Source organism: Halichoeres trimaculatus, unplaced genomic scaffold, assembly GCF_033239565.1.
Source record: "Halichoeres trimaculatus isolate MK-OKI-2021-1 unplaced genomic scaffold, fHalTri1.1 fHalTri1_scaffold_3, whole genome shotgun sequence".
Lineage (NCBI taxonomy): Eukaryota > Metazoa > Chordata > Actinopteri > Labriformes > Labridae > Halichoeres > Halichoeres trimaculatus.
The window spans coordinates 16,805,056-16,918,731 of record NW_027437181.1 but is presented as its reverse complement, the minus strand read 5'-3'; the positions used below and the strand labels follow the sequence as shown (position 1 = coordinate 16,918,731).

General features: G+C 40.3%; 1 protein-coding gene across 1 annotated transcript; it reads right to left on the bottom strand.

The window, feature by feature from the left end:
• Positions 1–40,851: 40,851 nt before the first annotated feature.
• Positions 40,852–108,818, bottom strand: igdcc3 (immunoglobulin superfamily, DCC subclass, member 3). The gene is made up of 14 exons (XM_074666968.1): positions 108,547–108,818; positions 101,699–102,004; positions 71,338–71,482; positions 71,119–71,249; positions 70,259–70,396; positions 67,090–67,248; positions 62,907–63,072; positions 53,730–53,977; positions 52,421–52,585; positions 51,626–51,814; positions 51,352–51,456; positions 50,410–50,545; positions 50,094–50,304; positions 40,852–47,847 (listed from the first exon to the last, which is right to left on the bottom strand). The coding sequence occupies exons 1-14, from the start codon at positions 108,611–108,613 to the stop codon at positions 47,722–47,724; spliced, it is 2,292 nt and encodes a 763-aa protein (XP_074523069.1). The 5' UTR covers positions 108,614–108,818; the 3' UTR covers positions 40,852–47,721.
• Between the last annotated feature and the right edge of the window lie 4,858 nt (positions 108,819–113,676).

Genomic DNA, 113,676 nt, shown 5'->3' with positions numbered 1-113,676 from the left:
TCAGCGAGACAGAGACGCTAGCTACATATGTGGTCAAGAACACTGTAGAGTGTAACGTGGAGAATGACATACAGTTACTGTATTGCTGTAAATTTATTGTACATGTTGAGTAAGCTAATTTTGTAATGTTGTAAATCTCAAGTTAAAACAAGCTACAGCTAGCTAATAGCTGTCAGCTAGCAGAAGTTGCAGGTAATGCTATATCATTTCATCGCCTCAGATGAAGCGTTTATTAAATCAACTCATACTATTGTGGATTCATGTGAAAAAGTTTGTGTTTATTGTTCATTCTCTTTCTTTTTTTAAAAAATTTTTAAAGGAAGGGTCTGCAGGATTTTCCTCAAAAATCAGAATGTCAACTTTTGTAGGAAAAATCCTGCTTCATCGTCTCCTATGGGCATGAGTGTCAATGTCTCTGCATGCCTCAAACCCCTCTGTCTGTGTGTTGATGTTTTGGTTGTTTGAGAAATTTCTGGGCGTAGAGTGGACATGGCTACCTCAGCCAATCACAGCACGCCCAGTGCGCAAGTGGCTCTGCGTGTTGATTAGTGAGTGGAAGACGCTGTCCTGGCTATGTGGACTAGCATGGAAAAAGAAAAACACAACCAAAGTAAAACGAAACACCAGATAAAGCTTTTTGCTGAACAAGAGTGAAGCTTGGCTCAACTTCCACTCGATTTCAGGAACTTGGAGAGAAGCACGGGATGAAGAGCAACGAGAGTTGGCTTTCTGCTAACCAGGTATGTGTCAGATACCCCTGATTAGCCTGTGGTAACATGCTAAATCAAGTCCGGCTCTTGAGTCTATCCAAAGTAGAAACGCCGTGCCACAGGTGGTTGCTTGGCTCCCGAGTATGGCTGAATCTCAATGTCCTTGAGCCCTTACAGACTTAATTAAGATCACCTGGAAAGTGTCTGAGTCCGCAAGGGCTCAAAACAGTGTAACTCGAGTTGGGACAGCACTTTGCCACTTCTCACACAACGTGCATGTCATAATGTAGTCCACATGAGCAGTATGAATTCTTATTGAACAAGCTTCAGATTGAAATAATTGACATTTTACCGATGTGCTCCTATAAGTCCAAACAGTTTATCTACCAAACTGAAAGAAATATGAATATACAAAATCTGAATGAATTCATTAAACTGCACATACTGTATGTGTAAAGAAATATATATTTGGAAAGATTAAGCTTCAACATTGGTTTAATTTCTGCAGCTCTTGTTTGCCACCTCTCTTTTTTCAGTTTCTGTATTGTGCTTTCAATTAACCTACCATGTTTGTGGGATTACCCCCCCCAAAAAACCTATGTTTCTATGGTTTCACGCCACATTACAATGAACTCTGGGTAATTCCCTCATGCTAAGTCTGCAACCATGCTGAAAGGGTGCGTTAAGTCTCAGAAAGTCAGCGTGAGAGCCCTGACACACTTTACAGTTATACATTGGGACAGCCCTAAACCCTCACGGACTTCGCGGGCCGTGTCTCTAAGTCAATGTGTGTGAGTGTGAACATTGAGATTCAGCCTATGTCCATGTAGTCACTGTCAGAGTGGGTGTGTGGCACTGATCCAAGGAGGAGCCCAGTTTGAGTGTTGTGTTTATTAACAAGTGATGACAATTCCTGAGACCCTTCCTTTAAAATAAATTAATAAATTTCCCTATGTAAAAGATCCTCTGAGCTTTTACATTTAATAACATGCACCATCATGTTGATGATGCTAAATTCTAAATATCGTACCCTTATGGTTTTAAATCATTCTTTCCTCTGCATCTATTTTCCCCCCTTACATAGTCAGACACTTGGTGAGGATGTCGAGTTGTTGATGCTGAAAACACACTTATGTCAGTCATGTCTGCCACAGATCCTGTCAGTAGTTGTTGTTTTTCTACAAAACATCCATTAGCTGACCTCATCAAGTCAATTACAAGGCAAAGAACCTCCAACAGGGAAAAATATAACCTGGTCCTGCACCTCATTGTTTCCTGGCTGCTCACTGCTCCCTGTTCCCAGGCCAGGTGAGGGCACAAATAAATGGTGAAGTTATGTCACTATGGGACACATAAGGAGACCAAAGACGTGGAGTCCAGTAAGAAATACAACCAACTCTGTTTAACAAACACATCCTTTTTTCACCAAGTTCACCTTTCACCATTTACTGTGAGCATGAGGCGGTTTAGTGACGATAAAAGAACATCAATGTGGTAAAATCTGGAGGCTGTTAATGAAGAACCAAAGTAACGCTCCGGGCCAAACACACACCCTTAATTCAGTGGTATTCTCAGAACAACTGGTGGAAAAACACTTACTCACACTGCTGTATTCATATTACAGGCTTGTCCTGAGGGCCTGTGAGCACAAATGTTTTCATTGAAATGGTTGATTAAGTTTGGTAGGCTGTCTTCCTGAAATCTGAAATCAACAAAACTAATTGTACAACATTGTTTCATAACAACTGAATTGAATTAATTGTACGACATTGTTTACTCTCCTCCTCGGGGAAACACATTAATCTCCCACTTCAAGGGAATTCTTTGTGGATCTCATCAATATTGCTGACATTAATATAAATTATACATTTGCCAAAAGCATACATATTTAATCCTTAATGTCACAGACTCCAGATGTCAGCTTCTTTTCACATCCCATCACTTCTGCTCAGCATGGACAGTCGCTTTCTTCAGCCTTCTATTTTTCTAACATTTACAAGCCGCTCAGTGTGGACAACTTTATGGCACGTTTTCACTCCTCAAAGGACTTTATGTCTTTGTAAACAAGGATGAGAGAGGTGGTGGGTGAAAGGGAGGAAAGTGAGGGAAGTGAGAAAAAACGGACACACAAACACACAAAGTTTGGTTACTTGGTAACAAGAGAGGACACACAGACGTCTTTCTAACAGAGTGTGTCTGGATTCCTGACAGGTAAATCATGCTGGATAAAGTCTATGGCCTCACATCAAAACATACAGGCAAGTTTTATGGAGGTGGTTTCTTAATTTCCTTTTTTGGTCTACTTATAAGGAGTGGCACTGTCATACAGAAGTGGAAGGTTGTCATCAGGCTGGTATTCACAAAACCTCTGGAAACATCTCTCATGAGTGACAGACAATGAAAAGATTTGAGTATTGTCACCAATACGTCTATACACACCCACTCCATAACACCTGGCAGAATAACACTGTTTAATATTGACCAAAGCAATACTGATATGAGAGCTACAGCTGCTTAATACTTCTAAGATGAATATATTCAATTTAATTTATCTTACGTAATAACACAGTGTCATGAGTTACACAGATTTCATGGGTCACACCCACCCCAAAGGATTTAAAATAATGAAAGCTTAAATTCTACCAAACCAACCACAACTTTCACCTTCCATATTAATAATAAGTGTACACCGCCTCTCGCCCAGAGACAGCTGGGATAGTCTCCAGCCACCCACAACTCTGAACAGGATAAGCAGTAAAAAATGAAGGAATAAGTCATCAATCCAAACAACATCTTCATTTGTCCACATAGTAGAAAAGATGATAACTTTACAGGTAGGTGGAGTGAGAGTCAGGTAGCCGAAGTGTGACAGCTTGTGTTAATGTATCGGTTATAAATCTGAACATCTTTACTGTGGATATTCAGCATTGTTACTTTATACGCAGGTGTAAAACATGAGGAAGCACGATACCCCCTCTTTAAAAGTATTTCACAGTGATTGTGGAATACTTCTACAGACACTGAAGACAAGGGCAAGGGACGAGATACCAGATGAGAGGTATCACTTTGTCCACAAGGTGCTCTGAAAACAACACAAAATGAAAGTTAGACTAAACCTTTACCCTGCTTTATCCTGCAGAATACTTTGTCCACAGCTGATGTCGAGTCTTGCCTGGTTTGGGCTAATATTGTGGAGCTGGTGTCATTTTAAGTTAACAACAATTAGGGCTGGGATAATATGCTATTCTCGTGATTTAATTTAAACCATTTTTGGGTGGCAATTCGATTTAAATAGTGATTCTTTAATATTTACAATTGTTTTTTTTCTGTTTTAACACCAGACTATGTGATTTTTTTGACAAAGAATCCTGATTTTGATATTGTCAAACAAAAAATCCCAATATATAGATTTTCATTATTTTCTCCCACCCCAACAAACAATCATGTAAGTGACCAAAGTGTGTGTGTTCGCAGTTCAGAGCCCTAAAATGTGCTATACAACTCTGTAACTGCTCTGTCATTTAGAGTCATCCCTTTGACAAAGTTCAGATTCCTCCAATGTTTGTGGATGACGGCACACAGGAGCTACCTGCCAGTCACATTAATGGGGGAGGCAGGCTGTGTTCTTTCCTGCCCTGATAATAAATATGTAGACTCTTACTGACAGCTCTACACTGTTGTTACATGAGCTGAGAGCAAAACAACAATAAAAGCAACACCCTAACCCAGCACACCATCAATTACTAATGTGGAGTTAATCCGAGGAAAGAGGCTGTGAAGACTGAGCTAGTTTAGAGCAAAACTTCAACCAACATGAGATGTGTCGACTCCTGTCTGAAGCAAGAATAGCTGGATGTTAGCTTGATCTGTCTAAAACCCCTCAGATAACATTTATCGTACATCTTGAATTGATACTTCAGAGTCACTTTATACATATATGATGCAGGTTTAGTGCCTTAACTCTAGAAAAAAGGGAATTTCTCCACATATATTTTTACTGAGCAAAAAATTAAAAAGTTTCTTTCCCCACCGTGGTCACTGATGTTGTGAATTTACAGTGGCTGTCTGTTTTCATCATTTTAGTGACTCTTGTTCTCAATGAAAAGTGACGTCCTTCCTCAAATGTGGTCCTTTCTTAATGTTTTTGCTCTTCCTGGAATCTGAATCAGACGTTTTCTCGGTGAACTCACCTAAAGGAAGTAGAGCAGGCTTCTCTCCCTGTGTGTGATCCTGGGCCCCTAATGACAGTAGCAGAAGTTGTTCTGCATACTTTCACTGGTAGAGCCATTAAAAGGGACCAACAACCCCCCAAAACACACGCTCACCCCCCAGTGCTCTCAGCCTAACCTCTGCCTCCTCTCTGTCCTAATCTGCTCTGCAGAAACATTTCATGTCTCTGTCTCAGCTACAAGAGTCAGCTCTGTTTAACATGGTCACCAGCACTGAGGCGCTCTGTGCTCCTTGTATCTCAGCTCTGCAGGGTGAAGGTTTAGTTTTAATGTATTCAAGTCTGTCTTTAACAAACACTCAAGCTTGCATTGAATAGAGCTGTGAGATGCGCCAAATCTACATTTCTTGCAAGCGTTTTACAAATCTGGCTCCAGAGCAGTCATGGATTAAACTTTGTGCTCTCATTTTAGTTTGAACTAAACTTATGGATATACATATTCCTTATCATCCATGTCATATGTTGCAGTAGAAATCAATAGCTTTGAGGAAAGTGATTATAGAAACAAAAAGGAGAGCATCATACTCAGGCAGAATTGGTGAAATACTAAGTATGATTTAGGGATTGTTTGAGTTATCTATATACTGGCAGTCACTTTCTCTCGTAACAGACTCATTAATGATCAGGATAGCAGAAATTGTCCAGTCTAACTTAATCTTTAAATGTTTGTTGCAGACTTAGGGTCAAGAATTCAGGGCAACCTTAATGCACTGATGTTAAACAGCAAGTCTCCATGTCAGAGAAGCTGGATTTTCATTAAATGGTTTGCTCTGTGGTAGAAAACAGATCAGTCAAAACCAAAGCTGATAAAATTAAGTGTCTGTGTCAGTGGTGGAACAGTTTTTTAGAAAGGTGTGGCTCTCTGAATGAGGTGCTTATTTACTGTTGGATAAATCACAGAGGAAGTCAACCAGACCACCAGGCTAAAGGTTGGCAGACAGTTATATAACATTTAATGGCCCTGATGAGTCAGGTAAACACTGTTTTTCATTCATATTATGGTAGAACAGCTGTTTCAGGATATGAAGTTATGACCAGATATTCCAGTGCAAGCTTTAAAAACACTGCGTTGATATTTCCATTAGCAGGAGCACTTTAATCTGTTTGTGCAAAAGTAAAATAAAACTCAATGTTGGCTGGGCTCTGGTAAATGATGTAATACATCATACTATTTTCATCGTGACCATCCTGAAAGCATCCGTAGCCATACAAATGTCATTAAATTATTGATCTACATGGAATCCTAAAGCAGGTATGCATCTTTGCTTTTTGTCCCATTTTGACAGCACAACAGTCTCAAATATTAATTTGATGACTGATTCAAGAAAGCTAAAAAGAGTGAACCTTTTGACACAAGTGCAAACCTGTGCCCACTAGGGCTGAACAAATAATCGATTTTAAACCATTGCAACATTGCAATGTAATAGAATGCAATTTTCAAATCGCAAAGGCTGCAATTTAAAAAAAAAGTTTTACGTACACAGACCTGGAGGGAATATAGTTACTTGTACTTGTTCTCCCTTAAAACCAGCAAAAGTCAAAATTCTTTTTTTTTCTGGCAAAAACAAACCATGTGGGCTACAAAGATCCATCCAGTAGATCGTAGAGCCATACCCATTGGTCACTTTTTTCTGTATGGCCTGTTACTCTTACTGACAACTGGAAGTCAGTAAAATTTCACAGTGTTCCTTTTTCTTTTTTGATTAAGAAATGCAAAAAAACGAAAAACAAAAAAAAAAACAAAAAAACCTTGTTTAAATGCTAACAGTATCTTTTGTTGGTTAGTCATACTACAAAATGACTTAAAACTTGTGTTAAGTGAACAATGCAGAAGATAAACGTCCCTCCCAAAAAATCGTATGCTAAATCGCAATCACAATATTGGTCTAAAAAAATCGCAAGTAGGTTATTTTCCAAAATCGTTCAGCCCTAGTGCCCACGTACAAGACTGTAGAGACACTGTTCATAAACCAGATTTACTCAAAGCATGAAGGACGAGTGTTTTCCTGCTGACACGTTATAGAGAGCACATGTAAAGGTTGAGGCGCCTCCTTCATGTTTTCTGGCGGAGTCCAGCTCAGGAAAGCAGGAAGATATGCAGAATTAGGAGCTAGATTGGAAACATGTGGGCTGACCTGGAAGACAGATGATATGTTCTCAACAGGGTTGTCCATTTCCCTCGCAGAGACCTCTAGAGACCTCAGCTGAAGGTCTGGAGGAGGAGGAGGAGGAGGAGGAGGGAACTTAAGAGAGGAAAAAAGGCAAGTCTCCTCAGAAAACCTTTTTATCATGCTTAATACCTAGGTTTTATAAATCTCACCCTGCTTCAGCTTTGGAAAAAAAAAATCAACAAAGCACAAATAACTAAATTTTTAAATTATTTTTAATGATTAAATGACATTTTGTGCTTTTTGAGGGTTATCAACCTGATGTATCTTCAACTGTGTTCCAATGAAATAAAAAGAAAAAAAGTGAGTTTTAATAAATGGAAAGAAATAAGAGTTGTCCTCAAATCTCCTTTCATGTGAAACTAATTCTTTTTCAAGTTTGGGAAGAAGCTGAACATAATCATACATAACTTGACAATTACAACATGGATCTTTCCGCTGGAGGTCTATTATCATCTGTTGGTCACACTAAGTGTTCCTCTGTTTTTGACAAGCTAAAAGTAGCTCTGCAAACTTTAAAGTTTAACATTAGCCATTGCTTGTGTTACTACTTTTGCACCATGTAAATGTTTTCATTATTTTATTTTTTATATGTAATTTGATCTCCCAGCTGGTGTACTCAAAACAGTGTATAAGTTGAGTGCAGAACACTGGACACTTGTCATCCTTGTCAAGTCGTCATCTTGTCGTCGTTGCAGAAGGGGCGAGAATGGATTTAATGATGGATGACTTTTTAACTACTGAGTAGTAGAAGAAAGCCTGTGAATGTTTGTGAAATGTGGTTGTCATTTCCAGAAGGTGTGAAGAGGCAGTGTTTGATTTGAGACAACACTACCCTGTAAAACTAGAGCAATGACAGTCAGTGCATAGTGTACAGTGTACTTCATAGAAGTGATCTAACAGAGGATTCACATTTGAGACACAGCATGTGTCTTTCCATAAAGTCCTGCTGTTGCTCATGTACTAAATATTTGTCTGAGCATAGCCTTGAAAAATAGACTACTTGTAGTAATGTTCTTCATCAAGTTTTTCTCTTGGTTCACTGTCAAAATGCAGCTTTGAGTGCAAAGAATTGTAAATATTTCTGACTAGCTAAGTAGTGGTGATCTATTCTTGAAATACTTTGGACATGATTAAGACAATATTTCAAACAAATCACCAAGGCACCACGGATAAATCTTGTTGACAAATTCGATAAAACTAATGTCAGCAACAGTAGAGAGGACTGCACACTTCCATTAAAGTCATAAATATGATTTCAAGTGAAGATAATCATTTATTCATGCTTTCTGTCCCATGATAAAAGACAGGAAGCTCAACAGCTGCATGAAATGTACATAGTCCAGAAGACCATGAGATTTGATGAGATTCAAGTCTTCAAAAATCTGGCTGTGGTCGGTAAGGAACTCTTCCAAATCAGATGACTCACTTATAAGTAAAACTGTCTTAAATGAAAGACACAGAACTGCTCCTCAAACCAATTTGTTTGGCTTTATCTTTGCTTGACTTACATCCTGTTTTATTCACAAATACCTTGAAACATGTCTACATATAAAAACATGGAAAAAGGAGTGTTGAGATGCTCTACAAGAACACATCCGGCCTCTTTTGGCCAAACACTGTCCTGCTGGCTCTGGATCTACAAGCAGAGGAATAAAAATATTTAATGAGGGGAAAACCAGATCTACTCCATTGTACATGACACTGAGAGATTTACTGACAGAGCACGTCAAAAACAAATAGGTATCTATATTGTTTCTAGCCGTGTTAGGTGCTTAACTTTAGTGATGCTTGTCTTGAACGATGTGCACATTATTGATGGTTTACTCTGCAAGTGGCAGACAAAGAAAGAGGGCGATAAGTGACTTTCTGTCATCGACTTATTATGTTTGGTCATTTTTGGTCTTTGATGCATTGTTATTAAACTTGTACTCCACTCACAGAAAAACCAGGCAATGTATGTGGCTTCTTTCTTTAACACCACCATGAAGTTGCATTCTGTGTAGTGAGCAGCCAGTTAGAAAACCATCAGCCAGGTCTTTGAGCAAATCAGCAAACATTTGTAACATGAAAGTTCTTATGATGGTGACAGATATTGAACACATGAAACTGCACATACAGTGTGAACATCATAACTCTAGCTGCTGGTATCAGTGTTTAGCTGTAATAGTGAAGCTTTCCAGCATCGTAGATCATAGTCTTGTTCCAGGACGCAAAATCAATGATTAAATCAGAAATTGTAATGAAGCGGGCATTTTACTGTTAAATAAAGGTGTGCAAACTGTGATACTTAATATACATTTTTTACATTTCTTTCTTCTTTTTTTAATTTTACCTCCGCCTAGGAGGTTATGTTTTTGGCAGAGTTTCTCTGTCTGTTTGTTTGTTTGTCTGTGGACAACATAACTCAAAAAGTGACAAACGGATCTTGATGAAATTTTTAGGAAATGCTCAAAATGGGATAAGAAAGAAGTGATTAAATTTTGGAGGTGATCCAACGTCTAAATACAGGATTTTTTTTAAGGATTCTTTATCATTGTAAGACAGGGCCATTTTCACTATGTGTGTATATAACTCCACGATAAATGGTCAGATTGCTTTGTAAAACAATACAAGACGAGGTCACAATGATTTCTGATAGATGTAAAAGTACGATTCAGATCCTGCCAATATTCTGGATACTAAGAACTGGAATATGAAATATGTACTGGGTCATCATCATTTTTAACACTGTCAAGCAACAAATTATTGTATAAACCTGCAACTAACACCAAATTGTAGCTGACAGTCTGCTGAAAGGGAGTATAACATTAAAGTAGGACTAAAGTGTTGTGTGACAATCACAATATGCTTGGATGAGGTCTACACTCTGAGTGATTTTCAAGTTCTTGTCTGTGCTTGTTCTGTTCTGAAATTACTGTAAAAAGACTCCACACTTTATCACAGTTTCATGGAGTTAAATCTTGTAAATGTACTGTCTTTTCATTTAAAGTGAAGTCTTCCTGGAAAGGTAGTAACTGGCTTCATTGAGCACCTAGCAAATGAATGTGAGAGAAGGAAAATGAACACAGGGGGGTTTAGCGCTCATCAACATAGCATGAGGGAATAATTATACTGTACTGGACTACAGTGTTGCATAATGAGGGATACTGTAAAGAACAGGCTGTTGGTCATATTACTTCCAAGATCAACAGAGCAGGCCTGTTTGAACCAGAGCATTGAGTCCGAACCTACAAGCTAACTCTACTTTGGCCATGTTTGCAAATTAAACTTTGACCCATCATCACTTTGACAAAATGTTCTGCAGAGTGGAAACAGCAATGCTTCATCACTACCAATGAAGAGAATGTTTTGCTTTAACTTTGGAGTTTAGTGCTCTGCTGCTCAACAAATTAAAAATGATTATGCTGAGTCAGTTACACAAAATCATCACAGGAAGCCATTCTATTAACCTTGTTTAGTCTGTAGAAGTACATCTTTCACAGCTGAACCTTACAGCTAAATACAATAAACAAATTCAAAGTTACTCAAAGGTTCCTACAGAACTCCCAGCAGCCTCAGATTGTGCAATCGCTCCTGTTTTTTTTGTTTTTTTTTTACTCTAATATATGACCTCAGTGTCTCAGGGCTCCTTCAGTTCCTTCCCTCTGTCATCACAACTTATCAAAGCAGCCACAGTCACAGTGGAAACTGATATGCCCGGTCGGACAGCGATAATTATTCAGTCCCAAATCACAAACAAGAGCTCAGTCGGAGGAGGCAGAGTTTCAGAGTGGTAGTCAGAAATGTTTCAGAGCTGGTAACACTTAAAGTCTGGTGCTGCTTTCATCCTTGGATGTGAGACGTGTTTCTCTCTGACTAAAATGTCTCACAGTTCTCTGCGTGTAATCACTGAGTGTCACCGGCATTGAACTGGTGTTTCTTGGAAAATCGGGGGCATGAAACATGACCTAAGCATTACTTAGTTTAACTCTGCTCTAATGTCCAATTTAAAACATCAGGCTGCTGTGATAATGTATTGTTACCTTTGAATCAACATCTGGTTGTAATCTGAGCCACAGATTTGGCTACTGGATGGAGACTGAGTGTGTTTTTAAAACTGAAGTTGATCTGAAGAGAAAGAACAGTTTTATCTTTTTACATACACCATTTGATTGATTACTTGGATGGAAAGATCATTCAGGAAAAATGTGAGTTTTCCAGATGTTCTTCATGCAAACAAATCTTTGGGAGCCAAATGTTGTCAGTGTTTTCACTGACTGAGGAGTGTCTGACAATGATTTAATACAATCTGCTGTAATACTGTATCCTGGCATGTGAAAGGAAGTTATAAAACTCTGACAAGTGAAGGACGTGGCCTCATTTCTGTTCCCCTTTTCCCAAACCTTTCATGAAACTAGAGAATCCAACATCCAACAGGTCTGTGAGACAAATAAAGAAAGGACATGTTTTTGTCATTGTTTCCTTATCCTTAAAAATCCTTTTTATGTCTTGAAATCTAATCTGGGCTTTTATGTGTAACTACTTCAACTTTATATGAACTTAATGTGTTCATTTCATGTTTTTAATTTTAAAAGGAAGTTACAGTCGAGTCAGTTGTATTAAGGGAATAGTCATTCAAAATCAGATTTGAGCTGTCATCTTTGTCTCTTCGTAGTTTGTGCAGAAAAACGCAAAGGAGACATTTCTCTGCTCATATGCTAAAACACAAAAAAGTTTCCCTTTGCAGGCAGGAAGCTCTGAAACTGGGAAAGCCATCAGGCCTAAAGTCTGAAACACACACACACACACACACACACACACACACACACACACACACACACACACACACACACACACACACACACACACACACACACACACACACACACACACGCACACACACACACACACACACACACGATACACACATCCTAGTTTTCGTCCGTCCACATCATCACTGAAAGGTAGCATGAGCAAATACTTGACCTGAGGAACACATCAGACTGTACACAGAACAGAGCTGCAACCTGGTGTCTGGACCTTCCAGCTGAATTGTGGGTTAATGATGACAAAAACATGAAAAAAGGCAGCAGGAGTCGCTTTACAACTGTAAATTATATATATTAAAAAAAAAGAAAAAAACGTTAAAAAGAAAGGTGTTTAGGGAATCTTTGTTGTTTAAGTATGACACAAAATAAGAAAACAAAAGTCAACCATTCATCCTCCATTTTCCCATTCCTCATTGCGTTTGCAATCTGTAGCACAACTTCTGAGAGTGAACTTTGAGGATTTTCTGCAACTGTTCCTCCTCAAAGTTGAGCTCCGGTTTGGTTCATCACACATCACACTGCTGCTCTCTAGTGGTGGCCTTGTTTTGATCTCCAAACACCAAAAAGGATATCTCGCAAAGGTGAAACATGTTTTGGGATCATAATGGTCTAAATTGATTTTATTTGCTTGTCTATCTCACTTGTGGCACCATGTGTCTGCACAGAGGAACCATTGTGATCAAGACATCCTCAAAATATCACAGAAAGGCCATCTCGAAGTCACAGCTGATGAGACCAACCTGGAGGTAGGATGCAGGCAGGAGCACAAACAACAAATTGGCAGCTGAACTGACTGGTTTAAATACTGAAAATTGATTAACTTACAGGTTACAGGTGTGCGAGACTGAATGTGCACACTGACAACTGATAGGCTGGAGGTCAATGATAATATTTATCATCATTTTGTTATCATTGTTTTGTATCAAACACATTACTTATTTGATACTAAATTCAGTACAGTGGCCTTACTTCTGTTTAAAGGTTTCATCATCAATTGACCTTAAGATCAAATTTCTACATCAAATGAGTTCTGATTTCTTTACTCTATTTGTTTTTTTTCCACTAGTTTTTTTTCCCCCCAGAAATTGTTTAAAATCACACCATTAGGTGTCACTGTTTGTCAGTAAATTCACATCACTGCTCACAACAACCATTAAATGACAGATGAGAGTTGATATGAGATCCATCATTTAAAGAAAAAAAATTACTCCCAGCAGAGCTCAGACACTCTGAAAACAAAAGGTTGCACTGAGTGAACACACAGATGGCCAGCTGCTCTGTTCAGAGAGCAAGTTCACATTGAACCATGATGGCTTTTTTTAAAGGTTAGCATAAATGATTTTAAAGGTCAAAACCTGCATTACCTCTGAATGGAAGAGGTTTTTTTTTTTTCAAGAAAGAAATGTCTTTGTTTCTTTGAGAATTCAACAAAATGGTTTCACTCAGGAGGCTAAGCCAGGAATCAATCACTCAGTAAAATGGCTGAAAAAATCAGCATGGAGATAAGAAATGACTCAGAACAGCCGCCTCTGAGCGTCAACACATGTAGACTGTTTGTCCCTGTATGTGAATGTTTACATCACAGCAAAAGTGACTGATGGTTTGTGAGCGTGTGCTTGTGCCTGTGTGTGCTTGTCTTCAGGTTTGAGCTCGCCATCCTGTCCTGGGTAATGGATGTAATTAACTGGTCACTGTAGCATAGAGTCTTTATATACCATAAGTAATAGTCAAGCCAGAGCAAATCACCACGTAATGGGCAATTCTCCTCCCAGCAGGGACACTAAATGTCTCATCCCGCTTTCTCTAATTACCCAATTAAAGCTTATGTGGCAGATATGCTTCTTCGGTATTGTCTTCTGCTTGAGCTGATGGTGGGAGAGTCTTTCAGCAATCATATCCTGTTAACAGCATGAAGAACAAGAATGTGGAGAAGTGGCACAATGTGGAAACTACATTTAGCTACAAGAAATGTGTTGAGGGCGAACACATTTTCAGGATGTGAGAGGCTTGTTTCAGATGAAAGGATTGCAAAGCAGCAGTATTGTTTAAAAACAATGAAGCGAACAGCATGCTAAATGTTGTTTAATGTAAGATTTATGCCCACAGCTGAGCCTCTCTATAGAGGGGTCTTTAAAACCTACAAGTCTCCAAATGAATAACAATGTTTGAATGATATATTCATTTATATTACTCACTTCAGTGAGGTAATGTAACACTTTAGTAATCATCAAGGATAACATAATTCATGATTCACTGTAAGATTAAGGGAACCTACAGTGGCATGCATGTTACTACACATACCCAGAGGGGAGAAACTAAAGGAAGCCTTCATGCTCAGAAGAGGAGATTAAGGGGACAGTATAGGACAGATTGTAAACCACTTCAAAACAAACTGTTAGAGAAGTGATTATTCAACTTTTTATTATTGCGTAAGAATCTCTGAGAGAAGAATTTGGTTCAAGGTACAGAAAAAGGTTTAAAAATTTAGTGTCAAAGTTGTTGACTGTTTAAGTAACAGAAATAAAACAGTGTTTTCCTGTGATGAAGTTAGTTTGTGATTCATCTACTTAAATGAAAGTGAGCCAAAGACAGAGCTCCTACAGAACCTGTTTCTTTTTATATGAAATTAATGTGTGAAAGTTACATACTGTACAATATAAGCTATAATTATAAAAGGTGGGAAGTGTGAGGTAAAAGTATAAGCTTTGTCCACCATGAAATTAGAGTAGTCTTCTCATTTTGCTTGTACAGCTAATGCCTGCCCACAGAGGTGCCTGAAGAACCAAAAAGATCTGGCATGTTGTTGTGAGCTTGTTAAAAGTTGCACAGTGAAGTATGTGGAGCCTGTCTGTCAGTGAAAATAAATGATTGTGGAGCTGCAGGGCAGAGGGCTGGTCTGCAGGAGGTCTGAGGTGTTTAGGGTTAGATAGTCTGGGTGGGTTGCACCTGTGTAGCAGTGAGGAGTGTGAAGAGAGGAGCAGCTGGCAGATAGCGGTTCACGGTCAGCCGGTCAGAGGCTGTAATGATGAAGAGCTGTGTGTCAGTTTGATCATTTCAGGCCTGACAGGATCAGGGTGGCAGTCTTTCAAATAAAAGTCAGAACACATCAGCTGTGGATGATGAGATGTGGTAGTTAATCTGTGAGGAAAGATGGTGAAGGAAAATCAGATGAGCCCCAGTTATTAAGTGAATATATTAAAATCTATCCATCCTCAACTGGACAAATCTTAAAGGGGACATATCATGCTTGTTTCTCCTTTTCACTATGCCAGACTAGGATGCCTGTAAAGCATTTCTGTCCTCAGTACAAGTCATTTAGTTCCTTCATTGCCCCACAATAGCGTTCTCAATATTCTCATTTCAGGCCATTCTGAAGATCTTGTTGAAATGCTCTGTTTCGAGAATGACCTCCAGTAACCTTGCAACGTCATAGCTCTTTGTACTCTGATTGGTCAGTTCTATTAGAGGGGCTGAGGGGGTAGAGCCAGGGGGCGGTTTTTGCAGCATGGCAGTATTTACAAAATCGCCATATTGGATGGAACAGACCGAGCGAGTTTGCTGTTTACTAAAACTTCACCGTAAGGCATTGATAACACTAATAAAATGGCAGAGTGTAGGATACGTCCTTTTGTATTGGACTCCGAGTCAGACCCGGACGGTTCTGCAGCTCAGGAGGAAGAAAATCCACCTTGACACAGATCATCTCAGGACGCTTCAGTGTGGTGAGTCAAACCGGTACTGTAACATGTATAGTTTATACGTTTATACTCGGCTCTTGGTGGGTGTATCCCTCGGTGGCGGTTGTGTGACTAACTGACATCTCAGAGGAGGAGCTGCTTTATCAGATTACTCCAATAAAAAGAAAGGATCCTCGTGTCGTCACGACGGTCGAAATCTCTCGGCCAACTGGCAATGACCTATTATCAGAGGCATCAAATCTCGTTCTAGGATATCAGAAAAAATACAATATCTCATTTTTTGAAAATTAGGGGGGTGAAAGGTCTTGTTTTCAAATTTATGAAATTATATGTAAGTATTAAATCAGGGATCAGCATATGTCCTCTTTAATTCTCCATCCTCACAGTTCAGTGTCTGGTGCCAACTGTGCATCTAAACTTTTTCCTCCAGAAGCCTCCTCCACTGAGTCTTCCCATAATGCCATAGCACTACGTCAGGCCTCAAGTTGGTGCACACTATCTCCTGTACAACAAGTGCTGCTCCAATGTAATGTCTCTGTCCCATTTATTGAGTATTTGGTCAGAGCCAGATGATTTATAAATGATAATACATATTAACATCAGGCTTGCATGTTTCTCCTATAATTTATCATAACCTAAAGATGATTTATGTTCCTACTTGATAATTTAAAACACCTCTTGTCTGTCTGTCCCCCTGTCTCTCTATCCTTCCTGTGGTCCATAAGTGATGCTGTGCGTCTGTCACATTCCCAGCAGTATGTTGCAGACGCAGAGGAGAAAGAGAGGAGGCCATCTGGACTGGGTCACACTGTAGCAGCGACTACACAAGACGCAGCCAGAGCTCCACTCCAAACCAGAATAACCGTCCGGGTGGGAAAAAACAACGACAGTGGCTATGGGAACATTTCCCCTTTCTGTGTACAGTGGTCCTCTTTCTTCCCCACACAGCCCCCTCCACACACCCCCTTCTTCTCTGGCTCACTCTGGGTCTCACTCACTCTTTCTTCACACCTCTTGAGATAGTTCTGCTAACATGAGTTGATAAATCCTGTTTTGTGTCCCCCCATTTATTCAAGCTTTGTCTTTGCACTTCTGGCTTTGCTTCATTCAGGAGGCAGAGTGGTGTATCTGCAGAGAGTGAACATTTGGGAAAGAGCCTTTTGTTGCTGGTTTGAAAGAGCAGCTTCAAGTCTGACAATTGGCAGCATACCGATCAGGGGACAAACAGCGGTCTGTACACATTCCCCGACACACAATTTTCAAACACATACCCATGCTGTAACACACACACACACACACAAACACGCATACACTCACACACACACAGAGGAAGAGATCAACTTTGCTGCTTAGTTTAAATGTGTGTTAAAGGAGACGACAATTCACCACCAACAAAAACTAATTCACTTTTCTGAATGTACATTTCCATAACACTGGAACATGTGCTCGTACAATAGTCTAATTCTCTTTCCTGGAGGTGTCTGGCTGCCTTGATTACCACGCCGTGTTTCCGACCAGCATCCCTCCTGCCCAGGCTTTCAGCTCAGAGAAATTCCCTGCCACATTAGAGACCTCCAGTGTACACCTCACCGTGTCTCTTCCTCCCTCAGAGTATGAGATAATGGACTCACAGAAGAGACTCGGTGACCCTCTTTTATACACTTTCCATCTGTCTGAGCTCTTCAGCAGAGAGAGGCAGTAAGGAGCAGAGAGAAAGCACTGGGAGTAATATCATACAGACAGAGATTGAAACCACTGGACTCCGCTGCTCCTAGTTTTGTCTTGATAATGGACGAGGCTAGACGCAAGTGGCCTCATCTCTGGAAAATGAAGAAGGAAAACGTCTCTCTCCTGGCCTGCTGGGTCCAGCCTAGCATTGATCCACCTCTGGATAGAGCAGGAGTCTATTATCTTGGAGATTACTTTCAAAGCTTTTCATTTTGACCTTGTGTCTGTGGATCTTCCAGGCACTATAAGGCCTGATTGAACCCCCTACAGCCACCAGTCAAACCTGAATGCAGCGTGGACATCAGTCTCAACCAACCACATTCTCTAATTTTCACCTGCTCTCACCTCTCTGACCTCCACTCCCTCTTCTTTTTTCAAGAAAAAAATCTCATTTGTTCAAGCTCTTTCTTCCATATGTTTGCCTCCACACATTGCTCCCACCCTTTGGCTTTGTGGCATCTCACCTATTTTGTCTGAACTCTCTTTCCGCCCAAGCAGATCTCCACTTCACAAGCCAGGTTTGTCTTATTGATCAAATGGGTCTCAAAATAGGTCAAAGGTCCAGATATCTCTGATATATAAGAGCAAGAAAAATGTTTGTACAGCGAAAAGCATAATCAAAACTCATTTTTACCTTATTTTTAGTCCTGTTGCTCCATTGTTCAGTCATTTTACTCTTTAAGGAAGACACTGAACATTTATTTTGCTCTGCTTTTCTGTAACCATTTCATTGAATCGCTCTTTATGTGTTTTTGCTACATTTTGAATGGAAGCTTTTTCTGGGAATATCCTCAATGATGGCGCAACATAACATGTCTCAGCATAAACAGTTTAATATGATAATGCTACTCTGTATGAGTGAAGGATGGAAGGAAAAACGAAACACTGCACTTTCAGATACATGCTGTGCCGTTGCACTACAAGCAGTAAAACTGAACTAAATTTGTGCATTAAAAAGTGTGTCACATATACACTTTAAGTGGAAAACAAGTGGTTCTGTTAACACTGTACCAGTTTCTATCATCCATTAATGCTATGCCTGCTATGTCTGTCTTTAAATGCACAAGGGAGGGAAAGTACTGATAAGACTTTAGGCTTTTCAGATTGTTTATTGATCAACTGTCAACTACAGAAGAATCAATAAAAGGACTAAATATGCTACTGTATGTTATCAAAGCCGACTCCATCAGGTTGTCTGTCCAGACCTTGGTGACATAAGGCAACAGTTTAATCAGTAATTCAATTACCCAATTATGTAGTGTTTTATCACAAAGGGTCTATAAACAGTGATTAAAATGAAGACTAATGATAATTTATTGCTAACTATTTCTGTTAATTGTCCTCTCTTTTTGTTCCCTTACCAAAGCATTTTCCATCCATTTTTATGTATGTGTCACATTTTGTGGTATTTGTGTATGTTTTATTATAATCAAATAATATAAATGTAATTCAAACAGTTAAACTGAAGCCATAATGCCAAGTGTATGCCCTGGGTAAGAACTTCAGAGTCCAGTATCATATTATTTGTGCACCACGCCAACAGGAGGTAGTGTGGAGCTGTGCTTTTCCCCTGGGACTATCTTTAGCCCAAGATATCCAGTTTAGATCAGTACGGTTTGGTACAGGTTGGCTCAATTAATCTTGGTCGCAGCCAACCGTGCCCCCTCGTGGTGGGAGGCGTGTAAGCCAGATACCGACAGCTCCAACTTAACAACAGTGTTGGATAGCATCCAGGCCATTGACAAGATAATAAAAAAAGACCAGACAGACGACATTCAGATAAACAATGTGAATGCACCTGTCTTCAACTAAGAGGATACTAGGCGTTGAGATGAGTGTCTCTCTTGGTTATTGCATCCCCCTGTGGACTTAAACTACTTGTGTAGTGGATTCAAGATATGATTGACACGCTAGGTGGCTACAGCTGGTTTTCAGTCCTGGATCACAGGGAAGCCTATCATTGTAGAGGGATGGTGACACCTTACTGCTTCATCAGGCCATGGGGATTGTACAAGTGGGTGTGCATCTCTTTTTGGGCCTACAAACGCTCCAGCTGCATTCTAGAGGAGCATGGAGGACATGCTTAACTCCTTGTGGGATGACCACTGCAGCCCCTGTTTAGATGATGTCTTTTGCTACTCTAAAACTTTAGAAGGTCATGTGGAGGCACTGAGACATGTCCTGAGAGCTCTCCAGCAACATAAAGCAAAACTCAGACCCACCTAGTGTGAATTCTTTAAGCAGGAGTGACCCCAGCCTTGGAAACTGTAATTTATGCTTTTATGTGTTTTTTTTCTTTTTTTTTAACCTTCCTATTTGCTCATTTTTCTCCTCTACTAGCCTTTTATCCTTTCCTTTACTTGTCTATTATATCCTTCAGTTTGACTGTTCCTTATCTACAAACCCCTGTCCATTTGTCCTTTGTTAACTTGTCTTAAACCATCTTCTCTCCTATCTTTCTGCCCCAGTTTTTCAGGCCATCCGTCCATCCATCAGTGGGGCCTCTTAGATGGATCTTCCTCACAGGAGGAACATTATTGGAGTATTCCTCACGGCTCCGTCAATGCGTCCATCACTCCAGGTGAAAGTGTCAGGCTATGAAGGAACATGATTACTTAACGACTATCCTGACTGACCTGTCATCGCTGACATGTTATGGGCATCGAGAATATTATTAATCGTTGTGACTCCTTGGCCTGTATTTGGTTGGCTTTTAATTTTTCTAATTGATTTAAAGTGGATTTTGCAACTCAGCAGTCAGGCGGCTAAAATTAGTTTGGTCAATCTGTGTCTTCCCCTGGTGCAGGCCAATTGATTCTTCGATAAGGTTATACTCCCTGGACTGAGCCTATCAATTAATCATGATGGATTTCCAGTTGTCAGTGGCCGCAGTTTGTAAGATCCTCCTTTATTACCTCAGGGACTGATAGGATGACCTGTTTTGGCCTTGAAAAACCATCAGGCATGAAGAAATTTTTCACACTATAAACACTAAGCAAAGTGATATATAGAGGAGTTTTAGGGAATACAGTTTGACCGTAAAAAGGATAATTTGACATCCCTATAAATATCCTCTGAGAGTGGATTGAATTTGGTGTGACTGATAAATGATGAGTGAATGATGGGCAGTGACAGTGACTGTGTAATTGGTCCCAGGCGCACCATTAAAGCAGCATACATTGAGAAATATCCCTGACACCTCATTAAAAAGATACCGCAATATTTGTTCCATATTCTGAGGAGTCAAATTAAATCTCCATTGCTTTTATCTAATAGAAAGCCCTTGAGCAGACAGAGCATCGTAAAACAAAACAGATTGTGCACAGAGCTTGATGAAAAGGCTCCTCCTCTTCTTTGATTAGTGTCTGAGTGGTTCAGATGAAGGGCAGAAGGTGAATTGATCGGGAGCGGTGTCCTGTTCATCGGCAGCAGCTCAGCTATTTGATGGAAGTCAGGAGGGGACAGCTTGTCCGTCGACAGGGACGCACAAGACTGAATGTCACTACTGTGAGGTGGGGGAGGGGAGAGATGGAGGGATAAGAAAAGAGGGAGAAGCGATCTGTTGCTCAGCCGTGCTGTGACCTTCAGGAGACATTCACAGACAATAACAACCTGACTGCCACGCCTCCAGCTGCTCCTCCAACGCTGTATGCTTTCCTAACCTCTCCTGGTTACAAAAACACGCATCATTTCCAATTATAGCTGTGACCATGTGAAAGTACAGTGTAAAGCTAAGTCACATGGAAACCTGCTGCCACCTGAATTAAATTCTCATGTTTGACATTTTAGGGAGAGTATGTTTGTTTATTTCACTGGCCAGAGTTACAGCTGAGAAAATCAATGTTGCTCTTGACTTTTGTGGTTAATGGGAGGCAAATTCAGCAGCCAGTTATGAGAAGAATGTAGATGGACACAAGTGCAAAAAATGGCAATTAGTGCCATCTGTTAATGCTACAGTAACACTTTCCATATGCAATAATTATAGTTATTATTATTAACTTGTGCAATTATCACTTCATGTCACCTGTTAGCATGTGCAATACCTCTTATCCATGTACTAAGTCCCATACATATTTTCTACCGCTGCTATTTTTGACCTGAGTAATGAATTCACATGTTGAGAAATTCTTGTGTAAAACATTGTGTTGGACCTAATTTTAATAATTTAAATCAGTTATAGTTAAGATCTCAGTGTCCCCAAACACATTTTTATTTCATGCTTTCTTTGAAAATTTGTCAACCCTAGCTGTTGGCAAAGAAGCTTAAAGCCTGCCTCAAATTAGGCTGATTTCAGTATTTTTCTGTATGGCATCTGACAGTGATGAGCTTCAAAACTCACTTTCTGAATCAGTTGGGTGAGATCATAGAGACTATGTCCATATTTTATATTTGCTGAAGTCATGTTACTGGTATTTGTTGACCTGTTAAGGTAGATGAGGGCTGGGAATTAAAGACATTTGAAAATGTGATGAACAAGTGGCAGTAAGGTGTTTCTAGACATTTAAACTAAAGGGGAAAAAAATAAACATAACTTGCTTAGGTTATTTCATATCTAACAAAAAACAATACCTATGCTACGAGTAGCAACTATGTTATCATGACAGGAAAAAGGGGAAGGGAGAAGGGTCTGTGTGATAAGAAAGCAAACAACGCTTCATCCTGTTTGTGTCATTTCTGAATTTGCAGTATGAATATATGATTTCTAAGAAAAACAACTCCTTCCTGCGCCTCTTTAAAGGTCCCATATCATGCAAAAATCACTTTTTGAAGTATTTTAGTGAAATTTGTAGGTCTTTGGCTTTCCTCCCAGCCCACAAGATGTGATATTTAATGACAAAACATTTTCTTAGTAGTGCTTGTGAATGTAAAATCCTGACCTAAAATGAGCTGTTTGGATTTTGGGGATTTGCCGGCATAGCAGATACCCCCAAACCCTCCCCCACTCACTCCTCTCCCTGCTGCTGGAGAAATCTCTCTGGCAGCAGGGAGGAGAATGCTAAAGTTGAAGAGCGATCACTGCTTTGTTTTTGGCTGTAAACAGCTACATAGTCCCATGCACAAGCTTCCCATCTCGGAAGAAGACAAGTCTAAGAGGCTAGAGTTCATTTATCAAAGAAATGTGCCAGATACACTCAGTAAAACCCTGCATGTGTGTGCTAGTCACTTCACGGCAGACTGCTTTTCCTTCTTTGGACAGTACAACAGAGGGCTAGCGAATAGACTGGCCCTGAATCCAGGCGCATTACCAACCATCCACCAACAAACCTCAGACTCTGGAAATGTGAGTATTTTAAATGCTGTGTGCTGTGGAGCAGATGTAAGAGCTTTTCCTCAGTGTCCCCGCTGTCTCTGTGTTAGCTTCAGGATGCTAACTTTAGCCGCTGTTAGCCTGTTGTTTTAGCCTGTAATGTTACGGTAAACAAGCTTCGCCGTTTTCTAAACATTGTGCACTCGGAGCTCGTGGCGCTTCTCTCAGAGACGCAGAAGAGCAAGGCGGTATCAGCGGTGGCTCATTTACATATGAAGGCCGCGCCCACTAAACCAGACCGTTCTGAACAGAGGGGCTATGAGAGCCTGGAAACAATTCTGCTGTGCTTGATTTATTGTCTCTTTGGACCAAAACATGTTACATCAACGATCCATATTAAACTGCAGAAAAGGGGCATAATATGGGACCTTTAAAAGTCAATTTGTTATGAATAACTGTGGTGGAAAACTTACAAAAGGCTGTTTCCTCAGCCTGCTCTAAATCATCCCTTATGACCTCCATCCTACTGCAGCCATCACAGTCATCTATAACAGCAATACAAGTATAGCCAGTCTTGTTACTGGTTGGTTTAATATAGTGGGTCAAAAAAGACATTTTGTTTCAAAACAAGCTCAAAGCCACATATTTGAGTTCACTAACTCAAACAGGCCTCGTATTCTATCAATATACATACAAGTATTCCATGCAAGCCTGTCCTGAGCATCAACCTGGCAGTAATCGTTGGAAATGAGTCACACAAAGCATGTGTGTCGTGAATAAATGATTAACTGATTAATTAATGTGAGAGACTTTTGTGTATGAAAGTATAAAGAGTGAAAGGAGAGAGAATGGCCTCTGAGATCACAACACCATAAAGAGACAACGGGGCCCTCATGAAATAGAAAGACACACATACACAGGCACACACACAGGCATTTGTTTCATTCATCAGTCATATTCAAATCAATGCTCAACCCGGCCGTGAAACATTAGCCACTAATTGAAGACTTGGTAATTATGAATGCTCATACATACTGAACAGCAGCAGACAATCCCCGGATGTGTCTCCAGCTGTGGAATCTAATCCGGCAGTTTAGTGTCTCCATTCATAACCTGAGTGAAAAACCAGAAGAGGAAGAGTCCCTCATTCAGCGTTATTGCCGAGTGCTTGACAGGCATTATCCCCTCAGAAACTACATGTGGCACCTCCATCCACTATTGAAATGCAAATGTGAAAAACACTACAGGGGTGGCAAACATCAGCATATTTCTCAAATTAAGGCTGTGAGGCTGCATGGCTGCATGGTATTGTGATCTTGTAGGCATCCAGCTGTGTAACGGTGATGTGATCTAACTCAGCAGGCAACAAACACACCTCTCTACATTTAGCTGAATGCTACACGAAAAATATCTTTGTTTTTATCATGATTGCATTTGATGGTGAGAAAAGGGGGGCATAGAAAAATAGGAGGCAGCAGAAAATAGGGAGAAGGATATCACAAACAGAGATGATGCAGTATGAGAGATTTCATGATTTAGGTGATCTGATACATAAAAAAAAACACTTTTCTACTCAAAATGCAGGCAGAAAAACATCCTCTAAGTTAATTAAGTTGAAGAATAATGATAAGCTGTACAGTTTGCATCATATTATTTGCACGCTAATTAGTTTGTGCAATTTTTTAAACATGAAACTGCTTTTGGCATTTCAATTTTGATGCTGGACTTGTCACTCTTTGTTCTTCTATGCAATTATGCACGAAAAAAATTAACAAGTAAAATCCACAGAGGAAGCTTTCAGATTCTCCTGCCTTTCCATCTCCATATGAACAGAAATGCCGATGTTATGCATGATGAATTATTCACAAGAAATGTCCTTGTGTGTGTGTGTGTGTGTGTGTGTGTGTGTGTGTGTGTGTGTGTGTGTGTGTGTGTGTGTGTGTGTGTGTGTGTGTGTGTGTGTGTGTGTGTGTGTGTGTGTGTACATAAATGATGTTAGATAGTTATGATATTTGAATAAAGGTGGAGAACCTTCAGTGTTATTATAAATGATGTGAGGGGAGGGCCGACCTCTCTTTCTACAGCTCAACACTATCCATAGAATCATTAGAAATCACTCACCTATCAGCATTCATACAGACACATTGGAGCATGCACATACAAACACAGACTTGTATTTTGTATGCTTAATTGCATCCATGCATACATGTTTGTTTATGCCATCATTTAATTACTCACAAGGGTGAATTTTTGGCCAGATGAAGATGTTGGAGGGCATATTTTGTGACTGTATTTCCTAACAAAGCAAAGGCAGAGAGAAGAGGTGACATTATGATAATGGAATGAGGGTTTCTTATTAAACTGTGATGCTAATATTGACATTATCATCCCTCCCATTGAGACACACAGAGGTGACCATAGCTCAGACATGAACAGTAAAGAGATCGTCCACAGAGGACAGAATGAGAAGACTGCAAACAGCACAACATTAATATTGCATTCATGCTGAGCTTGAGGAAGGTTTTCAGTCTCACAGATTGATCCTATTGCAAATGAATTGAACTCCAGAGCTTAAACTATATGCTTGTGAAGTTTAAGCATTGTGAGGGAAGGAAAACTGTGAGATATTTGCAAACTTCAACAATCAGAATTTTTTTTTTTTTTTTTTATCCCCCAGCATGAAACAGTGGCTTTCCTGAAAAGTTCACTGGTGACAAAACCAGCCAGATGAAATCCTTGATTTAAGAGTGTAGTTTTCTTTTGTTGTGGTTGTAAATGTTAATGAGTTTTAGGTTATTTTATTGTAAAAATCTTTTATGCTTTAGAACTCTGGGTCAGACTTTAAAGGGATAGTTCAGTTTTTTTTGAAGTGGGGTTGTATGATGTATGATGTCCTTAGTGTGACCACTAAGGACATTAGATACAGTAGAAAGGTGTCTCCTCTCCCTCAGTAAGACACAAACTGTAATCGATGGTGATGACGAAATAGACGCTAACAGGGAAAGACCGTACCAAATTCAAAGGCTATTTTCTCTGCCTACAAGAACTAAAATCAAAAAGTAATACCACAGTTTAAGAGTACGCTACATAAAATATTTTTTAAGTGCATTAAGTCTTCGGAAATATAAACATTTATCCGGACCTAACTAACTGGTCATGTATCCTTCCGCGCAGCGCTAGTGCACTCCGTCCTCCTCCTTTCAGCTGTAGGGAATGTAAACAAGCTATGCTTTGGGCGCCGGTTGTAGCCTCGTGTGAGTTTGATCAAGTATCGTAATTCTTTTGTTTGTACTCTAAGGATTGTGAGGCAGCGTAGGAAATTCAAAATGAGTGACTATGACAGTGACGATGAAGTTTAATTCACTTTGGAACCAAAAGGATGCAACAGTTTTGCCTAACCAACATATGCACTGATTTTTACCTGCAAAGGATGGGTTTATGTTGTGGCCCAGATATCTACAGGTTCCAGGTATGGGGGTTAAGTCTGGGATGCAGAACGGGGACAGGAAGAGGCCGAGCAGCTTCTCAGGGGAATGTTGACAAATCCCCAGATATTGATTGGACGCAGGAGCTTCTGGACACATACATCTGAGCTGATCCTCTCAAAGCCGAGGTGAGACGCTGTACACTGAAAGCAGGAGAGGAAGCTGGAGGGGTATTAAAGGTTGTGACAAAGATGTATGACCTGCGCAGAGAAAGCGTGTGTCTCTCTGACAGCCTTATTGCCACTGGTTCACTGTACACAGCAATATGCAGCACACAATGACTGATTGCCCTGCAAGGGTTTATGGTTGTTGCAGTTGGGCATTGGACCCTATGTGTGTGTGTGTGTGCGTGTGTGTGTGTGTGTGTGTGTGTGTGTGTGTGTGTGTGTGTGTGTGTGTGTGTGTGTGTGTGTGTGTGTGTGTGTGTGTGTGTGTGTGTGTGTGTGTGTGTGTGTGTTCACTGCTCAGTTGGGCCATGAGATACAGGTCTGTTTGTATTGACATAGTAAAGAAACTGCACCCTCGTCAGCAATACTCAGCAAGACAGTCAATCACCATCCGGACGACCTGCGTGCTCCCTTCTTCTGGAGTTCAATACACACACATTCATGCATGCAGACTCCAATCTCCTATACGCACTCTTATACACACATACAGTGTGCACACACTATTTGAGATGATGTGATATCAAAACACCAAATCAAGTCGTGAAAAATCATTAGGCCAATCATTAAGTTGTTAAAGGTTGGTCTTTAATTTTCTAGTTTAGTTACAACAAAATTATTTATGTTGTCCTCCTTAAAGCAGATAGGCTACCACCAGCATTTACTTAACTCTACAGTTACACTGTTTTCTCACTGCTCTCATATATTGAGTATGGTAAAGGCTAAGGATGCTCTAAATGAACTCATTTTGTTGTTGTTCAAATGGTAATTTAAATGAAAGAAACATTTATAAAACTGTAAAAATTGCCCATTTTCTGCAGCACAACCAAGCACAGGATCACTGTGTGTCTATAAACAGCACCCAATTTATCTGCCAAATGTTGCTAATGTTAACACAGCTAGCATCACAAACCTTTGGTCCTCCTTGACTTTTCTGTGCTGGTTATCATCCATATTGCTATGCTGACTGTGCTTTATCTCTCTATTTTCCAAATGAAATACTGTCAAACCTTGTTGTACTTGGAGTGTACTCTTCTTGTTTACATCCAGGTAGTAGAACATTTCAACATTGTGGCAGTAACCATTTACCAGAACTTGAGCCCCAGCTAGGTTGAAAGCTGAGACCTCTGGTCTAAAACTATGAGGCAATGCGGAAATGCTGCAATCTGCAGTTTCTTGAGTGTCCACTTGAGGCTGGGTTCGGGAGTACACACACAGATGACACACACACACAGACAAACTTTCGCATGCACACTCACATTAAACCTGATTATCATGTTTTTGGACTGTGAGAGAAAGCTGGATCATCTGATGAAAACTTAAACATTATGCATGATAAGGACATGCAAACTCCACATAAAAAGGCCCATTTTACCTGAACCAAGATTCAAACTGGTTACCTTCCTGATGCGAGGCATGCAGCCCTGTTTAGAAAAACATTTTAACGAAAACTTCATCAACGACTGTATCTGTATCTTCTTTACAAACTGGACTCGCGCATTTAATCACTAACTCCAAAAAAGAGCAGTTTACGCTCTTGTTACTCCAAGTTTCCTTGTTCCCGTGACTTGTCCATGAAAAAATGGGAGTTTTGTTGACACAAAAACACACACAACCACATTGTTAGCTGCCACTTCTGTTTGGGTTAAATTAGACCCAAGAGAGGTCTGACTCTCGGTTACGAAACTCAATAACAGAAATCCATACAGCCGTATTTGGGGTCTGAGAGGGGCAGTGCTGCAGAAACAGAGCTGACAACACCAATTAAAGATGAAGAGATCTCCTCTGTGTGGGGCATGTTTTACAGCTGGGGTCTCTGAGTGCCCAAACAAGAATGCATCAGTACTGAGCCTCTGAAACATCAAAAGCATGAATTCAAAACCAAATCTATTTAATTTAAGAAAGTGTTTGTAGTTTAACTTTATGGAAATATTGTTATTTATTGGTTGAGTCAAGAATTGTGTTTATTTAAAATAAAACTGTGTTTGCTCAACAGATAGAATATGATTCATGTGGCTTTTTAATAATTGGGTCAAATCATTGACAGGTAATACACATATTCGACTTTGTTACACCATACAGATTACTGTACACACTCAAACGATTACATTTTACAGATTTGTGGACGGATTCAGAGTTGGAGTCAGGCGGGATCCTTCACAACATATTCATGAGCTCATACTGCAGTAACTCCAGCTGACCATTAGGTGGCAATGCTTTTCTTCACTGGGCAATGAGAAGATTTGGGGGTTTCTACATTGTTTTGGTGTGTGTGTGTGTGTGTGTGTGTGTGTGTGTGTGTGTGTGTGTGTGTGTGTGTGTGTGTGTGTGTGTGTGTGTGTGTGTGTGTGTGTGTGTGTGTGTGTGTGTGTGTGTTTGTTTCGTCATCCATACATTACCAGGCATGCAGACCAATCCAATAGCGTTGTCCCTATATGCTGAGACAACAAAGGGAAGGCCGCTGCTCAGAGTCTCTGTAATGGCAGCAATGATGGGAACAAGGTCAGTCAGGTTCACAAATAATATTTTGAATAACAGGACAAAACAATTATTTTCTTGTGTATAGATATAGAATAAAAGGTATAGACAAACAGCATTTATTAGAGGCCAACAATATAGTGTTATTCTCATAATTGCTGCCCTCTTCATGTGCTCATGTGCTGTGATTCGGTTGGCGTTACGCTCTTTATGCTAATAGATCTCTCTGGTGAGCTCACTGGTATTTTATGGTCACCTATTGATTGTGTGATTAGCGGCCCAGCAGGGTCCACCCACTTCATGTCCAGTTGAGAGTAATGGTTATTGAGTGAGCTGTCAGTGGTAAAGAAGGACATTGACCAAAGGAGCACAGTGGTGGTGGTGGCGTTGGTGGACGGAGGTTGAGGTACTGACCTTCACCTCCCCTCCATTCCAGCCCACTAATTTGATAAGACAAACCAGCAACCATGCTGATCTCCACCTGTGACCCCAGCATGCACCCATCTCTCCACCCTAACCTGGCTCTTTATCACAAGGAGCCAGGAAATGCTTCCTGTGTTTCAGCCCTGGAGAAGGTTTGTCCATTAGGTCGACTATCCTTCATCCTGCGGGTGATGATGCAATTTGTGAGCAATGCAATCATTCCACATGATCCAATCTTGGATACAACCACAGGATTAAAGTGGACCCTCAGGCCAGTCCCTATTTTTATATGTTTCTATCATCGATAAACAAGAGTAGCAGCCTCGTATCTGTATGTTCCAGGCATAAAGCTTCAGCTACAAACTAGTTTATGTGAAAAATCCTTGTTTGCTTTTGACTTTTAATGCAAAGTGGATTAAAAATATAAATTCTCATGCTCTTTGCTCTTGTATCAATCAGACCAAATTCTGATTGAAACTCTGACAAACAGGTCAAACAACACCCAAACCTAACAAATCAAATTAATTGGGCCATGTTTGATGCAGGATTAGGGATTTCTGCATTGCGGGCTTGTTCTATAGGATTTGGTTATGCAGATGGAGCGGTGGAAGTGAATTCTCCCGGGACCCTGAGAGGGAGCAAGGGCAGCGGGATAATGGAGGGTAACTTTGAGAGGATTGTACTGACCGCAGATGTTCAAAGAAGAACATATACTGAGGCAAGAGACAAGAATGAAGCAGCCACTCACGTCTTTGTCCTGTAATGTATTGTTCTTGTTACAACGAGCAAAAACCACACTGTGGAAAAAACACTGACAACATAGATAGTTTTTGACTCTTCATAAGGTTTGACTCTTTTAAACTTCTATACCAAAATAATATAACACTTCATTTAAACATACATTACAACCTATATCAACAAGGATGTTTTAAATGTAACTGCCAGTAAGGAGAACTCTGACTTTGGTTACCATTTCCTTAAGATATAAATGATGTTATATTATAAATGAATTTCAATAATCTGTACATATATGCAGTTTAAACCTAAAAGAAAATCTTCTTTTATCAACAGATGATACTTTTCAAAAACATTTTTAAAAACTAAGATGCAGCGGACAGGTTCTATTGCTCCCAAGTGACATTTTAAAAAGTATTAAAGCCAAATGAAAAGTCAACCAGCGATTGTGCTACAACTGAGAACATATATGTACACATAGAGACAGACAAAAAGGTGCCATAATGTGATCTCTAACTCAAAAAGGCTGACTCCCTCTTGAGTCTTGAATAAAGATACCAATCCAGCAGATATCAGCAGTTTTCTTTAAAAAAAAGAAAAAAAAGAAAAAAAAAAGAAAAAAAAATCAGCAGTTTTAAGTTCATTATTTCAAAATTTTTATCTCAAACAATCAGATTTACCTTTTTTAAGGGGCATTTTTATATTTTTATAATATACAAGTAAAGGTAACTGTTTTCACCAAGTCATTCCGACCAGTTGTTGATTTGATGACTAAAGTCGACATATCTTGAATAAAGAATAATGAAATCACTCATTTTGAAGTTACATGCCATTTTTGGTTTCTATGCACAATCACTATTTAAAAAAAAAAAAAAATCAGCCTCATCTCCACCAAGCAAACCATCTCAGTCCAGTTTAACTTCCTTTTCAGCTGCCCAGGGGACAGCTGGGCAAACACTGACCCGTATCTGCTTCTTTCTCCATGAACCTTTAAGCTGACCTCACCCCTTCCAGCTCCCTATTTAGCCCCTCCTGCTCCCTCTGTTGGCCCCTCAATTCAAGCAGCCCACCTCGCCAACCAAGCAACTGGACCTGATGCCCACCCAGGTCTGCGGTCCCCTAGAGGGAGCGATGTGTGAGACTCAAGAATTCACAACACTTAAGAGTTTGGGCAAATACAGAAGGTCACTTTACACAAGAAGCAGGGTCAGCTTCTTTAGACACGACCAGCAAACTAGACACTGCTGCCAACCATCTCTCCATCTCCTTCTTTCCTTTATTCTTTCTTCTCTTTTTATTTATGCATATAGCTCAAAATGCAAACGATTATTCTTTTGTTTCCTTGAGCTTTTTTTCTGATGAACAGATAAAGCTTAACTGAACCTATAGGTTCCCCTCTTTCGGTTATTTCTGTTTCTCATGTTTCTCACTCTCCACCCCTTGTTCTTTTTTAAACTCTCTCTCTCTCTCTCTCTCTCTCTCTCTCTCTCTCTCTCTCTCTCTCTCTCTCTCTCTCTCTCTCTCTCTCTCACACACACACACACACACACACACACACACACACACACACACACACACACACACACACACACACACACACACACACACTAGTACACAAAGACCAAGAACAACCCTCGCCTGATTTATTCCCCTGTGAGAGCACTCTTTAACCCTTCCAAGGTTCAGGCAGCCAGCCTTATATAATCTTTGGAGAAACATTGATCTCTCATTCTCACAAAACAAATAAAAACATCTCTTCAGTTCAGGAGAGGAAATGTCTGAGGAGCTTACTCATTCTACATTCAACATTATGTAAAAAGTTGTTGCTCTTGGTAAAAGCATCATTCAAGGAAACTTTGCCCTTTTTAGACCTCATCTCTTTTAGCTCCATATAAAGATTAATAATGATAATATAACATTATATTTCAAACCATCTTTTTTGGACATCCAAGGTCACTTTACAGTTAAAAAATAAAAAGAGACATCACAATAGACATAAATAAAACCAAAAGACAAAAAGGAGAGATGAAATGAGTCAGATTCAGGTGAGTAGGCCTTTTTTTCTGTCTTTTGAAAACAGTTGGGTAAAAAGTGTCAAATATTTCGTTTTTTTCTGTCACTGCCATTGTCATGCAGTGTAGTTTATGACACAAAAAAATGAATTCTGACAGCTTGGTTTTTTTGGTCCTTGTCTTGCTTTTATTTTATCTTGGCAACAAACAAACACAGAAAAAGTCAAATGTACTTCAGCCACTGGGTTGTCCTGTAATCCAGGCGACAACATCGGAGCTGGTAAGAGCATCTCTAAGTTGCTGGGCGGCAAAAATGACTTAAACTACAAGGGGCTGTTGATGGAAACAATGCTAAAATCAGTATAATTTGTCTGATAGCTTTTGGTGAGTGAACCTCAAACCCCTGAAAACAAGAAGAGGGGAACGAGGATAGAAGTGTCAATATAAGTATTTTGGAAGAAGTTACACACATATTCTCCAGTGTTCCCAGGATGAAATACCAGATTTTCCTTGTTTGGCTTGTGTTTATAATAGCTTCAGTATTCTGCACATTGAGTCCTCCTCCTTTTGTTTGTTGAGGTACATAAAAGAAGAAGACAATGAAGACAGAAATGTCAGCAGTTGAATTCAAATCGTCCAGTGTCACCTTCAGTGGAAATGCGTGACAATAAAAAGATATTAACATATCTGGGAATTGGATTGTCCAGTTTAATGGTCTTTTGTCAGACAAGGACGCAGATATGAACCAGCCATGGAAGCATTACCAATGCTTTTAGCTGTTTAGTTCTAGTATTTTCGCTGCTTAAATAAATAAATAAATAATCTTTAAATCATTAAAAAAAACATCTTTAGATAGATATTTTGTGTCAGCTTGCTTTTTATCTTTGCCTGGTACCTGGTAGCTGGCAATTAATCATCATAATGTTGAGGTCCTGCATATCTAGTTGGGACTCTAATTTGTACAGCCAGCGAACTCCTATTCAGTCAATATTGTACTCATTGCAAAGAGGAGGTAATGCTCTCAGACATAAAGCACAGTGTCCTACTGATATCTCTGTGTGATTGGTTAATTGTTAAAGGATCAGAAACCTTGATTTTGTCTTGTCAAAGTAAGATTCATAGTCAGAGACCAGAAACTCCAAATGTAGTGGGTTTAAAATCTGTAACTCACTTTATCTGAGCTTTCCTGGAAAAGGAAAAAAAATATAATTATTGAGAAACTACAGATCAATTAAAAAAGAAATTTATGTTAAAACTTGATTTATTTTCTGTAGAGGGGTGTCACAAACTGGGAGCATCTTGGTTTGAACTGAACATTGACCATCTAAAAAAGGGGAAATCAAAACAAAATCAGTCTCTGTGTTAATAAATAGTCTGATTTTGCTGTCAGAGGATCATTATGTTCAACATTAACAAAAATTAACTGGATATTTACAGAAACATGGACTCGAATAGCTTAAAGTGATGTAGTTGTCCACTTAATGTGTTGGCTTTGCTTATTGAAGAAACAATATAGTTACCTTTTTCAACTTTATTCTCACTAAATTGATTTGTTTTCTCATAACTACCCTGAACTATTCAACAGTCAATAGTTTTTTTAATCTTCTCTTTCTGTTTTGCCCTACAGCAGAGGTAACAGGAAGCCAGAACGACCATGCCAACACATCTAATTTGGACCAGGCCTGGTCTCCATCCCATCACATAACTAAGACAGATAAGCTGCAGCATGTGACCCATCCTCAGCTCACCTCCTGTGTCTCCAGCCGTCCAGTGTTTGCTGGGAGGTGGATTTTTTCTCCCAGCATAGCAACTGCTTGAGTCACTCGGGTCCCCGATGTGTGGCCACGCCCTGGGGTATAATTAATACAACACACTGTGCATCCATATGGCTCTGTGTGATTAAACAGATAGAGAGAGGAGGGGGTTACAGGGGGAGAAAGACAGCGAAGGATGAGGTTGGGGTACAGGCAGGGGAGCATCCTTCATGTTTTCTTCATTGATGGATCAGAATATATTGCTGTTTCCCCTCTGCCTGCAACAACTGTACTCTGTGCAGGGCCATGAAACAGGAAGCCGACCTTGGCACAAAGAACACGGTTAGAGCCTGAAAAATCAATACCTGAAATGTTTGAGTCAATCAGAAAGACAATTAGTACCATCCTTTTTCATGTCAAATGCTATTAACATTTGGTGGAGCCTAGATATAGTTGTAAGAACAAAGCTCTGGACCTCTTGCTCAGACAAAATACCATCTGTAAAACCCCAAACCCCAGGTGAGCTTGTGCCAGAGAATGGATTAGAGACAGGTGACAACAGGGTTAATGGACGGGGACAGGCCTGAGGCAATGACAATTTACCGACCAGGAGAAGAAGAATAAATGTTTGAGGGAGCAGTGGTGGAAATTATGCTACACCGGTGGGGACACAAAATCTCCCCCCTCTACTTCAGTCTACCCACCTGAAAAACATCACATAGCTTCTCAGTAAAAAAAAGGGCTACCTTATACAAACCTTAGCTGTCAACTGCTGTTTGGTTTATGTGTTTTTTCAACTATACATTTTAAATATTATCACATGTAATTTTTAGCTTGCGCTCCTCCTCCAGATATGTAGCTTAGGAGTGGTTGAATGCTACCCTTAGTTGTTATGTGTTGCAGTTAAGTGGGTTATCACATGTAGTTTCTTACTTGAATGATGGCCTGATCTCCCCTCTGAATACTGCTCCAGGTCCTTTCAGTTCCTGGTTAATCTGAAAGCAGAGTTATCGATCTCAATACAATTTTATGACTTATAGAGCATAACAATACAATGTAATGACAACCACGAAGGGTAAATAATCATAGACGGAACAACAATCTATCATAAGTGAAGCCAATATCTATGTAGCTCCCCCTGGTGACTGGCTGCAGCACAGATCTTTAACCCTGTCTCATCCATTATAAAAGGAGTTAAAAAAAAAAAAAAACTTGGATACACATCAGATTCATCTTTCAAGGACAACTTCTGACACAGCAGTTGGTTTTCATTGTGATATTTAATATGCAACTGCTCCATTTTTGGAATTTTTATTATCAGTAAGTTATCAGCTTCTAAAAGATGGGATGTAATGTTATGACTGACAGCTGTATTGATGAATAAGGGCCCTTGCTGTGTTCTTAATTGAAATGTCAGAGCACAGAAGACGTAAGACAAAGCAAAGTAAAAACAAGAGATATTGAACTTTCCTAAGTGTCTGCTTCAAACCAGGATTCTTTCCTGTTGTGGATTGAAATGACATGAACAGATTTTGACATACTACTGTGGAGATAGATGTGAGTTTTGGTTTGCGGAAAAGATCCACCAGCAGAATATGTCAGTGCTTACAGATTCTACAGCATCTCAACAAGGTTTGCTCTTGGCACAGTGGCACAAAGAGTGTTGTATCACGCCTTTGACTTCTGTGATTTCTTTTTTTCAAACGGATACCCAGCACTATTTCTTCATCTCTTCGTGGTGTGACATCCTTACACCTATTGCCATGTGTTGGCACCTACAGCATCCTCCTTTTCCCCCCAACACCACATCTCCATCCCTTGCTCCCTTTGTCCCACCCTCCATCCTTCCTTTGTCCTGCTCCACACATCGCTGCTGCTGTGCTCACAGGGGATGTAATATCTCTGCCGCTCCCCCTCCCCCACACTCTTCCCCCTCCTCCCCTCTTCTTCCTTTCTTGAGGGCGCTTGGGTGCGTTGTACGTGTTCACTGTGGAATCGTTGCTCAAACCCTGAGTGTGTGCATGCATTTGAGTGATAAATGAAGAGGAACTTGAGAAACTGCAGGGGCTGTGTCACAGATGATGACTGCATATCTCTGCATATGAGCCTGACACTCACTGCCATTGCAAAGGCCAGCCGATTTATCTCTCAAATACATATAAATGTGTTATAAGGGCAGCTACACAGCCTGTATGCTGGGCTACTGCAGAACGATTCCCCCGGCACACATTGCAATCACATCAGCCCTCCTTTTCTCAGAAACAGTCACTCCATTAATGCTTTCAGTGCCACGTCTCCTGTGGCCTCAGCATGTTAATGCCCACATTCTCCATCAGTCACCCTCCAACACATGACACTCCATCTTACACTGGAACCACAGGCGAGAGCACAGAAGAGGGAAAAGTGGCAGAAATGATATTTCACCTGCACTGGTATTCTCATAAGAACACCCTCAAGAGCAGCCTCACAGCATGAGAATATTAAACAACAGGAAATAGTTTTTCTGAGTTACAAGTTATTTACAGATATTACGCACAAACATCTCATAAAATATGGACCATGTAAATGGCCCTGTTGTTCAGAGGACTTATCAATGTGCCTCTTATTTACTCGGGTACAAAGCTGTACTGGTCTAAACATGACATGTACTGAGGAGCACTGTCTCACTCAAGGACACTTTGGTGTAGAAAGGAGAGCCCATTATTAAATGTAATCATCAACCTTTCAATGGTGCATGGTATGAATGGTTAAGTTATGTGACTAACTGCTTTATATAAAGGGGCTGTGAGGAGTTTGAAAGTGATCTTGAAAGAGTCTCTCTTCTACATATATGCCTATTATCAGAGCTAATATTACTGGTTACAGGCTATTCTACATTGCTATTTCTTAGCTTCTGATTGGGTCGAGCAGGACCGGACTGATTTATGGTACATCTAGGTCTCTATGACAACACCACGCTGGCTGACAAAGTTTAGTAGTGAGAAGAGATAAAACACAGATATCTGTGTTTTTCTCTGCTGAAAATAATTCCTGTGATTAATTTTGTAGTGATGGTGGACACAGGAGCCTAACTGTCAGACAGAAAAAGGACAGAAGAGCAGAAGAAAGCTAAACAGAAGAGCCAAACAGCCCGAGCTAAAGGCTAACACAGGGGCTGAGCTGTTTGTGATAATGTTCATTCCAACCATGCAGCAGGTATTCTGCAGTGGTCTGATCAAACTTGAGAGTCTATCAATAAAATGAAGAGTGAGGTTACATTAGCTCTGATTGGTAGATGACTGGCAGGACATAGCTAACCAGGATTTGCTAACGTTACACATTACGGACATGTCTCAGAGCACCCTATCAGCTACGCTAAATCTAGACGACTACTACTAAACTAAACTAAACTCTCCACCTAATTCCAAAACAAACACACGCCTCGCTAAAAGTAATTTACTACAGTGTGTGTGGGAGTCTGAGCCAGAAGGTGGTGAAGCAGTCTAATGAAAACAGATCTTCCTCATGGCATCTTTAAATAATGCAAGGGGTGAGATCTTACTTTAAAGGGATGAACCCCCTCCACAGTTATCATTCCTCACAACAGTTCTGGTTTGTTTAATAGCTTGAATATCCCTATTTTTATTCACCCTCCTGCCCTATCAGTATCTCTGAGGCATTTGCAGATGTTTCTTTGGACATAACACCTTGTGACACTGCATTTCTTGGTGGCTTGGTTGTTTTTAGTGACTGCTGCAGCGATAACCATTATCTTGAAACCAGCAGAAAACCTGCCTTACTTGCTGCCCTTAAATCCCTTTTTAGATGCTTTGTTTTGAACAATTAATGTGTGTCTCTGTCTTTCATCTCCCCACACTGTGGTTGTGAGTGACAGGCTTAGTCATTAGAGACACTTTTTACTATTGTCAACAGTTATTACATAATCTGATATATATTATCTGTACGGCTCATCACAGTCAGGGCCGTGAGGGGCTTCAGCTAGTCACACTTGCCATTGGACAACAGTAGGTGTGAAATCTGGACAGGTAGCCTATCACAAGACTGATGTGTTGAAAAAAAAAAAACAAGCATCCACATAAACACTCACACTAATCTCGTTGTTGAGTAAAAGTGCTAACAAACACTCCACTGTGCACAGCAACATTCAAGGCCCTGAACCCTGTTTTTCAAAATGAACTCAATTTTTTGGATGTTTTTTGAGGAAAAGAAAACATAACATTTGAGTTCTTACAGCAAGTAAGCAGGCTCTGTTCTTGTGCTGTATTGGCCTGTTAGCTTAGCTTGTTAACTGCTAATTGCTTAATCAATTCACTAAGGGCATAGGCGATAACAGTCATAACTCAGCATTACAATTCATTTACTTGTGGAAAGTTTCTCTGTGGTTTCTTGTCAAAAAAAGAAAAAAAGAAAAAGTGTGATGAAAAGAAAAAGAAATTAAAAAGACCTTCAAAAATCTTTTCGATCTCTCAGTCTTTCGAACCACAGTGCTGAAAAGAAGTCAGTGAGCCAAGTTTAGTTTTTAATACAGTAGAGAGTAAATGTAAATTAAACTTGTATTGATCTAAGAGCCTTCCAAAACCCATTTTAGTGGAATAATTGTACAAAGGGAGTCCTTATTTTTTTGTAGAATAAAAGTTTGATAAGAAAGCCTTGATACATTAGTCTTTTTGTAACATCGACTCACTAAGTAAAGAGTATACAGGCATATGAGACGCTCTCTCTCTCTCTCTCTCACACACACACACACACACACACACACACACACACACACACACACACACACACACACAGAGGAGATCATTTAAAAAAGAAACAGGAGCTGACATGACGGTTTTGATTATTTGCGACGTAAGGGGAGGGATGTCACCTGGGAAGAGTGTTACGGCTGGGAAATCTGGAACCAGTAAAAGAGAAGAGGAAAAAAACAGGGAACTTCAGAGGTAGGCGGGTTTGAAGGTTGGCTGCTGTGACCTCTGGCCTCCCTCCCTCTTGGTTGCTCCCTTTGAGCCTCTAAAAGGCGTGCGGTGTGAGAAGCCAGGAGACAGCTGCACCCCTCCTCCTTCTCTTCTGGGCTCTCTCTGGGAAACTGAGGTCCCCTTTCTCAGCTTGCTTTAAATGCTGTGGGGTCAGGAGGAGCCGGGGCCCAGTTGAGGTGGTCCAGCCGGGGATAAAGTTTCACTACTTTACACAGCCAGTCTGGACTGTTTAGTGTGTGTGTCTGTGTGTGTATGTGTGTGTGTCAGTGGAAAAAAGGGGATGTTGTGTAGAATGCTACTTTTTTGTTGTCTCCCTCAAAATAAGAGAGAAACTGGCGTTAATGATCACAAACTTCCTCAGCCTCCAAGGCATACACATTTCAGCACCCGTAAACACACATATTTACACATCACAGTGTGTGTGCGTGGTCTCCAGAGAAACTGAAACTTGCAGCTTTGGAGACTGTGAAGTGAGAAACATAATAAGCCCGGGGATACAGCACGATTAGATCAGGTTTTAATCACATGTTTACACCCTAATAAACAAAAAGACAACTTGTTTTATCCCTAAAGAAACTCATCAACATTTACTGGAAGACACAAACCACATCATCCAGATCAGTTACGTAAAGCACAGCATCACTATCTATCATATCATCCATGAGGTCAAACTGGAAAAAGAAGCATCATCATAAATCTAAAACTGTAGTTTCACTTAGGCAATTAGGGTAATGTTATAAGAGGGAATCCTGAACCATAGCTAAACCATGAGTTCAGAGTTAAACAGGATATTAAAGAAGGATAAGGAGTCAGAGACCATGAAATACATACATTTTGATGTTGGAAGTTAATTGTAAGTTGTGAACTACAGTCGTCACACTTGTTGTAAGATTGATTTCTGATACCAACATGGTTTGACACACCATTCTCCAACTCTCTCCCAAACTGTCCTCTTAAATAAAGCCTAGCATCCCCCATCCCTCTAAAGATGAAATGAAAAAGGATAGTAAAAGAAAGGAAGAGGGAAAAAAACAAAGAACCATTTTAGAATAAAGGTATAAAAAATGAGCTTCAGACTAATAATCGTCACTGTAGATTTAGTGTAAATAGAACCATGAAGGGTTTTCCATTTTTGTTAGATTTAAGTTGTTTTTTGGGGGGACATTTTTGTCTTTATTGGACAAGAAAGCAAGACAAGAAATTTAAGCAGCAGAGATTGAGGGAAAACATGCAGCAAATGGCCAAGGTCCTAAGCCAGCAACTGCTGCAATAAGGACTTTTGAGTCTGTAGTTTTTAACTTTTTTTTCAAAATAATGTGTTACTCTAATGCCTCAAGAGTAAAATGAGATCAACCAAAAAGAAGCATATGTTTACAACTCTACTGTTATATTTGGCAGTGAGAAGTTAGAAAGAATAAGAAGTTTTCTCTTTGGATAATTTTAATTTACATAAAAATTTGCACTCACGGCAGCTATGTTTTCAGTAGAGAAACTCTGCAACCAAGATAATATGACTATGAACAGGATTTAATATTATTATTATTGGGGAATGATTCACGTTTTTTTTCAAGGCAAAGAGTAAAAAAATCAAAAATTCTGACTTGTTTGAGGAGTAACGATGGACCACATGTCTGAACATCTTTTGTAAGTTAACTAATGTTAACAAATCCAATTTTACAAAGCTCTGTTGTTCTTTCAAAGTTTATAATTTGATGTAGCAACACATCAATACTTAACCTAATCACTCTGAGTCCTGAAAATGTTGTTTTGAACAGGGAGAAAGAGGGGAGACAGAGAGCCAGACATGGGGACAGACAGGTGAAAGAGGAGGTTGATCCATATCGGTCTCTCTCTTTGTCTTGAAGTTCAATCAAGCGTTTGGATTCACGGTGATTAGAAGTCCGGCACCAACCCTCATCGACCAGAAGCTGTGGGCCTTGTGCTCAATACTCTTTGTCTGTCCAGCGGGCCATGAGTTAATGTGCTGAACAGAAGAACAGGACGAGAAAGTCAGGAGGAAGAGGAGAAGCCTTCATCAGATTGATCTGCTGCATCTCAGTGGACCACAGGAAGCTGGTGAGCAAACGCTCCTGTGTGCTATAAATTAGGATTTTTATCCCAAAGCTTTCTCTCTCTCTCTCTCTCTCTCACACACACACACACGCACAAAATAAAGACAGTCTCCAGATTTCTTTGAACTAGAACTAGTTTATTATCACTGTTAATGTTTTTCTTCAGTTTTGCACAACAAACCCTAAAACAATACAAACCACATAAAATGGTCTATTTTGCCTTTTAATTCATACACACGCGCGCACACACACACAAACGCGGACACACATACAGTACACACTGTATATGTAGATGTGTGTACAGATTTGTAATTTGACACCTTGGTCTAAAGAGAGTGTAAAACACAGCTTTGAGGAAACATAGAGAAGTGATCCCTGACAATGCTCTGAGAACGCTTATTTAAATCATCTCATATTGACCTGAATTCAACTGTGGGAGGAGACAGACAGACAGACAACAAGACAGACGAGCAGGCAGACAGGAAGACGGACAGATCATGGGATGACTTTACAGAACTGAGCTCCCTCTAGTCCATCCAAATGCTGGATCGATTCATCAGTCAAAAGGAGTTAACACTACATATGAGGCTTGTTTGTGACACTAAAGTAGTTTCACGTCTGGTTATGCATAAAGTTTTTGGTTTCAGGTTGGCACCATGTTTGAACCCTGCAGGTTTAGAAAAATAAATAGAACTGCATAGATTTCCAAGATGTTTGACTCTTTTTTTTAAAGAATGGTCTGTTCAGTTAAAGTGACTTTCCTGAAGTTTAAGTGGCTGACAGTATTTCCCCTCTTTTGCCTTTTGTGATGGTTGGATTTCTACCAAAATTTAAACCATAAACTGAGAAAGCATTCAAGATAAAAATCTGTGTTTAACTTTAAATTATTCAAAACACAAGACAAAGTACAATTGTTCTTTATAATATATTTACAGTTTTATGTGGGCTTTTGATGTCTACAGACACATTGGGACTGAAGAGTTGCTTTGCACAAGTTTGTCATCTGTTTAATACCCCCAAAGCACTGTGACATGTAGTTTTTGTTACATAGAAGTGTTGTTTCCTCCAAACAGTGTTAAATAAGAGATTCTGAAAAAAACTTAATTTCTGCCTGTCAAGAAAAAAAAGTCTGGTCTTGAAAGTTAGGAAACAATAACAGTTATTAGGCATGGATGTAGGAGCAGCCTGATGAGCTAGAAGGCCTTAACCATCTCAGACTGAGAACAGAGCAAGATCCTGTTTTGAAATATCAGAAGCAAAAGCCAATAAGTGCATCCTTACATTGCAAACAATAGATGCAATAGGGATAAGGTGTTGCCTGTTTAAATTATAACAACAACAACAACAAAAAGATTATGATAGCTGATCCTACTTAAGGTCATGTATCTAATACATGGGTGAAATTCTTAATGTGAACCAGTAACATCAGGTAAGAGAGGGAAAAAAAAATACTCTGCCACTGACAAAGTTTGACATGAAAACACTTTGTAATTTCCCTTTAGGACTTCAAACTCTTTGTCTGCAGGGTAACTGGGCTGAAGCTGAGGCTCATAAACACAGAAACAAAGCTAATCTGCTACTTGGTGCTCTTTATGGGAAGATTTAGCCAAAAAAGGTACTAAGAAGCTGTAATCGACCTCCATGTTTGATGCCAACGACAGAACGGGTGAGGGGAGGCCGATCACATCTGCAGATCATACAGCTGCAGCGTGTGATAACAACATCAATACAGGACATTCTCCTCAAGCAAAGACGGTTTGTGAGGGAAGATGCATACAAGTTTAAAGGTAGCAGGACTGACAGGACCTCACCCTGACCCGCCCATGTGAGGATGAAAACAGGATGAAGATGACGTGATCATCATCAGACATCAGCAAGGGCAGGACAGCATCCTATTGGTCAATAGTGAAGAGGGTCTCTTGACCTATTTCAATCGATTCACACCATCAAAACAGATTGACCGACAGTGTGAGACAGGACCATCAATAGCACCATATTGAGATCACAACATTATTTTGCCATTAGTCGGCTAAATATCACAGTGTTACCATCACAAGTTCATTAGGGAGTAACTAACACTTTTTGTTGCTCATGCAGATCTACACTGCCTACTGCCATTAAACACATGGATTCAATCTGCTTCGTCGACAGAGAGATAGATAAAATATAATACTGATCTCAAACATTTAAGTACAATTACATTAAGTCACCATTTGACTAAACTCAGCTTTTTTTGACATGTACAGCCGTCTCAAAGCGGAACACCACAGAGATAAATGCATCAGAAGTGTAATCATTTCACAATCATATCAGAGGAGTATTTGGTGCCACAGTCATTAACACCACATAGTTTAGATGAGACTTCAGGATGAGGAATCAGGCTGTGGACTTTGGAGAAGCCAGAGTCTGAGATACCACATTGTACCTTTGAATAGTGTACAGTGATAGAATGATTTCTAGCTTATCTTGCCGCCCTGACTGTATCTGGTTACCTGTGTTCATTTAGTGCATAAGAAGATAGATGACTGCACAGAAATATGGTTTGTTTACACAGCTGGAGCCTCAACTGGCACCATAAAATGTGAAATAAATCCAGCACATGCTCACTGAAGGATGCCGTCTTTGTGAAGTTTGAGGGAACCAAGTGGGTTGTGTCTGCTTACAGCTGCAATGATGATTCATTTCAGTCTGAAGCAGTCAGGCCAAAATTTCTCAGTTTATTGACTCTTTTCTGGTTTTTAAAACATCTAGATTTGGAAAAGTTGTAAACCTCTCATTTTTAAAAGCTAACTTTTTAAATCTGTTTTTCAGATTAGTTTATAAAATAGTCAAGGTCCAAACTATAATATCTTTAAAGCTTTAAATCATTTTTTCTTATCACTCTTAAACATGAAAAACAAGCTTTCAGTTCTGTTTCAGGTTGCTGTCCTGGCAATTTTGTGATCAATAAATCAAATCTTTCTCATTCAATAAAAATCAAAACAATGAATTTCTCTTTAAATTCATTTGATGCATATTTTGAAAACCGTTTCATGTTCGACTGCAGATGCAGTTTAACTCCTTCCGAAGAAATCTCCCTTTTGTGTTTCCAGAAAAGTGGTCATCGTTTTTATATCATGCCAGAACTTTCTCTCCTCCTGAAATGACAAAGAAGGCATCCCTGCCAGCAAATCTGCCTAAACTTGGCACAAAGCAAAACTGAAAGACGGCATTGACATACAGAAGGCCGAGTGTGGCCTGTTGATACATACAAAAGACGAGGATCAGCAAGTCCCTGAGCACACACTCTCCCTGTCTGAAGGTCAGGAATCTTGAAAAAGGAACAAAGGAGGCTGGCTTACTGACAGGAGCTGAGTTTGGTGACATAGCACTTCCCAGGGCTGCTAACTATACAACACAAAGGCCTCTTTTTTACCGGCCGTGACCACAAAGGAATCATCTGGAATCTTCCTTAGCACCAGACAGTGAGTGAAAACAGCTTTGAGGGCTTTGTTGAAGCACACAAGTTTCGATATTAAACAGCACGACGTGACAACCTGACCTGTCAAAGTATAATCACGTAAACATGATCCATCACTGCGCCACACTCCCAGTGAATCAGGTTAAACAGCATGGCACTAAAACCTGACACATTCACAGGTGAAGTGTGGGCAATTTCCTGCAGGAGGCAATTAACCCTAAATTACACCATGGACAAAGGAAGGAAGGAAGGAAGGAAGGAAGGAAGGAAGGAAGGAAGGAAGGAAGGAAGGAAGGAAGGAAGGAAGGAAGGAAAACACGACCTGTTTCCCCAGTGAAATTACTCAGAACATCAGAGGTAAAAACACTGATTACAGCCGCAGCAGCACTGAGAGAAGATATCACATTGGTTATTTATAAATATGCAAGCAGGAGATATCGAGGATGAGCAATTGTTCTGCTGTGACAGGTACCGTTATTGTTTTCCAACACTTATACATGATATCAACACCAGAACATACAATTTAATAAAAGAAATGGATGCATAAAGGAAAATAATAAAAAAAGGCTTTAAGTTACAGTACCTTAGATAATCACTGAAGGGAAACTGTGTATTATGGATTTGTTATGGTGACATGTAAAACCCTTTTGTGTGATTATGTTGATGTTTGAAAAATGATACTGCTTCACTGATCCAAAAAAGTAAGTGTTTGTGCAGTATATATTACATCAGCTTTTCAGGAGAGGAAAAACAGAGCAAGGAGCTCAGGTGAATTTGTTCTTGTTTTTGTGCTGGCCTTTCCAAACAGAGGAGGTTGTAAGTGTTGCAAAATCTAAGCACCAATGATCTGGAAATACAATATAGAGGTTTTCCCCTGGGCGGCTGCTCATGAAAACAATCTGGGTAATTCACATAAAATCAGCATATTCTGGAGCCATGAAATAACCATCACTGAATGTTTATATATGTGTGTGTGTGTGTGTGTGTGTGTGTGTGTGTTTCAGGGTTGTACATGTCACCCACTTTTCTTTTATCAGTTCACTACACTTAACAAATAAGAGGACAAAATTCAAACACTGTGACACTTGAAAAAGTTTGTGATATGAGAACAAATCTGACGAAAGTAACACATCCACTAAAAACTATCCATGAGCCGTTTTAATAGTTAGTGCACGGGATAAAGGTCCTTAAAAGTTCTCCCTCCATATTAGTGTTTGTTTCTGTCCAGCATGTCTGTGAATTGCATTATATACATTTATATATAGATATATACGTATATGCGAGTATACTCCTGTAAGCCATATGTTATAATCTGTCTGTTTCCTTCGTTAAGACCTGAGAAAAAGGCCAGATATAGAGTTGAGGTAGGTAACCATAACAATGCATCACAGTATGTGACAGCACAGGGCAGAGAGCTAGAGAGGAGAGCCCTGCAATCGTAGAGCCACCCAATGACCGTCTGTCTCCCTCAACCAGCTCTCTGTGTGTGCCTGTCAGCACCCAGCATTTTTTCAAACAAGGTGTTCCTGAAGCACCTTAACTAGTCAGTGTTGACAGGAGGGAGAAGGCTGAGCAGCAACTGTGGTTTTGACTGTGGTTAAAAGAGGCGACAGTCATGTCTCCTGGACACCAGATGTCTAAAGGCTAAAACTTTTTAAAAGGAGCCAAGCAATGTAACAAGAAATAAACACTGTTAAGAGCATCGCAGTAATATCCGGAGTGAAGTCAGAAATACACTGCTGCCACTTTGAAGACAAAGAAGAGCTGAGCATTCAGGGAAATATGCTTGTAATTCCAAGTCAAAAAGTTTGGAGGTGGGTGCCTCGCTTGTATCTGATCAGGGACTTAAGAAGCTTGCTGCAACAGCTAAGTGTAAAATTAACTCCCCATTTAATGGTGCAGAAAGTTTTACACTTTAGTTTCTTTGCAGAATAAACAATAACTGGATATAATTTATATCATTAAAAGTTGCTGGTATGTAGATGTTGAGACCTTTGCTGATTTCCCTGTTTTCAGCTGTAATACTTCAGATATCAGTGTCAAAGAACCAGCATTTTTAACATCAATTAGCTTAGCTTAGCCAGAAATTATCTAAAAAGGGGGGCACAACTAACTTGAAGTAATGTGCAACATGAACACCACAACCCACATTTCCAAAAAATGTCAGACTGTTCCTAAGGAATAATTTGGAATATTATGGTCAGATTTGTGCTTAATTTACATCAAATACATGAACACATTCACTCAGTCAATGAAACCGATCATCTCACAGACAGAATCCATCCACAGCACTCATTTTCGTCACATACATGCTTCCTGTGTATGACATTATGTTGCCTTGTGTCCAATTAAAAGTTGTTGATCTCACTCTCCCAGATTAGATAGCAAAGCAGTGTATTTCTAACAGACTTCTCTCAAATGAAGCAACTACTTCAAAAAAACAAACATCATTTGAGTGATATATAAAATGTAAAAAAAAAAAGCTTATAATGGAACAGCACAATCCCAATTTTTTCTGATATACTGTAATTTATACAACAGTGTTATTAGTCTGTCAACTTGCATGAGGTACTGACATTGTATCTACAAATAACAGACTCATCAACAGAAAAAGCCAGGGTTTCACAGAGGGAGAAAAGAGGGTTTTTCATTATGCAACAAACAGACAAACAACAACAACAACAGCGACAACATTAACTTTGTTATCTTGAGGTAGAACATTAACTTCAGCATTTGGAAGTGCTTTATGTTGGATACTCTTTTTTTTTTCCCTTTACCAAGAAAGAGAAGAAGGGACGATTTTGACATCTGAGGTAGTGCGGCACCTGATCTTGTAATCTTCACTTCCTCGGCATGTAAAGAAGTAAATTGTGAGAACTGGGGAAGGTTATGTCCCTAAAAGCTTCCCGTAACACATTCATTCCGGCTGAGGTAGGTTTTTGTTGAGTCGAAAGGTTCACACAGCCAAGGCTGGTGCCTGTATGAAGGCCTAGAAATCATAAAAAACATGTTGATATCACCGAAACCGTGTCCTGAGGCAGAATTGATCCAATCCCTGGACAAAGGCTGAGGTCTTCTGTAAGCGAGGAGGCGGAATCATTGGTAGGTGAGAGGAGGCAGCAGGAGTCTTTGACATCCACAGAAATGTAGAGATAAGACCAATAACTTAAATCCACTTTGACATATAGGTAATAAAGATATATATGTATATATATTTTTAAACTTAAAAATAAAATCATCATTGTATAACAAGGACATTCTGGGGCCTCTATTCTGTGTGCTGCCCAACACCAGAAAATTAAACCAAATTGTACAAATAAAGATCATAAAACCGGCCTGCGGGGCTCCAAACAGCTGTCCATCACAGGAGAGTTCTCGAAACGCTAGGCCAAAAAAAAAAAAAACTCTGATATACAGTCCTAAATCGTCTACATAATCTTAACTTACCAATAAAAAATGTCTTTGCAAAAAAAAAACAACTACTTTGAAAGAAAAACTTGTCAACCTGAGTGAGAGAAGAGTCTAAGTGGACACCTTGGACAGTGTCGTGTGAATTGGCCTTCATACGTGTTCAGCCTTGGTCCTGCCGACTCGTTCCTGCTGCAGGAGGCTCCTGGAACTCTGTTTCCCGCTCCAACCCGAACTCGTCCAGCGGTATTGTGGACAGCTGGGTGTCATTCAGCGCGTAGGAGTCGGACTATAAACAAAGAACAGTTAGTTAAACAGAAAGTTCATGAGAAGCTTTAATAATCATTTCCTGTGCAACATTATGCTGGAATATAGATCGGGAAACCAAGCAGAAGCCAAAGTGGGCGTTAAAAGCTGCATCTTCTGCCTACACAACCACAGGATGTTTTATCTTGTTTCATAATTTCTGCTTTGGCTGTTTTGTTCAGAGTTCAAATTTGAATTACTTCTTTTTCAAGAATTACAGAATTAATACAACACAGAATTACTTCATCAATGAGATGTAGATCAATCAGCCTGTGGCACTGCTGAGGTGTTATAAAAGTCCAGGTTGCCTTGATAGCAGCCCTTACGAAGCCTGCGTTCCTGGATCTTGTGTCTTTCTCTTGACAATATCTTTCAATGGGGTTCAGGTCAAGCGAGTTTGCTGGCCAATCAAACACAGTAGTATCATGGTCATTAACAATCTTTTGGTTCTTTTGGCAGTGTGGACAAGTCCTGCTAGAAAATGAAGTCAGCATTTCCATAAAGCTTGTCAGCAGAAGGAAGCATGGAGGGCTCAGGGCAGTGGTCAAGTTCTTTTTCTCTGAAGTCCAAGTAAGACACCTCTGCTGATGTCTCTGGTTCAGTAGTGGCTCGACTTAAGCAGGGTGACAGTCGTAGCCAAATTCATTGATTCATCCGTGTGGTGGCACAGTCTACCCCTTGTGTGAGATGTTTTGCCAAATTCTTGAATGGGCTATGCTTTCTCAAGGCTATGGTTATCTTTTCCTGCCAGACTTTTTTCTCCCACTCAACATTTGGTAAAATGCTTGAACATAGCTCTTTGTGTGCAGCCTGCCTCTTTGGCAAATACCTTTTGTGGTGTACCCTCCACACTGTAAAAAAATTGTTGATTCAACTTAACTCACTCAAGTCATCTTGTTACTTTGACTGAGTTAATTTAATTCCACATGAAGTGTCCAATAATTTGACCTAAAAAAAGAGGTCAAGAGAACTACAAAAGCTGTTGGTTGAACTTACAGCAGAGTCATTTTTGTTGTGATGGCATTTTGTAACCATGAGTGAGGAGGAAACAAGATAGATGGATACAAGACCCTGCTGTACATTGAGATGTTGCACAGACTGAAAGAGCACAGACTGTCTGTGTTCTGCATGGCACAGACCAGCTGTTTATGCTCCATGGCAATGACCTGCTGTCTCATCTGTCCTAAATCTAATGCATCAACACATCTCATGTATTAGCTTAAACACTAAATGCACTGTAAAAAATGTTGAGTACATGGGTCCGTGCAGCAGAACACAGACAGCAGGTCCGTGTAGTGGAACACAGGCAGCCTGTGGCCCCCCCTCACAGTGTAACATATCAGTGTACAGCAGGGTCTAATATCCACTGTTTTCTCCTCACTCATGGTTACAAAAAGCCATGACAACAAGTGTAATTTTTTACAGTGCTGTATTTAAACGTAACAGAAATGTGATGACGTAGGTGTGTTTAATTCCCACTCTCACCCAAATACCTTTATTGTCAAGTTGACATGCATTTCTGATTTATGTGGACATGGATTTTTAAGTTGTAACATATTTTGTAGTTGAGATGATGCCAACTTGAAATTATGTTTTATCACAGCAACTTCAGTAGTCTGTGCCATACAGACTTAAAAAAATATGTCAGAGCAACAAATGTGCAAAATTACTTTTTACAGTGCATGTAGAGGGTGAACATGTCTGTATTCTGGAAATCTGTCCAGTCAGCAGTTTGCCTAATCACTGTGTTGCCCACTGAACCACACCAAGAGACCATTTAAAGGCTCAGGACATCTTTGCAGGTTTTTCCAGATAGTTAATCTTTAAGTTTCACCTTTTGAGTTGAACTATTAAAATAAATTACCTTTTCACAGTACTCTTATTGACTGTGATGCACCTGTATTAGAGTACCACAAAAACAGCTTTCTTAGTTCCTTTTTCACGTTTTTACAATGCTTCTTGCAGAAAAATAGTCAAAAAGCTTAGGTTTTTAAAACTCCTGCATTAGTAATATCTACTATGATAACATTACACTTACTTAAATTGCTTCTGAGTGCTGTCAATGTTTTAGGCAAATAGTTGATATTGAAATTTTGACCAGCATGGACAGAACCAGAGGCTGCAAAACGGGTCTCAAACCATGTTGTTCTTTTGTGTGAGAAAATGTAACAAAAGCCCTGAATGGGTTAGGAAACTCTTAACTTCTCCTTATAACTCGCTGTCACTCACCATACGTGTGTCTTGTGTGTTTGGTCGAGTGAAAAGTCTCTCAAGCTCATTGCTGTCGACTACTTTCTTTCCCGCTGTGCCGCCATTGACCTCCATCTCTCTCCTGGCAGCTCCGTTCAGCCCAGTAGCCCCCTGGGAAGAGGAAGAGGATTCCAGCACGTTGCTGTGCCCTGCCTGAGGGGTGGCCTGAACCGTCTTACACATCATTAGCCTAGAGATTACATGAACACACACACCCGCAGGACACTTGTCAGCTGCACACACATTAAAGAATTACAATGATTATTGGCATGTTATTTCTTTTGTTTTCACAGACCTGCCGCGATAGCTGAAGGCGAGGAAGAGCACGCAGAAGATGATGCAGGTGACTCCGATGTGAATTCCAATAATTATGCCCGTTGTGGAAGTTTTGCTCTGTTCATCTTTTGCACAATCACACGGGATGTCTAACACTGAGGAGAAAAAGTCCATGAAGACACAGAGCTGTGTCAGAGCGATGTTCACGTGTGTGTTTCTTTGACAAAGTGTGTCAGAGACATGAACTATCAGCCTGACTTTGCTCCTAACACAAAAGCCGCGTTTCCACCAAGCAGTCCGGGTCGGTTCGTCTCGGTACGGTGCGCTTTAAGCGGCGTTTCCACAGACTCATCCCGGGACGGATCCCTAAAAACAGAGACGAGCCGTCCCACTTTTTTGGGACCCTTTCGTATGGGTGCCAGACTGAACCGATCCGCTCTCGGGAGGTGGAGCAACACACTGCAGACGGTTGATTGGTCAAAAGAATCGTCACTCACCCCGACAGCGGCTGCATTTCTCCTGGCAGCACACAGACTTCTCTGAAACAAAGCTTGATTGCACTTTGTAACAGAGAGTTACATGAAAATCATAGAGAGGACGAAATGCTGCATGTCTTCTATCCGTGCTCTTTGTTTACTGTGTCGCGTTTTCTTCTTTGTTGGATTTAATCGCGGGGTAAGCTGCTACGGCGTCGCGCTATTGTTTACCAGCTGTGGCTTCCGGCATGCGGCTTACACACCGCCCACCACGAGAGGGAACAGTTTGCTGTGGAAACGCAAACGGGATGAGACTTTACTGTCCCAAACCGTCCCAAACCGTACTGAACCGACCCGTACTGCTTGGTGGAAACGCAGCTAAAGTGACATGAGTGACTCTGTGAGACGCATAGAATTTTAATGAACGGTGCTGTGTGGCAGTGTGTGGCTGTATGTAGCTGTCTTTAGGTTTGACAGATAGTCACCTGATTTCTCCACAGCCTCTCGGAGAGAAACAAATCGCACAGTGGCATTGCCGTCTCCATGTTGGTTGTATGCAATCAGTTTTATCTCATAGACCAGGGAAGGATCTAGACAAAAAGACAGAAGGATATGTGTGGATGAGGCACACAGGGTTTCATAAAGTGGGCTTATATTTATACATTTTGTCAGACTGTTGCTAATTTCAGCCCCTTTTTATTTGTTTCATTGATTCATTCAGTGATTTTATTCGGAGTCCTGTAAAACTTCAAGTCTCACCTAGCTGAGTGATGTTATACTGGGTCACATTGCGTGGGAAGTCAATGGGACCAGTAAACAGAGGTGTGTGAGCCCGTCTGTAAAACAGTCTGAAGCCCTGATGTTGGCCCATCTTGGAGGAAGGTTCCCACGTTGCTTGTACAGCGCTGCCGTTCACAACTTTTGTGTAGAGGGAAGGAGGAGCTGGAACTGCAACACAACATTGACTTTGAACAAAAGTGGGACAACAACAAAAATGCGAGTGTCCTAAAAGGTGCCATTCAAATAAAATGTATTATTATTATTATTATTATTATTATTATTATTATTATTATTATTATTATTAATAAAAACTAACAGCTTATGCAGAAGCTTTTATTCTGTCACTTCAGAGTATGATATCAGACATCTCGTGTGGACTGGTTTAAAGCAAAAAAATGTGATTACACCAGCAGGAAGATGCAAAATGTTAACAGGATAATTAATTTAAAGGGACCTATCATAATAAATCTAAATCATTAGGTACTTCCATACAGAGTCAAAATAAACTGACCTTAAACCATGATTTTATATGACCAGTTTAAAACCAGGCTGAACTCAGGTAAACAAAACAAAACAAAATAAAAAAAATACAGGTATTAATTACATACAGATCTGAATAAATTTGCAAGCTTTCCACCTTTTATCTCATATCTTAAGCTCATAATCATGTGTTTTTCACAGAAACCAAATAAGCTGCTCTGTTGCCTCTTTGCAGGTTTAATGCAGGTAAAAGCTATCCTCATGGGTAAAAGTGTGTGTGCTCCATCAGCTCACCCTCCCCATGAGTGCTCTCGGTTGCGCTGTCCGATGGTTTGCTAGCCCCATGGGATGTGTAGGCCTTGACGTAGAATGTGTAGCTAGTGGAGGGCTCCAGGTCCCTGATGATCTGCTGCAGCGTCACCTTGCTGACAGCCTCCTCGTACTCCATCTCCACTGGGTCTGAGGAGGGAATGATGGAGGAACAGAGAAAGAGGAGGCGGTGGTAGAAAAATAAAGGTAGGCAGGCAGAGGAGAGATAAATGAGAGGAAAATAGAAAGGGAAGGATAAGAAAACTGCATCAAAGGGATGGACAATAAAATCAAAAGAGGACATAATAAATACAATCTATTTTGGCCATGATTTTATGGTTATTGCCAATTTCTCTGGTTTATCAGGGCAGCCCTGTTAGGTAATAGCTAATCAACTTTGGCCCCGGGAGCTTGAATGTCAATGGTTGGCCGAATTGAAGGGGTGGGGTGAGGAAATGGAAGAGGTAGAAGTGGGAGTTATAAAGGATGTGTTAAAGCATTTTATTGCTCTTAATCCAGAGACAACCAACCATAGCCACTATCTACCTCCGCCCCCAACCCATCAGTCCATGCCATCCTGGAACTGTAATTACAACAGATCCTATTGGTTGGCCCCTGGGGCCCTTAATTATCCATCCAATAGAAGTACTGAGGAGAGCCAGCAGCTGGCTCCATGAGACTCTTACCACACACACACAAAACACACCCACACATACACTTGCCAAAAGCCATAAAAACATACTGCATGTGCGTAAACAAGGACGCACATAAGCATGGATGATCACACTGGGAGTATCACATTCACAGATATGAATCCCGAGGTAGGAAAATCTGAATGTACAAGCTTCTCGACTCATCCTTACTATATCTTCCTTGACACTGGAGACCTGTTCAATAGCAATTAACACATTCATAGCTGTTGGTTAGGAAGGTTGGTCTTTGAATTCTAGTAGATATCTACCTTTTGTTCAAATGCACAATTACCTTACAAAAAAATAAAGTGTAAATGTAAAAGAAGAGACTCAAAAAGAAATATTTAAAATTGATTTGATGCACTCTGCATTTTAGACAAGTTGATGACTATCATCTGTTTGGGGCCATGTTTGCATCAGAGAGGCTGGGATATACAACTTAAGATGCTCTGATTTCAGTTGTTAAAAGAAATACCCATTTATAAGAACATGGCCTGACTGTCATACCTTATTTCATGTAAAAATATAACACATTTCAAAACTCTGTTTCACTTTAACTCATTTCTATGGAATCACTGTGGGAAAATGAGCCCCAACCCCACCTGAGGTTCTGCGAATGTGAAGCACATAGCCGATGATGTCCTGAGTGTTCTGATCAGGTTCCCTCCAGGACACCTGTATGGTTGTGGGTGAGAGGGCCTCGGCCTGCACGTGGGTGGGCACCCCGGGCAGTCCATCAGCCCACAGCACCGTGAGTCGAGCGCTAGCCTGAGTGGAGCCAGCGCTGTTTTCTGCAATACACTGGTAGATCGCCTCGTCGTCCTGGCTGATACCGTAGATCGTCAGTGTGCTGTGGAAGAAGGAAAAAGAAGATAAGATGAGGTTTTACACACATCATCATGAAACTATGTGTCAGAAACAATTACAGAATAATTTCACGGCTTGATGTCAGCGTCAGCCACCGGAGAGATATCAGCAGCACTTTGCATTTCAAGCCTGCTCTGTAATTGTGTTTCTCAGAAAATATCTTAATCCTTTTGGAGCTTTGTTCATGCAAAATATCTTTAAGATTTCAAGAGACTCAGACTCGTAACCACTGAGGTATGGCCATTTAAATCCACTATAATGCTGCAGCACCACAGGTAGCGGTAACAGCATTTAATTATAGGGGATAATTTATTAAAAAAAAAAAAAAAAACTCTGGAAACTAATTCAATTGTGAAAATGTGTTATCATACCTATTCAGCTGTGTCACAAACCTTCTGTGTGAAAATTAATTAATATGTTAAAGATGACTGTAAAAAGAATTAAACTGGAAAAAAACTTTAGATTAATAATAAAAAATAAAATAAATTTAGCTGGACATTTTTCAAACATTCTGCTTCCAAACACCCAGAATCCTGTATTCTCAACAGAGCTAATTTTTACCAGTGCAGCATCCAGTTATAGGTTTACAGATTGTAAAGTGGGCTTCAGATGCTGAGAAGTAAAAGCACAATAAATTTCACTGCTGATGTAAAGTCTCCCTGAATACCTGAATAAATGTACATGATGTATTACCTCTACACTTCAGAAAGGGGCTGTATATTACACAGAGGTTGGAGGATGAATGCGGAGGGTGTGTGTGTATGGAGGGATCCTCGCTCATGCAGAGCACACACACTCCCTCTTTGAGTAGAGAAATCTATTTCCCAGTTTCAAAAAATGTCATTTCTTTTGCATCAGTTGAATCTTTCACACACACACACACACACACACACACACACACACACACACACACACACACACACACACACACACACACACACACACACACACACACACACACACACACACACACACACAGTATGAGCTCACGTACCCATGAAGCCGCACACTAAGTAAATCATTTTTCTCAATAACTTCACTCCGTACTTCCTCTATTTCAAACACCTCTCCTTTCTGTTCACCTCCATAACTTCACTCGGTCATCTTTCCTCTGAATCATCTTCTTCTTTTTCTCCTCTTCAACCTGGTCTATTTTTTTACCAGAAATATAAGAAAGGCATTGTTTTTGTATATATGGCGTATGCATGTTGAGTAGGTGTTATAAGAAGCGAATACTTAATACAATCTCTGTGTCCAAAGGCAAAATGAAAAAAAAAAAAATGAATGCACTATGGAAATGAAGCCCCGTGGCACAAACATTTCTTCATGCTGTTCTCGCACCATGGAAATTCCTGCTGTGTTTAAGGTGAAGTATGTGGAGGAGAGAAGTGGAACAAACACAAATAATGACTGCCCTGGGAATATGGAAGGCTTGAGCTGAAGCTTTGTCCGTTCCCTTTTCTTTGAGATAGCCTTTAGTAATGGCATTTTAAGAGATCAAAAGCGTTTTTCCAATAAAGGGAAAAAAACCCTTTGGCTGCTGGTTGTGATGCTGTGTCTTTCGTCTAAACAGGGAAATCGAATGCCACAGGAGTTCAACATATCCTACAGCATTCTGATAACCTGTCAATCTCAGTTTGTTAGGCGCTGTCAGGCTGACAAACATTGTCATCATTCCTTGACTGACAGGTAGAATCCTCTGTGTATTAAATCAAAATTAATTAAGAAATGTCAAGATGATCCCAGGAGGAGAAACATGCAATCTATTGAAAGAACACCACATGAGCCCTGAGTGGTATACATGGTCTGTCACGGTCACCTTCTGGACCGGTGAAATGGGACATGAGGAAAGTGGCATTTCAGCTCTCGACAGACAGCGCTGACCTCATAGCATCCTTGGTGTGGTTCGTGCTCGTGCAGATGGATTTGTTAGGACAGCGGAGAACTCCTCTGGGTCAGCGGGCAGGATGGGAAGTGAATCATTCCATTTCCTTTTCAAAATTGATGTGCAGGGATACAATTACTGTACGTTTTCTAATCTGGGTCAGCACAGGGCTGCCAGGTGGAGGAGTTATTATTCTCCCCTGCCTGTCAGGTGGATTCAATCTGGATAATTATCAGGTCAAAGAGGCCCTCTGTATTTCACCCTCTCTGAGCCAATCTCACCTTTGACCCCTAAGGTGGCAGCAGTCGGCAGCCCTCAACTCGCTACTCAACCATCAGGTCTCTGACAGCCTTTCATATCATCGATGGATGGAGTGTTTGCAGACAGGCAGCCGTACCAGACGCAGCAAAGAGGCCCCCAGGGACGCACTCCCCCCAATGCCACAGGGGGCCTGGATGGGCCCCCTGAGTGTGTGAGAGGGGAGGGCAGGGACATTTCACATGGCATGCTTGTTTCCGCAAAGTGTAAAAGCGTTCAACCACATGTTTGCCCAGTCACATACAAGACATGGTCCTACACACTTATTTATACATGCCGATAGATCCTGCTGACATGAAGGTTTTCAAGTTCAACCCTTCTTTCCTAACTCACAGAATAAAGGAATGGGATTGGATAACTGCATGTATGCTCTTTATTTTCAAAACGCATGTTAATTTACTTCTTAATATTAGCCTAAAGTGATGGTGTATTTTGAAGATGTAGTTTCATGATATATTTTGGACTTTGGACTTAGTTTGTACAAAAACAGTTTGATGATTTGAAGCTCAGCACACACAGTGACATCTGGTGGCTTATAAAGCTCAAGGCAGCTGGAAACGGCAGTACACCGTTCGTATGTTAAAGTTTTAGTCAAAAAAAAAAATCTGTGAAGCCCGTGTGATGTGCGACAAAAATAACTGCATTGTTTTGATTTTTACTTGAATTATTCTACATATTTTAGATTACTATTAAGTTATATTAGCTGATAATGACATTGCATTACTGTGGAATAATTATGTTGATTGTACAAACACCAGTCACACAGTCACATGAGTCTTTGTAAACTGTGAGGTGTATCTGTATCCCCGGTGACATCGTCTTCAATACATGCTCTGACACTTGTGTCTTGTTTACTGAGGCAGTGCGGTGCACTCAAGTGATACAGCCGCGCTGGTGTCGTCTGCCAGTCACCAGGTGAAAGATAACAGCATACTTACAATCCCACTGGTTTTAGTGTTCTGCTGAAATTTTCAGCTAAAGTTGTTGAACTCTGTTTCATCATCACTTCAAGAAACGCAAAAGTAAAATAGATGTGTTTCAGTTTTCTTGGGCATCGAATCAGGTAAAAATAGATACTTTCTTGGGATGATCGGGCAAAGAAAGAGCACCGTGTCTCTGTTTGAGGAGGGCGTTACTTCAATGACTTTGTTCTGTTGCTGCAGCCTGAAATTTAAACCACATTCCTGCGCGTACAGGGATATTTCCTGGGAAAGACCTGGTGGATGATGGATGGTGAGAGGAATTGGTTTCAGGTTGAATCACAACTGTAATGAATTTATTACAGACCAATAGGGACAAAACCTACATAAATCCATTCAAATCCTTTGTACTGTCAAGTAACACCAGCTTTATGAAATAAAAAAAAAGTGCAGGTACAAAAAAGTTGTTTTTGCAGAGGTTTATCTGGAAAGCTCTCTTACCTCTAGAGGAAGATAAGATCTTAACATCCACTGATGTAAGCAGAAAATCTCAGCCAGGAAGGTTTGAAATATCTCAGCTGTTTTTCTTTTTATACATTTTTTTGATCGTTGTTGTCTCAAGTTTTAAAACAGATCAATCTTCATTGATATGCAGCAGCAGGGCAGGACCACCATGGATCCATACAATGAGTGAAGAAAAAGGGAGGACAGAAACTTTGAGTAAAGACAGAAGAAGAGGTCTGGGAGGTACATGGCCTGATTTTGGGCTGTTTGCTCGTCTTACATGAGCTCCAAAGCCAAGCTGTCCTGTCTTGACAGGTTGACACCATCATTTACTCATCAGTTCGAGGTCATTTCACAGATTGATGGATAAGGCCGAGGGCCACGGGAGTAGCTGCCAGGGGAGCCTTTGGGCCCGTTGTTTGGCTGCAGAGGCTGTGTTTACTCTCCGTTGTCTCCGAGCAGCCTGCGTGGCCATTCTGGATCGGGCAAGAGGGAGAGGGGGGAAAAAAATAGGGACAAAGAGAGAACAGGAGGAAGAGGTGGGAAAGAGGGGGGGCTGGGGAGGAGCGATGAGCTGTCTGTGGCCTGTGAGGAAGGAAGGGCCCTGGGATATGACTGATTACAGGCAAGGTCAGAGTTCAAGGCCAATGCCCAGGCCCCAGCTCGCTGTAATGGGGGCAGGAAAGGGGGGATGTGGGGCACTGAGAGGGGCCGCAAACAAGAAAGGAAGGTCTACGTGAAGAAAGTGGAAAAAAGAGAGGAGAAGAAAGAAAAGAAAAAAATGCTTTGAAAGTATTCTGCGACGAAACGACCAGATTTGTGTTGCAGGCTGCTCGCTCAGATGTTGGTTGGCCGTTTATTTTAACACAGAGCTGCACACTTGAAGCATGCCCGTTTCTTCACTTTAAGAGTTACAGTCCTAACACACAAAAGCTGAGGGCTTGGAAGTTCTCTATACTGTGAATGAAAGCATGTTTCACATGAGCCTGGTCAGCACAGGCCAATAATGAATGAGGTACTAATAATGTATGTGCATGTTTGTGTGTGAGAAGCGTGTGTGTATTAAAATCAGATGAGATGTGAGAGAGACAGAGAGCAAACAGACAGCTTTAACCCTGGCACCGTCTGTTCTCTCAAACAGCCAATCAACTCCTCTCTGACATCATCTAGTCTTTTACAGCATTTCCCGCAGCTTTGTGTTCTCTGTGTGTGTTTTGTATGTAGAGGCTGAGGAGGAACAGGCAACACGTTTGCACATTTTCATGTTTGATTATGCGTGTGCACAAAAACGTGGCTGTTTGTGCACATAAGGCCTCGCTTGCTTTTTGATTAATGTGTGTGCATGCGTGTGTGTGAATGAAATGTACAATCGATTCCCTTTCCCTCCCTTGTCCGATTGGCTTTTGAAGGTCAGTGTCGCGAGAAGTGGCTGAGGGGAGAAACCCCAGCATGTGAATGTGTGTATCTTTACGAGCACACATACTCACAGACAGAGTCACAGCCACTACACACATTAATTAAAACCTCTCCGCTAGCTATTTTGTGCTTACTGTAGATTCACTTTCTCTATCAGATAGGCTATTGTATATGTAAGAACAGCATCAGTGTGGACCCTAGAGCTGCTGAATACCATTTGCATATCGTAACAGTTGTTTGGGCTCAGTTCTGGGGGTAAAATGTGGCCCATGCTTCATTGTTTCTCACATCTCATTTCCTTTCTTTCACTTCAACCACATAGCTTTTTGGGCCTAAGGTGAAACCCACCATACTGTGACTCTCCTTTGTATACAACTAAAGATATATGAGGCTGCGGTAGTTTATGCTTACCTTTCAGTTTGGAGGTTGGTGGTTTTATTGTAAACACTCCAGTGTTCATATAAGACGCCCAAATAATGAAAACAAATGTGGATGGAAAGATTCAACAAAGCCTGCCTAAACTAACTTCCAAAAAGAAATTATGATTTTGTGGAAAAGGTAAATTCTGTGTTATCAAAAAAGTGAGAAAGCATTCATAGCATATTAATGAACTTTTAAATGTGTGGTTTTTTTTTTTTTTACATTTTCTTCTTCTTAGATTACTGATCCTGCCAACCAAAAGTGATTGTTTTTTAAGCTCTACTCAGTAAAAAAATATTTCGATTCATATTTCATCATTAAAGTATGAGTTTACAAAGATTTTAACACCAAATCAAACCCATTTCCCTCCTCACATCAAGTGTTCAAAATAGATCAACATTAAGAACAGTTGCAATCACTTCACCTTCAAAGACCATTTAAAACCATCAAGGGGCTCGGATTTCAAATATCTACTATCATTCACAGGTCTCAAGCTGCTACTGCTGCAATATCAATTCTTAAATATTAATTATTTTCTACAAGTTCTATGAACAATTCCTTTACCTTGACAGACTTACTGATCCCTAATTGTGGTAATTTTAAGACTTGAAAATTTGGTGGTTTTCACTGAACAGTAATAACAGTAAAGTTATGACTGGACAAAGTCGTGAACTTAAGTCTTTTGGAAACTGTGGTTAACATTTCACTCTGTTTTCTATGAACTTAGAGCTAAACTGATTAAAGAAGAAAGAAATCACAATGAGCTCTGGTTGGAGTTTAACTCTTTATGGGTTAAAGGTTTAATATCTTCAGAAATGATTAGTGCAGCAGGTAATAGAAATGGAAGATTTAGAGTTAGTTTGGACAGATGTGCAGATAAAATTAGGTTATTTGGTCCTACAGACTGTAGTAATGGATCATGCTGTAATGTGTTCCCTCTACACTCCTCACAGTGTTAAGTCTGAGGCTGCACACAGAGAAATTCTGCTCTTCAGATGGCTGCCTGCATTTCCTGGTCAACTGGCTAAGTTTATGGGCTAATTAGCTAATGGTAGATCTCAAGCTGAGGCCTGCCTCCTTAACCAATCACAGAGCACGCCTTGTGATGCATGAGATCCATATTACAGCAGGTCTATAGCTTTCACTAATGGTGGCAAGTGGAAACGCTGTGATGCTCTGACTACCTGCTTTCTCTCTCAGCTCATTTGTTCTTCCTGCCGACTCATCATTTCTCTTTTGACCACCCAATCATTTTTCTTCTCTTATTTTTTTTACATCTACAACTGGCCTCTCATTTATTTCTTCCCTCTCTCCTTTCCTCCTTTGTTAGTCCCATGCTCCATCTCTCCGACTGATATAGACTGGTAGGGGCAAGTGGGAGTGGACCAGTGTGTGTGAGCGATGGAGGTGTCTGCCCTCTTCAGTCAATGCTACGGAGTGCAAGTATTGATTTTTTTGGTGCATATCTAATGTATTCACTTCATATTTCACTCACTGAATAATAACATGCACAGTGGTTGGCTGCTCGGGTCAACTGGAGAAATAAAACGTGCCTTGTGCAGTTACGCTTGGCAGAATTTTACTTAGAAACACATTTTCTGGATGGAGGGAAGTAGTTTAACAAGCACACACCCGGCAGAAAATCTTAATTTTGACATGTAACCAGGTATTACCCTTTCACCTGTTTTAAAATTATGATGTTAAACAGCAAAATTAGTTCCAACACAGGCATGCTAAACAGTTCTCTAATGCCTCAAACAGTGCTGTAAGTCACTGATACAGTCAGTGCAAGAAGATGCTTTTTCAGTGTGAACTGAATCGTGAAGATGGTAACTACTGGGTTTGTTGTGGGGTCCTCCTCCTTGTGACATTCCTGGGGACTGGCATGGGAAAGCATCCAACATCCAGTCAATACGCTGCTCACATACAAAGGCACAAATAAATTGAGGCTCATGTCTTGGCAGGCGTGAATTCAAGCAGCTGCCATGCGAGCAGCAACAGAAAGGCAGTGAAATTGAGCATCTGATGAAGCCAATGATCAGATCAAGGCACCTGTGATTATCACTGACATCCATGTTATTTTCAGTGTGCCGGGTCGAAGTTTGTGCGCATGCAGTGAGTGCTGAGATGATTGGTAGAGAACGATTTGTAGGGGCTCTTAATAAGAAATAGAAATGGATTTTGATCCAGACTCTGCAGGTTTTCCAGAAGGTAAAGGGTCGATCAGACGATGGCAAGTTTCTCACTGGTGAGCAGAGGCATACTCAAAAACGTTTACAACCTGAAAGCCCCACCTCACTTTTAACTGTGTTTGATAAATGAATTACAAAGTGTAAGTAAATACTTAATTTACCAAAATATAGGCTCTTACATGGAAACAACAAAGCATTTATTGAGTCTTTTATCAATACTTGTAAAAAAATCTGGATTTAGGGCCCTGCTAACAAGAAAAGAACTCATGTTGTGATTGTCATGCAACACTTTAGTCCTACTTTAATGTTATACTCCCTTTCAGCAGACTGTCTGCTACAGTTTGGTGTTAGCTGCAAGTTTTTACAATAATTTGTTTCCTGACAGTGTTGAATATCATGATGACCCAGAACATATTTCATATTGCGGATCTTAGTATCCAGAATATTGCCAGGATATGGATCGTACTTTTACATCTGTCAGAAACTATGGTGACCTTGTCTTGAATTCCTTTTTCTTTAAAAAAAATCCTGGATCCAAACAGTGATCCTGGTCACCTCCAAAATTTAATCACTTCTTCCTTATCCCATTTTGAACATTTCCTGAAAATTTCATCAAGATCTGTTTGTTACTTTTTGAGTTATGTTGTTCACAGACAAACAAACAAACGAACAGACAAACTCTCCCAAAAACACAACCTCCTTGACGGAGGTAATAAAGAAGCTGTCATATTGAGAAAAAGTCATCTCATGCTGTCTTTATTTTTGTTTTGATTTTGGCGCCCCCTATGGACAAAATTAGACCTGACTTGTTGATCTTGTCCTAGAAACACCACACCCTGTTTTTTTTTTTTTTACAGAAAACTTTTTTAGCTCTGATATCTTTTTGTAAATGTAAAAAAATAAGGGTGTTTCAGAAGCACTTTAATCTTCTTATTGGACGCTGATCCTGAGGAAAAGCTTCTTTTCAAGCATTAATTGGTATACAGAAATAATCCGGCATGTCAAAGATGGTCTTGTGCTCTTTAGTAAGACAGCGGTATCAGTGTTAATTTCAATCTGCGATATAAGCAGTATTAAACTCCTTACGGTAGTACCAACAACTCTTGATTTGCAGTACTTGCAGTACCCTACTCCAAAAGGGCCAGAGGAAGAAGCCCATCTTTTTGAACACATGCCTTTGGATATTTAATAAACAGCATTTGAGATAATCTACAGAAATACACCAAAAAACAGGTTTAACGTTTATATTTCTCGTACCTGTTGTTGTTCCTGAGTTTGACATGTCCGCCAGGCTCCAGAATCTGCCCATTCTTCAGCCAGGTGAGCTGTGGCTCAGGCTCACCCTGGGCCTGGCAGGTGAAGATGGCAGTGGTGCCAACGGGGCGAGCAATGGACTGTGGAGCCTGAATGAACTCTGCGGGAGCTGAGGGAGAAAAGGAAACAGGGAGTCAGATAAACTACACATCTAGGGCCAAGGGTCTGAGCATAATGAAGATGTTTCAGTCCCAAAGCACCAGAAAACTTGGGGAGAGAAAAAAGAGGAGGAATACATGGAGGAAAGACAAATATGATAGCATGCAGGCAATCCCAGTGGCTGCCATTCATTAATAGGGAGTGATGAACTGTGTTATAGGTGTGGTGTAAATACTGCTGCAAATCTATATTTCAAGGTCAATTAGCAAGATTATAGGAGACACCACATCGATGTAGGTATACAGAAACTAAGGAGAGGGAGAGATGAGAAAAAATAACTAGGAAGGAGTGAAACTGTGGGAGTGAAAAAAAACTGAAACCAATGCGCAACAAGAAAATAAAGTGATGCCGTTTATAGCTTCATCATACTGCTTCTCATCCCATGCCTCGAGCCTCCAGCTATGGTCAATTAGTGGTAATAACTTATTCAAACGGTTCTCCGAGCGAAGCAGGTACTTGCCTTCAAATTGCAGAGTAATTAAAGACACATCCGCCTGAGTTTAATTTCTGGGTTGGTGTTTTTTTTATTTGAGCTGGCTGACAGAGAGGCATGGTATCATCTCCACTGCACTCATTATTGTCTCAGCGGTTATCAGTGATTTGATAACCTGAATTATTTATACCGTTATTAACTCCAAGAAAATGTTATGGTAATTAAAATATCTCAGAGTCATCACTAGAGGGGAGGAAGCTGGAGCACTAAGCATATCATATTGCCTGTTGTAAAAAAAAGGCTTTTATCTTCATTCACTCCCTATCATTTAGCTCTCTTACTCATTACCCAGTGGGACTGAGAAACTGGATTTAAAATCAAGGCTGTAACATGGATTTAAGTTGGGGTAAGAGGGAAGAATTCTCTTGCTGAGTGGGTCTGAAAGCAGCAAGAAACCTGCGTCCTATGGGGGATTTTAAACAGCATCCCCTCTTCGTAGAGATCTGAAATAATAATTTTTAGGTGGATGCCAGTTTTGTAGGTGCTGGTGCAGACATGATGATGTCTTAGGAGTGGACAAGCCACTCTGTTTTTTTTTAATGTAAATTTAATAGACATCAACTCAGTCATACAAAAGGAGACACTAGCTTTGATTTTGGCTTTGCAGCATTTTAGTTTGTATGTTAGCTCTGGACCTGTAGTGGTTTCCACAGACCACAATCCTCTAATTTTTTTGAACTCTTTGCAGTGTCCCAACTAGCTGCTAATTCATTGGGCTCTGATGAATTTATATGCATTAATAGTGACAGCATAAAGACAAAACAAATACTTTTTGAAGCTCGCCAGGTGACAGTGGTATGATGCATACATAAAAAAGGTGATCAGTGGGTTCAAAAACCTTATGGGATGTGTGAATTTATTCATCTTTGACTGGCTTTACAATTTTAATATCTCTAGTAAGAACTGGTGTGTTTTGTGTGAGTTTTTAACAACACTATGGAATCAATTTTAGATGCTTTTTTAAAATATTGAAGAATCAGCTGAAAAACAGTATTGACTGACTGTAAACATTGGTCTTATTTTCCTCATGAACTTCCTCTCTTTTCTTTCCTTACAATATGAACATGTCATCTGTTGACCCCTAACTACTTCTTGCCTTCTTCTCCGAAAGGTAGGCTGAGGCACACAGTTTCAGACTCAGACAAATGCATTATTCAACTTTATAAAAGGCTCAGTAATGTGATTAAACTTGCAACTAAACCAAAGCTAAGTCAAAGAAATTCCAGTGTCAAATGCAGAGATAGTAGAATTGACTCTTTACAAGTTGAAGCATTGAAGGGTTGCAATGACAAAGAAGTGTGCACTCAGCGCCACAAAGGAATGCTTCATGTCTAATAGACAGTAACATTATTGAGATGTTGTTCATGTAGGATCTGGTCATTTAATGTTTTGTAAAGACGATGAATAAATGATATAATATCAGTCGTATCCAATAAATTACATTGGCGTTTTAGTCATGAAACTTTTCTTTACTAGATTCACACAAGTAATTCCAATGTCATTACTTTCTTCAGTTTTTCCTCCTGTTTCTCTCTCCTCCTTGTCCCCATCCTAATGGACAAAATGCTGCCTGACACTTTTTCAATGTAAGCATTTCCATTCTCCCTTTGGAAAAGCAAAGAGACCCTTAGGCACTTCAGTGGAGTCTGCTGACAGTGTGTGATGGCCCCTTCATTTATCTCCCTCTTTCTCAGCTTCATTCGCGCTCTCATTTGCTGGGCTTTGTGCGGGCTGTCTTAAAGGTGAAGGTCAGATGATGCTTGGGAAGGTATTGATTTGCACCTGTATGGGTGTGGGTTAGATTATCAGCCCCATCCATCCATCTTGCTCTTGTTTCTCCCTTTGGCTTTTCACACTTCGACTCCTGCTCCACTCTTTGTTGCCCTTGTCTTTCTTTTTGTTCCCCGAAGGATCCAAACTGAACTTAATTGATTTACTGTATCAGTGCATTTGTCTGATGTGTGTTGGGCTCATAAGCACTCTTCTCTGTGATTATTTGGAGTTGGAGTTCCTGACCGTTGTGCTTCTCTTCTGAATTGATAGCCATTGACGCCCTCTCATATTCTCAGAAGTGCCAAGTGGCTTATTAACATTAATAGATCAACCCCTCAAGGATCTAGAGTAAACTGTTTTTTTTCCCCCTTACAATAAAACAGGCCTAATAGGTATGTATTTGGTGCAAAAGCACACCTTGTTTTGCAAAAAGATTGATTAAAACCCTATTTATATGTCGTTAACTGCATTTCCACCAAGCAGTCCTAATTCAGTCGATACTCAACTGAAGCTAGAAATAAGCTAAGGGTACCAAGAGTACCAAATTTACCCCAAAAGGTGGAGCTGAGACACAATGAGTGCGTCTGTTGACTGGTTGAAATCTTAACTTGTCTTCTTCTTTGATTAACAACAACATGAATGCCCTCCATTGCAATCCTTTTTTTCTGTCATGTTTTTGTTGTCATTGAGCTTATTGACAGGCTACACTTAAGTTCCCACTAACATTGGGAACCAAACTGGCCTGCTTGCTGGAAATGCAGCACACTGTCCCTGGCTTTTCCTCTTTGTTCCTGTCAGTGTAGGGACCTTGTCTTACACTTGACAGCCAGATAAAATGAAATATTGATTAGGATCAATACTGCTTTGGGCTGAAGCTAAGTGTGGTCCATTTGATCAATATGTGAGTGAGGCAGATGCTGGATGTTTCCTCTTTGGTGACAGTTAATGTACCTGCCATCCGCACTCTGCCGCCTACTGGTAAAGCAGTTGGTCTTTCTAACAATCAAGAAACTGACGACGGTTATAAAAAGACATTGAGAGATAAGAGTCATGCAAAATTGTACCTCTGCTCCTCTTATGCTGTTTCTGATTTTTCTGTGCCATATGTTTTGTCACTGACGCCCACTCTGTTGCGTAAAATTTAGGGTCTTTGCTGCTGCTCCACCTACCTTAGCTCTGAGAGTATTTTTGATGTGAGTGGTCCTGACTGAATTTAGGATTTACCTCACTACAACTTTGTGGAACTTGTAAGCTATTTGTGAACAACTAAATAAGTTGTCTCAGAGCTAGTGGTACTCTGATCATGGTTTGAGGTTTATATCTATTTCTTCCCTAAGTACAATAAAACAAAGTGCCTTCATTGTTTATCCTTTAACACTTTCTGCTTGGTAAGTACCCAGAAGGTCTAAATGATGACTTATGCTTTGGTTGGAAAAAGTCCCACATTATTTTTGTGAGCAAAATTCAAAATCCTTTATCTGATAGATGTGTAGCACCCACTTGATCTGAACTGGGGATTTAAATAAGAACACCCATATTTAGCACACAAGTGCTGCGGGTATGAAAGACTGAATGAAATTTGTTGGCTATCAGAGAGATTGACCTGCATAAACCAATTTAGTGCACTTTTATTCCTCTCTACACACATAATGAAACGGCTACATAACCTTTAAGACTGAAGCATTCTTGTTTCAGACTTACCTTGAACCACCAGGCGTCCCTGAGCTGTCCTGCGTACACGGGTCCCTGGTTTGTTAGCAGCACACACATAAACCCCTGAGTGCTGTACGCCAACATCCGAGATCATCAGGTTCCCTGTGCCGAGCACCTGAATTCCCTCCACACCTATGGGGCGGCCATCTTTGCAGGGAGAAAAAAAACAGAGAGCAGATGAGAAGGAGGGGAAAGAGTTTACTGTATATAGAGCAACAAAAAAAGGACCTTGTACAGTAAAGATCAGACTAGATTTAAACTGCCAGCAAGAAAGACTAATTAAACTCGGTCTGTTTACAGCCACGAGTTGACGGAGACAGGGCTATTTCTGTCCCTCCCAGAGGTCAAGGCTGCAGCTTTCACAGTGAAGTGTCTGATTCTCAGAGTTGTAATAACGTGTGACGCAGCTGCCAGAACAACAAACAAGAAGATAAGAAAGAAAGGTCGGAGAGTTTGTGTTTTTTATGTAACTGTTGTATATGTTGTAATTAGCTGTCTTTAACAAAAGTGGAGACAAATCCTTAAAAAGCATTCTCGTTTTAAAAAAATCTTCAGGTTTTGCATGCTCTACGATAAATGGATGTTGTTATTATACAGACGGCTCCCCTTATGAATATTCTGTTAATTAAAGCTTTCACGCCTGAATGGGAAAATTCTTCTTTTGTCTGACCAAGTCTCTAAGTACATTTTCTTTCTAAGAGGAGATGTTAACAGCCATCACTGAGGGAGCAGAAAGTCTAACTGCAACTTCTAATCTCCTATCACCTTACACAATCCATGGCTGCCTCCTCTCTGTACCTACATGATAAGCTCACTCTTTCCTGCGCTCCCTATCTGCAGTCTAAGCTCCAACAATGACTACAGTCTGTCTGTGATATTAGCTATGGGGCCAAGGGGGCATTTTAATCCCATCTTTGATTTCCATCTGTGGCTTGTAAACCTTGTATGGTCCAGATTTGATGTGTTAAAAGGCCAGGCACAGAGGCAGAGAGGTGGGCACCGCGCAGGACACACGCAGAGGCAGGAGCTCTAGACTGAATACAAACCATTTGGTTCCCAGTCAGCAGTGGATTCTGGGGTTCACTTTTATGTTTCTTGAGGCAAATAATCAAGAGAGGGCTAGTTCCAACTACAGATTGTCTTCTTAAACCCATGTGAACAGTACTTCATATGAAAAACAAAACAAAAAAAATTGACAATAAAAGTTTAAGCACAACTATCTTTATTCAATCATTTATTGATGTTTTTCCCATATTGTTTGTGATCTTGTCTTTCGTATTTATTCATTAAACTCTTTAATATTTAGTTTTTACTGTGTTAATGTGGGTGGGGGGTGGGAGTCAGGGGAACTAATGTCATGTCTTGTATTATATTGTACTGTAAAAATCACAAGTAATTTATATATATATATATATATATATATATATATATATATATATATATATATATATATATATATATATATATTTATTTATACATACAAAGTACAAATGGCAAACAAACAACAATTAAAATTTCATAAGATTAATACTAACATCTTCTATCTTTTTAGCATCCTAATAGTGGATAAATTACACAAAATAAATATCACCCCAAACACATAATAAAAATTGCCTTTTCCCTAGATTTCTTGTCAACAACTCAAAACAAGATATTAAACCAATTTGCAGCAGATAGTCTCAATGATTTTTAAATGTTTTTTAATATGCAGAACATGTTTTTTGTGGTTTTCATTAGTACATGCTCCTCTGTTGACAAGGAGAGTATTATAACTTGGTGCCTGACACCATATTGTTTTATTCATTATTACTTCTGAAGAGGCAGCAGGAATATGCAACACTTCAGCGTTTCAAATGTATCATAATGTATAATAGCAAATGTATCATAATGTATTGCATTGTTTCATTACATATTGTATCTCATGGCCATACTTTATTGTATTGTATCATATAATACAGTATTTAATTGTACTGAATCCTCTTGTTTTCTCTCTGTTAGTTAGAAATTTAACTTTTAGCTCACACAGTCAGCGGCATATGAGCTCATCAGTAGGAAGTCTCATAAATCACGTTGACTCGTAATCATGAATCATGATACTACAATGTGACAAATTCATGAGATAAAATAACTAACTCCAAGCAGACTGCTCTGTGATTCTGTTTTGCACTAGTCGTTAACATGTGTTTTGCCTTTTTCACATTTTCCCATCACCACTATCTAACTTTCTCCAACTAGCAACACTCAAGTGAGGTTTCGTCCAAACAAAAGCAGCCTTGTTCTTTTCTTGCCTGGTTTTACTTTACCTCCCTCTCTCTCTCGTGCCCCCTCCATCAGTTTCTTTCTGTCCGCCACTAATTAACTTAGTGTCAGAAAAGAAAGAGCACAAGCTAGCCGGCTGTGCTGCTGTTCGATGAATAGCAGCAAACAAACTCTGGCATTAAGGAGTGACTGATGTGAAACTATTAGATTCATTATGCAGCTTATCCCAGCCTCCCTGCTGTAATCTAATACATACAAATCCCATCGTGTTAGCATTTCATTCTAGCAACATTGTGTAAAGCAATACCCTGAATCTGATTATGCCTGACTGCCTGGGAGGGGCAGCAATTTACATTTGGGACAGCAAATCAGATTGGATAATAGGTAAAGAAAACAGATAGCAGATTGAAAAATTGGTCATGACAGACTTTGAGTGATAGTCAGGAAAAAAAGTGCACATGGAAAGAAGGAGAAACTAATCGTATCTGTCTTTGCACCTCAAAGCAATTACTCAGAGGCTCTCCAGCGCTATGGAGGATCAGCTTCAGGAGGAGATGAAACATGCATTCATCAACACAATCATACACGATGTTTAGCCCCAAGGCCTAATGTTGAATCCCTTTGCCTCATGTAGACACAATAGATGCTTCACTGTATCACGTGTATTCTGTGCACATGCATGTTACACAATGCAGCTCTGCTGCAAAATACATACAAACACATGAGGATACAAAGAAGCTCCAACCCACACAAAACACCACCACATGCATGAGTGCACACTGTGATTGTGACTGTATGTCAGCTAGTGACACTTAATTCTGAGACACACATTTGCACAGCTGTTTATGCACCTCCATGCACATTCTGGTTTCTTTGATATGACCCAGATTTTTCTCACCTAATCTGCTCCAAGAAACAATAGGTCGAGGGTACCCTGTAGCCACACACTCTAAGATGGCTGTTTGGTGGACAGTGAGGGTGAGGTTTTCCGGACCCACCAGGATCATGGGCTCTTTGTAAACAGATGACTGGGAGCCTGGAAAGAACAGGGAAAAAAAGGAAAAAGGGAGCATAAGATGGGAATGAGCGTGATGGATGGCCTCCTTTAATTGGATTTCTCCAGGGTGCACAGCTCGATATGCTGTATCTTCAGGATCAGGAGGACGAACAATAGGTTTGGGAAATCTTGGGAATATGCTTGGAAGATAAACGGAGGAGAAAGCACCGGTTGTTTTAGAGCGATGATGGTGAGAACAAAAGGCCAGTACACAACACAAGTTAATCTACAGAGGGGATCATTGCTTCCATGTGACAGAAAAAACAATGGCATAATCCCAATCTCTGGACACGCAGACTTTATAGTGTGTTCATGGTGAGTCCTAAGGGCTGTCTCACTGTTGAACTGTCAAACATATTATGGCTTTCATGCAGACAAACAACACCAAATTACACCCTACATCAGTAAATATTTTTACAGACTTTCCTGTGAGATTTCTCAGTTAAATATTCACTCTAGATTAACATAACTGGATTTTCTGAATTTATATACTTTAAAAAAATAAATGCAGTGTAATATAAAAACACAAATGGTACATACTAGAGGCAAGCTTTTTTCTTGAGTGTGTGTTTTTTACCGTCTCAAACACACACTGCAGTCCAGACACTTTAAAGTCTGTGAGGGTTCATCAAGGTTGAGATAGGGACTAGGCCCAAGTCTGCTCATAGCACACAGATGTGAGACTCATTAAAAATAACTACCTGAAACTGTGAGGAGTGCTTCTGCGCTGTGTTTCACTCCTGCACTGTTATGGGCCACACAGCAGAACTTTCCACTGTCCTCATCACGCACACCGGTAATCTGCAGAACACCTGTGGGCAGGAGGGTGTATCTACAGGAGAAAAAAAGGATATTAATGTACCATGAGGCCTGGTAACACACCCATAAAGTGCTGCTGTGTGTAATGTGTTTGGTTCTACCTCTCGTCCTTTGTGTCCACAGCAAGTCTGTCTTTCTCCCAGCTGATAGTAGGCTCTGGCAGACCGTGGATCTGGCACTGGAATCTGGCCACTCCAGACTCCTCAACATGTACTGACTCGGGTTGGACATGGAAGTCTGCCATGGCTGTAGAGGGAGGGAAGGAGGGAGAGAAAGGGGATGTTAGGTCATAACATCACAACACAGCTGCTGAGCAACAAGCCTAGCTGCTTACACACATGAACATACATATTTATAGAGGAAGCAAGGTATGGAGATATTCTCATGACATGTTTATGTTATCCTTCATTATGTTTGCGAGGGAAAAATAAAATAACTTTACAGCTACAAGCCTTAACGTGCACGCATCCATTAACATAAAATAAAAGATAAGAGAGGGTGACTTATAGGAGGGGATTTCAAATTGTTTGCTTTAAGACATATCATAAATCTACATGTTACTGATTTTAATGCTGAACAAATAAACCTAAGTACACAAAATGAAGAAAGGACCTTGGCCTTGAAAGGAAGTTTCTCTCCTCTGTCTCTGAAAACAAAACTTTTCAAAAACACACACACACACAGAAAAACATCATGTGATTTTTGACACAAATCACAAGTAGAGTTCTTGTACTACATTTGCTCACGTGGTGTGCTTGTCTATAACCCGGAGCAGAAGCAGCTGAGATTAGAAAGAAATCAGAATAACTAGCTCATATCTCTCAATCCAACTGCTTAAAGAATCTCCCCCTCAAATTCCATCATGACAAAAGTTGTATGTTTTCATTTCTCCTCAAAAGAAGACGTACACCTTTAGCTAAGCCTGAGTCTTCACTTGCTGAAATGCTCTTCAGAAACATATGTAAAGTATGTTGCAGGCATATAGAATCCTGCTGTATACTATCATTTCGAACACGACTTAAAAGATGCATGCTTACAGAAACACCACACAGACCAGCAACAACATCCCCATGCAGCAAAATAAGCATCGGTATTCCTACAGAGAGCCTCATTCAGCTGCACTTCACATATCTCCAGAACAAAGGAAGCATCAAAGTTGGAGCCTCAGACAAACTCAATTTAGAGAGAGGCCCTCTTCTTCCACAGCTCTCCCACCTTCTCCGACACAAGAGTACTCATTTAAATGTCAACCATAATTAACTTGGACGCAGGAGGACTCATACGAACACTGTTAGCATAACAAGAGGGATGGACCCCTTATTATTTCATAACCTCCTGCTCTTCCAAACCTGTCGCCTGCATTCATTTATTATATTCAAGATGAGTAAGGAGTAATCAGCACTCCTCACAGGTTTGTATATACATGTTTGAGACGTGCCTGCTGTTCCTTTTGCTTCCCTCGTTTCTGTAAACAGTGAGTTTCATCTGATTACTGACATGTCTTCTGTTGTGTTGTTTTCCCCTTACATAGGGTTATACATTTTCCTGTGGTAACAGGTTGATAATTAGATACAGATAGCGTTTTTCAAAATGACTCTGTTCAAATGGATTGCAGCTCATGCATGAGAGATATGGAGAACGACACCGAGAGAGATACTTAATATAGAGTGGCAGTTGAGCTTAATGAGTAGGGTGGCATTCTCCAACACGACTTGACCTTAGATCTCTGAATGGATATATGGAGCGCTGATGAAAATTTAAACATGCTAATTTAGTATTCTTCCAGTAGTGACAGTTCCCTCTGTGTAAGCCAGGAGTTCTCTGTGTGTGGAGATAACACAATCACTTTCTATTATTTTGTGTGTGGAGATAAAAATGCCTCGACAGCCGGCCAGTAAATTTCAGACTTTTACTTTCACCACTTTACAGTAAGGCTGCACTTAACACAAGTGAGCATTTCACTGAGTTATACAGCCAAAGTGCTTATCTCAAGGGCCCAACTGTAATTTTTCCAGAAGAGGCTCACAACCTTGTAGCCATAAAATGCTTTAGGTCGACTTCCCTGCAGTGCAAAAGAGGAAAAAAAAATCACAGAGCTAAGAACATTTCCATGGATGATCACATCTTTTTGGGGTGAGTGTTGACAAAAGCAATCAGCAACACTTTCTGTTTTCTGTATTGTGGAGCCTGGGGCAGACACCAGCAGAGAGTGGTGCTGAGTAAAAGCCCTGAAGACTCTGCTGTCACTGCTGATGCACAAGGTTAGGTACAGTACAGCAGCTAGAAATCCATCAAGACACAATACAACGAAAACAAGAAGCTGAGAAAGACTAATGAGATCAAAAAAGCTTGCTGTCTTAGGAAACTGGACGTGCACTCTCACACACGACTGAGTACAGAGGACACGGCAAAAGAAACAAACTCAGGCTTCAATGTGAAGAACAAAAGAGGACCAGTGACCTATAGGAGCTTTATGTGCATCTTTGCCAAGTAGTCATGGTGTCCGCTGATCTTGCTGTTGTGTGTCCACCGACATCACCCCCCTAACAGGCCCCACCCTTGGCCCTCCTCATGCATAAAACATGAGCTCTCTAAGAGACCCACACCCCTGCCAGTATCGACAAAGTCATAGAATCAGACACAATCGGAAAAGTCACAACAACAGGGAACATACGCAGATAGCTGAGTAAGTTGTTAAAGCAGCCGTGTTTTATGTAAAGGAGAAAAGATAATCTGCATTTGTTTTTACCTGTTCTGTGAGTGGACTCAGAGACAAACTAAAGTGATGCAGCTTTGCTTCAGCATAAATACTGTAAATGCAAAGAGCTGCAGTAACAGAACTCCACAACCAAATCGATCTTCCTTGACTCACACACACACACACACACACACACACACACACACACACACACACACACACACACACACACACACACACACACACACACACACACACACACACACACACACACACACACACACACACACACACACAAAGCAATGAGGCACTCTCACTTATCCCAACACTCAGCCACAGCAGACAGGTTCCTCTATTGTTTTTCACTCTTCCTTTACTAAGTGTTGACAGACACTCACAGATGATTAAAGACTGTCCACTACCAGCATGATGCTGCTGGCTTAAATGGAGCAGGTCTAATTACTATAACAAGGGGGGGAGAATGGCTGGGGTGCATACTAAAAAGAAATCCATACACAAGTGCACAGGGAGAAGATTGCTCCTCGCACATGTTTGACGGTTCCTCAGTGCCAATGACAAAAGACGAATGAGTGAGGGAGTAATGTGGCTGAAGGTCAATGACAGGAAATGTGAAGCGTGGTGATTTAGGTGGGAAGCTGAGCTGTAAATCAGAACCTGTCAAAACTCTGGTTATCTAATAATACCCAACAAGTGAGGGGAAATGCCCCCTATTATGTACATCACAACTAAAAGGTACTAAAGGAAGTCTAAGGAATACATTAAGAAAGAGTCAGAAATTTCACACGCTTTGATTGAATTTCACCAAGTAAAATAAATGATGAACTCTGGTCCAAAGGGTCGATGTGCTACTACTTCTAATTATTGGTTTTAAAGTTTAAAAACCAGCTTAAAAGGCAGTCAACACTGACAAAATTCTACATAATTCAGATCCACACCACTAGAAAAGTGAAATTTGGTGATTTTTTAGCCTTTTTCCATTTGAGACGATCAAATCAATCTAATTAAGAAATGTAGATTAAATGGTGATTATGTGAATGACCCTGAGCTGATGTATTTTTTTGCCTAATGGCTCTAAAGTAATGATCCATTTCTCTCCTGCTCGGTTAAACACACTCACACACACACTTACAGAAGAATGCTCATCAGAGAATAATTAACAAGGCAATTAGGGCCCACACTGTGAAAATCCTACTGCAGTGTCCAAATCAGACGATCTGATAAGATGTCCATGTTTTTGAGTCACATGTGGATGTTTTTCTGTTTCTTCGTGGGGATGATTCATTGATATGACAGAGGTAATGATGCCAGCAGAGGGACAGCCATCCACCAGCACCACTCAAACCTGCAGCAATGGTGTAAGGCTTCAGTGAACCCCCATCTTATAATATCATCACCCTCCCTCCCATCTCGCCTCCAGCACCCCCCTACCCTCATCACCCACCCACTTCCCCACCCCCCTCCACTGTACAATTTGAACCGTTTGCTGGGCTCTTCATCACACACCTCTCGCCCCACCCCCCACAAGTCCTCTCAAGCCTGTGACATCATTAAGCACATGTTGTTCAAGCAGCAGCGCTGATGACTGCCGTAGCTGCCCCTCCCCCATCTTGGTAAACCAGTAAAATAGAGATGAGGCCCATAAATAATGGAGATGGTGTACGGTGCTATTCCAGCGTGGAGAGTCCACACTTCAACAGCCTTTAAATAGTCAACCCTGAAATAGCAAGCCCCAGTGCTGGGACCCTAGAGATGGCATTTTAATGCAGATGTGATATTTTATTGGCTATGCCCCAAACCTCCCTTACCACAGCCCACCTGCACACCCACCCAGCACCAGCACCAGAAGCCTGGGCACTCCTGTGATCAATCTGCTGGTTGGTGGTGCATGAGGCTTATCACCTGCAACGAGAAGGGCTGCATGTGCGTGGGCTGCACCCCATCTTCCTCTGACACACACTCATTCCCTGTGTTTAATGCTTTGGCACATCAACACCTTCCTGAGTCAGAACCTGCACCAGCACCAGCATGAGCTGCACAGCACCCAGCCAGGCTCAGCTGGCAGATGTGCAGATGTGCAGATGGGTAAGACTGTGCTCAGAAACCAGAATTATGGACCATTTATGATAAAGGCTCTCCTCACAACACACCTGTAGTATGATTTATACGGTCTGGCCTTACTGTAGTGCTGACCTTTTATTTCTAAAGCTGCACTGTGATCAATCAAAGCTCCAGTTCTACTTTTCAATGAAAATTACTCTTCGGCTTTTCTGCATCTGGTTTATGACAATGTTGTTTCAGTTTAGCAACAGGTTTGTGCAAGTATCCATTTAAAGATTGTTTTTAAGCATGGCACAAGTTGAAACTGATTACACAAGATATACCACTAGCTGATTTTTTTAAACCACATACTAAAAAAAATAGTAAACATGTGCAACATACTTCATGGCAAACAGATAGCTGTGAGATTTCCTTAAATAGACCAAGTTGGTGATCCTTCTTTATACAGAAAATATGAGTGTTGACTTAATTTAATCCTCACTTATTAAACTGTTGAAACATTTGTTGAAACATGGTATAGAGAGTTAACAAAATGAAATTGCTTCCATTTGCTCCACTGCTTGCAAGATATCAAAGATGCTTTTCGAATCATAAATTCTGAACAGGGCTCCAAATGTAGAGATGCACCTGACCCCGTGAGTCATAGCCATACAATGACCAAGGCAGAGACTTCTTTAGTTGCAACAGACTGAAAATCAACCCACAGAGATTGAAAGAGTGTTGACCTAAGAAAAAACATTTCTCACATCATCTACCAACAAAGACTTATCATTAGTGGGTTGCCTGTGCGTGGCTCTTCTAATTCTGCTCTTGTTGGTGTTGCACACTCCTGGCGGTACATGACAGATTTCCCTACATGAGTGAATTTCCTGTATTATAAAACTGTTTTGACTGGACTTTAATCACCTTTCTGCTTGTGTAGCTGGCTTGTTGCATTAGGCTTTCCATCAGTGTGTTTGTCCTTCGTCTTCTGTGTTGATCGATACTGTGGAGCTTGTGTGCACTAAGTTAAATGTAGTAAGATTGATGGCTGCTTTTAAAGCCCTCTGTAGGGGTTGGAAGGAGCAGCCATAGGGGCTACAATAGTTAACACTTAAAAAAAACCCTTTGTTTACAGATTTTAGGATATAATTGGGACAAAAAAAACAAGCAATCCAATAATGTCACTTTAGATTTTTGTAAATTGAGGGGAACTTACATTTAAGGATTTCCCTAATTCCATGAAACAAACAGAGCATGAAATACTTTATGACATAAAATAGACATCACTAATTGCAGCCCTAATGTGAATTATGCAATATCAAGAGGCTACACAAATGTTTAAATATTTATATTGGGGATGTTTTGAAGCAACTGAATCCCTTGATCATTAAAATTATAATTAACTGAGTAGTCTGAAGGTAAAAAAATAACCCAGAAAACAGTCACAATAGCAAGATTTACAACACGGATAAATGTGAGATCACAGAATCTGCAGCTAAACAATGTCAGATTGGCTTGCAGAGTGAAGCTAAGGTTAGCAGAGTTAGCACCACTGGCCTTGGGTCAATAATGGATATTAATATTTGCATACCTGATGGTTACACATTACTCTTGTTTAGAGACACAGCCCAGGTATGACATTTTCCAGGTCTGGTTACAGACAAACCAAACCTCACAGTAAGATGCTATCCGATATCTACTTGTTTACATTCCAATTGTAGAACATTTTAGCATTATTGCAATATAAACAACTATGAGCTCAAGCTACAGCATAGGCTAGAAGAAGGTGGCTGGCTTGTCTATCTTAGACAAAATACTCAATTCCTTTGCGACAACTATCGAGGATGAAAATTTTAATTTAAATGATTAGTTGACTAAATGTGCACATCCATAATCCATATACTGCGGAATGAAAAGTAATTTAGTTACCTCTGCAAAGGAGGTTATGTTTTTGGGAGAGTTTGTCTGTAGCAACATAACTCAAAAAGTTACAAACAGATCTTGATGAAATTTTCAGGAAATATTAAAGATGGGATAAGAAAGATGTGATTAAATTTTGGTGGTGATTTGGATTACCGTCTGGATCCAGGATTTTTTAAAGGATTCTTTATCATTGTGAGATAGGGCCCTTTTCACCATATGTGTATATAACTCCACAATGAATGGTCAGATTGCTCTACAAAACAATACAAGACAAAGTCACGATAATTTCTGACAGATATAAAAGTACGATCCAGATCCTGGCAATATTCTGGATACTAAGATCCAGAATATGAAATATGTACTGGGTCATCATAATTTCCAACACTGTCATGGAACAAATTATGATACAAACCTGCAACTAACACCAAATTGTAGCAGACAGTCTGCTGAAAGGGAGTATAACATTAAAGTAGGACTAAAGTGTTGCGTGACAATCACAATATGCTTGGCAGAAGTCTGTGCTCCCTGAGTGCTTTTCTAGTTTGTTGTTTACTCTGGTTATCTATAAGCTAAACTGCTTGACAACACTACCAAAGCTGACACCAAAAGACACTTCTTGGACACTGCACATGATCTCAGTGTAAATGCAAACTCAGCTATCATAAATTCTCATCAGCTATCAGCAGAACCATAAAAGAGAGAAGAAGATTTTGGTTGAAAAAAGAGAGCATGATGGGATATATGCATGTTGCTCACTGTTGTTTCATCCCCCCTCGCTCTTCCTTACCTCTTCCCCCCAGGGACAAAGCCTGGGCCTCCCTGGATGCCCTGCACTGTGCCCCTCTCCCCGCCACACCCCTTACTCCTGCCTGCCACACCACACAGTCCCCTCTACCACATCCACACCCAACAGTCCCTCTGGCCTCTGCCCCTCCCACTCCTGTACCCCCCCTGCACTCCTGCCCTGCCCCTGTAGCCCCCAAATCTGCACACTAAGCCCCCTACACTCACTTCAGCATGCAGAGCCTAATTAAAGAGGGACCCATTAAAGCACAACAGATGCTGAAAATTAAGGGATTATTTAAATGATTCCCAGTTGCAGCTTTGGTTAGATTAGAGACAAGCAAGGGAGGAAAGGGAGAGTGAGAAAGCTAGGAGGGGGGAGGAAAGCAGAGAGAGGAGGTGTAAAATAACAGATGAACTTACACCATGAAAGGTAGGATTTGATTGGAAATTAACCACTAGTGTTTCTTCTTGTCTGTGCCAAACTTGTTGATATTGTTTCTTTTTTATTCTGAGGAAAAAAGTGTCACAGAAGTGTTGGATGTCGAGGCCAAAGGCAACAAAGAAGGGATTTAATGTGTGAGGACAAAAGAGGGAGTCTTTTGTATCACTTACAGACTAACTGGGCCTGAAAGTGCATACTCATTAAACAACTCCAAGACACAGAAGAGGGATCTGATGGCTTCAAGAAGAGGAGAGTGAACAGGTGTGAGCTGCAGTGTCGTATTCAGCGCCATATGCAGTCTAGCCATCACCTCAGTGTCACTAATCAAGTTAAAGTAAAAAAAAACACCCCCTTTTTAAAACCATGCAACATAATATCCTGGATTGGGAAAACCAGAGAGATGAAGAGGATTTGAGGACACGGGCAGCTCAGTTAACGAACAATTACAGCAGCAAGGAAAGGATTTGAACTCCTCTTAATATGCCCTTTCATAGATTGTTCCTCTGTCAAATTGCCACCCTATAAAAGGATGTTGCAAGTGAAAAAACCCCGAAGTCCCATTCATATTTTAAGCCTGCACTCCACTAGGTAGATCCAGACAGTGTTTATTTTACTTACAGACGGTTTCTCTGTAAAGCTTCAATAATGGTACTGGAGCCCTGTACACCTTGTCATACCTTACCTAAGCTTTGCTAGGGAGTATTATTCATACATCCTAGAAGTACCGTCCATCTTTATGTCCACTAAAGCGGCAGACATCCCTCTGAGGAGATCGTACAGACGGAAACCACGCTTGCAGAAGAAGCAGTTAAAGCGAGCTAAAGCTCACCTGTAAGTGGGTCAGGATTTGAGATCTCTCCAGGCTTTTGATTTCCTCGTTCTCTTTCCTCTTTAACATGCCAGGTAGCAGAGAGAAAGTCTCTAAAGTTAATGAAATTCTTTCCTCCTGAGCATTTTAGTGAGCTTTCTTCAGGGTCTGTGCTGTCAGAAAAGAAAAAACTACTTTGTCCACATGTGCATCCTTCCTCACACATAGGGCAGCATTATTTCTCAGACGAAACATGATAACATAAAGTAATTTGTAATATTTGTAATATTTTGTGTCAAACTTGAAATCAATGTGCAATAAAAAGCACCTTTCTTCAGGCATTTATTGATGAGCCTAATACACCTGAAACGAAGCTGTCACTCTTCTTTTCCACACCTTGATTGTTGCTGAGAACAGGCTATATCTTCACAGTGCCATTCTCCTTTTGCCCAGAGGCAACGTATCTAATTAATATTGCCAATACCTCAGCATGCAACCGCCTGCTTAGAATTCAAATGAGATGCCTCTCCCATCACCAGACCAGTATATATGAGCTCATATCCACATGAGTTATGGGCTGTCCTTTATTCAGCCTGTTCACTGTACGCTCCATGCACAAAAACACGAAACCCTAGCACTGCTTTATCCTCTGTCCTCTCCTGTCCTTTCTCAGTGTTCGAGAGTTTGAAATATATGAAAACGTTTAGAGACATCTGGGGTAAAAATAACGTTTATATTCAAATGGAAATGCCATTAAATTCTTCTTTGGCTCGTCTCCGCCTCTTGTTTTGTGAGGCCAGAAATAAGCGATGCCCACAGACAGCAGCGGATCTGAAAAACAACCTGGACGGACATTTGGCATCACAATTCTCCTCAGTGCAACACGCATTACTTCCCCCTCATTAGAGGACAACTGTTGGTTAGTGAGGCCAGTATAAGGAGGCTACGATGAATCTTGCGCTAAAAGTCTTCACTCTGCTTGTGTTTCTTGAACATGTACATTACCTGGACAAAAAAAAACAAAGTCTGGAGAAGTTTTCTGAGATAAAAACACCTTTAAATTTGTGCTTGTTTCTTCCTGAGAGAGCAGCATGCAGTTTTAAAGCCTGCATCTGACAATGATTTTGAGGGGGGCTGGTCTGAATCAGGGGTAGATGGATGACCCCACATCTGGCACTCCCACGGGACATCTGAAAGACGCAGGGCGGGACCGGCCCATGCGCTCCACTGCATCTCACTAAACTGGGCTCCCCAAATGGCTGAAACCCTGCTTTGTAAATCTTACCCCTTCTTCAACCCCCCTGAAAACACACACCCACACACACACACACACACACACACACACACACACTCACACACTGTAGCTGTAAAAGGGAGGTCTACCGTGCCGCAGCTGTGTCATTCCCACTGGTCATTTATCTGCTCCTCAGTGCCTTTTTTGGGTTCAAAACCATCGCATCCCTGTTTTCAAAAACTCATCCTGTCAAACCTTCAAACCAAGAAACTCATTGATTCAACAGTCAGAAATCTCACTATGTCCATTTTGTGGGAATTTCCTGTCTGAGGATTACTTAACTGATCTTTCACTCATTCAGAACAAGGCAAAGATAAACCAGGCTCATATTTTCTTGAAGAATATTAACAAAATGAAATAACTTCAACTTTCCTGAAAAACCATAGTTTTACTAAACTTCCACTAACATTTTTTTAGGATTCTTTCCCCATCATTTGTTGCATTTAGAGCCCAACCGATATGGGATTTTAGGGGCCGATGCCGATACTGATACTGGGGGCAAAAAAAAGCTGATATCCGATATATCGACCAATGTCTGATATATTGGCTGATATATATAATAAATTCATTGATTTACACAGGATATATACTGTATATAATCACAAATCATTATAATACCCATATAATTCAAGACAGAGACAGAACACTTAAATTAAAACATGGTATTTAAATTATAAAACTGTCAACATAAGAACTGTAGTGTAAACCAATGATAAATAAGCACAAGCTGTAAACACAATAACAAATAAAGAAGTCAAACTTTTAACGCAGTGAGTAGAAAAAAAGTCAAACTGTAAACACACAATGAGCAACTTACACGCAGTAAAACACCGTATTACAGTCTTACATTAGATAATGGTGGACTTGTGAATTAACAGTAGCATTTATCTCTGTTTATCTCACAAAAAAGCAACTAACACGTTAAAACATCACTCTATAGTCTTACATTAGATAATGGTGGACGGAGGGGGCGGGCACTCGGGCAGTGCGCAGCCCAACACACAGACACACAGGAGCATGAGTGACAGAATCTCTGTGGAGCAAAAATTTTTATGATCAGCTACATTTTGGCAAATGTTGATTAATCAGTGTCAGGCACAATCGGCCCAATTAATCGGCCCCGACCGATTAATTGGTCGGGCTCTAGTTGCATTCTCACTCTGCACAATATTTCAGCTCTAACAAAGCAAAAACGGTAGATACCTGAGGCAGACGTTTTTGGAATTGTGGATGCTCAGGTGGATTTTAAACCTGGTGTCTGGAAAAATTTCTGTTTCTATGTCAAGAAATGAAAGAGGAGGAAAGGTGATGGGCAATCAAGACCAAACTGCAGACACAGAGACGCTGCAGTGACAGATATGGAACAAAAGCAATATGAAAAGCCACCTTAAAAAAACACAAGACTGTATTCATCTCATGCAAGCTTATGAGATCACAAGATGTATCACGCCATTGACCTACAGACGTTTTCTGTGGTCAACCATGAAGAATACAGACTACTGGAGCTAGAGTATAAATTCCCATCACGGCCATCCTTTGGTCAAATATTACCAGCTGGAACTAACACACACCTGGTAGGACACTGAGACCACACAGGTTTGTAAAAACCACTGTGGAAAAAATGAAATAGTTGTAGGTCGTTTCAGCCATTAACAAATATTCCAAGCATAAAATAATAGTAAATGGACCAGCACCAGCGCTTATCCAGTCTCTTTGACCACTCAAAGTGCTTTACACTGCTAGTATCATTCACCCATCAGCACCACATTCACACACTGATGGCAGAGGTTTCTATCAGGAGCCATCTGCTTTTAACTAATACATTCACACCCATCCATACACCACTGACCAACAGTGGGAGCACTTTGAGGCTCAGCGTCTTGCTCAAGGACACTTCGGCATGTGACTGGAGGAGCTTGAAATTTGTCATTTCAAGACAGTTCAAGATCCCACTTACACAGCAAAATCAGCAGTGGTTATTCAACACATATACACCTAAACACTTTAAAAGTTATTTATTGGTCCACACTAAATATGGTTAAAATTTCACTTTTGAAAGTGTTAAATATTTTACACTATGACAGAATTGCAGAAACTCTCTTTGTAGTTAAAATCTAACACTTTAACATGCCAGTGTGTTTAAATAAAGTGTTGTTTTCACAACATGAATACCAAAATCAACACCAGATTAGTTTCTGTGTCTTAGCCTCTCATGTCAAACCTGTGATGCTGTGTTTTAATGTCCAATAAGGGGCAGTGTCATGAGAAATTTTACACAAGGGTGAAACTTCTATTGGGTTAAAAGACAAATTTATAAGTTTTGAAAAGATTATGCTCACTTCTTTCACTTACAGCTCTAAATAATGTTTCCACTTTATCACCTGTAATAACAAGACTACTTTAGCTGAACTTCTGAATAAAAACTTGCTTTTGGATATTACTGAACTTCTCTTCATTAAAAACACAGACACAAAGAGCCCTGCCTACAATTAAAGAGTTTGTTTTGTTCATCTTTTTTTTTTTTTTTTTTTTTTAGAAAAATGTGCTTCATTCTGTTTAAGATAGGATTCATGACGTTTGTAAAAAGAAAAATATAAAAGAATTTGATTTCCTGAATTTTGTACCTTCCTCCCCCACAAATGAATTAAACATGAAATTAGATTTATCTGCCAGCCTCTTCAAAGCAAAAGCTTGAGCCACATATGGAGCAGCTTTACATCTGTAGGATGTATGTATGTCCTCAAATCTTCGTCTTTTAGCACCATGTGTGGTGTCAGTGAATGTAGATAGCTATCTGTCTGTGAATGGCACACTTCTCTGCTTATCCATATTGTGCAGGCCTCCCTCATTTCAAACTGCTTTCTCTTCTGTCTTCTCTCTGCTCTCCTGCTTTGCTTTCTCTATGCCTTTCATTTTTTTTAATAAGAGCAGACCGGCTATTATTGTGTTTAAAATGAAAACCTTTCCATTAATTTCACAGAAATTGACTTTAAGTTGGAGTAATATCCTGCTGTTCTTACCTTACAACTGATAAGAGAGGGTTTATCTGTGAACGGAGGATGGGAATGTGCAAAAGAGAGATGAATAATAAAAATCCTTATCTTCTAAACATATGTAACATACTGTATAGGGGGGTGATTGTAGTCATAAAGCAGCAGGGTGCATACAGGTTATCCATTAAGAAGTTGGAATGTTTGTGCACGCAGCGCGCTGACAGAAACAGGCTCATGCATTTCTGAGAAATTATCAGAGTTACTTGGATACCAGCCCTGGGTACACTGTCACTTTGCTCAGCTTAACATGTGGACACGTTTATTCATGCATGATGGCTCAAACGCAGCAAAAGGTGGTCAGACACGTATGTGCTCACTGACATGCACAGTGAGGGAGTTTTTTCTCTTTCTGTGTGTGTGTCATCCATGCACACACTCAGACACACGCTCTATCACTCACACCCCTCCCTGCTCCGTCAGCTCAACTGACAGCAGTAATGAGTTTCTTCTCTGCGTAAGCCAACTGGCAACCACTCAAGGGAATTTTTCAGGCTGAATTGCGGCCATTAATCACAATCCTGGGCAACACGGTGCCATCACGTGTGTGGCAAACAGAGATGCGTATGCGGGGGTCGCTGACACTAAAACATAGCAGAGGAGGAGCTTGAAATTGTGACACAACAGAGGGAGTGGAATGATAAAGAAGGAATGAGCAAGACCATCAGACTTATATAAACGCTTTATGAGCAAAATATTGAGTTAATGGTTAATTACAGCCTTCTTGTTGAGGGGACGTCTGGCACTCTGCTCACACTGGGCTAAATGGAGGATCCAGACAGGCAGAATCAAAAGCCCAGATGCTCTATTCTGTAAATATGATCTAAATGACTGGGAGGGGAGATGCTGCAACATCAATCATGACCAACAAGATGGGAGGGGGCATATTCAGCCCACCCCTGCACGCCTTGAAGGAACTCAAAGACAATCATTCACGTATTCATAACCAGACATGAGAACTGGAACTGGAAATTAAATGCATAACATGGAGCCAAGAGAGAAGCAGGGGAGTAAAACCTGAAAAATACTGCTCTTTACACGCATGAAGCATTTCAGATAACAACAAAGAGAGCAGCAGATATTTTATGGCATTGCCTTGACATTAAGATATTGTCCTTACAACCTCACACTCTTGTTGAGACAGCTGGAAATTAAAAAAGTCAGCCTCCTATTCTTTCCCATTCCCTCCCTCCTTCCCTCCATTCAAGCTGCCAGCTGACTGCGGTCACCAGGGATATAACTGCCCCTCGCTGATCTGAGGAACCCCTCCTCCCACTCAAGTCCAAAACCGGCTAATCCCAATGAATTTATGCTAATATGCAATCAGTTACCCCTGAGCTCTTTTTGTGTGCACATGTGTGACTCCTTGACCACGCCCACTGCATGATGGAGTCTGGTTCACACCAATTCACAAGGAGGAAAATAACCACTGAGGAAGAGGAGCCGAGAAGGAGGATGAGGAAAGGCAAGTGCAGGCCCTGTCATAACCACTTAGTGTTGTATGACAGTGGGTGAGAAATGAAAGCCCTTTGTCTCTGCCTCTACCTATCATGAGTGCAAACAAAAGACTGTACAGATACTGTATTTGTTACTAAGGCATATCTCCTCCATCAGATAATGAAATACAGTTTCAGGATTTAAGTAAACAAAGGGCAGCTCTGGATTTACATACATTGAAAGATTTTTTTTCTGCAGAAAAAATCCCAAGGCGAGAGCTTATGAACAATGGAATGAAATATAAGCTTTGTTCAGAGATTGCTTACTGCACATGAAATTCCTGTCAATTAAAAGGATTATAAACTGAATTAACTAATGTTCCCCACAACTCAAAGGGTACATTTATGGGTCTTTGTTTATTTGTTGGGCAATCTCAGGGTTAAATTTATATTCAGTTTTCCAATATTTTTATTTTAGATTAAAAAATGCTCAATAGACATCACCGGCATTACCAGGCACCTAAAATATTATCTTTAAGATGGTATAACAGAAACCCTGCTCTACTTCCTGGATGTAAACAAGCTCAGAGAATAGATAGCATCTTGTTGCACAGCCCATTCAGCAGTATTCTGTTGCAGAAAGTAGACACACAGTTATATGAAAGCTCATTCATTAATGCCACTTATCCTGTTCAGGGTCACGGGTGGCTGAAGTCTATTCCAGCTACCTTAGGGCAAGAGGTGGGGTACACCCTGGACTGGTTGCCAGTCAATAACAGGACTGACACACACAGAAACCTTTCACGCACACACTCACACCTACGGACAATTTAGAGTGACCAATTAACCTGGTGTGTTGCATGTTTTTGGACTGTGGGAGAAAGCTGGTGTACCCGGACCAACCACCAAGGAGGTTTGAAAGCTGGTGGTGTTAGCTCTGCTAACTTTTGTCACACTTGGCGAATCAGTTTGACAGACTCTGTGGTTCCATATTTCTCCATGTTGAATAATTGATGTTAATGTTACAGATGCTGAAAGGAGGATCTGTTCTGATTGCACTCCCTCGCCACCTTGTGGCCCGGAGTCTCTGCACTTTCGTAAATTACTTTAAGCGAGGCGTGTTTGCTTTAGAATTAAATGAAGATCGGATCAAAACAAATTTCTTTGTTCAAGACAACTTTTTACTGGATACACGCATGGAGGTAAGATATTTATCAGTATGTTTATGCAGTGCTACGGTTTGAAACTTTGTAGCAGCCGGCTATATGTTAGCCCGGTACTCCGATATATCTGTAGGCTAACATGACAGCAAATAAACACTGTCAGTTTGTAAGTAGTTTAGTAGCCGTTTATATTTAGCGTAGCTGGCAATCCGGTGCTCTAAGATATGTCCGTAATGTGTAAGGTTAGTAAATCCTGGTTAGCTATGTTCTGCCAGACATCTACCAAGCAGAGCTAACATAACCTCACTCTTCATTTTATTGATAGACTCTTAAGTTTGAACAGACCACTGCAGAATAACTGCTGCATGTGGGTTGGAATAAACATTATCACAAACAGTTTAGCCCCTGTGTTATAGAGTGATACAGCCCAAGTTAAAGGCTAATAAGCCTTTAGCTCGGGCTGCATCACTCTCTCGTTTACCTTTCTTCCGCTCCTCTGTCCTTTTTCTGTCTGACAGTTAGGCCTCGTGTCCCCCATCACGACAAAATTAATTACAAAAATAGTTTTTAGCAGAAAAAACAAAGCTCTCTGTTATATCACTACTAAGCTTTGTCAGCCGGCGTGGTGTTGTCATAAAGCGCTAGAGAGCTGTGCCGTAGATCAATCTGGTCCTGGATGACTGGAACTGGAATCTAAGAAGTAGCAATTTAAAATTACCAGTAACTAGATGTATTGGCGCTGATGATCTCATTTTAAAGTGTGGATTACAATCAGGCATATATCTAAAAGGGAGGCTTTTTCAAGATCACTTTCAAACTCCTCACAGCCCCTTTAATTACTGTATGATTGCGTCAGTATTTGGTGAATTTATTCATATCATGTTGTGTATTTTTCAGAAAAAAAGGGAAAAAGTAACACATTATTTGTTTAATATTGATACTGTATTATCTCTTGTACTACAAGTGTTTTCCTAACCCCTTAGTCAGCACTTAGGATGTTCCTGAGCATCTCCTCAATCACCCATAAATGTTTCTGCCTCTGCTGGTAGATATGATGTAATGTAATGTCCCTAAAACACAAAGGCTAACAGCCTGCAGTGGGGTTTCTCCCACTGTCATGCTCTTCCCTCCAATATTCCCTGCAGTGGGTGGGAGGAGCACTACTAGAAGCTGTCAGACATAAGCACATATCACAGGCTTCTCCAACCTGCCATCAGCCAGCTAACCCCCTAAAACTGTCTTCCCACTCACAAATAATGCCTATGCCGGCAAATGGAAAGGGCCATTACACTATAGCATCGTGTTTCATCTTTTCACGCTGTGGCAATGAAATGGTCGGCCTTACAACTCACTAACACATGACATTAAAGCACTTCTATGGAGAAAAAAACACGGGGATACATCCATAAATATGATTAAAGGCTGCAGTTGGACAGATGATACAAATACTTTATGAGGTTATAAAATAAACACATCTCATCCCCTGAGCAGATTCAGAAAGGAGGCCTGCTGAAGTGTTTCTTATGATGGATCCTAAAGTTGCTAGCACATCTCTTAAGGTGGGAATTGAATTAAATGTTTCAATTGTGCTTTCAGGGAGGGAAAAAAGGCTTCAGGAACATGTGTGTACAGATTTTTATGAACATGTCCATGTCTGTGCATTTATTTGATGTTGAGTGTAGGTAATGTGCGTGTTACAGTGAAAATTATGAGTCTGGGGTCAGGGGAGCAGTTTTCCGACATGTTCTAACAGCAGAGGCGTGCTTCTTCAAGCCAAGCGAGCCCGCTGCCGTTGCTCTGCATCCTGCTGCCTGTCGAAAGCTGCCCTTGAAACAAAGCTGGCGAGGTCAGGAGGTCGGGGCACAGCATCGGAATGGAATGTTCCTTCCTGGTTCAAGGTCCAGTCTCCAGAGCCAGAGGGGCCCAGAGATCATTTGAGACCACCGACACATGCTTCATCTATTTTGCTCCCCACTTTTCTCCCCTTTCATCTACCCCGGCCTGCTCTACTGACGGCAGCTTATTTGGCTGTGACCTACTTGCTCTGTCACTTTAATTACTAAATGAATCCTGCCAAGTCACCTCACGTCTCCATCCTGATTAAATTAACTCTATTATCAAGATAACTCTTGGCATATGTTTGCAAATAAAGTGATTAGAAGAATAACTGAATGCTTTATCATGCATTATCATATGGATATCACTGAAAATGATTTCTCAGGCTTATCATTGTTACCAGAGGATTTTGTTCTGGGTTTCCTGTGAAATGTCAGAAAACAGTACAATTCTTTCTAAATAGTTTATCTCTGCCAAAATATTGTCCAGTTTTGACCATCAAAAATCCCAAATGTAATCAGTACTAAGATGTAGAACAAAAAAAGAGCAGGAAAGCCTCACAGATATGTTTAAAAAAGAGTTAATATCCAGTTTCTTTGGTTGATGAATAATACTTGGCTATTTAAAATTTTGAGATGAATCCTGATGCAGACAGCTGAGAACTTCAAATTAAATTGTTCGTTATATTAATCATTGGACTCCCAAAAGTAATACATGCTAACAAAACACCACACTTTACAAACAGGTTGTCAGGAGGAAATTGGTGATCCCAGAAATCTTTCATCCTATGCCAGCAGCTACCTCTTCTAATTGGTTCCTGTGGAATTCATTTCATCCCCGGTGACCGACTCCAAATACTGGAGCCTGGCAGGCTTTTAACCCCACACACTTCAAGAGCTCCATCTCTGTGTGACAACCACAGAGAGGAGAGAGTAAAGATTAGTTTTCTTTTGCACTGACTCCAATAAATCAGTGCCTTTTCACTTAATTCCTTGTCAGAGATAGCGTTAACAAAGTTGATAACAATGCATGCACACACATGGCCGAGTGCAATCTTGAAAACTCTACTCTAAGGACATGACTTCAGAGATGTGAGCGGTGAGCAAAGCTCTAATATTTAACTTAAGTGTTTAATTGGACAAAGAAACTGATGAGCATTTGCAGTGGTAAACTGCATGCTTACAAAGAGATGCCTTTTTTTCACATTGACTGTTACACCTTTGCAGGAAACCAGAAAACGCATGACAAAGACAAATAAATGTCCTTTCTAAATGAGTGAAAATGTGCTTATTTTGCTCTTGTTCTCTCAGGCTGCTGAGTTGCTTGTTTGTAAAGGGCAGGGTAAGAGCCGTGATGCTGTGGCAGGTTTGGCCACCTTGTTTCACAGCCAAAGCCAAGGTCACTGCCACGGCCTAGGGCCATCAGACAGGGGGATGGGCCCCCACAGGGGATTGAGCAGGCGGCTGAGGGCTGGGGAGGGGGGACGTAATGGGAGGAGAATTTTAAAAAAAGGGGAGGGGTATTCTGCCCTAGTGCACACAAAAAGGTCACCGTTTCCCAGATAAACCCCCCTCTCCATCGTCCAGCCCCTCACAACCTCTGACCCCTCTATTTCTGAGTCAATGCTGAAACAGAGGGAGAAGAAGGAGGAGGGGGAACGCACAAGGGGAAACACACCCAACCGAAGTCAGCGGCGACAAAAGGGGGCCTCAGCCACCGCTAGCCGAGTCGGTCAGGAGAACAAACGCTCAGGCCACCGGCACAAAGCAGAGCCACCAGAGGCTGCACATCTCTACTGCCTCTGCCTGTTCCCAGCCACTCCAGTGCCCTGCATTTCACAACTAACAATAGGTGCTGCTCTGTTCTGAGAGGTGCCCCCCCTACACACACACACACAAACGTACACACAGGATGGGGATGAGAGGTGGCTGAGGCCCTCAGGAGAGCTGCTGCCTGCCCATCACTGACTGGCCTTTGTCTTCGACTCTTCTGCTTATTGGCCACCACAGGGACATTTCCTGATCTTTGCTTCAACAAAACGGAAAAGTGGACTGAGGGGCCCTGCCAGCGCGCGTGCATGTGTACTCCTGAGGGAATGTGTGTGAGTCTGAACAACTGAGGGTGCCACATTTTAAGATAACTCTATTATGTTTAATCTCTTTCACTATAAACACTAACTTGAATCCATCACTGGCTCCACCTCATGCCTGTCTTTGTCTTTATGACATCTTCACACATGCAGAGTAAAATGTCTGCCAAAGGAGAAGACAGGAAGAGGGAGTTTTGGTGTTTTTATTGGTGGATGGTGCAGACCCTGTAAAGGATTTTAACTGCACAATCTGGCCATAAAGGCTCTGTTAAGTGTAGTGAAGCGCGGTGACGGGGCAACAGCAAGAGCTAGCCCAGCCCCTGGTGAAGGCAGGACTCAAAGGAACACCAACACACTCACACTTCCATTTCCTTGTTCACCCACCCTTCACAGGACCATCTACTGACAGAACTGACTTCTTTTGCTCACCTTGAGCTTTAAACTAAAGTAGTGGTAACTAAATAGTAAACCTATTTTCTATTCCTTCTGGAGGAGTTTAATTAAAACACTAACACGTGAAGAGAAAATCAAAATAGGTCTGTACAAATCAAAGCAGGATGAGTTTGTGAGGCCAGACTCCAACATCTTAGAGACTGGTCCGCCCCGTCCAACCTTTGGCCTGGCCTCTGGTCTCTTTCCTTTCACCTCTCACCTCTATTACTCAGGAATTCCTCCCAAGAGCCTTAAAAGTAGGCAGCAGGAATTTTAGGCCCCCTTTTCATTTGTTTGTTTGAGAATAGCTGGGGTGGTCCAGAGACATCCGGAGACCAACGTAGACTTCATTACTTCACCCAGTGGACACATCCATTGACAGACACACGGACAAACACACACATGCTTCACAAACTTCAAAGAAAGACTCAGTCCTGACATTGAACTTGAATCTTAACTTGTACTTGTACAGTTAGGAGGTGATTGTTACTACTGTGATTTAAATTTCTACACTTTTTAAACACACACATCAGAATCTGCCCATGACAAATAACGTTATCCACCCTTTCAAAGTGACCCCTGCTTAAAAAATGATGTGAAGAATTGCTATCTTGTGATGGTACGATGAGAGATAAGAGCCATATTAAGAATGATCAATGGTAATGACACAATAATATGTGAATACTAAAAAAAAACAGGTAAAAAGCAATCAATGAGGTTATGAGATGAATGCTGTCAGTACATTACAACAAAGTGGTAACCAAATCTTGATTCTTATGAAAATGTTGCAATTAATGTTTGAATGAAAAAGTATCCAGTTATTTATGAAACCTGCTACTTCAGAAACATTATCTACCTTTTTTAAGAAAGATGACTGTAGTTAACCACAGCCTTGAACCATGAATCTTTTTCTTACAGTTTTTCTAAGCTGCTTTGGTTCAGTTCTCAGGTCAGAATTGAAATTCTTTAAACTACTTGTTCAATCTTAACATCATTGTGTCACTTGTGCATATCAAAAAAGCTGTTTCTCATTTTTTTGAACAAGTTCAAAAAAAGTCCAAATGGTTTTGGCCATCCATGCAAATAATTCTGTACAATTCTCTGCTGTTTCCTACATTATCAGCTGCTTCAGTCACGTTGATCAAAATGGATCATCAAAAGTCTCTGTTGAATAGTCTCACCCCCCCTCCACACACACACTATAACATTTAGTCATGTGTTCATCACATAAGTCTTCACATCCAAAAAGGTTGGTCAAGTTATCATAATATGTCAAATATGTTTCCACACAATCTAATTAGACTTTTTTTTCTAAATCTGTCTGGATTGGTAAATTACTCCCTAGTCAGTCTTAAATTTTTCTAACAAATAGAAATGTGTGAAGCATTAGTTCAACAAATGATCAACCAGTTTTCCGAAACAGCTCAAAGGTTCATCTCATTAAGTATGTATGTGTACTCTCCTCTGTACAGACAGTGGCAACACATTTCCTGTAAAAGGACAATAAAGATCTGTCACACCTGTGGAACATGTTCTCAATCATAAGCTTATAATGGCCCAGGGCTGGTTGAAGGATGCAGCCAGAAGCTGGGAGAACAACTGAGTGCTCAATCATTCAGACTTTTTGTGGAAAGAGAAGATATTTGTTGTGACATGGATGAGAATTTGTAGCCCACCATACAGGAACATAAGGAGATGTAGGAATGCTGCACTGCTTTGTAATTCCCAATGCACTGCATGAACAGTTTTCCCTTAAGAGACCGTTCTTTGTTCTTCACAATGATGTGGTCAGTCAACAAATTACAGCACACACAGTGAAAGTGAAATTGTGAATTTTGTCCAGTCTCTTGTAATCAATCTCCCATACACACTAAGATGTAACTTACAATTTACAACGACTGTCATCAAAACTAAAGCATAGTTCACATCAGAACATCCTTCCAGAGTAAACTATTATACTGACAACATGACTCAACAATTTGACTGTCCTATCCATACACGCTGACACCAGGACTGGTCATTCTGATGGCACTAACATGTTCACTGACACAGAAATTTACTTTTTAGGGATGAACTAAGGGTTTTGAGAAAGAGACTGGCTTTTGCAAGTAACCCATTGTGTTTTGCTATTTGTACAAAATGTTCTGAGAAACGCACTTACTGTTTTGCAAATGGGGAGGATGATTCGAGAAATGTACCAAAGCGATTGGAAAAAAAATGTGAATGTTTAACTTTTATTCCCACAAACTTGCTACTTTCTTCAAAATCTCCAGTTGTTTTTTTCTACACTGTGACCCTGATTTGAAAAGTTGGAACAGTAACAAGGGGGAGCATTCTGATACGAGGAGGTAAGTTTGTTTATGCTTTCTAAGTTGTTTTGGGTGAGAGCTGAATGTCTGCTTGTCATACAGAAAGCAGAATTCAAAGGTAAGGAAGATGAAATTGATCTTTTTTAAGTGTGTGTGAAAAAAATTGCTTGTTTTTGGAGCACTTTGATTAAATTTGTTGCACTGTCAAAACGCTTCACTAATCATTACTATGACAAGATGAAATAGAGATGGAGATTCAGAGAGGACAAAAAATTCAGATTAGTTTTCCACCTATTGTCTGCTATAAGATCTTAATAACCCTTTGATTAGTTAAAAGAAGTCCAGTTTTAATGAGGTAATTATCCCTTCACTACAGTACAATCTCAATACACAATTTTATTCTACAAGGGATCCCTCAGAGTTATATTCTGGTTCCCTTACAACTTCCTCATTAATTAGCATTAAATGAAGGTTAACATTGCAAATAAGTGTACAGATCTGTGCAATAGCACAGTATCAGGTGAATGTAAAAATAGAATATGACATTTTCTTTACAATTCTTCTCACTTCTGCTGCGAGACAATGTAATCCTTAGCAAAACCTTGTACTCTTATTTCTTCTGATGAGTTTATGATTAACAAATTTCTTGTACGACAATTTCCTTTCTCCTCCTTTTCTTCTACTGTAGGATTCACGCATAAAAAATGTATGTAGGTTTACCATAAACATTCACATATTACACTTAGCAGTGAGTAGCCCATTCTTTTATCCTATAAACTCTTGTATGTTTTCTCTGTAAGTGAATCCACATATGCGATCTATACATAAATAATGTAGGTGTGTGTATTGTATTCCTGTCTTTTTCTGATGTGTGAAAAGCTCCTCTGCACAAATCTGTTTATTTTTTAGAGCATTATATAAACAAACATGCAACACAAAACCATTTGATCCTATGTCACTGGAGGAAAGACATAAATAGGATTAAAGCCATGTCAAACCTGGAGACATTGCGCCTGAAGGAATAAGCAAAATGCCTGTTTGTGCAGTTCAATATTTCCATCACCCAGCTGTTTCACCACTCTTCAGTATTTCTTCCCCTGTTTAGAGGATTGATTTGCCAAGTGATGTTATTTACACAGGCAGATATTTTTAGAGCACAAGGGTGCCCATTCTGCTGCACACAGCAGCTCATGCCTCATGATGTGAAGCAGCTCCCTTCTGAAAGAAGATTGTTATGGCTCTTAATGGGTGTGTGTGCATGGCTCGAGTCCCATCATAGCTCAAGATTAAAGCACAGTGCCAAACACAGTGCTCCTGGTTTGCTTCTTTAAGCTGTTCATTTCTACATTCAGAAAAGTGGAGAAGAAATAAATGTAAATAGTAAAACAAAAGGTGCATGTGCTTATTGACTTCAACCATGCAGAATCATCAGGGGAGTCAAAAAGAAACCAGCTCTCACAGTTCTGTTTTTATGATATAGATCTTGAATCAGCCAGTAATGGAAAATTTGAGTTTGAATTAGTCTGAAAACAAAGCCATGAGCAAAATATGCCAAATTAAGCATTTCCACCATCTTGACGCTGTAAACTAAGACACCAAGGCGTACAATGGGCAGTATAGTAGCCCTTTGGTGATTTTCCACTGTTTCAAGGTCAATGACGTGTCATCTTCAGAAATAATAGCTATTCGCACCGTGCCTTCCCAGTAGGAGTGACAGACTTTTAGCATTTGTCAATGCAAAAAGCCAGAGCTGCCTTCAGGGACATTCAGTGTTGTTTATTCAGCTCCCAGACAAAAAAAAAAAAACAATCCATGGAGGACAAACATCTTCACGGACATGGAGGGTAAAGGGAGAGGAAGACAATGAGACCTGCAGTTGTTTACTATTTCCTTTGTTTTGTATATAAGAGAACAGTGCAGTTATAAATTCACCACTGAATGACAAGAAATAACATGTCTTATACGCTGTGCAGATTCTACATCAACTCAGACTGAGCACATAGAATAAGGCTGTGAGGTCAGAGTGTTTGGTCTGCAGGTGTACAGTAATAAACTCATTTCAGTGTAATTACACAGCAGAGGTCAGAGCTCTCATCTCCTCAGCCCACCTCATCAGTAAGGAATAAAAAATCCCTTTCTTCCTGAATCCTTCTGACACAGTGGCAGACAGATGGAGGGGCGCTGACCACACAGCAGGAGGGAACACTCTGGTCTAACATCAGCCCACATACCTGCCCAAAGGAAGGAGCAGGTCAGTCATAGACCATGTCTATATGCAGTAATACTTAGTGATCTTTCCAAGACAGGAATGTCAATGAGAGGAGTGACATCAGTTAGATAAAAACAGTAAGATTTTCTATATCTGCTTGAGGCCTAAAAGGCAACGCCAGATGATATTTGCTCAATAGTGACAGAGGAAGTCATTTATGCTCCACTCTTAAACATGCAAAGGAGTTTTCTTTGTTTTTGTTTGTTTGTTTTTTTTCGCATGACCTGATCTTGTTTTTCCAAGGATTAAAGGAAAACACTAAGAGGCTTCATGTTCAAATGTCAAAACAAGCCAGTATGACATTTAGTCGGCTAATCTATGTGACAGAGAGATGACTTGCTTTGTGGTAAATGAGCAGAGAGGGAGCAAGAGCAAGAGCAGGAGCAGAAGCAGGAGGAGGGAAGCAGATCGAGGGCGGGGTTTGGATGGCAGACAAAGGAGGGATGAGGAGATGTAAGGATGGCGCTTCAGCATTCACCCAGGCAGGAGGCCATGAAAGGGGTGGGGACAGGAAGGTCGGAGGGTGATGGAGAGCTGAAGTCGACTACTCCAAACACACACACACACACACACACACACACACACACACACACACACACACACACACACACACACACACACGCACACAGGCTAACATGAGCCTCTCATAAATCACTCTTACTAACTGCTTTCTGAGTTATGACAAAAGCTTTTGAAATGTAGCATGATGTCTTCTAATCTCACCTCAGCTATATGCACTTTGTAATAAACTCTTAATGGTTGACATCACGACTTTACACCCTTGATGAGAGTTAAATTTTCACAAATGAGCAGCATGGGCTTTAAGTCAGACACTTTTACAGGCATCCTCTGTCTTCTCCTATTTCATCCTTTACAGCCCCCTGGGTTCCTCTTTTTCATTAAAGTCTCATTCAGAAGTCTCCCATTATAACAGCGGCACAATTCACCATGACGATCTGAGAATTAAACAAGGTGGAAATTATCATCCCGCAGCCAAGGGCTTTAAACTGTAAGCAAGCTATAAAATAAATAACTAGCTAATGCACAATTATACGTGCACTTATTGCATTTTCCACTATTTGTGTTTTCCCTCTCCTCATGTTTGCACTGACTTTGCCTTTTCTCAGCACACTTCATATTGTGTTTGCAAATCTTTTTCAACAGTCCCTGAGGTCAATTAGTGTCTCCTCATATGAATGGGATTGGGAGAAAAAAATAAATTATTTCCCAACAAAGCTTCAACTCTTTCCAATTAATTCCAGACAAACAGACAAAAGCAAGTCATTTCAATTGATCCTAAAAGCTATTTTGTAACAGGAGGGCCTTTGTGGTGCGTTGCCTGGTGACACGGGTGTGCAGTGGGGGAGGGGCAGGAGCCCTGGCCAGGCCCACTGTACCAGGGTTGTCATTCATCCGAATGATGAAAAGCTTCCTGAACGTAAGCTAATGAGGAGGTCCGAGAGAAACGGAGGAAAGGGAGAGAAATGGAGAGGGAGAAACGGACCATCAAAGAGATAACACTGAGGAGGGAAAAAAAGAGCTTCCTGGACCAACCGCCGATTTAAAGGGTCAACAGGGAGTCCGTCCAACACCAGCCCCCGACAGTGAGCTCACACAAATGGTTGTCAAGCAAATAAAAAGTGAAATATACAGAGGGAGTTGGAGTGGAGGGTTAGGATGGAGGCTTTATCCACTGGGAGGGCTATAAAGAGGTTTCAGTAATCACACCACCCATTGCATCACAGTGGTACAAGTCAGAGCTCTGTTGTAAGAGGAACTATAACACAGCAAATTACCTCTAAGCACAAAGAAAGCAACAACATTAACAAACACTTGGAACAGAACAAGAAACAAACAGCAGTCAATAGGCTGTGTGAGGAGCCTGTTCATTTGTTTTGGGCCATTTCTCTTCATAGACAAAATGAAATCACCTTATCGTGGATAATAATTTATACACTGTGTAAAAGTCTTGTGGGCAGGGAGAGGATGGCGATGTTCAGAAATATAAGAACTAAACAAACTGGGGCTTGCACAAAAGGGGGTCACCTTTTTACAACACGGGTTCTTGCAGAATTTAAATGGCTAGGGGTGTCAAGAAATAAAAAGGATCTGTATCAACGTAAAATACATAAGAAGGCTCATTCACCTGAGTTTTTAAAAGAATCTTTCACAGCTAATTATAAAAACTCCAAAAGTAATAAGTTGACAATTTAATACCAGCAACATTTTTTTAAGACTACTATTTAAAGTATTAGTGAGCAAAGTGGGTATCACAGGGACATCTCCAGTGAGAAGTTATCTTAAGAGTCCCTTTGAAGGCTCTCTGGAGGATGATTGCCAGTGCTGGCTCCTGGCTGTGTTGACAGAAGCTACTGAAGAGGGATGAAGTGCAGAGCCCTCACTCACTCACTCAACACCTCTCCACAAAAATGATCAACATAACCCAAAAGGTCAAGGGTCAAAGGTCAGAATGTGACTTTTGGTAATCCACAATATCCCCCTTAATGAATACAACTCAAAGCTGAAGACAGTGTGCAGGAGAGCAAAGCCCCGTTAAAGCAGACAACACCAAAGTGTTCACCAGGGTCAGGTTCACTCACTCAGATGTAATCTGTATTCACACTGTATCACCTTTCTTATTCAGTGTTTCAGCAACACATGGATGATGGAGGATTGCGCTACTCTTGCATAATTCTTGCATTATTGAACCCTTGAATTTAAAAAAAGATGAGTTTGCTGAATATCACATTAAAAGTTGCTTAATGAGGCAAAATCCATTAAAACATTGCAACATTGTACAAATTTAAAGAGATCTTTTCATCATTTACAACCATTACAGCCAAGTTCAGTCATTTCTGAAATAAATTAGTGACAATGATCTACTCTTGATTCAAGTGACGACCAATTAGATAATCTTTTCACAAAATAAAAAAAAATAAATAAAAAAAACATTTAGGTACAGTGTGTAGAAACCATTGGTGAAGTGATAGTGGTGCTAAAGGACAAGACTTTCCTGAGTGCAACAAAAATTTGATCCTCAATTTGTAAAGTTAGAACCATCAAAAACAGATCACAAAAACTTTTATGAACACATATTTTTTCTTCTTTTCCTTTTCATTCTTTTAGGCACCCACTCAAATAACCTGTACTAATTTGTCCATTGTTTCCTAGTATAGCAACATGCCGGCGTAAGACACAAAAAGTCTACAAAAACAAAGTGATTGTAAATACAGGTGATTAAACACTGATTTAAACATACCTGTAAATGTCATATTCATTTTGTACCACACCATAATTCTTTTATGTCCCTGAGTGTGTAAAAACCAAGTAACCCACAGTGCTCAAAAATGAAGATGATACCACAATGCAAAAGGCTGCTGTTCCTTGTGTGTCCACTTGAGGCTGGCATCAGAAGCTCAGGAACCCCTAATGCCAATTTTAAAAGTTTGCAACCTGATACAAAAAGGTAAAGGGTGAACAGTCCATCACTTCTTTTATAAATACAGAATGTGGGGTGACTTTTCTTTGTAACTCATCTACATATTTTGAATTTACACATAAATTCGCATTAATGGGGTTTGTGGCTGATTCAACTGACAGGTGGTGGAGAAGTAGCTATTTGCCAGGAGGCTAAAAGCTAGCTTTAGTGAGTTTAGTTTTGTCTCAGGGATGCACCAATTAAATCCTGATATCAGGTATCAGTCAATTACAGACACAAAAAATAGATCAAAAATGAATTACAAAGGCCCAATCCATAAGACAGATCTAATCAACTCACTTCTATGTTCTTCTGTGCTAAATTTAAGCATATCTACACATTTACAATCCCATGAAATAATATCAAAGCCAGTTTACATGTATTTGATTCCATCTCTAACATACTTATTATTTAACATAATTACGTTTTTTTATATGTGTATTGTGTAAGTTGTTCAAGATGCTTGTGGGGAGCTCTGTTGCAAACCAATTTGCCCCTTGGGGACAATACAGACTTTTTGATCCAATCCAACCCACCTTTTTCATGTCAACCTGATTCTCGTTCAGGTTCCTGATTTTCAGATTCATGTAAAGAAGAGGAAAACCCTGAGAGCAAGTGTGCAACAAGTTAATCCCTGAGAAATTCTATCAGAAATTGAAGCTGTTCATCACGTTCTGTCCAAAGCTGGAGGACAAAACATCAGGATAGGTGGTGATTTTCTGCGTTTTGTCTCAGTAATTAACAACAAGTTCATAAATCTCAAGAGTCTTCTTTTCCTGGTGCTTTTTTTCCACTTTGTCACAGTAATCTCCTGAAATGAAAATATACGGGGACCAAATCTGACATGATATTTCCCTGATGCAGGATAAAAAAAGATACTATAACAGTAGCTATGGACTGACCTTTTAAAGAGAAAGACCCTATTGGGATTCTTAAAGGCTGACTGTGTTAGACAACGACAGCCACTGAGCTGTAGTGACTTTTTCGTTTGGCCAGTGAGACGTCCATGCTAACCTCCCTTTCCCACTGAGTAGTAAAGCTGTATCGGCCACAACAGCACAGCAGTGTGCTGTCTACATACAGCCCGGGGATCAACAGGCTTCTGCAAGCCTTTGTCCATCCCTGTGTTCCTGAAAATATATAACTGAGCATTCAGAGAGTTTTAACTCAGCACAGTGAGGAGCGGGACAGTATCTGCTGCAGCATCTCGGTGTGTTCACACAGGAATGTGCACATCCTCACTGGCTTTGATTTAAAGTAAGTACAGACATTCACTGTTTGACTGTGAGAGAGAAGAAGAGAGAACACATTGTCTTGCTGCGATGTAATAAAAAAATGTTGTAAATTAACCATGGCAACAATGATGGGAACTTTAAGTTAAGCTGGACTTCAAATAAGAGATTTGATGGTGAGGCAGGCCAGGGGAAATCTATCTTGATGCTTTTCCAGTGAGTGGGCTGCTGAGTTTTTTTGAGCTTATTGCACTCTCACAAAGCAGCTTGGAGACACCCAGCATGAGCTCTTGTTAATGCTAAACTCAAAGGCTTGCATTTCTAAGCAGCTCTGTAGATGAGCATCCGGCAGTTCATTACACAGAGAGAATGATATTAAAATATTCAAATGACTCCACAGCCTGGGATATTAAGTACATTTTCAGCACAGTGATACCCCAATGACTTGGACCACATTGAAGAGTGATAATTCGTGGCAATATTCAATTACAGTGTTTACATTTGCAGGAAACACAGATACCAAGTAATGCTTGTGTCGCATCTGCAGTGCTTAATCATTGTCTGAGGCCTGGGTCTTAACTGACAACCTACTAGGCTGAGAGAAGCTGCTGAGGAGGTGTCTGAGTATTAAAATGTACATTAAAGTGACACAGATGAAATTGAAAGGGAAAGAAAATTACAATACTGAAGACAAACCTATTTAGAGGTAGTCTTGGCTGAAAATGTTGATTGCATAGTTCATCTTGTCTCACAACAGACAATTTGAAGCCAGATTTGAAGTCAGTTATACCTCTCCCAGCAACTAAGAGGGTGTATGTGACCTGATTCAGGGCTTATTGTAACTGATTATTTGTCCAAATATTCCTTAAGAATTTGTGTCTTGTGAGATTGTTTGATGTGTAAGCTATCATGATGTATTTTCTGTTGATATTTATCTCTATGTGTTGTGTTGCTATGATCTGCCAGGGATGAAAATGACCAACTCTGGCGTTTCTTCATGGATGCTACACTTCACAGGTTCATAAATATGCATTGTCCTTTTAAATGCACACAAACAAACAAACAAATAAATAGGTGTGAATGAATTTATCTTAAAATTTAAATGTCTCTGCCCTTCAAAGGCACTGCTTTAATATAAGAAAGGGAAGGGACTTACTGGCTGCCTGAATCCGGGCCTTGCGGCTCACCACCAACCCAAAGGAATTCTCGGCCACACACTCGTAGTCGCCCTCGTCAGATGAGCCGTCAGATTTGGTCTTCTGGAAGTGACCGATGAGAAGTGAGCCATTGATGAAGGTGGTGTGATGCTGATCCTGAGTTATAAGCAGGCCGTTGTGCCTCCACTGAGTCGTGATAGGGGGGATGCCGTCCACCTGGCAGTGGAGCATGAGGGGCTGCTTCTGTACGGCGATGATGTCACTGGGCTCCAGTGTGAAGGAGAGCTCTGCTTCGCACAGGACACCTGAAGACCACAGGGACATATGATGAACAACCAAACAGTTAAGGATAAATGTTTAAGCACAGCTTAGGAAAATAATATGACTCGGTATACACTCACTAGCTTTTCATTTCACTGTTTACAAAATATATACATTACACAAAAATTACTATATAGGCATGTGTATAATTTAACTTATTTTAAACACTACAGGATGCTCAAATGCTTTCACAAGATATTAGACAGTTTCTACTATTAAATATTGCTTTTAATGTCAAAATAATTCTTTGTTTTGAAAAAGGCTGAGCAGAAAGCAAAGGGATTATGCTGATGTCATGTTTGGGTGCTTTTTCTTGTTAATTAGCTACAGAACAAGAGGATCACAAGCACACTTTTGTTTACAGCTTGAAAGAGAAGTCTGTGCACAAACAAACCTGAGTTGAATATAAAAAGACTAAATTATGGTTGACTTTTTCTTTTATGCTTTCATCAGTACTGAGGCTGTGATGTTAGGAAAATAAGAAAATGAGTTTCAGTTAACTGTATCACCTTTGCAAAACAAAACATATTTTGTTTTTTGCCCACAATATAATGTTCATCTGAAACGTTCTCAACTGTGTTTTTCTCCAACCATTTTGTATTGTGTTTGCAGTCCAGGGTAATGAGGAGTGCAATCATTGTGGTCTAAATCAAAGCACACATTTAATCATACTTGAAGAATGCACCTTTATGTCATGTCAGCAGCGCAACTCGCCTTACAGCTGATGAATAAAAGGCCATGACTGAGATTCCTCCGGGCTACAGTCACAAGAGAATTCATGGGCTATAGATTGAATCGGCCAGAGCATGTGTACTCATGTATTATGGACACACACACACACACACACACACACACACACACACACACACACACACACACACACACACACACACACACACACACACACACACACACACACACACACACACACACACACACACAGAGTCTTATATGTGCTTTACTGGCTGACAAGTGGCAGCAAATTTGTCTCCTTGATATCAGTTTCTGCTACACAATACAGAACTAAAAGCTCGAGATCTGTCATTTCAGGTTTTGGTGATGCCCCTTCCTTCATAAAGATATAAGAGGGTATGATGTTTTATATTTGTGGTTTCTGAGGGTAAAGAGGGGGATGTAGGAGAACAATAAATAAAGGATGTAAACAACATGACCTGACTTGGTACTATAAAAGAGGAGCTTAGCGGGCTCTCTTGGTATCACATTTCAACCACTGATGGACTAAGCACTACCAGTCTCTGCCCCAGGCCCTGGAATCTGGTGCGAGGGGGGCCAGGGGAGGGCAGCGAAGGGAGGCAGAGGGGGGCCAGAGCACAAGGGTCAGCACAGAGAACCTCTCGCTTCATCCCTGGAATTCCGGCCGAGGGATACTTTCCCTTAGGTGCAGACAAGGAATTCTTTGACACACTCCTGCTTGAAGATCACATGTGGAGCATAATGCAAAGAAATGTTTCCTGTTCTCCCTTTCTGCTCCATATTCTTTCTTTATGTGTCCCCCCTCCCCTCTTTTTTTCACTCAACAAGCACGGTAAGTAAATGGCCATGGGACCATGAGAGACATCAGTGCTACCACTTGTGAAAAACGAGGGGGTGGTGGTGGAGAAATATTTAACCCTTAGCTGGCAGGCGGTGATCCCGCTGCCTGGGCTGCTGCTTTCCAAAATGATGCTGCACCACAGAGCTCCCTCTCCTGTGGTCCAAAAAAGATCACAAGTTTTCACACAGCAGAGATAAAACAGCGGAGAAGGAGCCTGCAGCTGTGCATCCAGTCAGTCACACTTAAAGGTTTATCATAAAAAGTAATGTTTCTCACATTAAAGGGGGTGTTGTATATAAGTAGCTTAACTTTGAGAAATCTGAAGATGTAAAATACACAAAAACATCAATATTCAGCCTCTTGCTGAGTAGATTTGAGGTGTTTTTATTCTAATAAAGTGTTTGATAGTATTGGTCAGTCTTATTTAGCCTTGTAACATACAGGATGATAACACATCAGCTCTTAGTGTTGCACTGCCATTGATTTGGGGCTGATTAAGCTGCCTCATTGATGTTGTATACATCCTCATGACTTCAATTAAACAGTTTTCTTCCATTAGCTAGAACAATGTAAGCTTCCTGGGCTTTGGCTTTCCTAATGAATAAAGGATGTTGCTGGAGTGACTGGCTAATGCAATCCTGACCTCTGGGTGGGTACACGGTCACAAACAGGTAGGAGGAAATTGTTTAAAGAAGACTGACTGGCTGTGTGCTCTATTAAATGTCATTTATGTAAAGCTTTGTGTCAGATGTAGTACTTCTTGTAATTTTATAAAAGAAGTTGGTGGGTTGACATGTTTTAATGCATGTCTGCTGTTTCCTTGACTTTTAAAATCTTGAAGTTCCTAATCTTCTCCCTCAAGATGCTACAGTCTATTGTCAGCCTGCTGTTTTAAATAAAGGTTTCACATTAATGGTGATGTCTCTGTACAGTATGAGATACAGTAGCAATCCAGACCATCAACAACAAGACTGATTACTTGATATTGTTAATCTTACTGTCTGAAGCCATAACTGCTGTTTTCATGAAGCAATTCTGCAAGAACCTACAGCAGCCACAAACATTTCTAAGAGTTGAGCATCAGTATCCTCCCCGTCTTAAGGTGAATTTCACATAGAAACTGACTTATGCTATTACAGCGCAAAAATGTCTTTAAAGTTCTGCTGCTCCTTGCTGTTTCTTCGGGTATTGCACTTGATTGTGATTGAGATGAGCTTCCACTTCTCCAATCTGTGCAGTGCAGAGTTGAACTGTTTGCTCTCACAATCATTTTTTTAAGTTTTCATTTAACTTTATAAAACATGATGCTAAGCGTGGGAGATGTTTAATAAACATAGGCTTGAAGGCATTAAATGCAGTTAAAGTGTTGGAGTTTGTATTGTTCAAATTTTTTTACGCCAATATTTTCCCTTTGACTGCAAATTAATATCAGCTTCACTTATCGGCCTCCTTGCCTACTTATAATCAGTATTGGTATCAGCCCCCAAAAATCCATATCGGTCTATCTCTAAAACTTAACGTATGAATCTTTTTAATCACATAGACTTAGAGTTGTTATTTTGATCCCAACAACACTTAGAAACACTGCAGCCCATTAACCAACTCTCGGCAAACAGGAAAACTTTCATTGTAAATGTGCAGAGTTGTGTTATTACAACAATGCTTGTTTGCTAAGGGCCTGTTTTGTGCCTAAATGTGTGAAGATTCATTTCAGTGTTTACAAACAAGCTCACAGGGGCGCTATTGACTCATCAGAGCGTTTAGTGTTCAAGTTAGGATCAAGGTTGAGGCTCATTTGCACAAAACAGCAAAAGCTGTGCTGCCCTTTGTGAATCAGACCTGGAAGATACTGTTTTGTCCAAAAAAGGCCCAAAAGGAAAAAAAAACACATATCAAGGGTTTCTTGCAGCTTTGAGATTACAAAACAACTGTAATAAAATAAGAATAATTACAGCACAAAACTACTCAAAAGAGACAAAGGTGACAAGAGGACAAGAAACAACCGATGGCAGGAGTTGGCTCTTTGTTGTGGATTAAGTTAAGGTCATTGATGAACACTAAGCATCAGCAGTGTGCACAGAGCAGAGAGAAGGCAGCTGTAGGAAGCAGAGGCAGAAACACGCCTATCCAGAAAAAACACATGTTCACAGACATTAATCTATACAGGCGTGGATTTTCACGGTTAGATAAGGAGACAGACGCACACACAGAGGCACACACACCGACACGTCGCCTAATGCCATTTCCATGCAGGGGAAAGAGACACTGGCTTTCAGGATTACTGGCTGAGACCAGAGACAAGTGTGGCTCATGCTCTGGCTTACCACTGACAGATAAGTGTGGCTGGCTGGCACTAAGGTTTACTGCTGCCACAGTGAGGGGAGGATCACACAGCAGCTACTAACACACAGATGTGTTTAGCAGACTGATGGAGCCACAGTAAGTGAGTTTAGGACACACCACAGACTTCTTACAGGAAACCCAACACAACTGGTTAGCTTCAAGCAGCTCTGTCAAGAAAGGGATTAATAAGATTAAGTGTCCTCTAAAGGATACAAAATGATCCTGCTTTAGTACACAGTGCAAATGAAAAAGTTTCAAGTCAGCAGTTTTAATGTTGAATGACTTCATCTCTCCTCACTCATTAGCAGCCATCTGTTACAGCTACACAACCATCAACTCCTATTCATCACAACAATACTACAGCTTACTTATATCAACCACAACAAAACTGGACACAACTCTGATTTATCTTCAGCTAATGCATTGCAGAATGAAGTCTGATGTAACATTTCTACTTTGAAGGAAACAATGCCCGTCACAGATTTATTCGTCCACATGCGAGGTGAAATAGGATAGATGAACTTATTAAGTATTCCTTTTAAGGTGTAGCACTGCATGCATAGGAAAAATATCTTATTTGCATTTAGATTTGTACATGAATAAAACACCAGAGTCAGCAGTATAAATTAACTGAAACTACAGAACAGACCTTTTGTGCGACACGTTTACGTTTCTTACATAGTGTGTAGAAAAAAAGTGATATTTTCAAAGGGGAGACTACGCATGCAGCACTGATACTTCCTCCTATAGACTTGACTGTGATGAATTATTAATCAATACTCTTGTTTTCAACACACAAGCATGTGATTTTTAGTGTACACTGGCAGCAGCTCAGGGACATTTACACAGAAAGGACAGTGATGTAAGTAGCAGCAAAACGAAAGCTGAGAAGTCGTCCATGTGTTTGCATGAAAGCACATATAAAGCAGCTGTTGCTCACTCCAACTTTCTCAACCATTAGCTCCACTTCCTGCACAACTCTAGCTCATTCAGGTACCCACCTGACTTCACACTCATACCTGTCCCTTTGGTATATGTTAATACAGCCCACATTCAAAACAAGAAACCACATTTTCCTCTACATATCATGAGATAATCAAGAGGATCTTAACTGAGTGGAGTTGGAGCTCACTAGCATATAAGATCAAACAGATATTCTTCGATTTATTGCCTTCTTCATTCTTATCAACTCAGCTTATGCTGTCGTAAAAAGCGTAGCTATCTTAACAGAATCTAATCTCTGACGCAGACAATCACTTGAAAGAGCTTCATCTCTTTAATGCAAAGGCTAGGTTAAAACTCCATCCATCACTGAGCCGTGTTTCTGAAGTTTTTGTTCCCATTCCCCTGACTGAACATGTTATGAACCACTGTGTACGAGCCTTTATGGTTCCAGTGGGGGCCTTTGTCGGCCCCTGTGTGGTATGCTTTGCAAATACTCAATACTCTCTCCTGCCTTTGAATTACGGGGGCCTCACATAGAGAGAGAAACTGTCTATCATGGTGAACAAAGGGCCAAAAAAAGGGGAAATTTGAAAAGGAGGAGAGGGACAGTCTTGACATTTAATCTGTACAAATATTCTCCCCAGCAGGCAATAACCACAGTCTTTTAATCTATCCCCAGAGCAATAACCACTGTCATTTCAGCCAGCCACAGGGCCATGTGACGTTAGGAGGGACCATGCAGGAACTCTGACTATTTAAAAAGTCCCCTGTTATCACATTAAACTCATGAGGATACAGCACTTAAAAGTTATTGAGGATTTAAAAATGAAGTTTTGATGACATACAGTAAAAAATTGATTGCAGCCTGAAATCATGTGAGTTTTAAAGTTTCAGAGTATTACAGCATTTTGCCCTAAGTCTTCCAAGCGCTGATTTTTGATATTGAGACCATGTGATTAACAATAACAGAGAGGAGAGTGGCTCCAGCTCTGCAGCCTCACTATTGCTGAAAGACTTGATTGCAATAGGGAGACAAGAACACCACATCTTCAAACAGACAAGACCTGAAAAAGTTCTCTGCACCAGTACAGCCTGTTTTGATAGAAAAAAAGACAATGAAATGGCATCAAATGTAAGAAAAAATAAAAAAAGAAGGAAAACAAAGAAAGCTCAGGTAAATATGTAACAGTCTTCTAAGCCGTGTCCGGATGAAAATAAACTTTTTTTTTTTTTTTTAAAGAAACTCAGCTGTCTCTTGCACGTGGCTACATTTAAATGTTACAAAGCTTAATGCAAAATCAAAGAGCTCAGGGTTGGTCATTATTTGAACACAGTGTTTGTGTGCAAAATGTGCGAAACATCACCAACACAGTGCAAAAACTGCTCAAGTTCTGCGGATGCTCAAACTCTGAACTTTAAACGCATGGATAATGTGTAACCTACAGTAAAGTATTCTGCAGTGCACAAGCCTCAGGCTCATATCTTTACGTTGGCATTTACAGCAGAAACACTAACGGACACAAGAGAGGGGCCAAGTTCAGGGCCAGTGGTCAGCAGTGCAGCCCCTCTCCGCCTGCAGCGTGCACCAAGCTCCGGAGAGCAGCACACTGCCAGCAGACCGTCCCCCACAAAGCTCACCGTGCACCTTACTCTCTCCTCCCGCAACGAGATAACGCCACTTACCGATTAAAGCATTCAGGAGTATCCCCAAAAAGCACAGCACAAGGCGGCGGCGCCTTGTGGATGCCATTTAAAACACTTCAAGAAAAATAATCCAGCACTTGCAGAAAACCACGTGAAGCAAGTCGAGGTAAAAAATGAAAACACGCGATGATATCCAGCTCCAGCTACTACATGTTCCAACCTACTGCGCTACAGTTTGGTGGCTCGCTGGGGTCGAACAAGCTTTCGCCATTTTCACCATCTATCAGGAATCTGTCAGCATCCCGCTCTCTCCCTTTTACTCCTCACTGACTCTGCCGTATCCGACAGACCCGATCCTCCTCTCTCTCTCTCTTCTTCGCTCTCTCGATAACCCAGTCGCTCTGCCTTTCTCTCACCCTCTCTCTCTTACACACACACACACACACACACACACACACACACACACACACACACACACACACACACACACACACGCAGAATCTGCTCTCAGAACAAAAGATCCGACTCCATGTCAATAAACTGCTACTACAAGTACTACTTCTACAAACAGGCTATGAGCGTCATTTTATCAGTGATACTAACTCTAGTGTATCCATAAACACAGCACAAAGCAGGGGTGATATTACAGAACTATGTAGTATCAGATAAATATTAAATTTCAGATAAATTAAGTTAAAACAAATGCAAGGTATCTTTAAATGTCTCTCCATTAGTAACCAGCTATCTAAAGCCTATACATAAAATTCCCCTCCACATAGTATTCCCCCGCAAAATATTTAACATGTGACAAAAACCATGTCATCAAGCAATCTGTTCATACTATATCTACACAAGGCATCTGAGGGTGTTTTTACGAGTGTGTTTGGTGTCATCACCCATTTTACAATCATAAAATGATGGTGTGAAGCGGATGTGTTTAATTTAAAGCTGACCGATCGCCACATGTGAACCTGACGTGACAAATAAATACGGAGAACCTCCTGCACTCATTTAAAACAAAGCCACAGGGCTTTAGCTGTACCCGAGCGCCCCCTGGTGTCAGGAGGGGGGACAACATGAGTATTTCGCCCTCAAAACAAAAACAATTCTGCTGTGTTATCTAAATTTTCACTGTTTGAGACTAGACAATCCGTAGAAAAAAAAATATAGATAGATAGATAGATAGATAGATAGATAGATAGATAGATAGATAGATAGATAGATAGATAGATAGATAGATAGATAGATAGATAGATAGATAGATAGATAGATAGATCAGCTGATATAACACAGCAAATAGCCGACACACATCATATTGGGACTATTTATCACTGAGTAAAAACAAAGGAAAAAAGGGAAAAAAAACAGCAGAGAGGTTTACAGAGCTTGCATCTGTGATGTCTGTTTTCTGTTCATTTCTTAAGTGAAATTGTTTTCTATTTACTGTTTTGAATTTGATTTGTAACCCAACATTTCAAAATTTGACAAGGAAAAATTGCAGGCTCAAACCATAGTTATGATTGATTTCATCTTGGACTAATGCTGTTCATGAATGTGCTCAGAAATTTAAACAAAGCAAAAATCTGACAAACTCAACTATGAAGGTGTTGTTTACTTAGGCTCCAGCATCACCTAGTGGGCAAAACATTAACTTTTGAATTCTAAATGCAATTTATGGTATGCCAGAATAAAATTCTGATAATTATTTCATTAGAAAGTTATCTACTTCTCTCTGTAGAGGTAAAATAAAAGTAAAAGTAAAATATATTTACTGATGCATTCTCCCTGATCATATCTATCCAGGGCAAACCCATCCTTAAAGTGCATATTGCAGGTGTGGTGGAATTTTCATATTGCTTTTTGCATCTCCTTAGTTAATTCTGTAAATGCCATCTATATGTGTCAGATAGTCACAATCCTGTATTTGGGCTTAAAGGTATCTGTTCACTGAGACAGTGTATCCTGAGTCTGAGTTGGGTCCGATTCACACATTCCTATCTACCTGACCACTCTGTCACACATTGAGATCCCAAAATGAACCCACTGGCTCATAGGTAGATATTGCAATCCCAATCTCAGGAATGATAAATCCTGAGCACACAGACTGGTCTGTTAGAACTGACTCTGCATTACACTGAGTACTTGAAACGTCAAGTGATATCCCTGTCTACAAACAAGCCTATATTTTCTTTAAAACATCAGTACATTAATTTAAGTACTTTAAGATTTTCTAACACAAATATCAGCATCACAACACTGGTTGTGTTAGATCTGAAAATGTCTTGCACCTTTGACCACTGGAACCTTCAGATTAATAGAGGGATTGAAATTAATTTTAATTAGGCAAGGCAAGGCAAGTTTATTTGTAGAGCACAATTCATACACAAGGCAATTCAAAGTGCTTTACAGCTAACATAAAATTAATCACAGTAGGCAAAATAAAAATCATTGCATAAAATCACATCATAAAACATTAAAAATGATTACTTAAATTAAAAGAGGAGAGTGCAGGTGAAATACTTTCAGTTGTTGTATGCAATAATAAACAGAACTGTTTTCAGCCGGGCTTTGAACATTGTCAGAGTTGAGGCCTGTCTCACATCTTCTAGGAGACTGTTCCAGATTTTGGGGGCATAAAACTGGAATGAAGCCTCACCGTGTTTTGTCCTGACTCTGGGCACCAGCAGGAGACCTCTCCCTGAGGTTCTCAGAGACCAAGTTGGTTCATATGGTTCTAGCATGTCAGAGATGTACTTTGGTGCTAGACCATTTAAGGACTTGTAAACAAGCAGAGCTGTTTTAAAGTCTATTCTCTGAGCCACAGGAAGCCAGTGCAGAGACCTGAGCACTGGACTAATATGGTTGTATTTCCTGGTTCTGGTCAGGACCCGAGCAGCAGCGTTCTGGATGTACTGCAGCTGTTTTACAGCTCGTTTTGAGAGTCCAGAGAGCAGGCCATTACAGTAATCTAACCTGTCAGGTTTAGACACTATTCCTTTAATCCTGACAATATTTTTGAGATGGTAAAAAGCCGCTGATGTTATTGATTTGATGAGGCTGTTAAAGTTCAGGTCTGAGTCCAATATCACCCCTAGATTTCTAACCTGGTTACTCACATTTAGAGAGAGAGTCTGAAGGTGACTTACACTATTTGCTTCTGACCTTTTATTCAGGAAATCATGAATATGAGGCCAGGAGGAATCATAAATAGAACATGAGTATTTATATTTGAATTTAATGTTTTTATATAGCCATGTTTTGCACCACTAACTAAGTGGTACATTGCTTTGTTTATAGCTGTTGAAATAATAGGGAAAAATCCAAAGTGGTTGGGTGAAAGATGCTTTAAGTGATCTTTTGAAAAGTTGTAAGCAAAATCTAATTTGGAGTGTTTAGCAGCTGTGACATGGTGCGTTTGAGATGAACTCAAGATTGTATACAGTCTCACTCTGTCATCACTTTGAGGCTCATTATGTGCATTGATCTTTGGTTGCAGCCAGTGGTTTGGCTTGCTGTGTCCACTAATGGTATTTCAGTAACCACAAAGACAAGAGACACACAATTACAATAAATAATTATTTAACTAGATTCTGTCAGACTAGGAGAACAAACTTTTTTCCCTTAAAACTCACTGCTGACACAAGGTTTCAAAAGAGAAGCTAATGTCTTCATTAGTGTCCAACACATGAACGACTGTACCACTTTAAGCACTGGTGCTGGGGGAAAAAAGCTATATTAACATAACTGATTCAAAGGAGCAAGTCCTCCATTATCTGGGAGGTAATTCCAGGTCTGTGCTGCATAATAAATAAATAAGCACCATATCTATATTGGCATGTTTGGTTTGGCTGTGCTGCTAGGCCTCAACATTCAGAGTTCACTAAATTGTGTTTTTTAGACTACAACTGATAAAGAATGAGCTTATTATAAGAATTATCAGTCCCAACCAAGGTTATAATAGTTAACTAAAACGAAACTAAAAACGAAAACGAAAAATTTGAAATACATTGCAGTTAACTCTAACTAATAAAAACTAAAAAAGAAAACAAAACGATAAGTAAACTAAAACTGTATCTTGTGTTCACAAAACTAACTGAAACTAACTAAAATTATAGAGTAAACGCCCTTAGTTTTAGTTTCTGACAATATTAATAGCCTTTAGGATTTAAATTAATCTGACACATTTTCCCAACCAATTTTACGACAGTTTTAGGCAGTTGTCAGTGCCGCACAGCACCATCATAGCGACGTACTGGGACGTGCTTGTTTACTGCACTGACTGGTTGTGCGCTGTGCTGCGACGAAACTTGGTGGAGCAATGAATTAGAGCATCTGTAATAGTTTAATTGCATGTGAGTCTGACTTTAATTGTATTTAAGTCTGTCTTTCTTGTTAGAGTCCAAGTTTCTAAATATTTAATCTCATACTATATTGTTTTTATATAGTTTTACTTTATATTAATTTTACGTAATTTAAGTTAACATTATTTTTATATAATTTATGTATATATTTTTTATATTAAGTTTATATTATTTTTTTGTGTTGAAGGCAGCAGCCAACAGTTCAGTATCAGCATTAACAGAGCAGTGAGCACTATGTTGGACTTGAAAATAAACAGTATTAGGGTTAACCACCCTTTCATTAATAGGGTTAACCCTAACCCTAACCCTAACCCTAACTCTAACCCTAACCCTAACCCTAAACCCTAACCCTAACCCTAACCCTAACCCTGACCCTAAACCCTAACCCTAACCCTAACCCGAATCCTGCACCTGGTTAATAAGGTATGAAAAACTAAAACTAAACTGAAACTAAACTAAAACTAAACCAAAACTAAGCCTTGTTGCAAAAATCAAAACTAAATCAAAACTAGAATGCCCGCTCTAAAACTGATTAAAACTAAACTGTGATGGAAAAAAAAATTCAAAACTAACTAAAACTAAACTATAATGACAAATCCAAAACTATTATAACCTTGGTCCCAACCTGTCACCCTTTCATTAAGTCATTCAAGAATAGTATAAATATTTCTCTTTGAAAATGTTTGTATATATTTTTTTTCTTGTAAACTGGAAGGTTCAAAATATTGTTTGTATTTTAATGATAATACTTTGTGCAGGTGTATATTATTGGAATCGGCCACCAGGTGTCGCTGTAGTATTGAAGACT

Coding starts and splice junctions, on each gene's coding strand:
- igdcc3 (XM_074666968.1), bottom strand. CDS start 108,613: ATGGCATCCACAAGGCGCCGCCGCCTTGTGCTGTGCTTTTTGGGGATA. Junction 63,073..67,089: donor GGGACGCCTGGTGGTTCAAG/GTAAGTCTGAAA, acceptor TTTCTCCCTCAG/CTCCCGCAGAGTTCATTCAG. Junction 47,848..50,093: donor ACACACAAGACACACGTATG/GTGAGTGACAGC, acceptor CTTTGTTTATAG/TCCGACTCCTACGCGCTGAA.